A 137,176-nucleotide genomic window follows, 5' to 3' on the forward strand; every position below is an offset into this window, starting at 1 on the left:
GTCCCAGCTGCGCCGCTGTCTGTGGACAACCTGTCGGATTGTTTGGAACAACAACACCGCCGCTCACCTTGAGAGACGCACAACAGTGCTCTGCGTTCCGGCAAAGTCGCGCCGAGTATTGCGCTGCGCACCATTCCCACATGAGCGGTGATTCCCTCAAAACAAATACGCTGTCGCACCTCCAACATCTCATCCTCTCAAAAACTGCAAGAACTCGACGAGTCCAAACTGCAGCAGCCTGCGTTTTTCTCCCAATGTGTCCAAGCTGCAAGCGCCTGTGCCCTCCTGCTCCCGACCTGTCCAAACTGCTGGATCTCACGCTCTCCTGCCAACGTGTCCGAGCTGCAGCATCCTGCGCTCTCCTCCTGATGTGCCCATGCTGCGACAGCCTGCGCGGCCCTGCCCGACCTCGCATCCTCTGAGAACCCAGTCAACTTTCGCAGAAAATGTATGAAGGCCCCGAAGCCGCGTGGGCAGAATGACGAGAGAATGGAAGATTTGACTGCATACTCGCTGGCTGGGCATGTACAGAGGGAGTGGAAGAGGATGTCAAAGCCGTCTTGAAGGCGACAAAGCCGCATGGGCAGAATGACATCAGAATGGGAGGTTTGATCGCACGCTAGGATGTGCAGAGGAGCGAGCGAAGACGACAAAGCCGCCCTGTCATCAGACAAGAGCATGCTGTGTATCGCAGTGCAGCCAACAAAGCCGCCATATCATCAAGCCAGAGTGTGCTGTGCATGTGTGTGCGGCCAAAAAAGCAGTCCGGTGGTCAAGGCAGAGTTTGATTGCTGTGCATCTGTACGCAGTCGACAACGCCGTGGTGTGGTCTGCTTGCAGACATCGCAGTGCCATCGACAAAGAGCCCCTGTCAGCGAGAGACTGCTGCGTATCTCAGTGCAGCCAACAAAGCCTTGGTGGTGTTTGTTGCAGCGATTGACAAACGCTCCTGGTGGATCTACCTCCAGCATCAACAAAGTGCCCTCTGTCATCGAAGCAGAGATTGCTGTTCATCCGTGTGGCATCAACAAAGCATTGGTTGTGTTTGTTTGCAGCGACGAACAAAGGCGTCCTGTGACCCAGGCAGAGACTGCGGTGCATCCGTGTGCCCCTTCATTCAGCGAAGCGCGGGACAAACAACCACGGCGCTCATCGATCGGCTTTCGAAAACACTGCTCACGTGACTGCTTTGGATGTTCGCCCATCCGCTCCCCATCTGCGCTTCCACCACCAACTCAACTTTTGTGAACAACTTCATCACAACCACATCAAATCTTCATTCAACAGTCTCGATCTGTTCGTTTAGCAACATCTGATCCCGTGCATGGCAATTCTGCCTCAAAGAAGCCGGTATACTGAATTATTGAACGGTGAAACTGACTGAGTCGCAGGCACCTCAAATCACTCCCAGTCCGTCCAAGCCCTTCTCTCGAAGCAATCCTCGGCCCTCGAAGGCCCTGCTGGCGTTGGACAGAAAAGGAGGAGACGTGGCATCACAGACCCCTGTCAGACTCACAGTCACAGTCGAGCTTGAGCACAGGTTTGGTGATTGCCAGCAAAACATACCCCGTTGGCTATAATACCGACGCACTTTGCGGGCAGCGACGGCGACGTTCCCAGGACCCCCCTGCCCCCAGGCCAAGTGGACCTTGTGGAAGACCGAACTCGCTTGGCCGGATGCCGTGAGAGCGTCCCCAACGTGTCCAGTTCACTCCTCACAGTCGCTTCTGAAACAGGCCTGGTGGTGTGTGCGTGCCGCCCTGTGACCAGGCAGAGCACACTGAGCGTGCCTGTGTAGTCACAGACCCCTGGGGGTGTGTGCTTGCAGAAACCGCAGTGCGACCAACAAAGCAGCCATGTCATCCAGGCAGAGATTGCTGTGTGTCGCAGTGCAGTCAACAAAGCACTGGTGGGGTCTGCTTGCGGACGGTGACCAAGGCAGAGATTTCTGTGCACCTGCGTGCAGTTGACAAAGAAACCCTGTCATCAAGGCAGAGCATACTGTGTGTCACAATGCAATCTACAAAGGAGTCCTGTGACCAAGGCAGAGACTGCTGTGCATCCATTTGCAGTCAACAAAGGCCCCAGTGGTGTTTGTTGGCAGCGATGAACAATGGCCTCGGGTGAATCTGCCTCCAGCATCAACAATGGCTTCGTGTGGATCTGCCTCCAGCATCGACAAAGGCTCTTGGTGAATGATGTACTAGGTGATTCCCGACCGGATGCAACCTTCGCCGCACATAAAAGGCTCGTCTGCACGCACTGTTCTACTTTCTTCGCCATCTCTCGCCGCATGGTGCTTCTTCACCATGTCGGTGAGAGATGGTGATATATATAAATCTCGCAGAAGACGTTGCAAGACACAAACTTCTCGACAAGGCTAAGGTCCTCCACCAAGCCAAGTCATGGCTGTCTCCGTCTGGGTCGTCGATGCCACCTTTCGAGTCACCGACATCCAACTCCGTCAGCTCGCCAGCCATTGCCGCGGCTCCATCGAAACTGGACGAAATTTCGAGAGAGAGAATCGGATCGTCCACTTCGTACAATTTCCACCGCGCGCAAAACCCGTTGTACAGCCTGTCAACGTGGCAGCACAAACAAGGCAACCTGCAGCCTCCCACTCAGGAGGATCGACATTCCGGTCGAGCTCATGAAAGGTTCTGGGATGGCTTAGATGAGAACATTATCTCCGAGGCCGTCCCAAGCATACAAACAGGACCGCGAGGCGAACCGACAACACGGCGCGCTCCTGGGCTGGTTGTCAGCGACCCTTGGCCTTGATGACGACGAAGAGGACGACGCGCTCCTGGGCCGGTTGTCAGCGACACTTGGTCCTGATGACGACGAAGAGGACGATGCTGCGCGGACGGAGATGGTATTCAAGACTCAGACTGTTACAGAACCCTCGCTCCATCTAGGCTGGGTCCTCTGGCTCCAGAAGACAGCTGGAACGGGCTCGGATGCATTTGTCACAATCGATCCTACCGAGCCCTGCCCGCGGCGCGTGGTTCGATTGCAATATCTCGTCTGGACAAAATGTGAACTCAAGCGTCAAGAGCTCGTGAGACCTACAGCAAACTGGGTTGCGTTGCCTCCAGCATGGCAGAATACCTCGGGCGGATTGAGGACCCAACCGAGAAGGAGCTTGAGCAGGAGCGCTTGACGGAAGGTAGCCATCATAGCCATAGCAGTAGTGGCCAGGAAATGAAAACATCTCATAAACACATACAAAGCCGCTTCCATTGATGTGACCCTAACTAACCAGGCAGACTGACTGACTGACAAACCAGAGCTAGACAGAACTGTGCTAAACAGATAGACAGACTCCGCTCCGCTCCGCCCCGATTTCTGAGTAGGTGAAAAAAGGCGAGGAGAGGGCGGCAAACTGCTGCTGCTGCTGCTGCTGCTTCTGCTTCTGCTTCTCCCTCTCTGTTGCTTCTGCTTTTGCTGGTGCTGGTTACGATAACGACGACGACGACGACGGAGTGTTCCGTCCGTTCGTCCGTTCATTCGTCCGTCCGTCCGTGGGTGGAAAGAAGATGCACGTATTCACTACCTCATTCCTCCCTCCCCTCCCCTTGCTTACCTTGCTCTCTTCTGTCTCATTGCTCTCTCATATCCGCTCTGCTCTGCCCCGCTCCGCTCAAACGCGCTCGTGTCGTGGCGTGTCGTGCCACCCGGCCTTGTCCTGGGCCTGGTCCGTGTGCTTGTTCGTGGTGTCATGTCTATTCCACTGCTGGCTGGCTCGGTGGTGGTGGCGGTGGTGGTATATATGTATCTGCTTCTGCCGGTGCTGGTGATGATGCTGGTGCTTGTGCTGATACGGATGGTGATGCTTCTGTTTCTGCTGCTTGTGCTGCTGCCGGTGCTGTTGCTGATGACTGTGACAACGACGACGAGGGCGACGACGTAGAAGTCCCCCCTCGCTCGCCTGTGGAAAGAAGATGGACGAACTCACCCACTCACTCCTCTCCTTCCTCTCCTTGGTTTTCTTGGTTTCGTTGCTCTGCTTGCGTTCCATGCTCTCTCTGCTCTCTACTCCCTCTGCTCAATAACTCCTTCGTGGCGTGTCTGTCGTGGCGTGTCGTGGCTTGGTACCCGACCCGACCTTGCCCTTGTTCTTGTCCTCGTCATTGTCATTGTCCCTTGTTGTCGTCCTTATTCGTGTTCGTGTTCGTGTTTGTGTTGTCAAGTCATGTCATGTCATGTCATGTCATGGTCAATTCCATTACTTGCTCACTGGCTGGCTGGCTTGCTGACGCTGAATCTATATCCACTGCTGCATCTGCATTTGCATCTGCTGCTCCTGCTTCTGCTCCCGTTGCTGTTACCGCTGCTGGTGATGACTATGACGGCGAGGACGACGGAGAAGTCCCGTTCCTTCGTTCACTCGTTAAATGGAAGAAGGATGGACGGACGGGCGTACTCACTCTCTCACTCACTCCTCCCCTTCCTCCCTTCCAGTCCCCTCCACGCGGCCGGCCGGCATGCACGCGAGGGCTTTAACTTGTCTTGGTTTGGCTTGCTTACTCTCTTCTCTCTCCTCCTCTCCGCTCCGCTCCGCTATAACTCGCTCGTGGCGTAGTGCGGCACCCGACCCTGTTGTCTTTGTTCATGTTCATGTTCTTGTCGTCATGTCCATTACTGGCTTGTTTGCTGGCTGGCTTACTGGTGCTGTTGCTCATGCTGTTGCTGATGTTCATGCTTCTGTCTGCATCTGCTTTCGCATCTGCTGTCGCTGCCGCTGCCGACGACAGCGGAGTCCCGCCCGTTCGTGGGTGACGGAAGACGACGTACATACATACTCTCTCCTCCCCTCCCATCCCTGCTCCGGCTGGCATGCGAGGCCAGGCCTGTCGTGTCTTGCCTTGCGTTGGTGTCCTCGCTCTCCTTGCTCTCTCCTCCCTTCGCTGCACTCCGCTCAAACTTCGATGGATCGTGCCGCATGGGAGTTTCTACTCTTGATGGGCTCTCCCCGGCACACCCTGCATCAGCGGGTCGTCCTCTTTCTATCGCAGCTCATCGGAATGCCGTAGAGCAATGCTCTGGCGTGTCTCCCATCCACCCATCCACACCGAGTTGGCTCACAACCAGTTAACCTCGGGGGCGCAAGACAAACTGCACGCTCCGTCTGCTGTGGCATTCCCATACGACATCCCTCTCGTACTTGCCCATGAATGAACTTCCTGGGCCGTACAGGAGTCGGATACGCAAGGCGGAAGGGAAACCTCCTCGACCCCCCCAGTTTTCCCAAGCCCATCAGTCATCCAGGCGCTCTCTGCATACTCCCCCAGCCTCTCCCAATGCTCCCCATCCACGTACACAGCATTCCGTACCTATCCTCACACGCTAACGTGTCGAAATCGGTCCCAGTGCCGGGGGGGCCCGGTGCTACAAAACGCACTCCCACGCCCGCACCACGCCCCGGAGAGCAATTTCTCGTATAGGTCCGTGCGTTTTGAGACACGCCCGTCACGATAGGGCTATTTCGGGGACAAGTTCGGTGGAAGAAGTTTTGGCCCCCACCACGACGAGGCAGCAAAATATCAACTTCGTCAATTCGCGTCCGATTTGCATTCTGATTGTTGTCCGACGGAGCGACAGACTTGGAAAGCTCAGTGTTAGGCATGATTTATGCGTCCGGGGCGTGGTTGGTGGATAATCACGTCGTCCGCTGCGGCCGGATATGCTAGCGTAGACAGCCGTGCAGCGTTTGTATCATGACTGAGACCTTCGTAAATATACTCAGGAGAATGGCCGTAACGTGCCCAAGGAGCTCGGTGCAATTTTGTTTTTGATATCAGCACGGGGCGCAGTGTGCTCGCGAAAAATCTCTTTTTTGTTGGGACCATTTTGACGGGGCGCTGAAAACCATACCGTCAGCGTAATCTTGTATCTTCTTCCGTTTCACATATCTGCTGAAGATAGTCTTCCTTCTCTGTAGCTACCTACTGCGCGAGAAGTCGTGGGCAGCAGAGGTTGTGACTTTGGATGGGGGTCGAGCTCGGTGTATGTCGGATCGACACAAGACGAGCCTATCTTCACTCGGATTTCAGCTCAAAACTTATCCATTTCGGTATTTCAGACTGCCTAGACGTTCGCACTGTTGTTATATTACTGGATCGAGTGCTAGATTGCGCTGGAATGTGTCGGTGGACTTGTAGCTCAGAGGAATGCCTGGTAAACGTCGAGTTTCCCGGCCCATTCGGCGCTCTTGGCGTGTCCAAACGGCCGTTTCTTGCCCGGACGAGACGCACGCTTCGAGAGTGCGATGGTATGAGACTCAGAAAGGTCCTGACGGTGTAAGAACCCGCGCACTGTGGCACAGCGCGGTGGAAATGCCGTGGGGTGCATCGATGGAACTCTCGTATGAGGTTGGACGATCACGTGATCGGCGATACTTCGGAACGTCTACGGAGGAGATCTGCTTCGAGAGTCTGTGAGCGAACACAGGTAAAGAGAGTCCACGAATTCCAACTGCCCATTGAATGCACCTTGTGACATTGGAATGGGATCCTGGGGCGACTGACCTGATCCGACTCTGTCGTCCTTGTGCTTCTCCACGTCCTGGTTTTTATCTTTGTCCTTGTCCATGCTCATGATCTTGTCCATGTCCATTTCGATGTCCATATACCTGTTCATATCGTCATGTCCATTGCTGGCTTGCTTGCTGGTTGCGTGCCTGCCTGGCTCGGCTTGGCGAGTGGTTCGGTGGGTGGCTCGCTCGGTGCGCTTCAGGTTTCCGAAAAGGTAACCCCAACCATCCCAATCAACCGACCCCAGACGAGCGAGAGAGCGGGAGAAAAGACAGACTCCGACTCCTGCAGGCAACAAACAAAGAAGCACGCAAGATCAATGCAGAGAGAGAAAGATGGAGAGAGAGGATACAGATTCATACCTCGGCTCCGACTCCTCAGCACTCCTGCATGCAACAAACAAGCAAGCAAGCAAGCCAGACAGACAGACAGATAGAGAGGTGATAGATCATGAGATCAGATGAGATGAGATGAGACATGAGGTGTGTGAGCAAGAGAGATCGTAGTATGGCTGTCCGGCCGGTCGATAATTGGATGGTTAGATGGTTTGTTGGTTGGCTTCGGTGGGTGTCACGTCACGGCCAGGTCACCCTGAGGTCGCGATGGTGACACCAGAACAAGGACGAAAACAAGAACAAGAACAAGTCAAAGGAGGCACAGTGTACATGGCACAAGGCAGAAGGCACAGGGAACATGGGACAAGGACCAGAGGTAGACACCGAGACAGACAGGCAGACACAGACAGACACATACGGTGCAGAGAGAGAGTGACAAAGAGAAAGTGCACGGCACAACAGAGTTCCATTTCCATCCTCCAACCGCTACATGAATATCCGACCGACCGACGGACGCGTATGAAATACATATGATATGTATGATATGGTGGAAACCATATACATACACGACAGGATGTTTGTGGTTGACCCTAACCAACTACTCCATCCCCAAAGCCGTTGCACTCCATGGTGTGTGGCTTGCTTGCTTGCCATGCCATGCCCGTCCGCCCTCATTACCCCCCCAAAAAAACAATGCTTGAGTAAACCCAGTGCGTGTGTGTGTTGTGCCCATGTTTTGTGTAAGGGTTCGTTTCCAGCTTTTGTGTGTGCGTGCGTGCGTGTGTTTTTCAAATCCCGAATACCGTAGAATAAGACGTATTTTGTCGTTGCCTGGATGAAAGGAGAGGAAGGAAACAAGGAAAGGACAATGACCCGAAAAGTTCCTGAGCGGGATGTTTGCGGAGGGAGGGAGGAGGGTGTAAGACTGCGGCCAATCCTCCTCCCGTCCGTCAGTCCGTCAGTCAAGAGGGAGGACTCTTCTTGTTCTTGAAGCTGTCCGTGTAATTGTTGAGGAGCAGCTGCGCCGACGGCGACAAGAAGACGCGGCGACCGCCCTCCGGTTTGAAACGAACCATATCGACAGCCGCCGCCAGCTCGGACGCCGGTGGTTGCTGCTGCTGGTCCGGCTTCTGCGGCTCCTGCTTTTGCGGCTCCTGCTTCTGCTGCTGCTCTTTCTCAGGGATAGTGAGGCGGAGGACGGGCGGAATTCTGCATGGGCTGCCGTTGCTGGATGCCCTCTTCCTCTCGAGGCGGGGTATTGGGGACGGAGCCGGAGTAGGCGCTGGGTTGCAGTACCGCTCGTACGTAGCCCCGTTGATGGCGCGTTTCTCCATGTCGCTTTTCTCCATGGTGGAAGCACGAGGAGGAGGAGAAGGAGAAACTGAGGTCGCTCACTCCGAGAGCTCGCTGGAATCGGATGCTATGCGGGCTATGATCGGCAAGAAGCGGAGGATGCCGATGGTGGAGCAGGAAACAGAAAAAGAGAGTCCCCTTTCAGACTGCTCCCAGACAATATCAACCTTAACAACAACAATAGTGGAGGATGATGAAGGATCGATGAATGCACAGAAGCAGGTTGTGCTCATTTTCAATGATCTTGGGGGAAGTAAGGGAGGAGGGATGGGAGAGGGAGACGGAGAGGGAGAGAGCGACGGAATAAAGAAGGAAGGAAGGGAGGGAGGGAAGGGAGGGACGGACGGACGAGGGGAGCGAGGCGAGGCGGAATTCTATCAGCACTGATCACGAAAGTGCCCTTGCTGGCCCTTTCGAGTTACACAGACAGCTCCGCCTGTCAGTCAGGCAGCCAGTCAGAGAAGGAAGAAAGAGATTGAGAGACGGGTTGCCTGGGGCCCCTCACCTCATCGTCCCCCAGAAATGTGGGCGGGCTGCATGTTGTGTCATGTTGTTGTTGCTTGCCGGGGGAGGGAGGGCACTGTGGGCTGTCGTTGTGACGGCGGAGGAGGATTTCGTTGGGTGAAAGTGAATCATTCCGGGCCCGTGCATGCATCTTGTGTAACATGTATATGCTGTGTCACCTCGCTTGGAGCGAGCAGTCAGTCCCAACCAAAAACACGCACGGACGGGAATGTGGAATGTGGAATGTGGAATGTTGTGATGCACCTATCCATCGACCATGTTGTTGTTGTTGTTGTTGTTGTTGTTGTTGTTGTTGTTATGTGGACTTCAAATTCCCATGCCGCAGATGGAATTCCATGATGGAATGCCATGCCCAAACCCACCCAAACAAACTTCCTGTAGTTGCCCCATGGGGGAAAATGGGGGAATAATCTCCGATGGAAAGTTGGGAAAGTTGGGAAAATCGGGAACAGGACAGCAAAGTCAAAGCCAACGCCAACGCAAGATCGGGAAGGGTGAGAAGGGTGGGAAGAAGACATGCCAACAAATTTCTGTCTCAGCCGTATCTTCAGCCAGCCACCACACTCGGCCAGCCAGCCAGCCGGCAAGGCAGCAGCTGGATGGACGCGAGACAGGTCACCACAACACATCATGTATGGATGGATGCATGCACACCGCCCAAGCCCCCACTCACTCACCGACCAACATCCAGCCAGCCATGACGGAATGCGAGAGGGAAAGGCAGAGAGAGGGCAGAGGTGGCCGTTTGCGGGACAAAAAAGAAAAAAGAAAAAAAAAAAGACAACAAAGAAAAAATACTCCACCCCCCCAAGTCAGTCAGTCAGTCTGAATCACAATTATTAGTTCTATCTACCTCGCTTGCGTGCGTTGTGCCGCATCCGGCCAGCCCGTTGCGGCTTTGCTATGCACGTCCAATTCCGGCACTTTCGGTGCTGCTGGCACGAAAGCATGTCTGTTCTGTCCCTGTCCTATCCTGTGTGCATCAACCATGCCTTGCCTTGCCTGCATCCTTGCTGCTTGCATCCATGTTCACTTGCATCCTTGCATTTTTTTTGTTGGCACGCCGGCCTCTTTTTCCATCTTTGTCTCTCTCATGGCAAATTGCCTGTATGTGTGACCCCATTGCCGCAGGCGGCGTCAACCTTCGCGTGACCCCTTTGTCTTATGACTCCATGCATGCTGTGCTCTACTGCTCTGCTCTCAGGCTTGACCGAAGTCGAAGTCGCTCAGGTCCATTTCGAACGGATCAAATTCCTCCTGAACGATCCGGGGGTCAAAGCCCAAAATCCAAAATGGTTTGCACCTGTGGGTTGAAATGCACTGCGGCCTGTTCGAGGCTGTTCGTGCGTTGATATGCCGCCTGCTGGTCGGCGTTGATTGCGGTGATGGAGAGATAATTGATGTTGAATTCGTCAACGATGAAATTGGGGTTGCCAACGAGCTGTTGGCACGCGTTGGCAGGTCATGCTAAGTGTCGGAATCATTGCAGCCGAATTGCTCGCAGGTGTCGGCGGTTCATAGTCAGTCGAGTCATGACTTGCAACAGTGCAGGGAGGGTGAACCTATGTATATATATTCGGGGTGGTGAAGTGCCTTATGTGGGGCTTGGAAGAGAGTTATTGCTGTCTGCCGTCTCAGCAGCTTGTTCAATCGCTATGGTGAGTAGCTCAAGGCTTTCAAGGTAAGTCCTCTCCGGCTCGAAAAGCTTGTTCTTGGTGTTATCGAGGCCTCTAAGATCTCTGGACAAGACCTGGCCTCGTGCTGATGAGACACTGGGCGAAGGATGTTGAAACGCAGAAAGTCGAAGGTCAAAGGACCGGGAAATGCGCCTCCCTGCAGTTGCAGTCGTCGAGTGTCTGAATCATCGTGGTGGGATACACACTGGCACGCATGATCGGAAGCAATTCCACAGCAGCGATGGCGTATTTGTCGTTGGCGATCATCTCCCATCGTGTTTCGGACCATTCTCGCCGGATCCGGCTGCAAAGGAATTGCATGCTGGTCAAGAATGTGATCCCGCATTCTTTGTTCAAAGGCGCACAGTCCACTACCAACTTCGCAGTCTCTTTTGGACCGTCACGCGTATCCTTTTCTTCTTGCACTCCTGTAAAATCCTCGTTGTCAGGTCTGTATCTTTGCCTGGACCGCGACAGAATGAGAGTTTGAGAACTGCGTACCCAAGAACACTGCGTCATGGTAGGATATCACGATCAAATACCCTGGTTCCATAACAATCGAGGCTAATCATCACCTGCGACAGAAGCCACAGGCAGTCCGCTGTCTCGAACCTCTTTCCAGACGCGGCTTCAAACGTTGTCAAACATCATGTTGACAGGGTCAAAGAGGGAAGAATATTGATGGAGTTGCTCGAAGGTCGCATACTTTGGACTGTGGAAAAAACTTTTGGCACGAAGATTGCATCACACGGATAATCTGAACTCCCACTGCCCCCGGCCACTGCCTGAAGGTGATGAGATTTTGAGTTCACAACAATCAGATTCACAGGAGACTGAGTGAAGTAAAGTGAGTGACAAGTGTTATTTATCCAGGTGGCAGGAATAACAGAACTGGTATTGGCGAGAAAAAATTCTGTTGTGGTGAGGCAGTATTCACCATCATGTCACTCATGTCACTTTGAGCACCAGCACCTTCTCTATAAAAGGTCTCTCGCAACACCCTCTTTTTCATGCAACTCTTTCCCACTCATTCCACTTTGAACTCTTGCTCGTTCATCACCTCATTTTATCTTGTTAAGATTAAAGCCCCTGGGAAAAAAATCCTCAACCCGCGCAGTAAGTTTGCTCCTTGACTGCTTGAGCTTGACTGAATTTGACCAGAAGTTCATCCAAGATGGAGAACTTTTCCGAACCTGTGCCAGATGATAACGACCAGCAAAGTCTGACCCCGGTCGGACTGAGCGGAAGAGAAATGGACATCATGTGGAAGATGGGTGTTGCTTCTTTCCCTTCCACCAACAACATGTTGGTTATTCCAAGCTCCATGGCAATCAAACTCAGCAAAGATAACGTCGATGATCTTCATTCTCGTTTCAAGTAAGTAAGATTCTCAAGATATTAGTCGTGCTGCTAACCTGCCCTAGGGCTCACTTCGGAATTGCTCAAGCTGTTGCAACTCATCATCCTTCGGCTAATGTCTTTCTCATTCACCAACCCCTCGAGCCAGGCGCAGCTGAATTCGGTCCTCCCGACATGAGCAGCTCGCCGGCTCCATCAACTTCATCCATGTCCATGATGTCTACTCCGAGCCCCGCCTCAGATCCCGCGCGTGCACGTTCGACCAAGGCATTGGCGGCCAAGTCACTTCGCTTGCCGGGCAAGAAATCCAGAGTGCCTCGCCCCCCCAATGCATTCATTCTGTACCGAGCCAAAAATCATCCCATTGTCAAAAAAGCAAATCCGGAAATGGCAAACAACGATATCTCGGTCATCCTCGGGAAAAAGTGGAGGGCAGAGTCTGAACAGGTTCGAACACATTTCAAACAGTTGGCAGAAACAATCAAAGCTCGGCATGCGTTGGAGAATCCGGGTTACCAGTATTCCCCACGCAAACCATCTGAGAAAAAGCGCCGTATGACTCCACGAAAACTTGCTGCACTCCGCACTGCAAGAGTCAAGAACAATTCTGAGTCTGTTTCGGATCTTGAGATGACAGATGCCAACGATGTCGGCGAAAGCAAAGGCCGCAACAGTAAGGCAGCGGACAACTCTTCTGTCCTGAACGACACAGTCGCCGATTTCTACCACGTCAACGAACCAATTTCCGCCGCGGGACTGATGGGCAGCGAGCGTACATTCTACCCCAGCCGCATCCATCATGGGGACCAGGGTGAGATGACAGTGGTGCTGCCAGCAGGCCACGGGAGTTTGGAGTACGACTACGCAGTCCGTATGTCCCACTTCCAGCACATCCGCCCTGAAGACGAGATGGCGGTCGGCGGGCGCACCGAGGCGAGCGAGTGGGACGAGCCTCCTTACACGCGGGCGACCTGGGCGGCGCTGGCATCGGACGAATACATGAATGCGCTGATCGACTGGGACGCCATCGCCTCTAGGGACGCCTTAGTGGTGCAGAACGCAGGTCGCGCGGAGCAGGAACTGCCGGCGCTGGAGTCGCTGCATTTTGCCAACCAAGAGGAGTATGCCCAGTTCCTGGAGCAGATCCATCGCGCGCTGGAAGTTATGGAATGAGTGAAACAGCCTGCACAAATCATGACGACGGCACCGACTCACTCCGTCATCACGATCAAAACGACCATAGGTCATCATGGGCCTTCATCAACATGACCATCAATCATCGTCATCAATCAGCCTGCATTGCAATTCCAGTTCCAATTCCAGCCGCCGCGCAGTCAGTCAGACGTGCGCGCGGACCGGGCGCTCAAATCACAACAAATTACGTGTCTCAGTTTATCCCTGCCAGCGCAAATGACTGACTCCTGCTCCTCTTCCCTTCAAATGAACGAACAAAGAAAAACACGGGAAAAATTTGTCCAACAAGTGAAAAAAAAAGTGTTCCACGTCACCCCTTGCAAAGGAAAAAAAGCCAAAAAGAAAAGAAAATTGGCCGACTCTGTTGATTGCTTGGTCGATCCCCGATGGATGCACGGTGTCCATCAACACTGTAGCTGCCTGGAGCTCATTCAAGTCCCGAATGGATGGATGGATGGATGGGATGGGTGCGCAGGAATGAATGAATCGGCTGTGGCACACTACGCCACACCACACCACACCAGCCAGCATGCGTTGTGTTGTGTTGTGTTTTCTTTTCCTGCACTTTGTGCAACGGCCACAGTCATCATAGTCACCACCATCACGACAGCGCTGGAATTACCGGGGGAAAGTGGATGGATGGGATGGATGGGATGGGAGATAATGGGAAGGGGAATCGGAGGCTGAGATGGCATGGATGGATAGATCATGGATCATGGATCATGGATCAATCACTACTTCGGTGACAGATGGTCACTCAATCGATCAACGATAGATAGTTCCCAAACACCAAAACACCTTCTTCCTGGTCCCAGTTCCCTGTTCCCATTCCCAGTTCTCACTCGCTCGTCCACTGCAGGTTATGTATCCTTCTTTCTTTTTCTCTTTCTCTCTTCCTTCCCTCCCATGGGCCGCGGACACACACGCACGCTCTGGACCCCCCCAGACCAAATGTGAGATGTCCGACTTCCCTGCTTGCTTGCTTGTCCCAACATGAGTGAGGAAGGAAACGGGGGTCAGCGCAGCCGCAGAAACGTTCCGCCCTGTTCAACGCGTTAATATCTTGCTGGTGAAGGGGCATCACCGACATACCAATGTACACCCTTCCAGGGTTGACAGGTCTGGTAACGTTAGCCCGGAGGAATCTCCTGGACCTGTTGGACAAAAGGGTTCTCCATGAGGTTGGTGAGGAAGCAGTCTAAGGATCGTCTCCAGTCTCGTTGAGAAAGTTGGGAAGTCGTGTTTGGTGGTATTGGGGCGCGTTTGTTGTGTTTGGTGTCTTTGTCATGTTTGTTGTGCTTTGTCGGCGGTGGTGCATACCGGAATTTGCAGGTGGAATGTTGTTGTATTTGGTGTCTTTGTCATGTTTGTTGTGCTTTGCCGGTGGTGGTGCATACCCGAATTTGCAGGTGGAATGTTGTTTGTTGTGTTTTGTGGCGTTTGTTGTGTTGACCTGGCGTTACACAAGAATCCAGGCAGACATTCCACCGGAAATTGCGGGATGCACCACCACGCCTTGAGCAAGGAGCCACTTCGGCAGGAATTCAGACGATCTCATGCTGGAATTTTGTTGTTGTTGTTGTTGTTGTTGTTGTCCGTGAACTGCTCATATTAACTTGCACCACTGCACCACGCGGCCACCGCACCGTCGCTCTCAACCTCATTCCCATTTCCATTTGTCCTGGGCAGCGCTGACATTTCCTTTCAGCATGAATCCTCCTCCAAACCGTCCACGATCAATCAGTGAATCAGACGGTGGGGGGCCGGAAGGCTCACCTGCTGGGAAGAGACAGGAAAGAACATCAATCCGTGGAGCGGACGGTGGGGAGCCGTTCAAGGGCTCACCTGCTGGGAAGAGAAAGGAAAGAACATCAATCAGTGGAGCGGACGGTGGGGAGTCTGTCGAGGGCTCACCTGCTGGAAAGAGACAGGAGAGAACTTCAATCCGTGGAGCGGACGGTGGGGAGTCTGTCGAGGGCTCACCTGCTGGAAAGAGACAGGAGAGAACATCAATCAGTGGAGCGGACGGTGGGGAGTCTGTCGAGGGCTCACCTGCTGGAAAGAGGCAGGAAAGAACATCAATCAGTGAATCAGACGGTGGAGGGCTGTCAGAGGGCCCATCTGCTGGGGAGGAACGGCGGGGAACACCCCGTCTGACTCCGGCCTTCTGGGACAGCTTGTCCTCAATTCACCTGACGCGAAGAGCGCTGGCCGAACTCGACCGGAGAAATGCACTACGAAAGAAGAGTTCGCCCAAGCAACCTACCAGCGTCAAATCCGTCTCTGAACCCGACACCATCGACCTGGAGGACGTTGCGAGACGCGGCGGGCCTGATTTGACCGATCTTCGAGGGGTATGTACCATCCATGCGCATCCTGGTGTCTAAACTAACGGAGAAGATAGTGTCCCTACCCCATGAGTCCATCCAATGCAGGGGGCAAGCGAACATTCATACCAGTTGGAGACGATAGCTGCCACCGTAGCGAAGATCCCTACGACACCAATTTCCAGCAATACTTTATCGATCGTGGAATCTACCCACCAGGCGCCGGCCCTTGGTACGACAACATACCGGAGCCAGAACCGGGAAATCTCCACGAAATATTAAACACTCTCCTGCAACCGCGGGCTTCTCCCTCCGAACAGTCCCCTGACGACCCTTTCCGGGATTTCATGGGACACCTTGCAAAAGCGCGTGATCAGGCGAAGGTAGGGGCTGAATGGCTGTGTGCGGGTGCTGGTGAGGCCCTGCCGAACCCTTTCAACAACGCAGATCGCCTGTTTAACTACTTGGAACCGCTGGATAAATACCTACCACCTGCACAACCGGACTTCTATGTTGATGCTCAGCGCAGTTTTATCCCCTACGGACTGAGAAGCCACACCTTTCCATGCCTCGACATGTCGCTGATAGCCGCACCCAACTTCTTCGTGGAGGCCACCTGTCTTTTCAGCTGCAGTAATATCGGGACGCTTCATGCTTGCTACGATGGAGCGCTGGGGGCCCGGGCGATGCATTACCTTCAAAACTACAGATTACGCGAGGCAAACTACGATGGGAACGCTTACAGCTTCTCTTCCACGTGGTACGATCGCGTTCTGACACTGTTCTCACACCATGTATCGCCGCCTGCGGCTCCTGGTCAATCAGAAAGATATCATATGACATGTTTGGCTCAATATGATATGGCAAGCGGCCTCGATGCTTTCAAGGAAGGAGTAACTGCCTTTTGCAATCTTCGCGATCTCGCCGAAAGTGTCCGAGCAAACTTCCTGGAGGAGGTGAAACAACGAGTGCCACCTGGTCATCAATAGGAGGGCAGCCAGGCGGGCGGGCGGGTGCGCGAGATGATGGGATGGGATGGGATAGGCTTTTCCCCCAGACAGGCGGACAGGGGAGGGAGAAAGAAGAGGAACAGGAACGAGAACAGAACAAGCCACAGACAAAGCCAAAGCGCAGCAAAATACAGCCACAGCGAAGCCAGAGCACGGAACAGCACAGCAAAGCAAAAGCCACAACACAGCCACAACACAGCCACAGGAGGGCAAAACCATTAGCAAAAGCCAGTTTGAAGAGTGTGGGCGCGGATGGGAGTCGTTCATTCATTCATTCATTCATGCATTGTGTCCGTTTATTCATTCATTCATTCATGCATTGTGTCCATTCATTCATTCATCCATCCATGGAAACTTGGGTGTGAGGCCCCGAGACGGGCGATCTGGCCATCTCGCCATATCAAACCATCAACTACCACATGCTACTACTGTTTCTGGGGGTGTCAGGTCGGGTCATGTCCGGAAGGAATGTAATCGATATCGCAATCAATCAATCAATATGAGGGTGAACATGATTCCGACTCCCGTCCATCCCATCCTATCCCCCTTCTTCCTCCTCTACCTCGTGGTCATCTCCCCAACACCGACCTACCTCTCTCCCTCCTTTCTCCCTCCCTCCTCCCTCCCTCCCTCTACTCCAGCGAGGCCTGTCACAGCACATCAGACGCACTCGGCCATGGTCAGTCTCATCAAGCAACGTAGGTAAGTGCGTACGTGCGTCATGTGATCACACACAAACACACACAACACACAGAGGGACGAACGTGGACGTGAGTCGTGGGACGTGGACCTTCGTCAGCCAGCCGGGACACATATGCACACACACACACTCTCTCTCTCTCGCTCCCTCTCGGCCTGTTTCATTACTTGTTTGCGGTTTGGTTCTTTGTTCGTCTAGCACCCCGAAGAAAAAAAGAACAAAGGAATAAAGAAAGAAAATGCCGCCGCCACCGGCGAAGGGAGAGGAACCAACGCTCCATCCAACCACCCACCCCCATCACCGTACCGCACCTGCAGAGCATGCCGCGTCTCATCTCATCTCATCCACAAGCACCCCCTTCCTTCGTTCTTTCTCCGATCCGGCCAGGGCATGATGATGGCATGATGTTGATGATGATGACGATGATGATGATGATGTGTTGTGGTGTACACACCACACCACCGAACCAACAGACCGAAAAATTGACCGGGTAGGGATGGGTCAAACGACCGAGGGAGAGTGACTGATTGACGGACTGTGTACTTACGTACTTGCTTCTGCGCAGCCACTTGAACAAGCAATGCTGAGCTGGGCATTGAAGATCACACGAAACGATATGAGGTTCCTCCAGACACCTCCTCACGAGCAATAGAAGGTGCAAATGCATCTCTCTCCTGGGTCCATACATCGGTGGAAGCTCAACCTGAAGCACACGTCGCCGAGCTCTCGACTTCCAAAGATTCCCTCGAAACCTCATCCCGGAACAGGGAAGCGGACCCGTCAACACATCAGATAGTCTGAGAAGAGCTCAACTAGGCCCGCAACTAGATTGCTGACCTCACGAACGGCCTGAAAGAGCTGCTCATTCGACATCAAAAGCCGCTCCGGAAGAAAAGGTCGCCCAGCTCCTGGTCGAGCTTGAAGCGTTCGCGACTTGCAGAACAGATCTCGAAGGGTTTTAGGCCTGGGATGCGGATCGGACAACATAGCTCGCGACTGCAGGTGGCACGAGAGAGTGCAGATGCACAAGCAGCTCAACTCTCCCGCCGAGCTCGAAGAATAGGCTCCATTGGAGGCGGAGTATGGAGCTCAGACACAACAACTCGAAAGCGCCAACCCCGAGGTTGGGAATACCACGACGGAGCTGGAGGCCTTCGCCGCCTGCAAGGCAGACTTGGAAGAAGCTCGATCCAAGATGGACCAGCTTTCCACCAGGCTTGAACCTTTCGCCGCCTGCAAGCGAGACCTGAAAGATTGGTTGGTTCGGCCAGCCCATTCACCATTTCATTTCATTCTTCTTGATGCCAGGCAAAAGGACGTGGTCATCCTGACACGAATTTCCATCCTCAGGCCCGATGATCAAGCATCTCGCTGCGATGCACACCCTTGCCAGGCCGATGCAGATAGCTTCGTGCCAAACCCATTTACACAAGCCATGCCACAATCCATCTTCCGAGAGAGCGTTGTTTTGATGTGCGTCACTCGACCGGGAGGGAAAAACACAGCCTCGTGCCACGAAGCTGACAGACATCTGGCCGCTCTGGAGAAACCAGGCACGACATTTGCATTCCGTTCACCGTGAAGACAGCCGAGTTCTTCGAAGAAAATAGCTACACCAGCCCGACAGGTCCTCTCAACACACCAGCCCAACATGCATTCAATGCGCAAGGCAAGACACACATCTGGGACATATTTGCACAACACGGGCAGACTCAGGGACTTGCCAGGCTGATGGGATACCTGGATGCTCGACCGACCGGACTGGTCCGACGACGACTCGGGCTTCTCTCCGGTGGTCTGAGGTCCGTGCAGAGAGTGTCAGATTGACTCCGAATATCAGCCGAGTGTGCCCTAAACCCCATTAGGAATGTTTCGCGAGCGACACCACGCCGCTTTTGGCCCACACATTTCGTGCAGAGATTTCACAATCACGTTTGGTTCCTCGAGAGAGGCACGCATCTACAGAGACCACGACTGAAATTCTAGCAGAGAGAGTCAGACGCACTTCTCAGCCGGTCCAACGCTGAACTACGCTGGTCGCAGATCAGGAGCAGGAAATTGCCCTACACGCGGTTAGTGATAGACTTCCCGCCAGCGTGACGCTGCTAGAAGGGTGGACGATGATGCCTCTCCGACTCGGTTACCCTGGCCTGCACCATCCGCAGCGTCAATACCTTCATCATCTCCATCATCTTCACCTTCATCATCTCCATCACCTTCACCTTCATCATCTCCATCACCTTCACCTTCACCGTCTCTTTCACCTTCGCCCTCACCGTCTCTTTCACCTTCGCCCTCACCGTCTCCTTCACCTTCACCATTTCCACCTCAACCACCACAATCTCCATCTTCATCACCATCTCCATCACCATCACCACCGCGAGCACAACCACAATCTCAACCTCACCACAACCTCAACCTCAACCACAACTACAATCTCAATAACCACAATCTCGCCCTCAACCTCATCTTAACCTCAGCCACAACCCAACCTCAACCTCAACCACAACCATACCACAACCAATCTCAACCTCAACCACAACCAATCTCAACTTCAATCCTCAACCACCACCATCTCCATCACCATCGCCACCACGAGCACAACCATAATCTCGCCCTCCACCACAGCCTAAACCACAACACAACCACAACCATAACCTCAACCTCAACCACGACCAATCTCAACCTCAACCTCAACCACAACCTCAACCTCAACCTCAACCACAACCACAACCGTCTCCATCACCATCACCACCACGAGCACAACCACAATCTCGCCCTCAACCTCAACCACAACCACAACCATCTCCATCACCATCACCACCACGAGCACAACCACAATCTCGCCCTCCACCACAACCTAAACCACAACACAACCTAAATCACAACTCAACCTCAACCACAACCTCACCCTCACCCAGAACCAGGGCCCATTGACAAACTTAGGTCCGCCGTGGCCACAAGTATACGGAATGCCGTCTTCACTCAGTAGCCCTCCTCCTCTCCAACATCTTCCACAACAGTTGCAGAGGTAGCCCGCTGCCAGGACAGCGAGCAGAGGTCAGACAGGTTCTCTCCAGGCCAATGGCCCATAGCTTCCGGTGCCCACAACACCATCAGGCTCCGTTGATAAGGATATACCCACCGACAATATCGCCAATCTTGATCAACGGAAGACCAGGCCCCAAGCTAGCTCTTTTCACGGCGCTCTTCCTACCCATCCAAAGCCTAACAGCTTTCAGGAAACGGCCACCTCCGATGGGTCTGATGTCCTGAATAGTTTTAACTATCAGCTAGAAAAGAGCACTGATACAATCACCCTATCTCGCGCTGAGGTCGAACGGGCCCCGCTCTCCTCTTACTACGGTTATCACAGAGCGAGAATCTGTGATCTCAGAGTTAACATCAGCCCAGCACGAACTGGCTGAGCTAAAAACCCTCGCGAGGCTCGAGGACTATACTGGGGCCTTGCCAAATTTTTTGATGAAGACCGATGGGGGCATGAGGTGGAAAGGAGACTGGCTTACGTTCAGTTGTGCAAACAAGCGGAAGAGAGACTCGAATGGAAGAACTGAGTGACATAAAGTCTTCTCCGAGTGATGGGTCGTCCCCGGCGACCCGCAGCGCGAAAAGGCCGACTCGACCGGGACCTCGGCGACGACGGACGGACAGAGCGGGGACAAATGGATTTACCTGAGGGACGTGAGCAAGCCGAGTGACTTAATCAATAAGGAGCTTTACCTGAGGGACGTGAGCAGACGGAGTGATTTAATCAAGAAGGAGCTGGGCGTCGAACTTCGGCACGGAGGCGGAGGCCAAGGGGGAGTGACGTGAACCAGGGCCGCCGCGAGGGACCTGCAAATGGTGGAGCCAACACTGCACCATAGGTGGATATTACATCCTCTCCATGGCCACCAAGATGAAGCCATCCGCCACCTCTGGCAGCAACGCCGGCGTCGTTTGGTTGAGGTAGGCTGACACCTCAATCAGTTTTACCCACAACTGGATAGGAAGCCAAGACGACCACCGGCTCTCAATTCAACAGGTACTCGAATATCATCAATACAGAAAGTAATACTGAAAGAGGCACTTCAAATTCCCACAACAAAGCCGTGATCCGGAAGTGGGATCGACATTGCAGGTGGCAGTACCTTTTCCATTTCTCTAGACAAGATCCACAGCCTATCAGAACTGGGACAGGCTTGTGCCCATCTGACAATTTTATTCCGTTTGGCTGCAAACCTCGTTTTGTGGAACAAGCTGATGCTTGTTGTCGCAGAGACCACAGCCTGTTGCTTTGAAAGGGCCTCACCGAAGAGGATAATTCCTCATGAATTTCAGCCACTGTCACCCGGGCTCCCCGGCCGACAACACCCCATGGCTGTTACAATGGCTGTTACATTGGCTGTTACAATGTGTCACCCGGGCTTCCCGGCCGACAACACCCCATGGGGCCAACGGCCCCCAAGTGCCAAGGCGGCCCCCACGAGGCACACACAGAAAGAGATAAATAGGACCTCTATTCTCGCACTGCTGGAGAAGCCCTCAACAGTGCGAGAAGTCGATGTCTCAAGGACAGCTTTATACAATCCAGATACGTGTTCAACCCTCTGACTCTGCGTCTAACGATCCCACCCCAAGGCTCTCTGACAGCCACAGCGAGTTCATGGTTTGCTTCGGTGCTGGCTGAGGAGCAGATGGGTTGGAACATTGACCGGGCTTCAGCCACCTTCCTCGACGGAGCCAGAGTGAATCAACGCCATGCCATACATTGCTGCAAAGTCGGTGCTTGGAGCAAGGGGCAGAGACCGAGCGTCATTTCATTCGAGGGCTGTCGGTGATCGGGGAGGACGCGGCCTTTTCAACCTCCCAAATATGTCTTCCACTATTGAAGCCCGCCGTGTTTTGTGCAATATGAGTTGGAACCAACAACCTCCTTCCTCTTCCACCCGGGCATTGTAGATCGCCAGGTCAGCTGGCGCCAGCCACATCAGAGGCTCTACATGGCCACCGCGATGAAGCCGTCCCCTCCTCTGGAAGCAACGTCAGCGTCATTTGATTGAGGTAGGCCGACACCTCAATCAGCTTTACCCACAACTGGATAAGAGGCCAAGACGGACACCTACTCTCAATTCAACAAGTACTCGTATATCATCCTATTGAGCGAAGCGACACATTATTTACACGCAACCTCGTCAAAAAACGCCGCGGATTTGGTTGGTGCGGAAGAGTATTGAAATCCGCGCTTCGAAGACGACGACAAGTCATACATTCGAGTACCACTCTCCCCGAAGGAGAAGCTTCCCACCGCGACAGCTGCTCACCCGCTGGCCAAGATTCTCAGGCAATTCTCCAGGAGAGCTCGGAGGCGTCGATCGGCAAGGGGATTCAGCACCGCCGTCAAAACATGCTCGCGGTAGTCGTCCAATGGGGGGATTCGGACTCTTGAGACCACGTTATAGGCTGCGGGTGACGAGACCGTCAGCTTTGGCAAGGCTGGAGGACGAGTCTAATATGGCAGAGCCACCAAATACTCGCCCAAGTTTCGGTTATGGATGCTAACGCGTGTGAGAGGGCCTAAGGATCGCATCTGTCAATGTGCACTCTACCCGAGTCTATCACCGCTCCCCAGGTCTCGGAGCAGCTTATTTCAACAGTCGTTGCCAAAAAGCCGAAAGCAGACATAAATGAGTCGGCCGAACGAATAGTCCATCCAATGACTTCTTCACCACTCTCTAAGCCCCCCATTCCTCGTCACATGTGTCACATACAGCCTGCCTGCGAGCACCACTCTCCAAATCTCAGCGCAGTCTCCAGATGTCACAAACAGAGCAGAAGAGCACGTGGCTCGCGGGGGAGAAGCATCCTCCTGCGCCATCGCCAGTAAAAGGACTCCTTGACACCAGAGGACGGGCTAACAGGCACTGCAACTTTGTGACACGAATTTCAGTACCTTGAAATCGATGACGAAAGAAGCTCGAACGATCAATCCCGACATTAGCAGTACGCTTTTCGAAACCAGACTTTTCATACCGACCAGGGTGAAATCAAAGCGGAGAACAATGAGGAAGTGTTGGGACGCACGGTCTCCCAAGATATCGCGGGATTACAATAACTTGTCCTGGTGTAACCTGTCACACCTATTCCTCAAGGTCAACAACAACTAGCAGCAGCAGCACCCCCATACGCAACTGAGCATCTATATATCACTTGCGACCTCCGGGACCATCTCGAGGCCCTTTTCCACCTCCCGGATATGTCTTCCACTATCGAAGCCCCGAGTGGAGGATGGCGAATATGAGTTGGAACCAACAGCCTCCCTCTTCTACTCTTCCGCCCGTGCTTGTTCCAGTGCTCAGACTCGGTGAGGTGAATCAAGTAGAGGTTGGCTCTCGCTGAAACAGCTGGAAGATGAAGTGGAAGGAAGATGGAGTCGGGAAGATGAAAAGAAAGATAAAACTTGAATATTCACAACAGCCGCCGAACAAACAGATCTGGCTGTCCTCGCCGATGTCCGGCCCCAAGCGCTACGACTGGGCCGTCCCCGGCGACCCGCAGCACGAAAAGGCCGACTCGACCGGGACCTCGGCGACGACGGACGGACAGAGCGGGGACAAATGGATTTACCTGCGTGGCTGGAGCAGACTGAGTGACTTGATCAAGAAGGAGCTGGGCGTCCAACTTCGGCACGGAGGCGAGGGGGAGTGACGTGAACGAGGGCCGCGAGGGACCTGCAAAGAGTGGAACCAACCCTGCACTATAGCTGGATTTGACATCCTCTCCATGGCCACCGCGATGAAGCCGTCCGCCACCATTGGTAGCAATGCCGGCGTTATCTCGTTGAGGTAGGCTGACACCTCAATCAACTTTACCCACAGCTGGATCAGTAGGTCCTTAGCTTGCCTGCTACTGCCTGGTAAGGTGACGCCATATCAGCAGTCGTCTTTGGGAATGGAGGAAAATGATTACAGAACCAAGTTGCCTCAGGGCGTCTTCTCTCGGGACGAGCGTACCTAACTTTGACAACCGTCTCATAATTACCCTTACTGTTGGACAGGAGGAGGACAAGACAGACACCGGCCTTCGACCACAAAGTCCAAACACCGTTCAAATACTGATGAGTTGCCGTGGGCCAGTGTCGCAAAACGCCACGAGTCAACTGCTCGAGCACTAGCCACACTCCCAACAAACTCTGACACTGACCGAGGGACAGCACAGTCACTTGAGCACAGTCACTTACGGAACAGGAGGCACAGCACACCCCAACAAGTGGACCAGCCCCTGTCAAGTATCTAGTTCGAAGCAGTGGAATCGTCCACTCGCACCGGCAAAGTGGAGACAACTCACAACCGGCCAATGGGTACCCGAATACCACCGACACGAAAAGAGGAGCCTTAAAATCCCACAACAAAGCTGTTATCCGGAAGTGGGATCGATTTTGCAGGTGGTAGTACTTTTTCCATTTCTCTAGACGAGATCGACGGCCTTCTTGTCGAAACCGGGGATTTTTATGACCGCCGGTGCTGGATTAGGCGTCTTGGTACTCGGAGAAGACTTTGTTTTCAACCGCCTGAATATGTCTTCCACTATCGAAGCCGCCGTGGAGTGAACAACGCGACCTAAACAGTTTGGCTTTGACGACCACCAGTGCTGGCCCGTTCACGCTGTGTCAATGGCAGTCATGATCACGCCGCAGAGAATGGGGGGGCCAGACGGGCCCCTCGGTGCATTCAGTCGTTGTATACTAGGATGGAGTCGGCGGTTGGCAGTAGAGGAGCTGTGTGAGGACGGAGGAGCTCCTGTCAAGGGGCCGTCTGCAAAGGCACAGGACTGGGGATCGGGAAACCCTCCTGCCTATACTGTAATGGGCCTCAGAGGCAGTGTTTGCCGTCGACGCCGCGAGTCAATGGCAGTCAAGGTCACGCCGCAAAGAATGGGGAAGCAGACGGGCCACCTCCACCACATCTCAACCCAAGGACAAGCAGGCGGGAATGGAAGATGCGATGCGGCAGAGGATCTGGACTCGCAACGACACGCATTCGGTATGATGTCTCTAGTGGGAAAGACAGAAAAAGGAGTATTATATCGTCTTGAATGATTCCGTGAGCTGAGCCATGCGTCCCAAGACAGGGAGGTAGTCACAGCATAGCGAAGGAGTATTCTCATCACCACAATGAACCATGTGACAGCCAGACATTCCGCTACGTACTTGTACTTAAAGCATGAAGAACCCTACTGATTAGACTGTAAGGGGGAAAGGAGAGGGGGTTTGAGGCATACCGAGTAGTGCCTGAAGCAAGATTGTGCAGCTTTCTGCCGAGTTTGACGACCAGGAGCAGCTCAAAGCGGATCATAAACGAAGTAAACAAGAACTTGAGGGCATCCGAGCCACGGGTGGGGGCCGCTTGACAGGGCTCGAAGTCGTCTAGAGTTATAAGAGCGAGCTCGAAAAGCCGAGTTGAGGATCGAAGATGTGACGGAGGGAGTGAGGGAGGGATAGAGTAAAGTAGTCCATCCAATCTATACATATAGTACATACAGCACCCTCGCAAAATAATCCGTCCACCCCTTAGATATGTAGCCACTTGGACTTCAACGGCGAATTGGTTGATTCACAGCCGTTCAATTAGTTTCACCTTACCAGTCACATGCGAAAGGGTTGGGAATATGCTGAATCTCAGCGTGGGACACTGTCGTGTATGGACTTCATGTGGCTGGACAATCGCAGCGCGAAATTGGAACCGTGGTAAATATCCCCCGCAGATCTGTGTAGCATATCATCCACCAGCGTTAACCACATGGCCACCAACGGCCTGGAAGATCTGAGAAGCGCTCCTGCCTGCGAGCAACCGAGTAGGATGTTCATGCAAGACAATGCTCCGATTCACGGCGCAAAAAAAGGCCAAAGAGTGGTTCGAAAACCAGGTAATTTCAGTGCTGGACGGGCCACAATACTCGACGGATGTGAATCCCTATTGAAAGCCTCTGGTGTGGGCTGAAAGGGCGGGTCAACGAGATCGATCCTGGCCTTAAGCACATTAAGGGGGATGGTGAGGCTATTAGAGCACGACGTACCAGCGCGATATCAAGGGCATGGCCCCAGTATGAGTTCTGGAAAGACGAAGGCAGTGTTCAAGTCCATGAATAACAGGGATTAATTAACGCTGTTGTCGCCGCGGAGGGCTGGGATTACGCGATATCAAGCATTTTTGTACATGAACCCCGTTTATGATAGGTATCGGGCTCGCTATCCTCCAGTTTATAGAGAATTACCACACAAATGGAGTCCCGTGGTGGCTAACATTGTGTAGTGGTGGGAGAGGGCTGAACATTTGGTTGGAATGGGGTGGACGGGTATTTTTGTGAGGGTATTGGGCGTTCGGATTGCCTCCCATTCTTCCCTCTTCCCGGTTGAATGGTCCGTCCCACGTAGCCAGCTGGCTTGCATGCTTGAGAGCCAAGGGGGAAGGGAATACCATACCGCCTCGCTGCTCGCCGAGAGTATTTTTTGGTGTGGCTTTGCGTGCTATGCCTGGACTTTTGCGCACATGCTGTACCAACCAGCCGAGCGAGCTTGGTGCACTGACGATCGAACCCTCCGAACCATCTCCACCAATCCCAACCCAACCCGACCCAACCCAACAGGCCATTGCGAGGATGCACAGCAAAGTAAGCAAAGCTCTCTCTCTGTCTCTCACACACACACACACACACATACACACATACACACACACTCTCTCTGTCTCACACACACACACACACACATACACACACACACTTTCTCTCTCTGCCTTGCTTGGGCTGGTGGTTGTTGGTTGTCTGGCTGGGATGCATGCATGAATCCGAGGATATCCTCCATGTAGCATCATTCATCACTGACCCATCGCTTGACCAAGCAAAACGTCCACGAAGGCGAAGGGGAAGAAGGGTGGCCGGTCTGTGGGTGACCTGGCTTGTGACAGAAGGGAAGAGAAGAAGAAACGAGGAGCATCTTTGATGATCAGTTTTAGCAATGATGACCGTCTACACATATGTACATGAGACAGTCACGTCAAGCCTTTCGCCGTGTGCGGAATCTGGCCACCTCGTCCACGCCCAATAGTCCCTCCATAACTGCTCCGTCATCTGCGGTCTGGACAGCAAGATCCACGCCATAAATCGCCGCGGCGCCACGCATGCCTCCGCCGTCGATCGCGAAGAAGGGGGAAGTTTCTCGATGGGAGCCGCTTGTTTGAGCGAAGCTGGATGTCTTTTCGTGCATGCAAGCTATCGCGAAGCCATCGTTCCAAGCGGGGCAGGAACCGAGCTCAATACACGAAAATAGCGGGAAACGAAATGACATGGCGGATGGTTGGTGCGCCGCGGAGATAATACGCACCCTCCCCACGCACAAGTCGAAGTTGAGATCCTGTTGCAGTTTCAACCACGACTCCCGAGAAATGGTGAATTAGATAGGTTCCTCCTCTGGAGTGCAGGTTTGTGTGCCGTGACGTCTCTGCGAATCACGAAGTTCTTGTAGTTGATCGGGTTGTGTCGGTGGTGATGTGATGGCTACCCGTGGAGGCAGTGGCCGAGACAGGGGCAGAGACAGACGCACAGGCAGAGGCAGAGGCAGACGCATTTTTCGCCGTCCGAAACAGAAACAATCCAAGTGCCTGGCAAGGAGCGCCAGACTGCAGCGGATTGCCTGACCGTGGATTCATTCTGCGAAGCGAGTTAGACCATCTCTTTGCCTCGTCGATGATGAAGAAAAGGAATCATCTCGGTGTATGATGCACCACGGGCCCCTGTGGCGATGCCTGGAAGTAGACGCCGCTGGGGGCGTGGTTGACTGCGCTGCGACGCACAGCACACTTGTCACAAACAGAACAGAAGAGCACGTGACGCGCAGGGGAGAAGTACAGTAGGTCCGCAAACACCCCCATACCTTTCATGAGGTTTTTTTCTATGTATCTGCTATGGTAGAACAATGCAATCAGTATCAATCGATAGCTCAGTATAAGCACTCTCCGAATATCGCACATCGTCCAGATCAAAATCACGTATACCAGCCCTTGGGCTTCAATTACAGCGTTGAATCTCTCATGCATCGACTTGACAGTAATTCTTGATCTTCTTCCTATCGATATGAGTCTCTCTGAACGCTTGGATAGCCTTTTAGGTCGTCCAGTGCGAGCGTTCTTATTTGGCTGTGGATTGTGTAGTATATCGTGAATAGTTGATTTTGGAATCCCAGTGATGGTTGCGATTCCGCGGACGGACGCCTCCTTCAAATGCAGTCCATATACAAGGCCACGCTGAAATTCAGAATACTCTTTTCTAGTAGACATCTCTCAAACAGATAAAACAACAAATGAAGCATTGGTGGTTGGGAAATAATTGATTGAATTGTATACATCTATCTGTGGTGGTGGGTGCCAAACGGCCAGTGTCCGGTCACTTTTGCGGACCTTCTGTATCTATCGCTGAGTACTGCCTGTCTTCAATAAGGCATCCTTGACAACACTCTACCTCGATAGCATTACTGCTCTCCCTTTCTTCGTCGCTGAAATGATCGGCCGTCAATGTGCTGATGTCGGAATGGAGCTCCTTTGCCCGCTGACCCAGAGCCTTTATTCTGTCTATGCCCACGAAGTCGTACTGGGTGTTGAACATTTTGTTCGCCATAAAGACAAGGGCCTTCCACGAGTGCTCGGCCTTGACCTTGGTCTCCTTCTTGAAGGTAGACGACTTTGGAATACTCTGAAGTCCCGAATCCCTGTCCCTCCACGATAAATCCCCGAGTGACCCCGATGAGCCCTCATCATCGGAATCGGAGGTAAGGATCTCGATCAATTCGCCGTCCTTGACGACGGAGCGCGACAAACTGGACAGATCGCTGAAGGAGATATAATTGCCCTGATTCCTCCAGGTTTCATCCTCTTGGGTATGTGCACCCAGTATGGGAGCTTTTTTGTCCGTCGAAGGAGGAGTTGTCCGGATCTTCCGAGTAGGAAGCTCGGCAGCGACGGACGGACAATGGGGTTCGCGAGCCCAAGCGCACCCACCGGGGCGATGGCACGGAGGAAGAAGGCGCCTCTATTAGACATCCATCGGTAGTCTTCTTTGCCGCTTTTTGAGTGGTTGTGTCTGAGCCATCTCTGCGCGAGTGTGCTACCTCCTGTGGCTCTTCTTCGATCGAGAGAGACGATCGTTTGGCCGGGATTGTGCTCTTGACATGAGGCTTGAAGAACTCACTGATGAGTCTTATAGCGCCATACATTGGACCGACTTAGGGCGCAGGAAGGGTTCGGTTTGAACCGACTGCGCCGACGGGGGCTGAGCGTCGTATTTATATATATTGTTTATCATGTTCGAGCGTATCGCAGCAAATCATGATGTAGTTGTGTCGCATATGCTGCGTGTTTCGATCACAATGGCGAGGGGACCTCCTGCTACCGCCTGCGAAATGCGAGCGTGGCTCAGGTCAGAGGATTGGAGAGGATGGGAATTCGGCGTGTGAGCGATCAACGGCGGTCGGTATGGAGCTCGTGAGGAGCCAAAGCGATACGATACAGGTTCAAGAACGCTGTGTGTAACGGTATCATTTGAGTCTTGTAGAAGGAGAAGCACTAGCGTGTAACTGAAGCTGGTGTCGAGGTATCTAGGCCTAGGCTCCGGATAAAACTCCTCCCCAGAGTCCTCTTCGCCCTCTTCTTCTTCGTCTTCTTGTTCGGGTATTTCGGTGTCGGACGCAGCGGCGTGCAACTTGGATTCGTCGTCGTCGTCATCATCATCTTCGTCCTCGTCCTCGTCTTCAGAACGGTAGGCAGATTCTTCGTCTTCGGATGAGAGCTCGGCGTCCCACAATATCTCATCGACATCCTCCTCCTCTTCTGCTTCATCTTTGGGATTCGAGGGGAATAGTTCTACCACTCCGCCATCGTCGTTGTGGTCCCACGGCGGACCTAAGTTTGTCAATGGGCCCTGGGTGTAGGAGAGGTTGAGGTTGTGGTTGAGGTTGTGTTGTGGTTGAGGTTGCGGAGGTTGAGGTTGTGGTTGAGGTTGTGTTGGGGTGGAGGGCTGGTCGTCGTCGTCACCTTCGGCTGCAGCGCCGACATCATCGTCCATGGACTCGTCATCGTCAATAGGTGCTGGGCTATCCTCATCGTCCATGGACTCGTCATCGTCAATAGGTGCTGGGCTATCCTCATCTGCCATGGACTCGTCGTCGTGTACGGATACATGATGTATCAACTCTTTAAGCCTTCTGCTGTCATCTGTGAAGCCCTCTTCGAGGGTTTCTCTGGAGTCCCCCGAAGAGTCTTCTCCGGAGTCATCTTCCATGTCCTCTTTGAAGTCGTCCCTGAGGTCCCTTTTGAACAGCTCGTCGAGGTCTTCCTGTCTGGCCCCCGACTCATCGAGGGCTGTCGGGTGAAGACGATGAAGGTTTCTCATCCAACGGTGAAGTTTTCTCTTGCCAAAACGATATCGATGGCGATCCTTGAGTTCTTCGCAAATGGTGTTAGGATAATGTCAGGAATAGTGCAAAAAGATAGAGAATCGATAGTAGATAAGGATAACGTAGGAGTGATTAAGAAGCGTAAAATAGACTGTAAGAGGTGAACGGCTCCAAGCTTGACGTCGCCATTTTGGATAGTGTATCCGTGTCAAGATGCCCCGTCGACGTCTCGTCGAGCGGTATCAGCGAATGACTCTAGCATCTTGGCGACGAGAGGATCCTCGTCGATGTTTGGGAGGTCAGAAGGCTCTTCGTCAACGTATTGAATGTTGAAGATTGATAGGATAATGTCAGGAATAGTGCCGCCGACTCTGGACTGACGGATCGATTTTGTTCAGTCTCTGAGAGGTTGCAAGTCGAACCCTCAGTGTCCGAACCAGTAGACTGCGTCCACTCATAGTCCATAGTGTCGTGAAACTCTCGCTCACCATCGACCTCCAAATTGTCCGTATATTCCCTAGGACGTGGGATCATGCTCTGAGACCATTCTGGATCTGGAGACACCAACGTGGAACGGGTGAATGGTGTCGAACCATTCTACATCCTGGACGGTATCTACAGGCTCGGGAGATACGGAAGGAGAAGGTGTTGGTGGTCGCGAGTAAGCTCGCTTTCCAGCAGAACATTCGTTGCCGTTCATATCATCAACCTCTGGAGAAGATCCTGGAGACGGGGATGGAGTAAGTAGAGTCGGAGGTGTCGATTTTCTGGCATGCTTTGCATCTGCTCCCGTGATATCTGCCGCCCCTGGAGACACGGAAAGGACGTGAGGATGTTGGAGAATGACAGTCAAGTTAGGATAATGTCAGGAATAGTGCCTAATGCTGAAGCGTAAAATAGACTGTGAGAGGTGAACTCATGGAGGCTCCTCAAGGCGCCATCGAAGAGAGTAGTGTCTTCCCAAGGACTCAGTGGTCTTGAAGGTGATCCTGGTGGTGGTCTTGAACGTGATGCTGCATCCTGGATATGACCCTAGAGGTGGCCCTGGAGGTGATCCTGAGGTTGATCTTGAAGGAAGTCCTGGAGGTGATTCTGCATATAGCCCTGGGGGCGGTCCTGGGGATCGCCAGCCGGCCAACAAGAACGCCGCCATCACCGCCCACAAGGTGTATGGGTATTGTTCCCAAGCAGGTATATTTTGCTGGCAGTCACAGAGAGCCACGCTCGACTGACCACGACGATTGACTGCCCACTGGGTCTTGCCACTGACCCCGAGTGCGAGACTGACCCGGGTCTGTAATGCCACCTTTTCTTTCCAATGCCAGCAAGGCCTTCAAGGGCTGGGGATTGCTTCGAGGAGCGAGGTTCGAGGAGAGGACAAGGGTTCGGAGTGACGAGGGATGATTCGAGAGGCCTGTGACTCGGTCAGTTTCACGGTCTCACAACTCAACACACCGGGCTTTGGAGGGAGAGTTACCACAGGCGTATTGGATGTTGCCAAACGAGCAGACTGAGACTGTTTAAATAAACAGTTGTTGTTATTGTTGTTGGTATCCAGAATGCTGGGTCGGTGGCCGCGGCAACGCGACGAGTTGCAAAACAACAACAACAAAAATTCTTGCCAAGTCACGTGAGCTGTGTTATGGAATGCCAGTCGATTGGTGCCGAGGTTGGTTGTCCGAATCTTCGCTGGACGGATGGCACACGGTTGCACCGCAGGCTCTTCCTGTGTCACAGGGTGCCTCTCTCTGACTTGCAGATGGAAGCCCAGTCTTCACTGACTAGAACCCAGAACTGCGATCCCACCAGTGTGATGAACACACCGAGGAAAGCAAGGAAGGAAGCACCGAGTGAACGAGAAACTGTCCAAGTCCCACTGGCGCTGATTGAGCTCCAGCTCCTCCTCTTCGATGTTGATGAATGCTTTGTCGTGCCTCGCTGTGAACACCTGTGGGGGAAAGGTGACTGGTTCCTCGTGCACGATGGTGAGGCGGACTGAGGTAATGTGGAAGAGGAGGGCAAGACACGGCTGACCACGAGTGGACTGCCGCGCCTCGAGTGTGGTATGAGATGGAAGGGAGGTGATGTTCCGTGTGAAGAAGAGAAAGAAGGAGAGAAAGAAGACTCGATGCACGTCAAAATCGGTGGACGTGAAGGAATGTGTTCGCTGCCCCGAGTGTGGTATGAGATGGAAGGGAGGTGAAGTTCCGTGGGAGGGAGAGAAAGAAGAAGAGAAAAAGAAGAGAGAAAGAAAATTTGATGCACGTCAAATAGGTCGACGCCAGGAGTTTGGTCGCTGCCTCGAGATGAAAGGGGGCTGCGGTTCCGTGAAAAAATTTCGATTCCCGTCAAATCTCTCGACGCCAAGAACTTGCTCGCTGCCCTTGAGTGTGGTACGCGATGAAAGGCGGCTGTGTTTCAGCGAATAAAATTCGGTTCCGGTCAGATCGCTCGACACCAAGGAACTTTGCTTTGATCACCGCCTGGATGGCGACATGGACCTTCTTGGCAATGCCTGAGATGGCTGGGCGCTTGTCGGACAAGACGGTCAGCGTGCGGAGGCCGTCCTGCGATCGGACACGGAACGGCTGTAGATCACGGGGTTGGACTGAGTGTATATATAACCATAGTTAAACACAAGAAGCGGAAATGTCGATCAGACCGGAGCTACGGACTGGGAATTATTAATAGCTTCAATTTCCTTGTGGACACCCGACCTCTGTCTGTCCTGCACCATCCTCTGATGAAAAACGTATGGGGCATCCCCGATGCATTCACGAAAAAAGCACGGAGTCAAGGACACGCAATGTCCGTCATGCGTCGTGGCCATGTTGATCCACCAAGACGCGGATCTTGTCAAAGATGTTCGCGTCGGACAATGCTCGGACATCAGAAACACCCGAATGCCCCGTGCCCACGACGACGACTGTCTCATATTATACCGTGCAGACATGTGTGTGGCTGGTCGCAGCGCGAGGGATGGCACGAACAGTGGAAACCGACACATGCATGCAAGAATGGTTTGTGCACGCACCGGAGACTTGTGTTGTATTGAGCAATGTCGACACACCCACAGACTGTATGTACATCACATTCGGCACGGGTTCTCACACCGACGGGAATTACAAATTGCGACTCCACGCTGGCGACATGGACAAGGGGCTGGGCTTGCATGGGCTCACGATCGTTGATGACAAGTAGAAGGCCAAGGAGACGGAGGGAGCAGGGCAAGGAGAAGAACGAGATGGATGGTGGTGGGTTCAGCTGGTGGGTGATTAAGTTTGACACATACATCGGAGAGCAGCAAGAAGAGTCTTCAATTAAGTCTTCAGTCAAGCTTTGCACCCAAGTGCAGTCTGCATCTAGCCAACTCTCCCAGCCCCAATAGTCTCTCCAAACTGCTCCATCATCTGCGGGTCATCAGCAATATCCATGCCTCCTAGAGCCATCGTCCGTCAAGACAGGAAGGTTTCTTGACGGGACTTCTCTGAATGTTAAAAGCTCCCGGAATGTCGTTGTGCAGCACCACCACATGAAGCTCACAGATTTGCAAAGTGCCTTGGTCTCTGCGATGACCTTCACGCCACATTCCCACATGATGCCCGTAGCCTTCTTTCTTCGGAGCACCCAGAGGACGTCGGTAGTTTCGGACGGTTCACACCTTCTTAGTCTCACTGTCTGTCACCCTAATGGAAATGAACCTTTTGCTGGAAACGAACCCTTTTCTGGAAACGAACCTTTTTCTTCGGGCGCCGCCGTTCAAAGAGAGAGTGATAAGACGTCGCAGGTCTGGGAGAGGCCATGGTATGAATTCCCTCGTGCTCGTCCCTGCTCATTCTCCATCGCCTCAAAAAATCTCGTCTTTCTTTTGCGGACTTGTATTTTTTGAACAAGTGTTTGATGCCGAGACCCCCCTGGAGCCATTTCTTGGTCTTGGCCTTGAGGGTAGACATCAGGTTGGATCGAGTTTTGAATATGCCTCTGCGAAGGAAATGGACGCCGGTCTCGTGGCTGTACTCAGGGGGAGGTATGATGGTGACAACAGAGCGCGAGGGGTTGAATGAGGCGTGGAATAAGTTCCTGACAAGATCAGCGCCGCCAGAAGAAGAGGAGGAGTACCGTACCGTGCTGTGCACAGGAGAAAGTTGGAGCTCCGCTGCAGTATCAACCACGACCTTATCGAGATGGTGAATACGAGCGGTCCGTTATCGGCGGTGAAGTCACGTTTGTACGTCGCGACGTCTTCGGCGAGTTTCAGCACTTCCTGCAGTTGATCAGGGCCAGTGGACGGCTGAAGAGTCGACGGTGACTGCCGCGCGTAGGCGGTGCTGCCGTACCCCAGCTCCTCGCCGATGCTTAAATCCATCCTGCGCGGCGAGGTGCACAATCTCTTCTGCTGCGGAAGACGTGGTCGATGATGGATAAGAGGAAGATGATGGAAGAAGACGAAGTTTTTATTTGCGGTGTGACTTTTGACCGCGGAGGCAGTTCCGGGTGCGGAGGAACTTATGTCCGGTGGACCATTTGTATCTGCATTTGTATGCACAGGAATCACCTCGCGGTATGAGATACCAGGACGCCGATGCACAGTATACTCTGGTTTGATAACAGGTTGGTTTTGTGCATTCCACTGTCAGTCTGCCTGACTGGTCACATCAATTCACGCTCCAGTGTGTAGGTGAGAGTGGGACATGGACAGAGAGAGAGACATGGACAGAGAGAGAGACTTGGACAGAGAGAGAGACATGGACAGAGAGAGAGACATGGACAGAGAGAGAGACATGGACAGAGAGAGAGACATGGACAGAGAGAGAGACATCGACAGAGACAGAGAGAGCAAGAGAGAGTTTCATCTCCTTGCCGCTGCTACGAACTTTCATTTCCTGGCCACTTCTATGGCTACCACGACGACAACGACGGCAACGACGGCCACCACGACGGCCACCCGCCTGCAGAGTGAACCAGGCTCGACTCAATTCAGCTCCATGATATCGAGGTTCCTGGCGCGACGAAATTCTTCCCATGCTTCCTCCAGTCTCTGCTCACCTAGCAGTGGCAACATTCGTCTCCTAGCGTCTTCCCAAATAGAACGAGGCCAATCCTTCATCCAGAAGTCCTTGATCATTTGCGGCGTGACAGAAGCATTCACATATTCCCAAGTACTCGCGTTGCCATGAGGACCTCCACGGACTTTCAAGAAAGGAAGGTCTCTTGACGGTATCTCGCCGAACGCGAAAACCTCCTGAAAGGTCGGCTGCGGAGCACCAGCAGTATCTCTTTCCCACACCTCCCAAGTTATCTTCATCTCTCCAATTGCCTTGACGTTTCCGAACCAAATGACACCTGTGCTCTCGTCTGTTCGAAACTCCTGAGAGGCATCGACTGAATTTGGAGATTCAAATCTCGGTGTTTCGGCTATAGCGATGAGGACAACACGTTGGATCTGGTGGTGACCGTACAAATAGAACCGGGCGAGATATCGGAGATCATCAAGGGATTGGGTGTCGCTCGCTTCGACAATCGTGTGATCTATGATTTTGTGCGTACCCTTTGCCCATTGGATAGATAAGTCGGCTACTTTTTCATCGGGGTGTCCGAGGACTGTGCAAACAGCTGCATCCGGTTCGATCCGTATCCTATCCCCGCGAGTAGATGTGTCCGCGAGAAGAGATGTGAAAGACTTTTTGGTCTTGTACGCGAGTTCCATGAGGAAACGAACAAAGGACTGGTGTCTGTGGCTCCGATAGGGTATGATAGTAATACAATGGCGCGAGCGTTCGTAGAAGTATCGAAATAGTTTCCTAAAAAGATCAGCGCACCGCCAGAGGAACAACGAGCATGATGAGGTGCCGTACCCTTCTATGTACAGCTCAAAGTTGAGGTCATCTTCGAGCCAGTCCCACGACTTTGGAAAAATGGTGAATTCGACGGGTTCGTCATCTGGTGTGAGACGCAATTTGTCTGTCGCGACGGCTTCTGCAAATTTCATCAGTTCATGCAATTGGTCAGGGTGGGTTGGCTCTGATGGCTGCGGCAAGGAGGCAGAGGCAGAGGTAGCGACAGTGTCGCCATCTGAGAGAGAAAGCGAAGCAAGCGCCGCGTCAGGAGCGCCAGGCTCCAGCGCGTTGTCTGGACGTGGATTCATCCTTTGGTTGATGCGAGTTGGTACACAGTGTCTTCACTGCGCTGATGGAAGATGATGGAAGATGATGGAAGATGAAGAAAGACAACGACAGATTTTGTTTCTTTTTTGCCTTCTTATGTGCAGGTGAAATTGTGTCCGGTCGAGTATTTGCATCTGCTCATACAACTACAGTGGAGCAGGAACCACCCCCGTGCATGATGCATCCCGGCGCCTCTGTTGATGCCCGCACGCGAACACTGCGATTCACAGCAGTCTCTGCCATTGGCGACAGGCGGTCCTTGTGGGTGGCGCTGCGGCGTCTACGCGGATCCCACCAGGGCTTTGTTGATCGGACACGGATTCACCGCAGACTCTGGCTTGATGATGGCACTTCAGCCTGTTCGACGCACCAGGATATCCTGCTGCCGGGGGTTGTGTGGATAGCAGCATCATATCAACGGGGGCCAGCAGCAGCAGGCAGCAGGCAATCAAATCTGATGAAACAAGAAGCAGAGCGGAATCAAATCATACATTCAGGTGTCATTCTACCCACGGGTTGTCGTCTTCATTCACTCCTCAGCACTTGCTTCCCAGCGCGCCATGATATCAGATCTCACGTCGTCGCCATCGTTTCTTCACTCCCTCCGGACGTGCGATGTCGTGTCGTTGTCGTCTTTCACTTCTTCGCAAACGGCCCCAATTTCTCGATCAACACAGCATACGCGGCTCTGTCCAGTTCCTCGTCTTCCTCCGCAAATCTCACGTCTGCGTAGAGATCTTCCATGGACACGCTGAAGCCAGGACGATCCGCGCCTGTGTCCACTCCTGGAGGAAAGCCAAAGTCTTCGAGTGACAGGAAGAGTCCGGCCGCGGGATCGGGGTTCATATCACCACGTCCGTTGCGAATCACCTGGTTGATATCATTAGTCATATTATCGACGAAAAGGATGTTGACGTACCACGGTGTCGCCGCGAACGACCTTCTTGAACTGCCCGTCTTCCCCAAAGCTTGCCCTCCAAACTATGAAACTTGCTCTCTTGCCTCTTGGATAGGAGAGGTTGAATGTGATCACAGTTTGGATACGACCTTGAGTACGCTCGATATACTCTCGTGCCCGATTGTGTAGCTTGTATGCTGGCTCCGCGTATCCGACTTCAAAAACGAGGACTGGGCATCTGCCTATCTTCCAGTTGCTGATTAGCATGTCAGGTTGACGTTGGATCACCTGCGTAGCGATGTCAGACGGATACATAATATCAAGAGAGTCGAGATATTTGAGTGACTGTGTATATCTAGCGATAGCAGGGTCTCGGAGAAAACGATAGAAACTATTTCCGATAAATTCTCGGAAGAGATCGTGTTTCGCGCTAGGCATTCTGAGAGAAAGAATTTCGGTGGCGGAGGAATAGTCGTATCTATCGTCGACCGTCAGTAAAGCCTCGAAATGGGTGATTTGGCTCTCAAAGTCGCGGACACCTACTTGACAAGCGATCCCGCAAATCTACTATCCAGAGCAGACTCCGCTTCAAGTTGCTCCCATTGCGCGTGGGGGAGGTAGAATTCCTTGATTTGATCGTCGTAGGCTGGGTGGCTTCGGAGGAAGTCCGCCAGCTGTTGCAGTTCGAATGGGTATTCGGAGGAGGGCAAGTCTTCAGAGGCAGGAGGCGGTTGGGCCGCCTGCAGGGTTCGGGTTCTTCTGCCTGACCGTAACTGCATTCTGGAAAGCGAGTTGTACGTTCTTTTCAGCGCGTCGATGAGAGACCAAGCGTTGGGTTTGACTTTGGTGTGCGGAGGAGGTTGGATGCGGAGGAGGTTGGATGTGGTTGAGGATCGGCGTTATATACACCAGGAATCGTCTCGGTGATGATTTAGCACACGCTTTGTTGATCGCTGCAAACAGACGTGACCCGGGCTTTGTTGATCGCACTGTGATGCACTGCAGTGACGGCCTGGGTGACACGGCGGATTTGTTGGGTGCTGCAAACAGACCTAACCAGGGCTGCTTTGTTTGATCGCGCACAGATGCACTACTGAGCCGTGCGTGACAAGACGGTGATAAGACGGTGAGAACTCGGTGACAAGACGGTGGCCTCGTTGACGGCACGGGCAATGTCTGAAAGCAGATTCGATCGTGGCTTTGATGACTGCAAACGGATGCACAGCAGTCAGTCTCTCCAGCGGGTTTGAGGACAAAGGGATCTTTGTTGAGGGCACTCGACCACAGATCTCTTGGTTCTGGCAGCCACGGAAATCTCTGCTTTCACCCAAGATTATGACTCAGAGCCCTGCTACGGGGGGCAGGGACAATGCAAGACGCAGGCGGCGCACTGAGTAGTCATGAAAAATGTGGGCGGATGTTTTGGCCTCCTGTCCGAGGTACCAGAAGCATGACTTCAAAGTGAGTTACCCAGGCCACACCTCCTTCTGGTGGCTGTGCCCTCGCTTTCTGAGGCTGTAGCGGAGTCAACATCTTTCTGCTCGGTGTTCGACAAGCAGTACTACATTGCCACAGTCAAAATGATGCCCCCCAACCCTGTTCTCTCCCACTCCGTCGATGCCGGGCGAAGTACCCAGGGCCTCTGAATAAACGCAGCTCCGACACTTCCCCATGGTCAGAGTTCGGCTACTGACAAGTGTCCTTGTCGTGTTCCCGCAGATACTGCCCGTGACCTCGCGCCATACACCAACGAGATAAATGGGTGCTCCAGGACGACAACAATTCTTTTTTTACAATCTGTCGTTGCAGACAACCAAGTGATCCGGAGATCAGCTACTAGACGATGGAATGAGGCGTCCTGCAGAACCTTTGTATTTGTCATCTCGTGCGCTCCGTCCCGGAGATTCAGACCCAAGATTGCATTCCCAAGGGAGTAGGCCGACACGCAGTCATTGTATATAATCAATGGGGGAGCTTTCCACGATGCCGTAGTTCCCGGGTTCACGGTTCTGTGCACAGTATGCAAATGTACAAGGTATCAACCCAAAGAATGAAAACAAACTGATTCACAAGTCCGTCTAACCGGGCAGGAGGGTGTAGGTCGACATACTTCATCTAGACCACTGGTGCACACACGGGCAATGAATGACAAAGACTGCATTCTGTGATGGAAGACAGAACAACGGAGACCGAGTATGGTTGCCATTTCTGCCATCTTCAACGACAGAGGGTAATGAGCACGCAACACATGTTCAAAGCCATTCGACACAATCTTGAACTCGGGGCCATTGAGGGTCGCCAACCTGCTTTGAATCCTGTTGAGTAAAGTCACCATCGCCAACAACAGGACGTTGAGGGCACTCAGAGCCGCTCAGGGTGTCTTCGCCGCCCTACAGCGTGTTTTTACCCTGTGCCCCAGCCACAAGGAAGGCAGCGATGCCCGCACGCGAACACCACCAGGGCTTTATTGGTAAGACACAGATTCACAGCAATCTCTGACGTGGTCACAGGACTACTTTGTTGACTGCAAACAGATGCACCGGAGACTCTGGCTTGATGGTGGCAGGACAGCTTTGAGGATGGCACTGCCACACGCAGTATGCTCTGGCTCGATGACCGGGCACCTTTGTGGATGATTGCACGGTCAGCCCGTTCGACGCACCAGGATACCCTCCTCCTGCCGGGGCTTGTGTAGATAGCAGCATCATATCAACCCGGGCCAGCAGCAGCAGGAGGCAGCAGGCAATCAAATCTGATGAAACAAGGAGTAGAGCGGAATCAAATCATACATTCATGTGTCATACTAATACCGAAACGCCGTCGTCTTCGTTCACTCCCCAGCCATGATATCAGATCTCACGTCGTCGTCATCCTTCTTCCACTCCCTCCGGAGGTGGGATATCGTGTCATTTGTCGTCTTTCACTCCTGCGCGTACTGCGCGTACTCCTCCAATTGCTCTATGAACTGAGCATACGTGGCACGCCCCAGTTCCTCACCACTCTCCAGTTCCTCGCCACTCTCCATTCCCTCGTGTTCCGGGGTTTCCACTGCACTCTCCAGTTCCTCGTCTTCTGAGGTTTCCTCTCCACTCTCTCCACTCTCCAGTCCCTCGTCTTCCGGGGATTCCTCCGCACTCTCCGATTCCTCGTCTCCCCAGAGTTCCTCCGAATCTTTCAAGTTCGCGTAGAGAGCTTCCACGGACACGCTGAGGATAGGACGATCCGCATCTGCGTCCACTGCTGGAGGAAAGCCAAAGTCTTGGGGGAACAGGAAGAGTCCGGCCTCGGGATCGGGGTTCATGTCACCGTGTGGGTCGCGAATCTCCTGGTTGGTGTCATTAGTCATATAATCGACGACATGAATGTTGACGTACCACGGGGTGGTCGTGAACGACCTCCTTGAACCGCCCGTCTTCCCCAAAGCTTGCCCTCCAAACGATGAAACGTGCTCTCTTGCCTCTTGGATAGGAGAGGTCGAATGTGATCACAGCTCGGATACGACCTCGAGTACTCTCGATATACTCTTCTGCTCGAGCGAACAGGTAGAATAGTGGCTCCGCGTATCCGACTTCACAAACGACGACTGGCAGTCTGCGCGGGTTTGTGAGTACGGCGTCAGGTCCACGGTGGACAATGTGCCCACGGACGTTGGACGCATGTTGCAAAGAACAAGTTTTGCTAAATACGAGCGATGCTGTATATTCAACGTCCGCGGAGTTTTGGCGGCCACGTTCGAGGTCATCAAGGAGAAAGACAACGAAGAAGTCATGTTTGTCGCTCGACATTCTGAGAGAAAGAACTTGGGTGGCGGTGGAATAGTCGTAGCTATTGTCGACCGTCAGCAAAGTCTCGAAGTGGGTGATTTGGCTCTCAACGTCGCGGACACCTACCGGATAGGATATCCCGCAAATCTACCATCCCTTGAAAGCTGCACAAGTTGGTAAAATTGGTCGACGGGGAGGTAGAAGTCCTGGATTTGATCGTCGTAGGCTACTTCGCTTCGGATGAAGTTCGCCAGCTGTTGCAGTTCGACGGGGTATTCCAAATCAGAGTCATTGTCGCCGGCCGGGGCAGGGCCGCCACCTGGCAAGGTTCCTCTGCCTGACGACAACGACATTGTGGAAAGCGAGTGTGCACGTTCTCTTCAATGCGTCGATGGGGGACCACGCGTTGGGTTTGACTTGGATGTGCGGAGGAGGAGATTGGATCTGGTCGAGTATTAGCGTTATATGCACCAGGATTCGCCTCGTTGAAGATCTAGCAAACGCTTTGTTGACCGCACTTTGATGACTGCACCAGGATGCACAGCAGTCAGTCTCTCTCCAGCGGGCTTGAGGACAAGGGGACAAGGGGGTCTTTGTTGAGGGCTCTGCGATGCACGGCAGTCAACGTTTGGGAACTTGGGCTGTTGTCCAAGTGAATTTACCAAGTCAACAGCAAACACTTTCAACAAGGGATGTCTTGGATTAGGCAGCCGTGAAAATTTCTGCTTCACGCCAAGGCGATGATGACTCAGAGCCCTGCTGTCGGGGTGGGACAAATGTGGGACAAATGTGGGACAAATGCGGGACGCATGTGGGACGCATGTGGGACGCGGCGGTGCATCGTGTAGCCATGAAAAGTGTGGGGCGGATGTGCTGACCTCCTTCTGGTGGCCGGACCTGGCTGTGGCCTAGCTATCTGAGGCTGTAGCGATGTCAACGTCTTCCTGCTCGGTGTTCGACAAGCAGTATGTTGCTCCCAACCCTGTTCTCTCCCACTTCGTCGATGCCTGGCGAAGCATCCGGGGCCTCCGAATAAATGCAGCCCCGACACTTTCCCATGTTCAGAGTTCGGTTACTGACAACCAGGTGATCTGGGGATCAGTTACTAGACGATGGAATTAGGCGTCCTGTAAGACCTTTGGAATTGTCATCTCGTGTGCTCCGTCCCGGAGATTCAGACTCAAATTTCCATTCCAAACGGGTTCAGGATTCTGTGCACAGTATGCAAATGTACAAGGTATCAACCCAAAAAATGAACACAAATTGATTCACAAGTCCGTCTGACTGGGTAGGAGTCTGTAGGTCGACGTCGATACTTCATTTAGACCAGCACACACGGCAAGGAATGACCAAGTTTGTATGCTGATGCAAGACAGAACAACGGAGACTGAGTGTGGTTTGTTGGCATTTCTGCCATCTTCAACGACAGAGTGTCATGAGCAAGCACCACACATGTTCAAAGCCATTGGACACAATCTTGACAAAGGATCCATTGAGGGTCGCCAACCTGCCTTTCATCCTGTTGAGCGAAGCGACAGCAGTGTTGCAACAATAATCCTGTTGAGCAAAGTAATCATCGCCAACAACAGGACGTTGAGGGCACTCAGAGCCGCTCAGGGCGGCTTCGCCACGCTCAAAAGGTCGCCTTCGCCGCCCTACAGCGTGTTTTTACCCTGTCCCCCAGCCACAAGGAAGGCAGCGATGAGAAGTATCAAAGAAACATCTTTCACTTGATCTTCACCTTGATCTCAGTGACACGGCGTCACTGCCTCCTCGGCAACAAAGACATTACAATCCCACTGCCTGGCACCACGGCTTCGTCTTCTCGTGTTATCGTGTTATAAATACCTTCTCTTCCTGGCTCTCTGCACACTTTGCTCTTTCCCCAACACAACACACTCCATCACAACACGCTCCATCACAGCACATCACAACAACGCTACACAACTCACAACACATCACAGCAACACATCACAGCAACGCTCCACAACTCACAACAACATGTCGTTCTCCTCTCCCTTGTCGCCAGCCCTTGGGGACGAAGCCACCGGTCTTACACGCGAAGAATACAAGATCAAAGCACTTGACGGAACCGAGATGTCTCTGTGGAGAATTGCTACTCGCAGCGCCGCCGCCACTGAGACTCCGAAGCCAGCCCTGCTCCATATCTCTAGTAGTCTTAGCTCAATCCGCGAAGTCATGAGAGTTGGCGGCGGCAACATGGACCTCGACACTCTCAACCGCGTCATCATCGATGGGCTCGGAACAAAGCCATTACACGACACGGGGATCGTCCTCTTGACAGTCATGGCCCGTCCTGGGCAGCCGTCGCCATTCTCGGGCCCGGTGGCGGATGTGTATGCGGCCTACGAATACGCAGTCACTCATGCCGACGACCTCCGCATCCAGCCTCACAACATTGCCATGTCGGGTCAGTACACCAGCGGCCAGTTCGTGTGGTCGGCCACCCACATTGCCATCGAACTCGGCTTGCCTGCCCCGTGCGGTGTCATGGTCCTCAACCCGGATCTTAATCCGGAGGTGAACTGGGAGACGAAACTGGGACACTGGGAGAGGATACTGGGATTTGAGACAGGGTCCTTGACTCGCCTCGACGAACAGCGCGAGCGGGCTGTCCACGACTGGCTGAAGACAAACTGGGATGTTGCCTTGCGCCGGATCGACTTCACCTTGTTTCCCGACATCGTTCGAAAGTACACGGGACTGTTGCAGCTGCCACGCGAGGACCTTAGTCGACTACCCCCCATGTTCGTGGACGTCGGATACTATTGGAACCGCTGCCGAGAGGTGCGTCAGGCGCGCGCGATGTTGGCCGAAGCTGGCGTCGAAGTGTTTGGGTTTGACCAACAGCCGATAGAGTTCGAGCAATTCATGCAAGGTGACCCGGGCTGGTACAGAGTTCACAACGGTACGCGCTTGGTGCAAGAGAAGAGATGGGAGTCCAAGCGCCAGTTCTTCCAGAAGATCTGGAAGAATTGACATGCGGCAAATGAGAAGGCGTGTCGTCAGCGAGTGAGATGACGGGGGTCATGACAGCGGAAGATGGAGAGAGAGAAGCGTGAGAGAGAAGCAGTAGAGAAAAGCGGTAGAGGGAAGCGGCAGAGAGAAGCGGAAGAAAGGGGCGGTAGAGAGAAGCGGGAGAGAGAAGCGGTGAACTCAGGGCGGAGAGACGATGGTGGACAGCAGACAACGGAAAATGTGAGGGTAGCACAAGGGGAATACTTCCTCAGACAGCATCAGATACCATAGAAAAGAGGCCAATCAGCCATAGAAACACCATTCATTCATTATTTTAACTCGATCGACGAGAAACACCCCGTTGGGAATCTGTGATGATGATTTCATAGAAAGTGTTCTGTTTGTTTGCCCGGGTCGGACAGCGAGGCTGCCTTCTGCCTTGGTTGTCTATCTCACTCAGGCTGGGGAACCACCACTTCTTACTTCATCAAACGCCCACAACTAACTCGTCCGGAGGTTGAGGTTGTGGGTCACTCACTGCCTCTCAAAGAAGGAGTCCGACCTGTAATTGATAACGGAGAAAGAAGTCTGAGATTGTGAGACGGACAGAGTCAGAGTCACACGAGGCCAAAGGATCCTCCGCAGCCAGCCAGCTCGGACAATGATATGATACACGCAGTGTTGACCGATGACGACGACTCAATGGACTTCCAAAGCGGCAGGCACTGCAGTGCAATCTGAAATGCTGGCCGCATGATGTTGACCAAATTCTGGTCGGCTGGGTTGAGAAGGGCCGTCTCGTGCCACTTCGTCGATTTCTGGCGGACGATGCTGAATAAGCAAATGGATGATGCTACATGCATGGTAGATGACGATGCGGCGTTTCGCGGTGTCGAATTCAAAATGCAAGCATCGGCATCATGTTCAGTCCGTAAAATTTGCTCAGCAAAGATCCATCTCCTGAATTTGCGGAAGCCTGACCATCAGCCCACCTATAGTTACCATCCCAGGACCTGTCTGGCTGTACACATGCCCGGGTCCCGTGGCGCTGTTGCAATTCTTTGGGTGACCCCCTCCAGATCCAAATCACGATACGTCAAACTCGGCATCAGCCAACGGGAGAAGAGCGTGATAGTTTCACAAAAGAGAAAGAAAGCTTTGTCCAACAGTCCAGTCCCTTCCAAGCCAAGGATTCTTTCAATGGGGGAGCAAAAGGTTCAAAGAATACAGCATAGCACATATAAAGGACGGTTCGCAGCAGCCTGGGGAACGTACCAACTCTGCATTGCGTATTCTCCCGTTCACCATGTCGGAAGGCGTTTGGATGTACGATACGATGGGAAGCGCAGAGGTGAAAGGTTTGTGAGAGAGCAGGAACCGGAGGTGTTCCATTGATGAAATGCGCGCATAATGGCACTGCTTCGGGTCATCTCCGAAGAAAGACTACCTTCATTGAGACCTACCAAGCATGTGTGTGAGGACGTGAAACCTTGGGGACCAGCAACGTCCTGAAACGCAAAAAAAGTGCTCACCGGGAATGCCATAGGGGAGGCAAGGGGGGCAGAATCAGGCATGCGGACGGGGAATGCTCGATATCAGACACACCCAAGGCCCGCTCCACGGCAGGCTTCAACGCCTCGTCTGCCGTTCTCGAAGGGAAACCTCTCGTGCTCTCGATCACCTCCCATCAAGAGCATCATCCCAAATTCGGCGAGCAGGGCGGCGTCGAAGCAGCATAGACGCGGTGGCATTGCCGACTAAGCATGGGTTGAACATCCTCAGACAATGCATTCAACGCCGTGTGGACTTGAACTGGCCATGTCCCACGGTCGGCTCGTTGAGGGGGAACATCCACCTCGACAGCGAGCGACCATGCGCGGCTGAAGCTGTTTCAATCCTCCTCCGATGGTCGATGCCCACACAGGTCAAGGCCATTTCTCCCATCGACCGCACGCCCACGGGCACACAAGGCTCAGCGTCAGCGATGCGGTTCTGCTGATGGAGATGTGCCCATCATATTAACAATGTTGGACTACGTTGTCGTCTTTGAACGGAGCCGCGTTGCACATTTCTGAGCGACATCTTGACATGGGATCAATCTTTGTATTGAAGAAGTCTCTATATAGCGCCTGAAGCACGTATACCCCTGCCCATGCCCGCACGTATGAAACACCAATTTGAATAGGAACAGGATGACGAATCGGATGCCGGGTTGGAGGGTTTATCTTGGAGGCTGAACACAAATCTCCTGGCTTGTTGTACACAGGAGCTGCGTGGTGGCTGAAAGAATTTCGGAGTTCAGGTGACACGACCATTTGTCTGGACTGCCGTGTCTTGGATACCTCGCGGCATGGTGCTCGAAAGACAAAAAGGGATTGGGATATATGTCCCCTCTGCGATAAAAGTTGCAAAACCATGGTCCCGAAGCTCTGTCTCGTGGACGTCGAACGTGTGGTTGGTTCCCTTCTCCAACAGCAAGCATGTGGTTCAGCGCCTTTGCAGTCCTTTCTGGCATCTCGTTCGGCCAACATCTGTCGAGACCCTGCCCTCGTTTCACAGCTGCGCCCTTGCATGCGCTCTGGATGCGAATTGGCAAGGAACGCTGCGCCCCTGAGATAGCCACAGTGCAGCGAAAGACAATGCCAACATGCGCCGGAACCGGGCGGAACGAGACATACTTGGTTCCTGTGGCTGTGTTGCGCTGATAGTATTTCGACTCGGTTTAGATGATCGCCACCACACTGACAACTCAATCAGAAAATTCGCGCCAATGCGCGTCGTCGAGGCATGCTCGATCAGTAGCCTCTGGGGCGTGGCCTGAATCACCATGCCCTCGTAGAGTGCACTGTGTGTCTCGATGTCCATCATCTGAGGATTGTCCAGGGGTCTTCGACGGAGCAGCTGAGCTGATCGTTCTTTGAATCCTGCAGCTGTTGGTTCAGGGGAGGGGCTCCGCTTTCGGTATAGGTCTCCAGGACCTTGGTCATGTCTGCGAGCCTTTTGCGGAGTTGGCAATTCTCCGTCTCTGCCTTGTCCAATCTGATTTTTTTTTCGCTCTTCAACTTCTTCTTGGTTTCGTTTGTAGAGATTCTGGGTCTTGAGCAGTTGACGGTCGAGACTGCGTACCGAGCCAAAAAAGGCTTCCGGGCGAGACGTGGCCGACTCCATCGGCTCCGAAGTGATTCTGAGACGGAACTGCTCAAATCCGGTCGTGGATCCTTTCGCTGCGCTTGCCAGCATGAACGACGGATTCGGGATGACGCAGGTAGGGATCTCGACGTGGTCATCATCGGCACGAGCCTTTCCTTTGGCTCGCCCACCCCGTAACTGCGCCCTCTGCTGGCCAACCGGTGAGGATCCCCCCAATCAGTCACAGTGCAGAGAGGGACGATCCCGAAATCTGTCGAAAGCGAGTGAGATGGAAAGGATACTCGGAGGCAGACGACTCATGGGAACCTACGGCTTATCTGCTACGCGAACAGGAAGCAATAGCAGACTTCGACAGGGACGAAGGGCAACGATTGTAACGGATGTGGCTGTTACAATGGCTGTTACATTGGCTGTTACAACGATACGGTACTTGCACTGTGGAAGAAGTGGATCAACTTGCCCGACAGTCGCGGGAGGGGGCAGAATCTCCGGCCACGGGAGCAAAATGCTCAAAGCACCCTCGGGTCTGATATTGTCTTAGATGAGCAAGGGGGAGTTCCAGAGACGTCCGGAACGAGAGGAAAAGAGGAAATTGAATGCTGGTAAACAAGTCGCATGCTGGCCGGTGGTGCTTCTTTTAGCATTTCTCCCCTCTCGGCTCCTTTGAAACGATCTCCTTCGTGCCTTCTCCTCCGTCCTGTACTTCGGTCAGTATATGACTCACACGCCGCAAAGGTTAAGTACGATCAGCATCAGTATGACGTAGAAGCTTCCATAAAACTTTCTATCGTGTGTCATAAATATGACTCACGACCCAACATCACATTCCATCTCTTTACATCCTCCACTTCTCTTCTTCTCCTTTTTTCACACACTATTCTGGGTCTCCCTCCTGACAGTTCTACCAGCTGCTTATAGTACTGTGTCCCAAAGATCCTCTTTACTGCTCACAGCTTTGCATCCAGGAAGCACCATCCCAACACAGCACCATACCAAGAGAGCAGCACTACGTCCGGACAGCTACTTTCAGCACAGCATCCTGACAGCATCACTTCCAGACTGGACTACAACCAAACAGCTACTTTCAGCACTACCTTCTGCCTGCCACTTTCAGCAAAGCATCCGGACAGTAACATCCAGAACTACATCCAGCCTGCTCCTTTCAGTATAGCATTCCGACACAGCTGTTGTCAGAGAGCCTTGGGGTGGGATCGTTAGACGGAGAGTCAGAGGGTTTCAACACGTATCTTGATTGTATAAAGCTGTCCTTGAGACATCGACTTCTCGCACTGTTGAGGGCTTCTCCAGCAGTGCGAGAATAGAGGTCCTATTTATCTCTTTCCTGTGTATGCCTCGTGGAGGCCGCCTTGGCACTTGGGGGCCGTTGGCCCCATGGGGGCCACTCGCCCTATTCGCCCCATAGGGGCCATTCGCCTAGGGGGGGCCACTCGCCCTATTCGCCCCATAGGGGCCATTCGCCTAGTGGGGGCCACTCGCCCCATGGGGTGTTGTCGGCTGGGAAGCCGGGGTGACAGTCACAGCAGACGGAGAGAAGATGTCTCCTCCTGTCCGGCTTCGGTCCACCTCATATATCCAGAGACGTTTCGTGGACCCAGTCTCCATCATGTTTCGTTGTGTCCGGCCTTGAGCACGGCAACCAGCCGGCGGCGGCCGGGTCCGCGGGATCGAGGAGACGCAGGGTTCGAAATGGCCTTTGCTGCCGGCCAGAGGACCGGGGAAATATGGGGAAAGCAGACCGAATCACCATGGTCGTGTCCAGCACAGAATGTAGCACAAGAGAAGCAGCAGCATGTACCTGCAATATCAGCCAGCCACGGCGCGGTGGTTGGCGGAGTTTCTGACACAGAGAACAGAAGGCCTGCAGGGAATCATCGTCGGCAGGCACAGTTCTCTAGCGGCAGTTGACCCCGTAGTCGTGTGAACAGATGCGGTGCGGTTTAAACAGGTGCGAAATATCAATCCCACACCCCTGCCCCACCAGGAAGTAGTCGCTCACCATCGCGCAGGTGTTGCCGCTCAGGACGGGCGGGTACACGACCATGAACTCCGGGAACGCTGTGGTTTGATTGTGGGTCTGCCACGCACAGATGGCGAAGCCGACCACGGCGCCGATGAACTGGCCCAGCCGGAAGTTGATGTATTTCGGCAACAGAGCCGTCAGATCGTTGGCGAAGGTGATCGAGCTGGCCGTCACGTTGAACATGGTGTTGAGATGATGAACAGATACCGGCGAAGAACTTGCCCCGCAAGTATCTGCAACATCAGCCAGCCACAGCGGTATCTTGTTGGGGCTTCTGAAACAGCAACAGAAGGCTCGGAGGGCATCGTCGTCCACACGAATGAGAGGGCTGTGGATGTACAGTGATGGCATCCGGGGGATACACCTGGAGGTAAACCACGGCTGCATGATCATCACCGGCGCAGTGCAACGCAGGCTCGCGATATCTCTGTCCCTGAGCGGCCGCAGGAAGAGAACATGTTCGGTGTTGAGTTCAGGGACAGGCTTGCTGGGCTTTAGGCAGGCTTGCCCTGGGGGTTGGTGTAGTGACTCGTGCTGTCGTCGATCCTCGCCGCGAAAACAGACACGGAGATGACAGTCTGTGAGAGCCGCCGCCAACAATGCCAGCCAGTATTGACCCCTGTCACCATTTCCACGGCAGCAACGTTGGAAGCAGGCCAGGAAGTCAACAAACTCGATGTGTGCCGCTCAGCAGTGATCGTATCGCATGGGAAGAAGCCGGGGACAAGACTGCGGCGACAGAACCTGAGTTGCAGAGGCCAGGGCTGTTCATCTTTTCACAGATATGTGCAGACAGGCTGTTCATCTCTTTGAATCCTCTCCTCAGGTCTTCAACTTCAACAGCCCAGTGACGCTGCTCGTCGTCGTCGGTTTGTTTGTCCTTGCCTTCATCCCCGCCGGTTCTGCGTGGTGGCGGCGGCGGGTGAGGGCAAGTGTGAGGATTCCGTGGGATCTGGGCCTGGTCTGTTCTGTGCGCCAGGCTCCGCCAATGGCGCCGCGGCGCCGTGGGAGTGTTGGTTTTGTTCCATGGCAGAACTGCCGCCGCCGCATTGGCTGCTTTCGTGGTGATCTCGGACTTCTGCGTTGGAGCCGGGTTTGCCAACACGCCTGGTTTGCAGTCTTGGAGATGGTCGAGGACGACAATGACGGCGGCTTGATAGGAGCTGCTTTCGATGTGGTGCTTGTGCCGGCTTTGGTTCGAGGCTGGGGTCGCTGATTTCGCAGGAGCTAAGGGTGCGGGCTTCTTACTCGTATGTGTCGCCGTGGTCAAGGTCGCTGGTTTTTTTGTTGCTGCGGAAATTGATACCCCGGTACTTGCATTCTGTGCAGGGTGTGAGGTCGCCGCCGCTCCCACCGCAGCAGTCTTCTGCCCATGCGTGGTCGTTTTTGACGCATCCTGGGTGGCAGGCGGTCTTTTGCCTGGACCTGGCTCGAGCTTCACGGGAGTTTTCTCGACCAGGGCTTCGGTCATGACATCGTTCTCACCCCAGCGGGCTCTGAGCCAGAGTTCAAATGCTGTGACATTATGCGGCGGGGTCTCATCTACCGTAGATGGGCGCCAACGAGTGCTGACCGGTTTCGGAGTTTGGCCCTCTGAATAGCCGGCTTTCAGGGTGAAGATGTCTTGCGCGTACTGCCCACGGGAGACCTCTTCATAGGCGATTGTGCAGTCATAGAGGGATTCCACGGTGTCCTCGAGTTCCTCAGGACAAAACTCTATGCCGGTGCTTCGAGGGAGGAGGACGTGGCTTGTGTCGGGAATGTTGTTCTTCTTCGCCGAGTCGGCGCTTCTTTTGCGAGTGCTGGGAGTAGGGTTGGTCCCTGCGTGGAAAGCAGAAGCCACATCGGATCTGTGGGTTTGTTGAGTCTTTGCAGTGCGCTGGCCATGTTCGGCTTATCCTGTTTCCATTGCGCTTCAAGATGGCAGATACAGCTCTTCGCAGAAGTGTCCAGATATGTATGTCATCCGTTCTCTTCCTCTTTTCGAGTCCAAGTCCCGATCAGCTGCTGTACAAATATCATTCTGTGTGATTCATTCCTTGCTCTTTTCCATCCGAGGGATATTCATGCTTTCGTCTCTTGTATACCCAGTTGCCTGCGGGATCACCCAGACAGGCCGGATATCAACAATACTCGCCGGGCGTCGGAGGATAGCAGGAGAGGAGAAGAGAGGGGAAGGACGAGGACGACGAGGGAGGACGAGGGGGCTCTGGAGAGCACGGAAGGAGAGAATGGCCACAAAAGCAGCTGGGCTGCTATTCTCGGGGTGGCTCATGCGGCGGACGGCGTGGGTGTCCTTTGGGCGTCAGTTCGAGAGTAAGACTCAGCTCACCAGGACGCAGGAGAGCAGGAGAGGAGGGGGGGATAGAAAGGCTGCTGAGCTGCTAGACTTGGAGCCGTGCGGACGCTGTGCTGCCTTTGGACGGCGGTTCTGCCAGTGAGACTCAACTGAGCTCACCATGGCGCCGGAAACGGAGGAGAGATCATTGCTGGCCGGTATTGTAAGCCCAGATGCAGATGCGGACGTCGACGCGGTTTGTTTGGGGGAGGGGTCTGAGCAAGAAGGGAGAGAGGTCGGTGACCAAGGAGCAGCCGTTGTGCACGCACGCACAACCACGCACAGCGCGGCACCAGGACCAGCCAGAACCAGGTGAGAAGGGCACGAGAGACGTGATCCTCGAAAGTTGTGCATGTACTGTTTGACAGGAGCAAAGACGAGGGCGGGAGTGTGTTTGCAAAACACAGGAAAATACCTGACTGATGGCGCAGATTCAAATGTTTTCACCGAGACTACCGGCCATTCTTCGGTTCGGGGTCATGACGCATTACATCGATGTTGATCCCATCCGAGACTTTCCGAAAATAAGCTGCACGGACCAGCGGCCACATACCATCGACCGGCTACAACATTGCTCGCAGGCAAAAGCCAAATAAGCCGCAGGAACCAGTGGCACATACCATCGAGACTTTCCGAAAATAAGCTGCACGGACCAGTGGCCCAACATTTCTCGCAGCTAAAAGCCAAACAAGCCGCAGGCACCAGTGGTCACATACATACCATCGACCGGATCCCAACATTCCTCGCAGTCAAAAGCCAAACAAGCCGCAGGAGCCAGTGGTCACATACCATCGAGCGGGTACAACATTCCTCGCAGGCAAAAGCCAAACAACAAACAACATTTTTCCTCTTCTCCCGCCATTTAAATCCCTTTCTCCCACCATTTCCCTCTCTTCCATCATTTCCCTTTCTCCCGCTATTTCCCTCTCTTCCACCATTTCCCGTTTTCCCACCATTTCCCTTTCTTCCGTCATTTCCCATCGGCGCGGTGAAAAGACTGTGCAACTCGCTCCACAGGATGGAATCACAGGGCTATGATGGCTGGTGGTGGCCGCCGCAGCGACCATGGGCACCTCAGCCCGATAGATTACAAGATGCGCTGGGTTGGATAACAGCCACCGTTGAAGCGGATCTGCGCCTCCCACTGGAGTATACCGTGGAATTCACACTTCTCCCAGAGTCGTGGTTGGAACTGCAACAAGACGCCAACTTTCAGGTGTGCAAACGGTACGTGTTATCTCCTTTGATCCCTCTAACAGCGCGCTAATCTATATTTTAGGAGATTATTTCGAGCCTCATTCGATAGCTCACGCTCTGTTGTCACTATCATGGCCCCTCGACCCCACAGACACCGCGCCGTGGTCAGATTCCTTGCCGACCTCGCGCGCAAGACTATATCGGACCGGAGACCTGATCTTTCGCCTATGCTGCTTGTCCCACAAGGTGAAGATATGATGCGTGAGTTTGAGGGAGAATACAAGTCATCACAAATACAGCCGGACGTTTGGATCCATTTGCCTTCCGCTCCTTTCACCAAGCAAGGTCACACCATGGTCGAGGTCGGTGTTTATCAGCCACTCAAAAACCTCCGGGCTCTAGTGCCGCTATACATGAAAGGATATTCAAGTATTCAACGCGTCATACTGGTCAAAATCACAGAGACGCCAGTGTTCAGCCAACTGGCTTGGGTATCAATCGAACGCCCGCAACGCTTCGACTTCTCTCAGGACTTTCGGAAAGAGTTTCGGAAAGACATGGAAACGGGTGAGTTTTGGTTCGGCGACGTCAGGCTGACAGGAAAGATCGAGTTGTTTTGGGAGGTGTGGGAACGAAATGCCACTGGTGATGCAGAGAAGACTTTCGAGGAGTGGGTGGAGTACGGATCAGCCCCGTCGAGGAACCTACCTTTCATTCACATCTCAGGAATGGAGGTTCCTATTACGCCGGAGATGATGAAAGGGTTCTGGAATGATTATTTTGATTATGGGAGTATGAAGGATGCTTTCAAACGCGCGTTTGAGTCGTTAGATGAATTGTGGCAGCCATAGTCGCCATAGTCGCCATAGTCGCCATAGTCGCCATAGTAGTCGTTGGTAGGAGAAGAAAACATCTCTCTCTCTTCTCACACACACAGGCACGCGAATTGATGCTACCAGTAGGCCAGCCAGACCGACCAGCAAACCAACCGGGCAGACAGACAGACGGACGGTGCGATCCACAAAGCGGCCCTGTCATCAAGCCAGACTCTGCCATGCATCTGTGAGCAGCCAACAAAGTGCTGTTGATGTTCGCTTACAGGCATCGCAGTGCCATCTACAAAGTCCCCCTACCATGAAGGGAGGGTCTGCTGTGCATCCGTATGCAATTAACAAAATGCTGGTGGTTTTTGTTTGCGGTGGTCAACAAGGGCCTCTGATCGATCTGCACTAAGGTGTTCTTGATATACCGTTGTTGTACATGCAGATGCAAATACTCGACCGAAAACAATTTCCTCCGCACCTGGAAAACGCCTCCGCAGGCACTGTTTTGAATAACCAAACACAATCTTTCACCTTCTTCCATCGACTCTCTCTCATCCACCATGCCTTCAGAAGAGATTGTGCAATGCGCTGAAGACGTCGTAACATACAAATTGTGTCGCACACCAGATGACAAACCCCTCGAACTCACCATTTCTCGAGAGCCGTGGTTGAAACGGCAACAGAACTCCAACGTTGACTTGTGCACAGAGCGGTACGATACCCTATCATCCTCGTTAACTCTTCTGACGGCGTGCTGATCTACATTCAAGGACATCATTTCGAGCCTTCTTCGACAGCTCCCGCTCACTCGTCACCATTATGTCCCCCTCCTTACGCCAGACACAATGCCATCGTTGATTTCCTTCAGAGCGTCCCATTCGAAAGATGTCTACTCTCAGTTCAACATATGGATCCGGGGGGGCAATGTACTCTCATATTCTCATATTCACGGGTGATCAGTTGCCTGAGAATACAACCCGACTTCTGTATTGGATGGAAGAGCAGGAACGGCCCAAGGCTTCATACGATTGTTGAAGTGGGCAAGACACAATCTCTGGAAGATCTCCGACGTCTCGCTCCGTTCTATATCGACGGCGATAAAAATACACACCGCGTTATCCTTGTCGACATAACCGAAACACAAGAAGTTCGAAGTCCGAGATCTATCGATATCTCTCGGGAGTTTCGGAGAGACGAGGAATATTGGAGGGTTGGGAGCGGGATGTTGCTGGTGTTCCGCAGTCGACTTTTCAGGAGACGTTCACGTTCGGAGACACCCCATCAAGAAACCCATCCTCTCTTTACAATCCCTAAAGGAGGTGTCTATGGCGGCACCAGAATTTGGAGAGAAATGGACATTTCTATTATACCGCAGATGATAAAGCAGTTCTGGACTGCCTATTGGGGTTCCGCGAGATGGACAGATGTCGATAGATGCGTGTTACCGTTGGGTATATACAGAGAGACAGAAGCTCACTTGGCTATCCCTTCAATGAATTGCCCGATCAGGGCTTCCAAGAAGCCCGCAAGATCCTCATTGCCGACCGAGCAGAGAAGCCCAAAAAGATAGACTTGAGAGGTCTCGCATTGCTCGGCTCCGTGATGCCGACTCGAGCACGTTGCTAGGAGGAGAACTCTACAAAAAGCAGGTTGAACAGCATGCTCGCAGAGCTGAACAGCCCGGAACCTTTTCCCATTGTGGCTTCGTTCATCGAGCGAGTCATCCAAGGGCTGTTAGACAGAATTTGACCCTGTCGGACCCCAAAAACCGCTTTCTCGAATAAGCTGGGCCATGTCTGAAAGCCCTGTTCACTTTGGCTCACGGAATGGCCTCATCTGCGGCGTCGAACCAGGATGGGACTCCAAGGACCATGTCCACGAGCATGGTGTGTTACTTTGCCTTTTGCATCGTCGTCGACTCTTTGCCCTACCGTGCCGCCATTTGTCCTCTGGTTCTGGGTCGAATCTAGGCGCCCCGTTAAGCATTGTGTCCCCTTTATATCTCTCTAAACACTACGATCAGGAGAACGAGATAAAGGTGAATCACTCCAGACTGCTCGTTGCTCTGAGGTGACTGTACGAGTACACTGACCCAACTCTATCAACAAGCCTTCGATGGCAAAGCACATCAAGAGTGGAACCACTGGCATCCTCAACCGTTCCCCGAATGATATAGCTTTGCACGGAGCGGCCAGCAGCCTCAACCACAGCGAATCCAGGTCACTGCAGCACCTCGGCTTGGTCGCAGTCACTCGGTGAATTCGGCATTGTGAAAATGATGACAACATCACCCTCGAACCCTTTCAGAGCCTTTGCGAGGGCATCGAGGGAATCACGGTCAAGGTAGTTGGTGGGCTCGTCCAGAACGATCAAGTGAGGGTGTTGCCACGTGCAAGCCGCAAGAAGGACCTTGAAACGCTGGGAACCAGACAGACCACGTATGCGAGAATGGGAGATCAACTCAGCATCGACACCAAAGTTGGCACCATATGCTTCGATCTCACGTCGGATCAGAGGGCGGAACTGACCGCAGGCCAGGGCTTCCTTCTGATCGACCTCGCCCACCATCTTCAGGTGGGATGACAGAATTTCAGAGCGAGGAACTCCACACGATATATGTCATGAATGACAAGCATATAAGCTAAGAGGTCCAAGATCTGTCATGAAATGACAGGATTCTTAGTCTTTTTGGGCGATCCCCAAGGGGCTGTGGACCTCTTCCTGACAATATACCACCTGCCGGCCAACGGACAACACCTTTGCATTTGCATTAAGATACTTGGAGTTGGTACATGATTTTTGCCATCGGACGCTCTTTTCCACCAACCACTTGCCTCGAAAAGCTATCACCAGTTTGTGCCATGCCGATAACGATGGCTTCCGAAGAACAGAATCACACGTCTATAAGACGCTTCCGCCATCCCAGGAAATCTTTCCGTTTCACAAGTGCTGCGTCCGTTTCGAAGCTGCATCTTGAACATGGCCGATATAGAGACGGCTCCAGCTCAAGTCGTCGAATCAACGGCTGAAAGACATCCAAAATCTTCCCGGAACAGATGAGAAGAACGTGCATCATGCGGTATCTCCGGTGTTGTACATCCACTTGTTGCAGCGTGGATGCCTGAACGATCGAGTGATGGCTGGGGTCTGGTGATTCTGTCGGTAACAAACTAGTGCTCGTGCATGGGCACAAGCATTCGGTGTTGGCGACAATTCGGTCAATATCGAGTTGTACGGTGTTTGAGAGTGTCACAAACAGAGCAGAAGAGCACGTGATTCGTAGGGGAGCCGCATCCTCCTATGCCACCGCAGCTCAGGGGAGAGGACGGAGTAAAAGGACTCCTCGGATTCCCCCAAGCCGTTTTGGCTTCCCCAGCCCACACGAGAAAAGCATCCTTCCCACACCCAAGAAGCATCCTTCTCTCAAGTTTTGAGTCTTGTTATTACTGTACGTAAAGGATACTTATTACCGCGGAATCTATCCATCGCTGAGTACTGCCTATCTTCAATAAGGCATCCTTGACAGAGAGCTGTTTGATACCCATCTTTCGACAAGTTAGCTTTACCTGATTTGTGGGATTTGAAGACGTCGGATTGCCAGGAAGACGTCCACAGTCCCTTGGGGATCACCCAAAAAGACAAAGGGTCCCGTCATTTCATGACAGAAACTTGGATCTCTTCGCTTATATGCCTGTCAGACAAAAACCCAGTTCATGACAACGATTTGGCAGGTCCCGAGAGGATGAAGAAGAAGATGACGAAGCGCTGCTTGCTCACCGAGCAGTCTCGACGCGACCCATGCGTATCTTAGCTCGGGGAGGAGCGTATGAGGATCTGGCTCGACCAACTGCTCCCTCGCGGGCTGACTTCCTGTCCTCCGCATTTGCCAACGAGCACGGCAATAAAGCCTCCACACCTACCTACCCAACAGGATTCTTCCCTCCTATCAACATGACTGCGTCTAGAGGGCAGAGTTCTCAGTCACACTGGAGGAACCTTGACACATAGCTGAATGTAATCCAGGCGAGCTGGCCAGAATCACAGAAGTCAATGTGGATGACTCCTTCTGGAGGGTCTAGATCAGCAGTCTAGCTTCAGAGGAGCCAACCTCGAGAAAAGCCGCATTTATCGATGCGCCTTATTGAAACCGGTTTCTCAGATGACAAATGGATGGTTGTCACGGCCGTGAAAGCGAAGGATAGATCCATCCAGATCTATCAATACCTGACCGTAGGGAGACAGTGCTGGGATACAAGTTGCCGCTGCCACAGAACTAGGCGGCTGTGATTAACTACTGTGGCAGGTGGGGGCTTGGCAGAGGCGTTCGCCACACAAAACTGGCGCCAGCGCTTTCTTTCTTTCTTTCTTTCTTTCTTTCTTCCTGCTCTCTCTCTTCATCTTAGTCTCTTGTTATATAGAAATACACATTCTTGGAGCTTTCTCCATCACATATGTGCCCTGCCGTCACAATGATGATGGAACCCTCCTCTGATTGACGACCAAAGGTGGCCGGATAACCCGAAGAGGGCCGGTTTCCTAGAAGAAGCCTCTCTCTCCCAACGCACAATTCTCTGCTGGCAATCGAGCAACGCTGGCGCCAGATCAACTATCACCAAAGGCACTACAGAAGGCTTGGCACCCAACATCTTAGATTCATCACGAATCGTGGCATTCACCACCCATCTAGCTTAGCAACATCAATCAATCAACCATCTCATGAAGCATGCAGACGCTTGCCATCAACATGCTAAAATCCAAAAAGCCGCAGCCGAGCTATCCAGGAGAAAAGAGGCCGAACAAAAGGATGAGCAAGCCGCTTTGACGACCCATCGCCGACGTATGCAAGATCCCATTGCACCGTCCAAGACCAACAGCATCTTTACACTGGCTGTCACGGTTCAGCACCTGGTGACAACGTTGTGCAGCCACAAGTCCGTATGACGCCACAACGCCACAACGCTCCCATTAGTCAGCATCGGACACGCGGTCTGATTGGTCGTGCCGCCGCAGGAAAATTCTTTGTTTATTCACTCGACAAGACCGCGTCCAGGATCTTAGACCTAAACGTCTTAGAGCTCATATCATATTTCATCGTTACGAACCGTTCAGTCAGCTCGTTCGACTCTCCTTGATATCCCCTTCCCCCCGAGTACGGAACCACCAACTTCTTAGTCACCCTGGACGACTCATCACCCCAGCAGCCGTCCTCTCCCGAAACCTCAAACTCTCCTGAACAACTACCTTCAGAGTCCAACTCGTCCTTTACGGCTTCACCGAAAACTTTATTACCGCAGTTCCCTTCCAGGCCACCGTCGCTGGGCTCTCCTAGAAATAGCATGTCTCCTCCCATGGACTACTCCTCTGTGATGCGTTGAACCCAGGAGAGGCTCGGTTCGAAGAACCAGCGCCGAGAAACGTACGAAGGGAGCAAGACATAAAAGAGAAACGATATACGCAAAGGGAGAGACGACACAGAAAACCCTCTTACTAAGGGCCTACGATATAAGGAGCGAGGAAGACGACTCTTCTCTCTTTCCTACTGTCCTCACATCTATCCTCCTCGTTACTAAGTTGGCTAGTTGGTTACAGAACCCTTTCCAAAGCCTCACAACCATACCGTTGCTGGATCATCACGCCAGCAGCGATCCTCTCCCGAAACCTCAAAATCTCCTGGACCACCTTCAGAGTCCAATTCATCCTTTATGGCTTTACCGACAGCTTCCTCCGCAGTCCCCTTCCATGCTCCTGTCCCTGAGTTCGCCTGGAAACAGCATGTCTCCTTCCATGAACTCCTCTTCTGTCAGGCGTTGAACCCAGCAGAAGGTTCGGTTCCGAAGAACCAGCGCCAAGAACCTGGGAAGGTAAAGGAGCAAGATATAAAAGAGGAACGACATGCGCAAGGGGAGGGACAAAGAGGCAAAAGGGGAGAGATAATATCGGAAACCCCATTACTAAGGGCGTACGATATAAGGAGCGAGGAAGACGACTCTAACTTCTTCTTTACTCTCCCCACATTTATCCTCCCTATTACTACGTTGGCAGTTAGTTGCCGAACTCTTTCAAAACCCTCACAACACCGTTACTCAATCATTGCCCCAGCGGCCATCCTCTCTCAAAACCTCAAAATCTCCTGAACAACCACCTTCAGAGTCCAACTCGTCCTTTATGGATTTCCTCGACAGCTTCATCACCGCAGTCCCCTTCCATGAACCTCTCCTCCGCCCCGCTTGGTCCTGTCAACGCAGCCAGAAGATCAGGCCCGTTACCCTCGCGTACCAACGGGTTGAACTCGGACATTCAGGCAAAGATGAAGGCGTTCTCCCTATCCCTGCAGGGTGCACCTCCCGCAAAAGCATTGTACGAGGACTCGATAGGCAGTTGGCATACACCTGCGAGAAGGCACAGGAGCCTGTCCCGCAGGTCGGCATTGACTATACCACCACCACCAACAACAACAATACATGATCGCATTAGGTGGCCATAGGCTCTTGGAAACGAAGGATAGAATGTCTCAATGCAACTGGCACTCTATTCTCTGTGAAGCAAGGCTCGATACTCGATCTACCACTGTTGCTTGTCGTCCATCAACTCCGGTGCTCTCCAAACCGTGAAGATACCCGGTGCAGAGCTGTGGCTGTACGAGCCACCACCACCTCTGAGGCCAATTGCAGTATAGGCAGGAGTGTTTCCCGATCCCCAATCAGGTGCCTTTACAGGCGGCTCCTTGACACGAGCTCCTCCGCCCTCACCCAGCTCCTCTACTGCCAACCTCCGACTCCATCCTGGTATACAACGACCGAATGCACCGAGTTGCTCGTCTACTTTATCGTTCTCTGCGGCGTGGTCATAACTGTCATTGACTCAGCGTGGAGGGGCCAGCACTGGTGGCCGCCAAAGTCAAACTGTTTGGATCGCGTTGTTGGGTGACCTGGACGCTGCTATTTGCCACACTCCACGGCGGCTTCGATGGTGGAAGACATATTCCAATTCCAAGCAATAACGATGCAGCGCTGAACAGAAACGGGGGAGACTGGCTTAACTTCAGGTGTGCAAACAAGTGGAAAGGAGACTCGACTGAAAGAACTGAGTGATGCAAAGTATTCTCCGAATACAAAGACGCTCATGAGCACGAAGTATCGTCGGACATCCTTTGTTGCCTGCCGAACCCTTCATTACCTTGCTGCGGGCCCTGCCCTCAGACCCTAGCATGTGGTCACGACTGCCCAATCCAGGGCCGGCAGTTTCCGAAGTTAAGCACGCTCGGCTCAAGAAGATACGTCCTATTCTGGGCTTGCGAGGCAATATAATTCTATATACCACCGACACTGGGTTGGCAATGACAACGAACCACCGCCTTCTGGTGCTCAAGCTACACTTGCGCAGCTGGAATGTGCCGACTCAAACAGGGCGGGCTTCGATAGTGGAAGCCATATTCAAGAGGTTGAAAACGAAGTCTGCTCCGAGTACCAAGACACCCAATCCAGCGTCGGCGGGTCATGAAAATCCCCAGTTTCGACAAGAAGGCCTACGGTGACACCACGCGACGAGGTCCTCAGACTTCGCCACATGTCCCTTCTCTTATTTACCTTCGCCTCAGATCCCTAGCACGCACTCTACAGAGGTTGGCCCAGATGACCAAGCTGTGACGTCAAGGCACATGTGGAATGGAGAGCGCTCCAAAGCTATACATTCCTATTGTACGAAAGACTAAGCTGAGGAATGAAGGAAGAAAGAAGAGAACAGTCGGTGCGGCGTTTTGTAAACACTGTCACCTGCCGCAGCAGCCAATCAAAGGGCGGCCTGGTTCGATCTGGGGTATTCACACTTCAAGGTCGTCACATAAGGGGTGAAAGACGACAAACTTAACGAGGACCGACGTCGCAGTTTAACGACGATCAGCAAGATGAATTCTGCTGAGAAAGCTATGTTGTTGGGTCGCCCCGGGACCTTCGAGACTCCTGAACAGGGGAACGAGAACGCAGATCAAGTCATCACTGGCCTTCAAGTAAAATTTCTTCGCGAAGTGACTCGACGTATCCAGCAGGAGGACCATATTGAGAACATTACCACCACAGGCGTCTCTATACTAGACTTCCTCCGAAGACACCCCCCACACGACTTGGAAAGGCCTCAGCAGCGAGGAGCCACTTTCCCAGCAAGCCCCTTTCCAGATCCGAATCACAGCCACCCACAACCTACCCGAAACAGAGGTCAACTATCTAGCTTCAACCCTCCAGAGTCAAACCAAACCAAATCGGAAAGACGAAGAGATGGAAACTTTCAGCTGGCGCCCCTTGAATACATCGTCGTAGCTTTCACAAACTTACTCCAGGGTTCATCGCAAACATTCATCAGGTGCAAACACGATGAGAACCACGGCGCACAACCCTGAAATCGAATTCTCTACCATCTCCCAATTGTCAGATGCGCACAAGCCTGTCCCAATCTTGATAGGATGTCGATCTCGTCTAGAGAAATCGAAAAGGTACTGCTACCCGCACAATCGATACCACTTCCGTGGATCACGGCTTTGTTGTGGAAATCTAAGCGCCTCTTTCTGTATCAATGATATTCGAGTACCTGTTGAATTGAGAGCCGGTGTTCATCTTGGCCTCCTAACCATTTGCAAGGAAGATTATGGGACGGTTTTCAAAGTTAGGCACGCTCGGCCCAAGATGAGACGCCCTTGTTTGGGCTTGCGAGGCAACATGGTTCTGCAATCATCAGCCTCCATTCCCAAAGACGACTGCTGGCAGGGCCGCCATCTTGCCAGGCAGTAACAGGCCAGCGAAGGACTTACAGATTCAGCTGTGGGTAAAGTTGATTGAGGTGTCTGCCTGCCTCAATCCATTGACGCCGGCGTTGCTGCCAGAGGGTGCCGACGGTTTTATAGCGGTGGTCATGGAGAGGCTGGCGAGAGCTGACCTGGCGGCCTACAAAGCCCGGGCGGAAGAGTAGAAGAGGAGGGAGAATGTTGGTTCCAAACGTATAGCGAGGCGCTGGAGAGGGACATCGCCGTGAGACGAATGATCATGTGTCATGAATAATGAGAATGCAGAACATTTGAAGCCCTCTTCCATCGCGTAGTCGTTTCTTTGCACATGGCGGGCTGCATCTCAGTAGCAAGACAAGACGTCGAGTAGAGTGACGAGAAGCAGAGTGATGAGAAGGAGAGTGATAAGAAGGAGAGTGATAAGAAGGAGAGTGATAAGAAGGAGAGTGATGAGACGGACAGTGAGTTGTGTTTCCTTCTGGTGGAAGTTATGTGTCACGGCCGTGAGCACAGACAGACCAGATCTGACCAGATCTAGCCAGATCTGTTCTGACTCGACGACATGTCCCATACCGGTCAACACCACGTCAAGCAAAGACGAACCGTAACAGGCCGACGTTGTCCCGGACGAGGTACGGGACAAGCGTGTGTCTCTGATTGGTCACATGGGAAGGGCGGCTTGGCATACCAGGGCCTTGGCAAGGGTAGTCGCCACATAAAACTGTGGCGCCGCACCCTTTCCTTCCTTCCTTCCTTCCTTCTTTCCCTCAGTTTAGTCTCTCGTTACATAGGAATACACATCCTTGGAGTCTTCTCCATCTCACATGTGCCCTGCCGTCACATTATGTATATGTAAACATTCATTTCAACTCGCGACACCAACATACGAACATTTCTTGCAGTTACTCAGTTCTTCCGTACTTGATAGTTATTCCCTTCCTCTTGTTGCTATTGCATCAACTCTAATATTATGGCAAATCCTCAAGAAAGCATCGGACAGCAGCCTGACTTTTCACGCCTTGCTGACTCTCTCCAAACTGCTGGTGAAGAATTCAGCAAATTGAGGAATCTTCCCTTGAGGAATCTTCCCGCTGTCAACTATTGGCCCCGAGTCATGCAAGCCATCGAGGAGCTCTCTCAAGAGATACAAGACATGCGGACTGAAATCAGCACCAATATCAACACCAACATCGCAGCCATGCGGACTGAAATCGGGAAAGTCAACACGAACATCGCAGCCATCAATACCGACATCGCAGACATCAATACCGACATCGCAGACATCAAAGCCGACATCACCGACATCAAAGCCGACATCAAGACCGACATCAAAACCGACATCAAAACCGACATCAAAGTCATCAAAGGGGGAGTCAAGGTATCAAAGAGGAAGTCAAGGGCATCAAAGGGGAAGTCGAGGCCATCAACACCAGCATCAGGAGTACTAAATAAGAAGATATCACGGGGCTCAAGATCTCTATCTCGGTGATGTTAGATAGTTCCCTACTTTTCTTCTACCTTTGTCAGCCAGCTAATCTGTGAATACTCTAGCTATCTTGATGCCGCGGCTCGATCTCACAATGCACAACTGCTGCACTCCGCTTTCAAAATTTCTCGATCCCGCCAACACCTAGGGTTCACTACGCATCCACGCGTACCTTTCACTGAGAATCCGTCCATCTTATTCCCCGATAGTGACAGCTTCGAGAATACCCCCTCATTCACCTGTCTTTGCATCCCATCACGCTGCACGTTGTCGCACTAAGGAACGGCCCAAAAGCTCACATTGGTTGTCAGCTTATGTACCTTGCTCTCTATTGACACCGTCACGGGGGGAGAGAATGTCGTCGGTGTATCTTTCTCCTCATGCAGGATTTGCAGATAGACCAATATGAGTTCTAAGCTGGTCCTTTCTATCATCGATGTCTCCGTCAATTAGTAGTCCCAGAGCTCGTAGGATACCGTTGACACTTCCGAAATTGATCAAGCAAATCCAGGGTGACGTTGCAGGGAAGTTAGGAATTGCTTCAGCAGTAGTGATGGTCTCTAGGTGTCACCCGGGCTGGCAACCAACCCCCCGGTTGACAACACCCCATGGGGTGATTGAGGCGAGAGGCCCCGACGAAATGCACCCAGGAAGAGATAAATAGGACCCCTGTTCTCGCACTGTTCCAGAGTCCTTCAATACTGCGAGAAGTCGATGTCTCAAGGACAGTTTTATATAAATCAAGATACGTGTTTAGCCCTCTGACTCTCGTCTAACGATTCCACCCCAAGCTCTCTGACACTAGGTGCCTGCGGAGGTGAACTCTAGGTGCCTATGGAGCCTGTGGAGATAGGCTCTAGGTGGTAGGTTAGGCTAGTAGGCGTCAGTAGGCTAGGTGTGAATATCCAATTGAAAAGCCCAGGTGTACGTGACCCTACGAAAAACAGCCAAGAGACCGACCAGCTGCTCACTGCGCGCGCCACCGACGCCGCCACCACCTCGAGGCACGTCTGAAGGGCACAACCAACGCTCAAATTCTTTGGCCGGCCAAGATAGACTGGCACCCCGTGAGTTTGATCACGCTGTTGCTTGACTGGGGCTAACTTGTCGCAGTGCCTGACACTACGCTGCACAAGGAGAGGAGCAAATTGGGTGGTCTCAAACGTCTTGGTACTGTATTCTCACTCCCCCAGGCAGTTCACACTTCAAAGGAATGAAGTTTGACGCTGACCTAGATGGCTTGAACTTCTGACGGCGGTGCCCATCCTCCCATATTCACGACTGCCTTCGAACAATAACAACCAGAATCATTCGAGCTCCCCCAGCTGTCCAACATGAGCCTGTTTCGCTCACGGCAGCAATACCAGCCCGTCAGAGGCGGTGCAGAAAGAGACGATGAGAGCATACACGGTGGGCCGGATGAGGATATCATATCATGGCAGAGTCGCCCTTTCATGGGTCGAATACGCCATCTTTGTCGTGCTGGGGATAGCGATGCTCTGGGCTGGTGGGTGGCTGCCCCCCCGGCTGCTAGCTGGCACGCTGGTTGCGCTTCCCTGTTACTGACTGAACGGATCGTGCTCTAGGAATATGTTTCTCCCAACGACACCCTCTTTCCAGCACCGCTTCCACGGAAATGTTTCCAGGCCGCCGAGGTCTCGGTCTCGATGGTCACGAATCTCGCTTCTATCAATGCTGGTTCACGCATCCGCAGGCGTGGACTTTGGCTTTCTCCTGGTGGCACCTTCACGGCGAGCTTCTCTACCCGGCTGTTCCAGAACATGAATGTAAACACGAACATGAATAAGATCAACATACGCACACACACATTCACACACACACACACACATTCACACTCACCCACACACATTCACACCCACACACACACACATTCACACCCACACACATTCATTCACTCACTCACACACACACATACACACACACATTCATACACACACACACACACACACAGACACACACAATATCGTACAAAACCGGTCCGACTAGAAACAGGGGGAAGGTAATCAATTCAGCGACCTCTTCCCAAAGCCTCCAACGCACAGGGTTAGTGGTGGCACTGCATCTGCTACCAGAGAATTGCAGTATGCCGGCGTCGAACCATTCCGGATCCTCTTCTACATGCACGTTTGTTGCGGGACGATAAGTGAATGAGTTAAGCACTAGCCCACAGCCAAGGAAAAAGGGGAGATAGTGAAAACGTGGACCGACGGTGTTATGCCCTGATCCCGCCGCTCATTTCAGATCTGCAACACCGAATGTACCAGGACATCACGGCGTCACTCCGGATTCAAATATACAAGGGAAGGGGATGGAATGGGGATGGATGGGCAACACACACATATACACACAGCCGCGCGCGAGGACGACCGGCATGCAAAAACCGAAAAATTTGTGACGCCGTTGGCTTGTTCTCGTTCGCATCAGGGCTTGGAAAGAAGTGAATACATGAAGGGATTCACGACGGCCAGGGCATCGCCGGCGTGCAGCCGCCCATGGCCGGGATCATATCAGCTTTGTTGGTCACGGCCAAGAAGGACAGCAATGGTGCTGACACGACCGATGAATCTCCCACCTCAGCCCCGGTCTATTTCTTGACGGTCACTGCCATCTCCTCTCTTGCCCTTGGCTTTCTGCTATATCTGGAAGAGAAGGGCGAGAAATCGAGCTCTCGAGTCGGGTCTAGTTCACTCTGCATGCAGGCAGCTGTCGTGGTAGTCATCGTCGTGGTAGCCATAGTAGCCATAGCAGTGGCCATGAAATGAATACATCTCTCTCTCTCTCTCTCTCTCGCTCTCTCTGGCGCTGGAGATGATGTGACCAACCAACCAACCAACCAACCGGGTAGACAGGCAGACAATGCAACCCACAAATCGGCGCTATCATCAAACCAGAGTCTGCCATGCATCTGTGTGCAGTCAACAAAGGCGTGGTGGCGATGTTTGTTTACAGGCATAGCAATGGCATTGGCAAGGTCGCCCTGTCAACAGGGCAAGGTCTACTGTACATCCGTACGCAGTGTAGAAAGGCCTGGTGGCGTTTACGTGCAGGAATGAACAAAGGGCATCTTGCTGGGTTGGGTTATGCACTTGAGGTGTTATTGCACTACCGTTGTTGTGCAACACATCAAATACTTGACCGCATACCGCATTCCTCGCAGGTAAAAATGCAACAACAAACAAAATCTGTCCTTTTATTCCATCATCTCCCGTCTTCCATCATCTCCCGTCTTCCATCATCTCCCGTCTTTCACCATTTCCCATCGGCGCGGTGAAGACATTGTGCAACAACTCGCATCAACCAAAGGATGGATTCACCTCCAGACACGCCCTCGCCGCCGCCAGGATTACCACCCACTGGGGAAGATCAATTTCGGCATCTGCTGACGTTCGCGCAAGACGTCGCGGCAAACAGGATGACCCTGAAACCAGATCACCTGCCCCTCACATTCGACATTCATCGAGAGTCGTGGGTCAAACTGTGGAGTGAAGAAGAAGGGATATTTCTCACTTGCGTAGAAGCGTACGGTACCCCATGGTCCTCATTGACTCCTCTTCTTCCGACGGCGCGCTGATCTTTTCAGGAGATGGTTTCGATACTTCTACGATAGCTCGCGCTCGCTTCTGACCATTCTACCTCCTCTATCCTATAGACACCAGGCTATCTGTACATTGCTTATGCGGCTGGCGTACGATGCGAAATCAAAGTTAGCATCTACTTTCGAGAATGAAACGTCGATCATGCGGGGTGAAGGTATTCTCGAGGATAAAATGTCGATCATGTGCAGTTCAGGTGCTCAAATGAGCACGGGAGTGTACGCGGAATCGGAAAAACAACCCGACATCCTTATCCAATGGCACAAGAGTGTAATCGGTGTCCACGCTCACACAATTGTCGAAATCGGTCTGAGCCAATCGCTCGATGATCTCCAAGATCTCGCTCGGTTCTGGTTGAACGGCGACACTCATATCCAACGCGTTGTCCTCATCGATATAATCGAAACACCAAAATTTGACCTCCACACGAAGGCATCACAGATTGAAAATCTACCGTGTTTCAAAGATCCCACTCAGAAATTTCAAAGAGACGAGAGCACAGGTGCAATTTCGTTTGCGGGGTTTACGGCTGTCGGGGAGTCTATGATAATATGGGAGGCGTGGGAACGGGATGCGACTGGTGTTCCGCAGTCGACCTTTCATGAGGCTTTCTCGTTCGGCGAGATACCGTCAAAAGATCTCCCTTTCTTTACAATCGCCCGAAATGTTTATGGCGACAGGACGACTTGGAGAGGGATGGATACCTCTGTTACGCCAGAGCTGATTCAGAAATTCTGGAGGGAAGAGTGGGTTCGTGCGAGTTGGACTGATGCTTGCGAACGGATGCATCCATTTGTGGGTGTACAAAGAGCAAACGAAATATGGTGGGAAGCTCGTGCTAGGGACTTCGCACCATTGCCTACCGAGCCGACCGCGTCGGGTTCGGTTCACTCTGCGGGCGGGTAGTCATCGCAGTTGCCATGAAATGGTAACACCACACACACGCCAGTGCTCAAATTGATCCGACAAGCCAACCAACCGGTCAGACAGACAGACAATGCAATCCACAAAGCTGCCCTGTCATCAAACCAGAGTCTGGCATGCATCTGTGTGGCGATGTTTGTTTACAGGCATAGCAATGCCATCCGCAAAGTCGCTCCGTCAACAAGGCAAGGTCCTCTGCGCACGGACTTGGTGGCGTTTGGCGTGCAGGCATGAACAAGGGGCATCTTGCTGGTTGTTGGGTTATGCATACACTTGACGTGTTATTACACTACCGTCGCTGTGCAGCGCGTCAACGCGTCAACGCGTCAAATACTTAACCTGCATACCACATTCCTCGCAGATAAAATTGCAACAACAAATACTTGACCGCATACCACATTCCTCGCAGGTCAAATTGCAACAACAACAAACAAAATTTGTCCTTATATTCCGTCATTTCCCTTTCTTCCACCATCTTCCTTCTCATCATCTTCCTTCTTCATCATCTTCTCATCTTTTTTCTTCTTCATCTTCTCATCTTCCTTCTTCATCATCTTCTCATCTTCCTTCTTCATCATCTTCTCATCTTCCTTCTTCATCATCTTCTCATCTTCCTTCTTCATCATCTTCTCATCTTCCTTCTTCATCATCTTCCTTCATCATCCTTCTTCATCATCTTCTCATCTTCCTTCTTCATCATCTTCCTTCATCATCTTCCTTCTTCCTCCTTCCATCATTTCCCTTCTTTCCATCATTTCCCATCGTCGCGGTGAAGACATTGTGCAACGACTCGCATCAACCAAAGGATGACTTCACCTCCAGGCAGCCCCTCGCCGGAGGCAGGACTACCACAACAAAAGGCGAATGTTCGTTCATACCCAGATCAGTCACATCTTGCGCCAGCCGACCGGTTTGATCAATACAAGTATGTGCTGATGTTCGCGGACGCCGTCGCGAAAGGCAGGGGGCGCATGACACCAGATCACCCAGAACTGAGATGCGACATTTATCCAGAGTCGTGGATCAAACTGTGGAAGGAAGAAGGTTCGAAGTTTGCCCTGTGCGCAGAAAAGTACGGTACCCCACGATCCTCATTGACTCCTGCTGACGACGCGCTGTTCTTCTCAGGAGACTATTTCGATTCTTCTACCATAAGCAGCGCTCACTTCTGACTATTCTGCCTCCTCAATCCCATCGACACCACGCCATCTGTGCATTGCTTATGCGGCTGGCGTACGAAACGAAATCAACGTTGACATCTACTCTCGCGGATGAAATGTCGATCCTGCCGGGTGCAGGTATTCTCGAGGATAAAACGTCGATCATGTGGGGTGCAGCTGTTCGAATGAACAAGAACGACTACGAGCCATCGGTAAAACAACCCGACATACTTATCCAATGGCACCAGCACCAGAATGTGTCGGATACGAAATTTCACACGGTTGTCGAAATTGGTCTGTGCCAACCGCTCGACGAACTCCAAAGTATCGCTCGGTTGTATTTCATCGCCCACACCGATATTCAACGCGTTGTCCTCATCGATATAATCGAAACACCACAATATGAACTCCACAAGAAAGAAAAGTTTGAAGATATAGGGTGTTTCATCGATGTCACTCAGAAACTTCGAAGAGACGAGAGCACGGGTGTAATTTGGTTTGGCCAGACCAAGATTGTCGGAGAGTCGATGATAATATGGGAGGTGTGGGAGCGAGGTAGGCGTGGTATTCCGGAGTCGATCTTTCATGAGACTTTCTCGTTCGGCGAGATGCCGTCGAGAAACCTCCCATTCTTTACAGTCTCCCAAGGTGTTTATGGCGACCTGACGACTTGGGGAGGGATGGAGGCTTCTGTCACGCCAGAGATGATTCAGAAATTCTGGAGGGAAGACTGGGTTCGTTCGAGTTGGACTGATGCTTGCCAACGGATGGTTCGGTGTTTGGGTGAAGAGAGAGCGCGCGAAGCATGGGAAGAAGTTCGTGCTAGGGACTTCGCTCCATTGCCTACCGAGCCGACCCCGTCGGGTTCGGTTCACTCTGTGGGCGGGCATTCATCGCAGTTGCCATGAAATGGTAACATCACATACACACACACACCGGTGCTCGAATTGATCCGACAAGTCAACAAACCGGGTCAGACAGACAGACAGACAACGCAATCCGCAGAGCCACCCTGTCATCAAGCGAGAATCTGCCTGTCATGCATCTGTGCACAGTCAACAAGTCCTGGAGGTGCTTGCTTGGTGCTGCCTCTCCCTCTTCTTCTTGGGTCTTTCACAAGTTTATTGGTGGTGTCACGTCGAAGCATCTCTTTTTCTTTTTCTTTTTCTTTTTGCCTCGGGTCGTGCGGCCCAAGTTGTTGTTGTGTTGCGTGGGCTTCTTCTGCTCGGGGGCGAGTCGAGAGGGGAGACAAGATGGCGCAGGCAGGCGCTGCGGCTGGGCTGGGTTGATATCTGTTTGGCCGAGATGGCGGAGATGGAGACAAGGAGAAGAGCTGGGCGCTTTTTCGACCCCAGTGTTGTGTCGTCCTGTTTTCTGCAGCAACCTGGACGAGATTGCTTGTTTGCCATCCGCTGGCAGCCATGGGAGTTCGCTCGTTCGGGAGAGGATAGGATTCGTGGACTTGTGCATCATCATCTCGCAATTCAGGAGGGTGGGACAGCGGATGACGATTCTCTTGAGTTAGGCTATTTTATCCACTCGCTTTCCTCATGTTCCCTTTCCATGTTCATTACCCTCCCCTAGGCGCTGCCACCTCCCTTCAATGGTTCATCGACAGGTTCCGCATATCGTTCAGCTCGCCCGGGGTGAGACGGTACGTCGGAGGATCGGACGAATGTATGCATGCAGGAGTCACTCGCTCACGGACTCCCGCCTGTCACGGCACCGACACACCGCGCAGGGCAAGTGATATGAATACGAACTCGTGAGGAGTGAGTGTATCTCAGTGTGCCAGCCTGCGACGCGGTAGAGGGCCGCAGGCGGGCGGTTGAATGTTCACGTGCTTACCAGGTCTCGGCGGAACCATGACATCGCCTTACCACCCTCGACGCACGGGGCACACCAACAAATCGCCCGAATCGAAGTGTTGTTCAAAGAGTGAGTGGTGCCCAAGCTGGCATCGACCCCCGACACGATGGCCGAGCCCTGAATCGAGGTCCAGGTATTGTTCCAGGTGGAGCTGGACCCTTTGAAGACCCTTCCACGAACGTGCGAAGGAGAGAATGAATGACTTTCTTCACGGGATGCTCAAAGTATTCCCTGTGAATAAGACGAGCACGTTGACCGCGTACTCGCAACAGACGGGCCGGGTCGACATTTCGTGGGAACGGCGGCGGGTGGACTGCTGGTCATGAAGCAGATGCTTGTGGTACGTTGCCCTTGTCCCTCCTACGGGCCTTGCCGCAGAGCAAGTTGAGATGGGCGAATAGGTTATCGAAGGGCCCCTTGACCGAAAAGTATGCTATGGCCTGGACGACACCCGACGTTGAGAAACCGCTCCTCGAGGCGGACGACCTCGTGGACCTGATCCGGCACAACTCGGCATCGGACATCAACATCTTCCCCGACGAACCGTTCGGCAGAGGCGGCAATTCAACCAACACATTGTTGGAGATCGGTGCGTTCACGGGTTGGAGAACGACGTGACCTCAACCTCGACGTGGAATGTGCTCCCACAAATGGTGAATCATCAACCAGAGGAGCAAACCCTCTCGACATGAGCGAGACGCCAGAGGAAAGCAATACACCTCTACCTATGGACGACGAGAACGACATATCTCTCCAGGAGGCGTGAATGATGCGAAGCCGGCCTGAGGACTGGCTTCCATGAACCTCCGAGATGAGCAAATGTAACTACGCCTTCAGTTTCACCTCCAACCCCGTCACTTTCATCCGCGCAGCTGAGAAGCATAGAGTGCCATTCCGGAGGTCTCCTTCTGAAGTTCCCCGGCTTTTCAGCCTCGACAAGAAACCGAAGCCACCTGATAGACAAAATATCCAACTCGACGGCTCGAGACTAAGGGCTCTTGTCATTATGGATAAAGCCACTCAGGATGCTGGAGGTACGGGGCTGTATTAAAGACAATCCGAGCCTCAAGGCAGAAGTTCCGGCTTTACGTGTGCAGCATGACGGCTTTCTTCAAGGGCCAGCGAGCCATCGTCTCTGTGCCCACGGTCCTGTATAGCGAGATCGCCTTCGACCGGCACAGCAGCCCTTGTTCGAACATAGCTGGCAATGACGCGTTGGGGCAAGTCGCGCGCCCAGCACAAGGAAATGGTAGACGGGAGCTGCACAGGGAACTATTCTCGACATTACGCAGTCCCCTGTCGCTCGTGGCCCTCGAATCGTTTGTTACGAGCGTCTCCAATTGTCCCAGAGACAGGGGGGTCTCGATTCACAAAGGACGGGCGGTCATGATCTCAAGCTCGGAGTGACCTTGAGGAACACCAAGGGCGAGCAGAAGAAGACACGGTTGTGAGAGATGCCTCAACTTACCCTTTGAACGACGGTCCAGACGTCCTATACTGACCGCCCTCTGCAGGGAAATTGACCGCCTGCTCACCTGCTCGTCGGCCGTCAAGGTGGACGAAGCGTGCGGCAGAGGACGAGACAAGGGGAGGCTGGGGAAACAAAAAGAGAACGAGCCTGGGTCGAGAACAGACCAGGAGAACAATGAGACAAAACAGGCCGAGAAATAAGAACATGTATTTCTGAACGAGAGGCTGTGCTACAGTTGTTTCCAGCTCTCGCAGGCCTTGATATCGGACTCCCTGCAGCATCGTCCATCGCGAGAACGCTGTGTCGTATTTTGACGATGTAGGCCTTTCAGTGTTGTACTGGACAGTTTCGCCAGATCGGCCTAGAAACGGCGACCGAGCGCCCTCTCGAGTTCACGGAGATTGGTGCCTCCTCCAGCACAAGGCTGTGTGAGGAACTGCTGTGTCGCCCAATGCTGCGGCCGTGTGCCCGCTTTTGCTATCGCATTGTCAGACAGAAGAATACGGTCTGAGCCATCGACTCAATATGCCCCGAACCTTCCATTGCCTTTCGTTTTGTATGGTCCTCTATTTTCCCCAGCCCTGCCCCCTGGCCAACATCCTCAGCCTCTTGCTGCCCAGATTTCGTCCCTCCCATTCCCTGTCTACACCGGGCCCGACCTCAAATGGCCCCTACTGCTATCCCACGGCCATCTCCAGCAGCTCCGGCGGGTACGAGGTAAGGTCCTTATGCTCGATGACCTCGATCTTGGTGTGCTGTTGCAAAGTCGCCAGAGCAATTTATTCATCAAGGTGGCAGACACAGTCTCAATAAATGCTCAATTGCTTCTCGTGTTCGGGGGTGAAATCCGACACGAAGCTCTCATAAGTCCGAACAGTCTGTGGCCCTTGACGCTAGGGCTTAGGCTAGGAGTTAAGTAATACGACCATTAAAGCTCCCAAGGAGGGCAGAGATGTGAGAGGACGAGATCAGCAGAATTCCCGAACGGCAATGAACACAGCCTGCCAATAAACGAGACCCACCAGTGCTCGCGGCAACCATGGGCGACCTTGGAGACCATAGGCATCGACAAAACCCACCATCTGAGGTGAAGAAACGAGGAGTCTCCTCACGGACGGACGGCTCAGTGCTGAAACATTCACACTTTTGAGAGAGACTATCGCACTGTGATCATTCGCCTATGTTAGAGATGGGGGAGCAACTGGAAACCAGTCTTGCATTCCTGCCTGCATTCCTGCATTCGATCCCTCCTCCCTCGGTGCACGGCCCCTTCCTTTTTCTTTCTTTCTTTCTTTCTTTCTCCCTCGTCTTTGGCCGGGCAACGTGGCCGTGGTGTCTCCGACAGTCTAAAGTGCGTTGTTGCTGCTGCTGATCCTGTGAAGTGACACACGATGTCTTGAAATGAAGCATTTGGACAGGTTGAAATTCCTGGAAGCGCGTCCACCAATCAGGTTGTGCGGCTTGCGGCGCCGGAGAGTCACGTGACTCCACCGTTCGCGCGGTGAAAGACTCTGTAAATCGTCCTGCGCTGTGTTGTTTAGTCTCCCATCCGTCTCCGCCATGGCCTGTCTTGCAGGATGTCGAGTTGGTAAATCTTGCGCCAACTCCCGACGGCACTTGCCGGCAAGGACGCAATGCTACAGACAAATGCAAGGAAGAACTCAAGTGTCAGGCTGAAAGAGACGCTCAAAGGAAGGTATGCTGTTGTTGAAGCCCTCTCCATCCCGACGCGGTCTAACTTGTGGTATAGGTACCCAGACATAAGATTTGACTACTTCTGAAGTGAGTAGCCCCAGGCGAACAATCTCCTCGTTCTTCTTCTCACACAGGCCTCCCCCTTGTGATCCCCTGATCCCCCAGTCGAGCTTCGCTTATAGCGTGGAGGTCCTCTGCTGCATTGCACCCAGCGTACACCACATCGAGGCTGTCGCCTTCATGAGAGGAACCGTGCAAAAGGTTCAGAGACGGTAATTCAGGTGACCGACCGAGTTGAAAAACAAAGGAGGATGGACGTCAATCAAGACCAGCAAGGACGGTTCCAACTCCGAAGTTTCGGATCGAGCTTTGAATGACGTGGAGAAAGAGCGCTGGATTGCGTTATTTGGCCAGATCGATGTGGCCTTTAAACAATTGTGGCAAGCAGGCAATGATCGAGGAACTCGACTACGCATTCCTCACGCTGCAAATCACCAAGAAGCCAGCGTTTTCGACCAAAGCTGATCTTGAGGCGAGAGCAGCCGAGTGTCCAGAGGGTAAAGGCTTTGCAAAGTACCTCGAAAAGACAATCAACAACTTTTTGGCTGAACGAGTGTGAAAGAGTGGTGTCACACGAACGAAACCGTTAAGGCCATGGGCCAGTCGACCAGTCGCGCTTCGCATAAGCGACATACGTCCCAACTATCCCTTCTACTTGATCTTGAGTACTGCGTTGTGACAACGGCAATGGGGATCCTTGACCTGATCCGGTTCGCCGATTCCAAGGTCGAAGATGGCACCATAAGGAAAAGACGGCTTTTATCCCCGACCGCAAAGCAGTGGAAGAAGTGGGCAAGGGCAATCATCAGCCGGGAAGATAGCAATCTGGATTACACGGCATACAGCTACCGAAGCGATCCCCCGACAAGTTTATCTGGGAGATGCTCTCGGGATCAACCGAGATCCTGAGCACCTTCCGCCGGTGACGTGGTGGGAGAAGGTGACTGATCACTTCCGCCTGATTCCAAGGCTTTTCGGCTCCAAGGAATCCTGGTTCGGCTTCAAGGTCGCCGTGGGGACAATGATTATCGCGGTCACAGCCTTCCTGCGCAACTCGCAGCAGTTTTACGGGAGACTTGGAGATGGATGAGGTGTATCAGTCAATTCAGCCGGCCTGCACGCAGCAGGCTCACGGCGCAGAGTATCCGGCTGTTGACGGTGGCAAGCACGGCATGCCTACAAGACGATCTTTTCCCACCGCCACGAGGATGGAGAGTACCACGACCGACTTCGTTTCGGCATTTTGGTCGTCGGCTTGTGAGAAAGCCCTCCCTCGGGTCTCTATGGCTCTGTCAAACTGCTGCATCCGTCACACACGTCGCTGGCGGTTCGCCCGGATGCCGAGGTGATCAGAGAGGCCTGTGAGTCAACTAAGCTTCGGCCGTCCTCGCCTCCACGAAGGGCCCGCAAGGAACGTGGACAATGTTGCAGAACGACTCCGAGAGCTAAGGACAAATGACCACCACGAAGAACAGAACCAGGACGCAAGCAACGGCTCTTTGTCAATCCGATTCCATAGTCTACTACTATTTGTTTCTGCTCAGGAACCTTCGGGGGCAAGCTGAAGATCTCCGACACCGAGAGCGAGCAGGTCGTCGACACCAAGTTTGAGGACGTGCCCAAGAAGTAGTTGAAGCCGTTTGACGGCGGCAACAGGGTCAAGTTGGTCACCAGGCTGGGCTGAGACAGCAGCAGAGGACACGACAGAGAAAAATAAAGCGAAGGGGGGTTGGGAGGGGTTTGCCTCGAGCTATCTTCCCCGGTCGGCTCTTGTCGGACATATATAGACTACTCAGTCTGTCAGAGAGCTTTGGGGTGGTATCGTTAGACGGAGAGTCAGAGGGTTGAACACGTGTCTTGGTTTGTACAAAGCTGTCCTTGAGACATCGACTTCTCGCACTGTTAAAGGACTCTGGAATAGTGCGAGAACAGAGGTTCTATTTATCTCTTCCTGGGTGCACTTCGTGGGGGCCGTTCGCCCTAACCAACCCGGACAATAACTCCGATACGATATATCTAGGGAAATTATGGGGCGGGGAGGCCACCATCAAGATCGAGCTAGATAGTCACGAGGGTGTGTAGTGGATAGGGCACAGCTGATAAACAAAGGTAATACACGAGGACTAGACCGCCTCCGGGTTTTGGCAGGCGTTTGGTCTGAAGAGGGTGATGACTGCTAATGATCGAATAATTGATTCCGTCCCAGCCGTTGAAAGGGGCCGAGTAATTACAGAGCACAGCTTTTCAGCTGCCGATCGACGTTTGCTGAACGAAGAGAGAGAGATGCCTAAGGCGACCTGCTTTCCGAGATAGCTGCCTCCGTCGGAGGTGCAATAGGGCCAGGATAACCACTCGCAAAGGATTTCACAAATTTTCTCTTCTGCCCCACGTGAGGTCGAGAAACCTTTTTTTTATATGCTTTCGAATGCCCCGGTGACGTAGAGATGGGGTTGAAGCAGCGTCAACGGCGATGGACATCAAGCTGCTGGATCTTGGGAGACCGAGTATTTCTTCTTCTTTAGCACCGCAATTCGAGATCGACGCTGGCTTGGAAGAGCTCCAGGGCTAAGGCTTTACAATACTCTCCCAGGATTCGCCCTATTGCTCCTCGCCCAGTCGAGAGATGAAGGCTTTCTTCAGTTCTGCGGGGTCTTTTGACGAGGCCCATGGCTTTGTGCTTGTGTGTGGATATTCACTCAGGGGAGCTCGAGACACAGGATCACAACGACCTGCACGTTCGCTGCAATCATGTCCCCACGGGCGAGGCAACGGCCGAATAACTTGCTAACCCGTCGGTTCTCGCCCCGGAATTGGAGGAATTGGGCGAAGTTGGAACCGAACGATGCTCAGAAAGGCGGCGTTCCAATCTCAACTACCCGGTGGTAGCGGTTTGATGTCTGAGTCTGTACGAGGTACATACGAGGACCTAGGTGTTGGTATACCCTGCCTCACTACCAATGCCTCGGAAGACCTCTCACGTCTCTTCCGCCGCCGTCGCCTCCGGCTTCTTCTTGCTACTGGCTAGGATCTCGTCGACGACACCCCAGTTCTCGAGCCTTCTCGGCGCTGAGGAAGGAGTCGCGCTCCATTATCTTCTCGATCTCGTCGACGGTCATCTTCTTGCTGCCCGTTAGGTGGCGCTCGTAGATGCGGTTCAGCTGGGATCGGATACGTAGGATCTCCTTGGCGGGAATGGCGATGTCGGCGGCGGTGCCGTAGTGGCCCCCGCTGGGCTGGTGCAGTATGATGCTCGAGTGTGGCAGGTAGTAGCGCTTGCCGGCTGCCCCGCCCGCCAGCAGTAGGCTACCTATCGACGCCGACACCTCCGGCACGATGTAGTTTATACAGTCGTAGATCGACAGCCCTGCCGTCATGCTCCCGCCAGGCGAGTTGATGTACATGGAGATGGGTCGGTCCGACTCCGCCTCGAGGTACAGCAGCGATGCCGTCACCGTCACCGCCATGCGGTCGGATTCGATTGTACGGGAGTTTGCTATTCATGACCACAATCACTTCAGTCTTGAGCAGGATATTTCGGTGTGTCTAACGTCGGTTGCAGCCAAATGGCTTGGTGAGTGTCTCTCTTGAAGAATAACATCCACATGTGACAGATGCTGACTTATACTGATAGCAGTGGTTTGGCTCGATGTTGGTCAGGACCTGACGTTCAACGATGCTGAACCTTGCAACCCGCAACTAATGTAAGTCGATCCACTCCAAATAAGTATCCTCCCTACCAGCCAGCGACGTGATAATATCGCCTTGAACAGGAACGCATACATGTGCAGAACTCGGAGATCTGAAGATGATATCAATCCATCGCGGATTGCGCAGACGGCTTCGCTTGCTCCACCTCGACTATGACTGTCGTTTGGAAGCACATGCAGTATCTAATGGACCTCTCTTCGTACTGTTTGATGATATCTTTACATCCATTTCAGAAGCTTTCCCGTGTCGGTCTTGAGTCGGCCCGTCCTGCGCGTTTGCTATCATGTCCAGTATGCCCTACCATTTTCTGGGATCCTGGTCCCCCCTCCAAGAATCTTGTGGTTTCTAGAACGTGTGACCCTCCTGTTTGGTGTCGGCGGCTTGCTTTCTGATATACCTGCCATCAATAATGAAGTCACGCAGTGGGTGCACCTTCCCGAGTCCCAAAACAAACTGATAAAATGAAGTGATTGAGGACAGAAAACCCATGTCCGCGTAACGCCTGAGATCGGCGCTGCAACCAGGTAGATGCCCGCAACTTAGACAGTCGAGTAGCACGTGCGCACATGTTGTCGCCGACGATCGAAACCATGACATAGGCGTTCCTGTCCATTGGTACCTCGAGGGCATATCTAGGCGAGCGAGCCTTGTCGCCAAGATCCAAGAACAGAGTGACGGTTCGCCGCGAATTGGGTGGCTCGCTTGGGTGCTTCCATCATGATGGGAGCGCCGAAACCACGGTATAGCCGAGAGGGTCCTTCATTTTGGACAATCTTGCGCAGCCCTAGCGTCCTGGACCGGGATATTCCAAGCCTGGCAGGGAGAGAGGACCCTAGAGCCTATCCCAATTCTAGACCGGACAACGACGACGAACGAGGCGGTGAATGGTGACAGATTCAGTCATTGCTCCGTGTTGCGTGACACAAGTAAATGAGTCTCGACGCCAGCCGACAACTAGGAAAGGGAGATTGCCACGATGGCAGGGGTTGTTCGTTGAGTGTATTCTGTCTATCTGAGTCTCCTGGTCGTGATCAGCTGGGGTTGGAGTCAAGGACGAGGTGGTCAAATCGTGTGCTAGGGGAGTCGATGAGGGTCCAGCCGAACCTGGGTCCATGATGTCTGATTGGCTTTCCAGCAGCAAGGATGAATTGAAGGTTCGATGGCTTAGTTGCGATGGACTGGAAACTAATGGCCAGTCGACGGACAACCGCCTCTCGGTCTGGGCAGGTCGTTGATTGACTGAACGAAAACCCAAGTCCGGTGAGCGTGTGGTTTCTCTGCTCAGAGTGGTTGAGTCTGAGTCCTGAGTGCTGGGGAGAGGGGTTGGGTCTCTCAGTTGCTGAAACGCCGGGGTTTGATAGGAAGTAATAGGACGAGCTGCCGTAGGTAACGGAGCGATTCTTGGACGAGGATTGTCCTTGACGTTGTATGGGTAACGGTTGGGAAGATTTATCCTGCCACTAGGGATGACAGCTGGGTTAGATGGGGGTGGTAACGATAGCTCTTGCTGTGCTCGAAGAGGGAAAGCCCTGATCACTTGTGGTGTGACGCATCCCACTCTTTCTTGGTTTTCCTCGCCTGCGACTGTTCCACATCGTGAGGTAGGTACTTTAGCTGACCGAGACAGGAGCGTTCTAATGGTAAGGGCCAAGTCGGAATCAAATGTTCTCTGATGTGATCGAATAGGTGTTCGTGGCGCTGGGGGAGATGCAACCGGGGGAGGGGAGGGTTAAGCTGTAGGTTGCTCTGACCCAAATCTCTGAGGAGCTTTTGCGTTGCGTTTTCCCAGTGGCTTTGTATCGATATTCAGGCTCTTGATTTCCTTGTTGCTGATGTTTCTCGGTATGAAGACGATAAAGGAGATGAACGATTGAAATGAACAAAGGAAAAGGGTGTCGAGAGGAAGAGGGTTCGACGAGTAGGTGAGGAAGTGGGGGATCTGAGAATAAGGAAAACCGAGCGCAGTGCCACGGAAAACCTAGGAGGATCGTCTCCAGTCTTGTAACAAGACCTTTGGCGGAGTAAAGCGTTGCTACCGGATTGTTGCGTGACACAAGTAAATGAGTCTCGACGCCAGCCCACAACTAGGAAAAGGGAGATTGCCACGATGGCAGGGGTTGTTCGTTGAGTGTATTCTGTCTATCTGAGTAAGTACAAGTGAGAGTCGATGACTCGAGTAGCTAGAACAAAAGGTAGGCAGGCGAAGACAGGCTAATCCTGTCTTGGGCTAGCGCCGCACGTGACACTCCGTGGCCCCACGACCGGGCACGGCGATGGATTTGATTTCGCTGAGTGTTCTGCCATCTCTCGATGAGATCTCTGTGTACGATTATCCCTCGGTGAGACCAAGACTTGCATCCTCATCCTTGATGCTATCGATATCCAATCCTCTGTGGAAGCGCATTGTCCACCGACGATGGTGCTGGCTGATCTTTTGGAGTGTGTCGGTGGATATCATACACCGAGGACGATGGCGGCCTGATCTGTAGCGTCAGAGGCAGCAGCAACTGCAGTGGCGACTGGAGGCAAGCATATGCTGACTACCTGGTGTGGACTCGAGTTGACGATCGCAGTATTCGGGAGAGTGGGAAACATACACGTTCGAGATGGACGACAACCTGTTGTTCTGGATATCGCGCAGATCGCGGCTTCGGCCCTGCCTGAGCATATCTTGTAGCCCTGCATGAAGCGGCTTGGAGAGGGCACGGGCTACATTTGCGCCGTGACCATGTACTGCCTCCGGCGGGCGCCGTCGAGATCCGGCTAGATTCAGGTTGTTGGTTCACTTCTTGAACTATGGAAGGAAACTGGCCATAAGACACCTTTATCGGCCTAGTATCGCGCCATGCTTGACATTTTGGAACATGTATGTCAGGTCGCTTTCGGTTTGAAGTACAGCCAACCGCATGGATGGATGGACTCCAAGACCCCTCTGAACCTGTCCCGATACAACCTAGCCTTTCATTCGTTCGTGAGCCAGCTGACCCGCCCGCAAGGCCAAACGACGGCGACGATCCAGCTGGGGAATGTCGTGCAATGCTCATACAACGCGGTCGCTGCGGTATACGCCCATGCCACGAAAGTCATTCCCCATCATCGCATATACAACCTGGCTGGTATCCCGAGTATAGCAGGCAGGCGTCGCCGAGACGTCGTCTCGTGGCTGATTACGTCCTCGAGGTCAATAACTTTTCATCTTCTCCCATCGAGGGAAGAGATCCTGGCCGAGGGTCGCCGACAAGTCGCGGTGTGTTTTTCGCCGGGGGCCTGGCTCTATCGGTCGCCCCACGTCGGTCGGCTCTTCGAAGATGTTCACCAGTCGCCCGGCCGCAACCCGGACGCCTGTGTCGTTGAGTCTCGCGAGCTTTTCTTCGTCGGATCGGGCATACTACATCGACATCAACAGGCCGCCGGGCGAAGCGACAGGGCATACATGGCGAATGTTCTATCTTCAGAACGGCACCACTGCAGGGGAGTCTACCGTGACAGTGTCCCTCTTCGAACATTAACAGATAGGGTCACGGCCACGATCCACATGCTTGGCGCAGGCAACCGGACCAGATACAGATTTTGACGGGACCTGCCCGGCGGTCGAGATGGCAATTTCCCCCCCGGCGACGTGGACACGGCAAGATAAGAACTCGGATGATAGGTGTTTCAAAAGTCTCCTATCGGACGCGCCATTCTATAATATCTGGGTTTAGAAGCCTAGCACTGCTGCCTTTCTCGGCGGTACCGATTGTCCTTTTCTCGCGACTGACATCTCTACATGGGGCGGGCCACTGTCTGGAGGCCTCGTAGCTCGTCCCGGTTCGGTCGGCAGTTATTGTTGTTGTGTACTCCATCTCTTGGTCGGTTGTGCATCGCCGGCAAGCCAGAATCTCGTATTTCCACGTCGGCATTGCATAGGTGAAACACAAGGCCCTGATGTGCCCCGACCTACCGACGCCCTCAACTCTTGTCGACAGCCTCGACGGTCCGGCGCGACGTGGCGCCCTCCGAGTCCGCCCTGTGACTCGTGGACCTCTCCCGTGCCGCTTTCACCGTCCGCGATAAAGCAGATTGCCCGACCGTAACAGCCATGAAACGAGAGCAGGGCGTCCACAAAGGTCTGTCGACCTTGCTGGGTTTCTTCTCCGTCGGTAGAGACGTGATCGAATATGTGCAACCGGCGGGGAGAGGCCGACGCGCCCGACACTGGATGGAGGATGCCGTCAGCCGACGGATACGGTCTTCATGGTGTCGATTTTCGCGGTAAAGAGCAGCGGCGACATGCCGTCGCACGCGAGACGTCGCGCCCAGCAGGGCCGTCTTTCTCCCGTAGAGCCGCACCAAGTTCCGTGAGCCGAGCAGCTCTCGCTCGAGCTCACCCACTCGTCGTTCGAGTTGTTGGGCATCCACCCTATGTGAGCTCGACGCATCGGCTGCTGAGGTGGTTACACTGGCGAAGCCTCTCAGCAGACTGCTGCTCGAGGACTTTGAGGTCACGATCCGGTTCTGCCCGGAGGGTCCGGATCTCAAAGTTTGAGGCTCTGAAGGAGGATCAATCTGGAAGCTGTCAGCAAGTACATGAAGTTGCGCTGGACAGCCTGCAGAAGGGGCCCCTTTGATCAGTATGGAAGAGGTAAGGGAGGTCAAAAAGGCCTGCGGGTGAAATGATTGGATGATTTGCTAGCACAGCCACAACTCTGTACTAGGAACTCTTGTACAGACTTCTAGAAAAGGCTAGCGCGAACCTTACTTCAGGGAAGCCGATGGACCTCGGGATGCAGAACGGTGGAGCAGACGCACTTTCAGATGCCCTCCTTCTCGTTGGCAACTTGATCCTTCCTTCCTTTTACTAACTGCTTGAATCTCTTTGGCCTTGTCTCTTTACCAAGCCCAGTCAGGCTTCCTCTTCAGATCTTTTGAAGTCTCTATTCAAGAGTGTCACAAACAGAGCAGAAGAGCACGTGACTCGTAGGGGAGAAGCATCCCTATGCGCCACTGTAGCTCGGGAGGAAGGGCGGAGTAAAGGGGCCGCTGGGACGGCCCTATAAAGGCACGCTTCCCGCACCCGGAAAGCTTCCTTCTCTTAAGCTTTGAGTCTGTTATTACTATATATGAAGGATATATATTACAACGGAATCTCTCTATCGCTGAGGACTGCCTATCTTCAACAAGGCATCCTTGACACAGAGGCGATGAGAAGACGCTTCAGACTGTCACGTGTAACCGACTTGACCAGATCAGGTCTAGCCGATCTTGTCTGGCCACACCGCTTTTTCTCAAGGCAGCCGAGTCCTGGCGACTCTCCCACTTACTTACTCCTCAGATCGACAGAATACTCTCAATTCAATGAACACGGCCATTGTCGCAACTCTTCTTTCCTAGTTGTGGGCAGGTGCTCGACGCCATTCGATTGTCGTCCTGCAACACAGACCCTTTTTTGGTCAATCGCCTGTGGCAACTTTTCGTTCTCTTTCACCACTCTGCCTCTACTACCTCTTCTATGACAATGTCTACTCGGAAGGGTAGGAACCCAGACCTGGACGCTACAAATCGTACACCGTCGGGCTCTGGACAAGGGGCAGGAAGCGGTGCCACAAGACAGAGCAGTGGCAACACTCCACCAACTCCTACCTGCTCTGCGATTTCCGAAAACCCCGGCAGTTCGCCTCTTGCGCCAACTTCACAATTGGGACGCTCTCCTTCACTGAGTTGTGAGCCAGAATGTCAGCCTCCTCCTGCTACGCCGCAGAATGCACCAACAAGATCTTCTTCAATGGATCCTTTCATGCCTGCGCCCGGTCAAGGAATGACGCTCAGGCGACCCGGAGCAAGAATGCAACAAGTTCAGTTTCAAAGTCCATTACAACGCCCTGCGGTCACGGTCAACAACACTGTCATTCCTGCCTTTCAATCAATGGCCGATGGACCCGCTACTGCCCCGGGGCTTGTCATGCGCCACCCTTATGGGAAACTCCAGCAGGGCACGCCAAAGGAGATGCTCGCAAAGATGAAGACGAAACGCGACAAGGCTGCTTGGTTCACTGCAGCCCTCACGGCAATTCGAACGATTTCTCACGTTCGAGACAAATTTGCATTGGAAGTGGATGATCTGATCCAGCAAGATGAGGAACTTCAAGCAGCGATACGGGAACAAGTTGCCAAGGATGAGATAAGAGACTTTCAAAAGATCGCTTCAAAAGCAAAGAACAATCGAGTCAGATACATGGAAGCGAGAAAGAGGTTTCTGGAGGGAACCGATAAAGTGAGGACTAACAAGGCATCAATCTTCCCTCCTGGAGATAAGCATGATCGCAAGTTTGACCCGTGGGTTTCAGCAGAATTCTTTGATGGATATATCATTCAATACCTTGGGAACTCTACTGCCATGATTGATGCCCTGTGGAACGCAAGAATGGCTTCGAACCTTCGGCACCTTTCCCCACTAGGCATGATGAGAAAGATCAGCTTCTCGTCGCTCCTTCGCCTCGCACGGATCAAGGGCAGTTATCACAGTCAACCCTCGCCGCTTCCAAAAGATGTCATACGTTTGTATGAGGATCCCAGCATCCTCTTGGACACTATCGGTCTTCCAAATGATCCTCGCATCCCCGTGGCTGCGAAGACACATCATCTGATGCAAAGAAATGGAGTCTGGTGGCTTAATGGAGGTGAACCACCCAATGCCTATAACCTGGTTAAAAGTGAAGGGTGGCCGTTTGGCAAAGTTGAAAGAATCAGCTGGGCAGAGCAAAAGGTCATTGAAGGAAAGAATCCGACTGCACCAGCTAAAACGAAAGACAGAAAGAAGGATGAAGGCAAAGGCAAAGGCAAAACCCAAGAGAAGCAGCAAGCACCAGCTAAAACGCAAGACAGAAAGAAGGATGAAGGCGAAGACAAAGGCAAACCCCAAGAGAAGCAGCAAGCACCAGCTAAAACGACAGACAGAAAGAAGGATGAAGGCGAAGACAAAGGCAAAACCCAAGAGAAGCAGCAAGCACCAGCTAAAACGACAGACAGAAAGAAGGATGAAGGCGAAGACAAAGGCAAACCCCAAGAGAAGCAGCAAGATGAAGGGAAAGGCAAGGAAGGACAGGGCGAAGCTATATATAACAATAATGAGAGAGGTGGTCAGCTCGTACAGCCACAACCCTGCACTAGCATCTCAGCTCCAAATCTTTCACCGCCGCTTCCGGCTTTCCCAACCACCCCAAAGCCCGGATGGACTGACTCGGAGGCACAAAAGAAATGGCAACAGACCGTCGCAGAGGGAATGGCTGAACGGCGCCTGGCAATTGAGAAACTTGACCAAGCAGTGCAGGATCGGGCCGTTTATGTCAAGCAACTCATCGGACGCAAGCGGAGTCGTTCCATTCCCACAGATATTCGAACTCCGACGGATGGAGTGAGTCCTATTGCAAAGAGGGTGCAGATGACCGTGAACGAGAAAGCTTTGGATGACACCAAGGTGGCTGTCATCAACCATGGCGCCCTGCAGAATGCAACTCCGGTCATACAAGAGGTACCTTTTGACGAGAAGAACCCTATTACAGATCCAAATCCCGTTCAACAATTCGCCTGGGATCTCATTGTCAAGTGGTGCAAGGCCGTCAGCAGTAATATCGGTCGCGCTGATGTGAATGCCGAGGAGGCAGCAAAAATCTCCATGTTTGGGGTTGACAAGATTGCTACGGCGTTTCAAGAATTGAGCGAAAGGTTTACAGTACAGCCTCCTGCCATCGTGAGCCTCCAGTGCTGGGCTGTGCTTGCCCGAGTCTACAGTATGGAGCGTGCAGACATGGAAACGGACCATTCGACCATGCGCCAGGTTCGAGAATCTCTCCACCTATTTCACTGGCACCATCGAGGAGATGGATATCGCCTTCGAGGTGGATCTATCAATAGCGGCGGGGGCTGTTACATCGATGTCCAAACGCTTCAGTGTCTACTCATCAGTTCTATTCCAGGAATGAATGGATGGTTGAACACTGACACTGTCCTCGCTGGCATTGCCGCGGGTCGCAAGCATGTTCTCGAGGACGGGTTTTGGGTTGTTTCGCCCGATCAATTTGAAAATTTCATATCCTCTAGAACGGTCCCCTCCTCCTGGCCTTGTGATGAGAAAGTCCGCACGTTTATCCCGGTGTTCACTAAGAATCATTGGTGGTTGATGTATCTTGATCCGTTTGCCGAGGTTGTGTACGGAATGGACTCTCTCTACCCTCGAACTTCCCGCACCCTTGAAGTGAGGAGAGTTCTCAAATTACTCGGCAAATTGCACCCTGGAGCGAATTGGGCATTTAAAAACGTTCGGTGCACACAACAGAAGAATCACTACGACTGTGGTATGTTCGTGATTTACAATGTCAGGCACATTATGGACCATGGCGTCAACAATCTGGACGACTTGGAGGTTACTTTGGCTCATCGAATTGCGCTGGTCCAAGATATAAGCGCTGCCATCAACCGGGAAGAGGCTGTACCGGTGGATTGGAACAGGAGACTGGTGAAGGTAAAGGCAGAACTTCCGCCCATCTCGACGGGCCAATTCATTGTGGATTTTGAGGAAAGTATCGTGATTGAATAGCCAACGAAGACAGGGAGATCGCGAAGCGAGCCGCAGAAAGCGAGGGTTCGTCCGGCACCTGGGACTGACGGATGAGGACATGCTGTGAACGGGCTGCAGTGGCGGTGGTGGTTAGGACAGCCACAACCATGTGCAAGGTTTATCTTCACGCGTCAGAGGGCACTGTGTTTGGAAAATAACGAGTAACACGACCAGTAACAGTAACAGATCAAGCTTTGAGCCATGTTTCATAGAGAATCGAGTGCCAGTTGCACCGTTTGAAAGTACGTCTACTCCACCGTTCTGCATCTCACGGTCCATCGGCTTCCCTGAAGTAAGGTTCGCGCTAGCCCTTTCTAGAAGTCTGTACAAGAGTTCCTAGTACAGAGTTGTGGCTGTGCTAGCAAATCTGTCAGAGAGCGTTGGGGTGGGATCGTTAGACGAAGAGTCAGAGGGTTGAACACGTATCTTGATTCTTGATTGTATGAAGCTGTCCTTGAGACATCGACTTCTCGCACTGTTGAGGGCTTCTCCAGTAGTGCGAGAATAGAGGTCCTATTTATCTCTTTTTTGTGTGTGCCTCGTGGGGGCCACTCGCCCCATGGGGTGTTGTCGGCCGGGAAGCCCGGGTGACACATTGTAACAGCCAATGTAACAGCCATTGTAACAGCCATGGGGTGTTGTCGGCCGGGAAGCCCGGGTGACACTTAATTACCACCTCAACAGAGAGAACCACGGCCTGTACGAGTTAGGCGGATGAATTGGTTGACGAGGTACTTATGGCGAAACTTTAGGCGGATCGCCGCTAGGCACTAGCCTCCTCGGCCGGGCCAAGTGCCGCCCGGGCGGCGTGAGGACTAGATGGAGGCACTCGAGGGCGCACTGGTCAGGTAACGTGCATCCCTCCGTGCCAAGAGTCCCGCCGTACTATATTTGGACTCAATTGAGCGTCCGACGAACTTCCTTACAGTCGTGGACCTACGTCACTGAATCTAGGCGCGGTTCCTAAATACAAGATTCGACTATACGGCCCGATTGACCGTAGTCTGACGGAGCTTTTCGATCCAGGGATGCCGCATCGGGTGGATCATATTCCAATTCTATTCAGTCATTCTGCATAGGTTTCTTGCCGCCACCACATCGCATTATGATGCATGATGTTGCGCCGCATTTGCGTCTTTAGATCCTTGCGCCGCCCGACTGCTTCCCTCGAAACTGCAGTATCTATTGTCGCAGGCTTCTTACGGTTGTCCGGTACTCAACTCAGACTCCGAAATGAATGAACGGTGCCTATCTGAGTGGGATTTTCCTAAACCTCGACCGAACCCGCATCGTCGCCTCATGAACAGCCTCTGCCACCGCGCGATTTGCGTCTCGTCCTCCAAGGCCGCCCTCCAGACGCTCATAAAAGCCAACTGCCATGTCCACACATACCTCATCGACGGAAGGCCACATCGCCGCCACGACGTGACCAAACCCGGATACCTGGAACCCACTTGCCAAATGGATCACCTCGTCCATCATCCGGGCTGCGCGATTCTCCGCAGTCGAACACGCCGATAGATAAGCAATCGACGCTCGGCCGAGATTTGCATTCGACACCTGTTGCACAGTCAGAGGGTCGACTGTCGCCGCGTCGGACGGGCCATGTTGCAATAACAGGCTGCTGTTGAACGGGTCTAGGGCATCTGAGGTCCCATGACCGGCAAAATGTACTATATTACAGTGCGCAATGCGCTCCAGCACCGATCGAGCATCAGGGTGCTCCAACAGCTCGCGTGACAAGGTGGTACCAGTCGCGGCTTCGATGGCACTGATCTCTTGCGTCACGCTAGAAAGTGGACTTGCTCCAGGGGTCGTCGGCATCGACACCATCAACATATGAGGATTGACTGTGCGATCTTGGTGGAGTATCGCCTGCCGTGCACGGGTGTGGGCGAGCGCTTTGATGGTCGGCGTGTAAGAGGAAATGGCCTAACTAAGCGTATTATTGGAGGAGTTGTCCAAGTGATCACCTGCGGTATGGAATGGCAGCGAGCTTGCGAGACCAACACCGATCCACCAGATACGAGGCAGACAGTTTGACGAGGGCTGGACACCGTGATGGACCGCCTGTAGGATCTGTCGCACACATTTCTCCCACAGCCAGCGAAGGAACTGCACATATCGCGTGTTCTTCTTACCACGACCTTCGCGTGTCTCATATGGCATGAACACAGTTAGGCCTTCTCCGTGCCAGGCCTCCATGGCTGTGAGTGTCAAGTCAGTTAGGGAGATGGACTGGACACCTGATGGTGTTATAATGATAGCGTCACTCCTGATGTCGGAGATGTTGACCACTATAATCGGGCCATCAGAGGCCCGTTCTTGGAGTTCTCCCTGTGTTGGCCCTAGCAGGAAACGTTGGTGGCCCGGCTGGTCGCGGATGTTGTGGATACACTGGTCGAGCTCCCGGACCGCGGCCAAGTGTCGCAACACTCGAACGCTTCGTGATTGGGGGTCGTCCACGTCAGCTCGGGACAGGCTTGCCGTAGCCCTGACACGTCGCTACGATCGTCCATTAACAACCCAATGATACTTCCACGAGCGAACTCAAGCAGCTCTAGCGCGTGAAAGGCGTCTCCCTCATTCTGCAGGACCAGCGCAACGACGTCGGAGGCGATGCCAGAGAACTGTGCGACAACATGGCGCTGGTCGTCCCGGCTCAGCGAGCGATTGTTGACCAGCGGGAGGAGACGGGTAACACCGGTGACCACCTGCGTGGCGCGAGTCCATTGGGCGCGTCGTTTCAGTAGATCGATGGCTTTGACCGCCGCCGCCAGGCGATGGAAGGGAATGCCGTTGGCACAATTCCAGGCGTGGAGGAAATGTTCGAGAGCCTCCTCGTTTTCGGGCGCCTGGGACAGGACGAGTTTGTTACCGAGATTGTTCAGCGTGGCTACCAGATCAGGATGGTCGGGCGGAGTGACCTCCACGGCTTTTCGTGCCACTTAAATAGCCTCTTCGAGATCTTCCTTCCTTCTTATCCGCACAAATCGGCTCTGCAGCTTGGATCCGAGACTGTTCAGCCAGGCTACTTGGTTAGGCTCGTCGGGCGGAGTGACCTCCACGGCTTTTCGTGCTACTTGAATAGCCTCTTCAAGATCTTCCATCCTCCCTGTCCGCTCGAAACGGCCCTACAGCTTAGATCCGAGATTGTTCAGCCTCCCTGCCAAATTAGGATCGTTAGGCGGAGTGACCTCCACCGCCTGCCGTGACAATTGAATCGCTTTTTCAACATCATGCACGCTCCCTGCTCGCTCATACCGGCTCCCAAGAATCAGCCCCGGACAATCTAATCTATCTGCGTATTCTGGATCAGCTATGATAGTCAAGACCTGCGAACCCTTCTCGATAGCCTCGGCCAGGTCGTCCAGGCGCCCGTTCCGCCAGAACTGCTGGATCTTTAATCTCGCGTAGTAGGACATGACATGTGCTTGGAGGGGGGCGTCGTCCGAGGCCAGCGTCATAGCTGCTTCGAATTGGTTCAATATGAAGTCTTCGATCACATTTTCGTCCTCAAGCCATGCCTGAAGGTTCCCCATTTGCTCTGACACGATGCTATATAAGAGTCCCGGAACAAGGCTTTACAAGGTCTACGTCTCACAGTGGCTGTGGTTGTCTATATTTCAGGAAGTAACGTGCTAATTACTTAGGAGTATATCAACTAAGAATGCGGAGGAGTCTCTTGCTCAGCCCTATGCATAAGTGTTCAGCTGCAGTTGGTGGCTGTACACTCAGCAACCACAGCACGGCAGTGGTTATGCGTCCATAGCGTCATGGAACACAAGTGGGATAGTGAACTGAACCTTGGACTTCAGACATGCACCTTCTCCGTATTGTGACCCCTTACAATTCGTGTTAATTGTGTAAAGGCGAATCGGTGGCAGAAAACATTCGCCGGATGCCGGAGGGAAAAGAGGTAAATGTACTGTGTGGCGGCTCCTCCTACGCATCGGGCCACAGAATTTTCAAGGTAGGGAGGGCATGTTAACGTTGTGAGGCGGCAGGACTAGTGCTGCGGGCCGGATGAAGCGGGCTTCCCGTCTGTAATCGCTTCTCAGACTCAGAAAAGGGAACTTATATCTATCGCTCAGGTTGTAGGTCTATTTGCGCGAGTTCGCCAGTGGTCTGCCACCGATAACCTAGACGGTGAATGTACCATACGCTTCCGATTCGTATTCCTCGAGCCCACCGCCTAATTCTGGATTATCTGCGAGTTCCACCTCCACGATATTATTGATGTCAATCTCTTGGCCGCGAATGTTGGAATACATTTTCCATCGCGAGTCGTGATGGAGAAATGCCTTGTCTACATCCCGGCTGGAAAACCATCTGGCCAGTGGAAGTCAGATGCCGGGGCGACTCTAAGAATTAGCTTCGTCCAAGCAAACAGACGTAGTACTACCTCTAAGGCCATGCAGCCACACCTCAACGATGCAATTAGGGCGAAAGTCACAATCCAACGATCACCACATCCAACCAAATTGGCTCATGTGGGAAGGTACTGGAGGCCATCTAGACGATACTGGCCAGGAGCTGGTTCCAGACCTTGTGGTTGCCGATGGCAGCTCCCAGTTCTGGTTGACTGATGGTCGGCTTGTTCCAAGTCTGTTGTACTGTACAGTATGATGACAGACAGTCAACTGTGTTTCGCCAGTATGATTAGACATTCAGACTTTGCGCCGATCATTTGCTTCTAGCTGATTGCAGAGGCCAGTCTCACACCTCGTCCGGCCAGCCCTCTAGCAATGACTTCGATCTGACCACGACATCACGGACTTTGTCTGGACTGCAGGACAATCTCCCAAACTGAGCTTTTCGAGAGAGTCGTAGATCACCGCCTGCGATATCAGACAAAGGGAAGAGCTCTCGGGCGCTCTACATATCGAGACGCGCCACGGCACAGTTTGAGGTCGAGTTACTACGAAGACACAATGACGGATTGATGGGAAAGACGCCGTATAGCCAAGTTAGCGTAGGCATTTCGTTCTCATCAAATCTGCTGACACAACCTCAGTATGTTGATGTTCTACTCTTCCGCATTCTCGCCTCCGCGTCGTGGGGAAGTACCAAACAGACCGTTCGTCACCGTGCCGTCGAACCTCGCTAGAGGAAGAACCTTCAAAAAGCCCGTCCGGAGAGGTTTGCCTTGGATCGAACATCTGACGAGAATCTAGAGAGACACAGAACAGGGTCTTCACGGGGAGGAACGTGGTTGGCGCAGCCTCTCCTTACATGTCTCGACTCGCGTCCTGTGGACGAATTCAGGAGGTCCGTCCTATTACTGTCGATATGAGACTTCCACGCCTGCTACTCGAATAAGCATCGATGGCGTAGCTGCAGAGCCCTCCTACTTACCGCTCTCCCCCAACCACCACGAAATGACGCCTCCGCCGTGCTTGATTGGGGACAGCTGTGTGAGCTCGGGAGCCCATTGAATATACGAGATCATAAAGACGGATTGGGGTAAAATGGAAGGGTATGCTGACATCGGCAATCTCCAGCGCGGGTGCTGAGCGCAATCACTGAGGGAGACAAGAGCAAGTGGCGCTGTAACTAGGCGTGAAGACTCGACCACCAGAAACAGACCCTGCCACGAGACGGAAGGTGCACGATATACTACTGGCAACCCTGCTAGTCTCCGCAGAAGCAATCAAGGGATGTCGAACTACTGGATCTATCTGTGACAGACTGCTTGATCCCTCCTGCCCCACCGTCGACCGTCACTCGCGGCCGAGGCCTGTGGCTACCTAGGTTTTCTGTAATTGCCCCTGCTGGTGATGCTGGAACCGGGCATAAGCCTTGCATCGGTGGGAGATGCTGCTTAGCGAAGTCTGCCTTGTGACAGCCCCAATGTCAGAGAGCCTTGGGGTGGGATCGTTAGACGAAGAGTCAGAGGGTTGAACACGTATCTTGATTCTTGTATAAAAGCTGTCCTTGAGACATCGACTTCTTGCACTGTTGAGGGCTTCTCCAGCAGTGCGAGAATAGAGGTCCTATTTATCTCTTTCCTGTATATGCCTCGTGGGGGCCGCCTTGGCATTTGGGGCCGTTGGCCCCATGGGGGCCAAGCGCCTGATGGGGGCCATTTGCCCCATGGGGTGTTGTCGGCCGGGAAGCGCATTGTAACAGTCATTGTAACAGCCCTGCTTCCCGGGTGACAACTTGGGTCTGTTTGCAGTGTGTCGCAGTGCAATCCACAAAGCCACCCTGTCATCAAGCCAGAGTAAATCCCTGTGCAGTCAATAAAGCCCTACTTGGGTCTGTTTGCAGGCATCGTAGTGCCATCAACAAAGCCACCGTGTTATCAAGGCAGAGACTGCTGTGCATCCGTGTTCGATCAACAAAGCCTTGGTGGGGCTCTGTTCGCAGACATCGCAGTGCTATCAAGAAAGCCACTGTGTCATCAAGGCAGAGACTGCTATGCATCCGTGTCCGATCAACAAAGCAGCCCTGGTGGATCTGCTGACAGTATCAACAAAGACGACCTGCCGCCAAGGCAGTGACTGCTACAAGGACTCCCTGTCATCAAGGCAGGGACTGCTCATCCGTTTGCAGTCGACAAAGCCCCGGTTGGGTTTATTTGCAGCGATTTGACAAAGGCTTCTGTGGTGGATCTGCCTCCAGTATCAACAAAGGCTTTGGTGCATTATGCACTTGAGGTGATTCCTGCTCCACCGTTGTTATACATGAATATGTAAAGTACTCGACCGGATACCACTGCCTCCGCACACAAAAGACGTGTCCGCCCTCGCACTGCCTTACTATCTTCACCATCTGATGTGACATATATGCCACAGCCTTCACAGGATGAATTCACGCTCAAACAACGCGCTGAAGCCTAGCGCTCCTGGCCAGGTGCCCGGCTCGCTTTCTTCTTCTGATGGTAACACGTCCTGCGCGCCGTAGCCATCATCACCACAACAGTCGAATCTTCAGCCACTACTCAATCAGTCGCGTCTTCCACTACCCACTCACTCTGATCAATTGTAGGAAGTGCTCAAACTCGCAGAAGAGGTCGCCTCACACAAACTTCCTTTAACGCCAGACGACGAACCCATCAAATTCACCATTTCTCGAGAGTCGTGGTTGAAACTGCAAGAAGACTCCAACTTTGACCTGTGTACAGAAAGGTACGGTGCCCCAAGATCCTAGACTCCTCTTTGTCACCCGGGAAGTAGGGCTGTTACAATGACTGTTACAATACGGCTTCCCGGCCGACAACACCCCATGGGGCAAATGGCCCCCATAGGGCTAACGGCCCCAAATGCCAAGGCGGCCCCCACGAGGCATACACAGGAAAGAGATAAATAGGACCTCTATTCTCGCACTGCTGGAGAAGCCCTCAACAGTGCGAGAAGTCGATATCTCAAGGACAGCTTTATAAAAGAATCAAGATACGTGTTCAACCCTCTGACTCTTCGTCTAACGATCCCACCCCAAGGCTCTCTGACAGGTGAGAGAAAAAAACAAATTATATGGTTGTATGATTGTCCGCAGTGGGAGATATGTTGGTTTTTCGAGTCATATCACACACCTTCCAGACCTTTTAATTATACAAAAAAGTGGCCACGACGCAGAAATACGACAACAAATTCCATGAGGCTAGCCACGGCTGCGACGACCACGATTCGGAGATTGAAGGCAGCGGCGATGAAGATGAGGACCAGGCTACCACATCCTGTGGTAGGGCAAAACGACCTCTCATTGTTGCCGTCGACATCAGGCCTGTCACGAGTTGATCCTTGTTTCGCTTGTCTGGAGCATTAAGATTTCAGCGCACTATCGCAAGGCAATATGAAAGGTAACTTCAAGCCACCAAGCCGGGAGTCAGCTCATGTCGTTTCCTTAACCTCCGACAGAACTTGTCGGCAGCCGTGAAGTAAGCGGCGATCAAACTCCAGGTGGCTGCCGAAACAGCGGGAGTTTCAGCTGATGGACGGGATCAAGCAATGATTCATCACCTCTTGTGCACTGGAACATCCTCCTCTGGTTGAGCCTAAGTGGACCGCACCGAAAGGAATCTTTTTTGCTTTTTCGATGTTTATGCTGGATGTGTCCTTGAAAACCGAGTTTCTGCTGTGTCCGCCACTCAGTCACTGCATCGCAATCCGAGACTGGATAGAAGGGAGGCTGACAGCGCTGGTGGTGGCTGGAGTAAGCCGCGTCGAGAAGTTACATACTTGCTGCCGCCGTGGAAGAAACGCCTCATCCGAAAAAGCCTGTCCCAGCGATCAAATGTCCCAGCGGTCGCACAATGGGCGCTCCCGAAACCACAAGACCGGACGCACGCCCAGTGAACGCACGAGGGGCATTGAACCAGCGACAAAGCCTGCCTTGTTACACGGTAACAGCATTCATGTCGGTGTGATTCAAGCAACCACCTTAAGCGATCTATTATATTGAGAGTCGTGATCGCAATGACCTCTCTTTATCTCGTTTTCCGTCGTTCACTTGCATTCGCGACAGCATCCACTGCACTGGCCGGGCCACGGAAAGTGTCTCATGTAGACGACGGAATGGCTTTGTTATGATGGCGACAAGAGAACTTGCAATATCCTCGAGTTGAGGACCGTCGAGGAAGCCTTTTTGAGTGCATATGGGAAACACACCGTCAGCCGCAACAAACGAAGCAACAATGATATATGAGCACAGATGGTACGCTTTATCAGACAGACATTTTTGCCGGAGCCATTGCCATTCGTCCATCGACCTTCTCACAGGTATGGGGGCTAGATGAGCATCGAGTGAGCAATAGACTCCAAGTCCCAAAACCCGCGGCAAGAGTTCTGAATTCGAGAAAGACACGACAGCCTTACTGCGTAAACGCCGACCGCACGGTCGATGTGTCCAAGGCGCGGTACCTAGTCTTCGACGAAGCGGACTGGATGCTGGACAAGGGAGTTGAGGATGACATCAAACACATTATTTCCCAGGTGCCGTCCGCGAAGAAGCGACAGACGGTAATGTTCACCGCTACCTGGCCGCAACCTTTACGCAGCAACCCGTTACAATCACCATACGGCGAGGATACTGATGGCGGATGTCACGATTAGGTTAGCACGTGGACGCGCTAGCACTAGCGTGCCTGCGCCACGTGATCCTCGCTGTCGATCCAGCAACCTTTTTCAGATAGTCCTTTGTACTACAATTTCCATCAATTCAAGCTCAAAGCGTGGTAGCGCGGGAGAATTGAGGGCTAACACACGGATCGTGCCGAATGTCGAGGTCATTGACGGCTTTGAAAAGCAGCAGCGTCTTCTGCAGTTGCTGAAACAGCACACCGCCGGCGTTCTCTGGTGACAGATTGCGAGAGCGTGTTCAGAGAGACCGACGCCATGGTCGCCAGGGCCGTGGAGAGCGCTGCCTCAAAGAAGGGATTGGTTCAGAAGGGTGTGCTCGCATCGAAATCGTGATCGAGGTCCATGAACGCCAAAGGATCACGAGTCTGGAGCCGGCCAGGCAGGCCAAGTCGCCTATGCTGTAATGGACCAGCACCAACATATATCCGGCCCCTCGGAAACAGGCTCCTGGCTTGGACCATGGGCATCTTGCTTCAAAACAAGAAAACTGGCTGGGGTATTCGCATTGGACGATGACAGTGGATAGATATCCAGGATGAGAAAAGGGGACAAGAAAGGGTGCATGTTGGAAGTGGTACGAGGGAACAACAACAGTTTCCTCCTAGATCAGGTCGTCGTTGTAAGGATGCGCAAAGGTCAAATCGGGTGTCGGATGACTGAGGCGTGTGCCCAGTTTACAGCCTCACGACGAACGCACATCGGAGGTATGAGGAATTTTGACCCAGCTGACGATGCACCCTTACTCGATTTCGTAAATCGGCTTCACTCTTCTCAAGTCTTCAACAATGATTGTCCTGAAAGAGCGTGATGTACACTCTTTTCTCTCCAATGTTTCGGTCCTAGAATGCGATCGTCGCCTTACCGACGTGCACGACATTCTCCGAGCATACTCTTCGACCAAAAATGTCCCGTCGTCCGGACACACGATTCATCATCCGGAGAGGGAATCAATCGTCACAACAACCGGTAACACCTTACACTTCATGCCGTCTTCCGTCATAACTTCGACGGGCATTAAGACCGAAACCATTACTCCCAAGGGGTTCAAAGGGTGTGTGAACGTCTTGGCGCCGGATGGAGAACAGGGGTCCTGGGCATATTCCTCCTCCACCGTGAGCGGCGAGGACAGCCTCAACGTCCCGTGCATAACAGCCAGGCATCGCTTCAACCTGGGGAACGCCTGTTCGTACGGGCCCATCATTCCATCACATCGGACGCTCTGTTGTCATTGACTTTTGCAGCAGAGATCGATACGTGTAAGGTGTCGTTCCGCCATGCTTTTCTGCACGCTGAGATTGGATGTCTTTGAACTTCTTTGTTCCTCTCTGAGTGACGACGGGCATGACTGTCTCCATGGCACAGTTGACGACTTGGGCTGGTACTGCCAAATAAGTCATCCGGTTGCATCGGCGGTTGGGGGTGATGCTGAAGGCCACCGGCAAGGGCGTGTGAAGCTGCTTTTCGTCCTCGGCGAATGCTTTGGCTGTCAGGCCGAAAGGGTGATTTCTCCCTGAATCAGTTAGCCACGCCATCCGCAAGGTTGATAGCGGATGAGACTTATGAAAGGTACATCAGCACCAGCCTCCCCGCCGAAAGAGAGGAATTCATCAAAGATCGGCTTGTCGGGGCGGTCGAGGTCATCCGCAACCGCACGCACTATGCGAAGATCACGCCTGCGGACACGGTGTGCTGCGCGTCCAACTCCGTGATCAGCTGGAACACCTGGTCCGGATAAACCACCGCAGCAATAAAGATGACCCTCGGGTCATATTGACACAGGGGCAGCCAGTCTTCGGACACCTTTTGAGGGCAACACTGAGCATTCTCGTAGTGATTGATCGGGCTCGGGCAGGAAAAGCCAAGGTATCGACCAACGGGTGCGAACTGCTCACAATTTTGTTCCATGACCTGGAGACGCGGAGCAAATATATGTTCGAGTGGTACATTATCTCGAACGGCAGGACGTCAAATGAGTCTCTTGCTTGTGAGTGTACGATGTCGATCCTCATCTGCTTGGCCGCTTCCTCCATTTCCTTGGCGAGCAATGCCTGATTCGCGTCTGAGCCGGGGACATTCTTCAAACCGTGCTTAAAAATCGTATTGCACCGGTCTTGTTGTTCTTGCGTCGTTCGGTGATCCCACTCCGAACATGGCCTCGTGCGTCCTCGGGATCAAGTCGGATCGTGGCTTTTGCGTCTTGCAGACCCTGTGCTTCATCCTCGCTTGAATTGGTCAGACTGAGGTAGGTGTCGCGGCCACAGCTAGGACAGTGCAGGACAGATCTGGATAGACCTGTCCCATGCTATGATTGGCTGGCTACAACTCTGTACAAGGCCCTGCTAGTACAGGGGTTGGCGGAAGGAAGCTTGACAGACGTGCCCGCCACACCAATAGGCGCCAGCACGTTCCTTTCTTTCTCTCTTTCTTCTCTGTCTCTTCAGATCAGTCTCTCGTACAATATGAATACACATCTTTGGCTCTCGAGGTGGGCAGATAAACGTCCTTGAATTTGGTCAGAACCTCTTTCCTTCCACCTCCGCTGGCTGTCTTCAAACGTGAGCTAGGCGACGCCAAGCCCATCCAGCTCCTATGGTGTAACCTTCTTGGTGGAGTCAGATGCGATGACTCTTGCAGCACAGCTGAATCGGTCAGCGACGGATCTTCCAGGGGCCTTGGTTACTCAATGGCTTACATGGATTCGGCTCTTCGATCTTGATATCGCGGTCTGAATTTGAGGCTCTGAAGGAGGATCAATCTGGAAGCTGTCAGCAAGTACAAGAAGTTGCGCTGGAGAGCCTACAGAAGGGGCCCCTTTGATCAGTATGGAAGAGGAAAGAGAGTGGTTGAGGAAGAAGGTAAGGTAGGTCAAAAAGGCCTGCGGGTGAAATGATTGGATGATTTGCTAGCACAGCCACAACTCTGTACTAGGAACTCTTGTACAGACTTCTCGAAAAGGCTAGCGTGAATCAAGAAGACCTGCGGGTGAAATGATTGGATGATTGGCTAGCACAGCCACAACTCTGTACTAGGAATTCTTGTACAGACTTCTAGAAAAGGCTAGCGCGAACCTTACTCTAGGGAAGCCTATGGGCCGTGAGATGCAGAACGGTGGAGCAGACGCACTTTAGCTGCGACGATGGGGTTCGAGAAGTCTTACGATTTTTGGCCGGTCTAAGGCTGATGGAGGCTGTCCCCGAACTACCAAGCCCGGGATGACGCTCAGATACTTGTCAATTCCTTGGCAAACGCTCGTCGCCGCCGCCGCGGAGGTTCGTCGGTCCAAACTTGACGTCGACGACCCCCTGTCAACGCCACGAATCTTTTATCTTTCCACACCATACTTTGTGGGCTCCGAGACCGTCTCGTTCTGGATCTCGGCAGCTAAAAATCTTCGATATAAGCCTTCGAATGACTATAAACGAGGCCAAAAGCAAATATCGGCCGACATTCCGAGCGGATATCTTAAATTTTCTCGCCGTCACAGGCCAGGAGTGCTATAGGTCTACGCTGCCAACGGAGAGCTCGAGGAGACGTATCGAACGATACCATTTGGGACACTCCACAGCTTGAATTGCGCGAATGCGAGCCTCAAAACGGATCTCCCATACAAATTCGGGGCCAAAACTTGGAAATTTTGAAAAATCAAAAACTGGTCAAAACCACTTAAGAATAGGTCCAGAAGCAAGGGCGGCTTGCGAAATGTACGGAGCTGTGGTTTGGAACCGTGTAATACGCGTGGTTCTCGCGCTAGAGCGGATTCTGTCGACGAAAAGTGCGATTTTCGTCGTCGGCGCGACGCTGGGGTATCGCCATATCAGTTCCAGAGGATATATAATATATTGTCGGAGGATATTAGGCACTGGCCGAGACTCGGGGGCAGTTTATTTCGCGCAGAAACCTCTTCAGGCGGGAATGGTCGTCCTCTGTCGAACCCCTTCTGGCGACTTTTGCTCGACAACACGCTAAAATATCACCACACCAGTTCCAAAGCTCATCCAACACATTACTGGAAAGTTCCCGAGCAATAACCAGAGAGCCTCCAAACCTATATAGCTCAAAATCCTAAAAAGAACCTATTCCCGGGGAGAAAACCGCCGGAAACGGCCGGATTTATGTGTCAATTTTGGACATCGGAGCTCGACCCCCATCCAACTCAACAACCACCAGCTCGTATAGGTTTATACTCTAGCCACAGCTAGAGATGCTAAATCATATCCTCGGAGGACCAGTGAAAAAGATCTATATGCAATATGGGACGTTCGGTATTTACTTCAGTGCCAAGCCTATTGGCGGCTCGAGGACACCGATTCTCCTTACCTTACGGCTATAAGCACTTCCGGACCTTCCGGGGTCCGCACCGAGAATGGGTTTCGTGGTGGTGGTGGTGGTGGTGGTGATAGTCGGCAGGAGGCGGAATGTGAAGAAACAGCAAAGACCAACAGGAGCGAAGACCAATTGATCCATTGCCACTCTCTTCGGTGTAGGAACAGTGCCGCTTTTGGCACTGATTGGGGACCATTTCGTGAGTCGACCAAACCAAACAAAATGGATCAGAGCCATCAAGAAGCCATACGACGTGAATCGCGTCAAGTGTTCGAGGTCGAAGGGTTGAGGTCCGCTGCTCCGAGGAGAGAGACCAGGCGACGACCTTGCAGGCTTTTCGTTCAGGTCTTCAAGTTCGACCCCGGAGGAGATAAGGTATATATCTCGAATCAGTCGTAGTCGGCAGCATGGACTGTCCCTTTCGGACTGTAGTTATCGATTGTGCCACCGTGTCTGCAATGCCCCCAGTATCTGTTTCACCTTCAGCTCTCATCCAGCCGCCGCAGATGTTTCCAGCTACCGCATTCGTGATCACTGTGATCAGCACAGGTTTTCAGCATCGTGAAGAGGAGGAAAGGTGACTCGATACTCAGAGTGCGTGCCTGACAGCGGACGAGGCTGTCCAAGTGTAATTTTCGACCTTGTGCAAGGCCAATGGGTTCGCCGGGCAGAACACACCACTTGCTTTCACTTATGCGACGGATCAGGACGGCTATCATGGATGACCAGTATCCTTCATGCTGCCAGCAGTTCTTTGCAAAGTACTTTGAGGGACAATCTCCGCCTGCATGGGCTGTCGAAGCTCTCAAGAGAGGTAGTGACAAAATTCTGGCAGATGGTCCGAGACGGTGTGGTATCAAGATGATGCACATCCTCTCCTCCGTCTCGTGGATTTCTCCCATTGCCTATCTGCTGCCATTCGGGGATGCAGATGTAAAGAAGCACACTGCGAGTGTCGACGTATCTCGAAATATCGATACGACGAGAAAAGGCAGCGAGGAACGGAACCCGAATGATCTGTTCACGCATCTCATCCTTGGAGACAAGGATGTGGTGTCCGGCTGTGCTCGAATTCGGATTAATCAAGGCGTCGGCAGGAAACACCATGTCGAGGAGAGATATGGTCAGTGCGTTGACTTTGGTCGTTTTCTGTTCATATTCTTCCCTGGACCATATAGTACTACACCTTTATCTCTTTGTGTCGATCGTCGACCGTCAACGTGTTTGTCCACTTGACAGATCTGATCGTGTTCCATTCTCCCGAGGGACTCGATCCGGGCTCTAATAGTCATCTTAATAAAGCCAGGTCAAAACCCGCTCAACGGTCGAAGAGCTTGTGTGCTTCCAGTTAATGCAATTCGTCACCGGTGATACCAATGCGAACGGAAGAAGAGCTTCTTGTCCCGCTCCGCTATTCAGGCAAAGCACCTTATCTTCGTCCCTATCCGCACTTTTTCCGTGACGCTAATATTAAGCTTCAGAGATCGACAAGCTAGGCCCGTCCGAGCGTTCCGGAGTATCCCACCACATCTGAAACGTCCCTTCTTATCCAGAGGTAGTCACCATAGGCTCATTGCTACACGCTAGTAGTTGCCGAAGAAAGTGTGCCCGCGAATGTCGTCTTCGCGGCTTTTGATGAGGCCAGGACCTAAGGTGACACAGATTTGACCTCCGATCTGGACAGCGTGACCGTCGGAGTGGTGGCACGGAGGCAGCAGCACTAAGTAGACACTGCCTTGGAACGATAAAATGCTTTCGGCAACGTCGTTGGAAAATTGCCATCGTCCTTGGCTTGATTGGATCCCATGGGGTGACCAGGAACTCGCCGACGTGGCACAGCTTCTGCGTATGGCCGTGGACTCTCGTTTTCAAAAGGGCAGCGACTGCTCGTGGCCCCATGGGCGTCCAATGGCTTGACTTGTTGAATCACCGGTCGGTATATCATGGGGGAACAGAGAGTCGTCAGGGTGAAGCTGGGCTTTTCCGTCTCGACGAAGTCCGAGGTAAGGGCATGCGGCGATATCTCCGTTCAGCGGGCATACCTTGAGACGCTCTTTGGAGAGAAGGCCTTTCAGAAGCCAGTAGGGAATCCCCGAGCACGAGTTCTTCGCGTTTGCTCTTGGATTCGGCACCACTGAACTCCCATTCATCCCACCTGTCGTGGTCCGGCTTCTGGAGCACTTTCCACCAAAGGCCCAGCTGGTCGTCGACCACTGCGGCGACATTGACGCTGCCACCCCAGCCGGACACCGTAATGAATAATTTTCTCTGATCAAGACTCATCATCTCAAGAACGCAGGCCAAGCCCAGCGCCTGGAGCGGCTCCGAGGCTGAACCCGAAAATGTTCCAGCCGCCACTCGTTCATGGGAATCTCGCACGCCCACTACCCCCAGGCCGATTTGACATTGGTATGCTGAAGTTCTGTGGCTCTTCGATTACCCAGCTGCTTCCCTAGGATCGTCGCCGCCGAATGGAAGAAAGGAAGAGAAAATCCACATTTCATTGCACGTCACATGGATGTGTTTGATGCCATCTTTCCCGAACCACAGAAATATCAGCCGCTGTCAAGCCTGTCCTATCCCTCCATGGCCGTCTATGTTTCTTCTGATGGGAACCGGGGTAATGGTGCACGGTGGACTTCGACAGACGCTGTGTAAGAGGCTTGTGGTATTCTGCGGAATCCTGTAACCAGGGTGCGGCTGGGATGCTGCATGTCATGCTGTCGGCAAGCCCGGTCGAGTGAGGAACTTGATGTCACCACACTATGGTCTCAGACAAGAGCACCCTCTTCACGGAACTGACGAGGACGGGCACGAAGATTGGCGTGACGAGCATGTGTGTGGGCACGGCAATGTTAGTGTTTGGTTTTTTCACCTCTTGTAAGCTGCTTCTGGGATGGGATAACGGAAGTCAAAAAAGAAAAAACATGTACGTACATGCGCGGATACTAACGCATAACCTGCTCGCACGTCGCTAGAACCTTTTTTAGTCACTATTCCACCTCTCAGAATCGTTGCTCCCGGGAGTGCTCTCTTCCACCATATCCTCCCTCCTACGTCTCTCTACGATGGTGTAGGTACAGTATTCGCCACTTGCCACAGTGTGTTGTGCGAATCATAGCTGTGCTGTGCTGGACTGGACTGGACACGACAAGGAGTGTTGTCCTGAACTTATAGAGGCTAGATTCGATAGACTTGTCTAGATTCATCTATTCATCCATCCATCCCTCCATGTCATGTCATGTAACGTGCTCAATGTAGGAGAGAATACCCAGCAACAAATCAGTCAATCAGTCAAATTACTCAAGCCAGGTCCAGGACGACAGGTCACACGGGGAATGTACTTACTGTACACCACCACTCAGTACTTCCCAACGACAGAAACAGCAACGATAATAGAGAACAGGACAGGTCAAACACACAGACACACACACACACATGACACCGTCAGTCAATCTCGTGGTGAAGAAGAGGGATATCGTAGGAGATATGATATATATGTATCCTGGCTCCAGCACGTATATCATCAGGGCAGGTTACTTTATGGTTCAAATCACAGTTTGTCCCGAACCAGCTCTGTGAGAGAGATCTATGTATGTGTGTATGCGAGCCATCTGAGGTGATTCGTTCTTGTGAGGAATGTATGCTTTCTGAACGAGCCGCGTGTGCTAGCTCACCTCAACTCGCTATCAATTAGAAGGTGTCGATCAAATCCTCGCCTTTATCCTGGCCCAAGCTTAAGTCGAGCTGACTCACTGTGTCAAAATCCCGTAGTTTCTTTATTTTTCCCCTGTTAGAATGAATCCTTTTTAGCTCTCAGCGATTGAATCCTTTTATTCGACCCATATTACCAGCTATTCAGCCATTTGCTCGCACTCCACCATCATCGGTATCCATGTCCTGCTTGCTGAACAGCCCAAGATCGTATTCTTGATTTCATACCTCTCGCCTCATCGTCACTTCGACCCAACCAGCCAGTGCCTCTCGTCAGCCACATGGTCGACCTCCATGCCCGAACGCCAATGCCCCTTGTTCCAGAACCAATGGCTGACACTCGTGGCGTCCCATCTGCGGACGCAGATGCATACATACAAGAGAGGAAAAAAACAAACTAACGTGGACAGGGGTATGATCCGAATGCCCTTGACACAAGCCATCGGTACTGACCAGGAGCTCCACGATGTGATGTGTGTTGGGTCGCCGGGCAGTGCGCGATCCCGTAGTGTCGCTGCTTGATCTGGGCTTGGTCGGCCTCGCTGAGGAGCGTGCGTGTGCCAGCACCGAGTTGCGGTCGAACAGCCCGTGGTGCTCGTACAGGTCGGCTTCGCAGCTGAAATCCCGGTACTATCTCAGTGTGGCGTTGATGTCTTGCTGGGCCTTGCAGAAGTGGGTTTGGTTGGGATGCCGTGCCCCTCGCCGTAGACATGGGCGTCCTCATGGGCCAGTGTGCCGAGTTCTGTTAGAGACTTGGTCCAGTAAGTCCAGGGCCTCCATACGCTGGGAAAGAGTAGGAGTGTGACGGGTTTTTGGTTTCTTCAAAGATGCGATGGTATTGTCTCCAGGCCAGTAGATTGAGTGATATTGGCTCTTCGTTCCTGTAGGACGTCTCACATGAGCTTGGGGTATTCATCATATAGTAGCTTTGTGGCAGAGTTGCCCTCACATGTTGTCGTAGTATCTCGACATCTGAGTGATTCGGGGATTGGACGACCTGCAATCTTGGAACCGTTTTCCAAAGCTGCGCGCACGTCGACCCAAGAGCGCGTGGTAGCCGTCGTCGAATCCGATTATCCCGATTAAAGTCACTCTGTCGCCCAATCCCTTTTGCATGACCTTGTACATTCTTTGCACTAATTGTCGCTGATCGGTAGGAGTCCTGATTCGGTCACCAGATATCCTAACCGAGAATACCTCGTCGTATTGCGTCAAAGGTATTGCAACATTCAGCACAAAGGTTGCTTTGCTGTGCAGCGCTGTGCAGTGCTTTGCTCTTGCTAGATGTCTGCTGTCTCGAATGCTGATGTGGGACAAGATGGTGCATGTTCTCAAAAATGAATTGTGTCCCCCTTCTCAGCAATTCTGAGTAACCCACCTGGGTTCTGGCACTGTGAGAACTGGAAGGGGTCAAGCGGTACGAGACGCTCTGTGCAGGTCATTATGATGCTGAACGTGGGGAATCACGTCTCTCTTCCACGAATTCGACTTCTGGGCTCGCAGACAAGGAGGATGCGGATCGGGAAACGAAAGCACTCGTGTCGATCGACACATCGGCAATCAAATCATTCGTATCGGACTCTGACTCGTCTGTGTTCGAGAGATCGATGGCCTCGGGTGGCTGTGGTCGTTGACCGAAGGGGGGGCACGCCTACGTTCTGCGTTACGGATACGTGCTTCGTCTTGTTTCTGTGTACTTGCTCCTCGTCTTAAACTCGTCGGTCATCTCCTCGGCGCGGTCTCTCGATGCTGAATTCAGGAAGTTGTTCAGAGCAATAGTGCCTGCAGGAGGCATGATCAACGCTCTTGCGAGGGCAGAAATGTCATGTAGGCAAGAAATCGCCGTCGTGCGCACAGTGGTCCAACTCAATCACGGGTCGGACGTTGATCAACGGTTCTGAAACAAAAGAAACAAAGCTGGAAGATGTGTCCGGGGCGCAGTCAACCCATCTTGTTTGGGGGCAACAGTCGTGGAGTTGCACGGCCGTCTCTCGCCAATCCGGCAACTTATATGTGAAATAATAGTTCACAAATAGTCATCTGGGTTCAATAGAGTCGTCGCCGTCCGGGCTGCACGAACAGGCTGCGTTTCATTCTTCAACACTCGTTATCCACATACAATGCTCTAGCTGAGGCGGGCACATCCCTCAATACCTCCTTGATCGTTCTATCGGTCGCCAGCCATGGGAGCCGCAAACACCATTCTCCAACTCGGCCCAAAAGTCAGAGTAAGCCCCCATAAGAATCCAGTCCTCCGCTCTTCTGCGTACACGGAGGCATGACATGGGCTGCATCACCACAGAGTACTACTCTTCCCACGGCCCATTTGTTGCAGCTTCGGGCTGCCACAGTGAAAGACCTCGATGGCAGAACATGGATGCAATCAATTAAGTATTGAACAGAATCTTTCACACTGTTCGGCAGCGTCTAAGCGAGGGGCAGAGACACGACACCATGAGGACTATGCAGACTTACCCGTAATCCGCGCCTGGATGAGTCAAGTATGGTAGGACGAATTCAGAAGCCCTTTCCCAAGCAGCCATTTCATCTGGATCCTCTCCCTTTTCTGACCAGCATCCTGAATCGAATGTCCGGGGCAACGTTCTCAGCGCAATCCAGGTCGAGATGAGAGTATATCGGGTCCGGTGTTAGTTTTGGGCTCTGGGGAGGAAGGTAAGGTCAATCACTTCAACCTCCTCCTTCTTCATTTTGAGGTTCTTATCCCCCAGAGAAATATCTCGCAGTGCATTTGATAGCGTCTCTGCCGGATCGTTCTCCTTGCCCGAGCCTTGATGATCACCAAAGGTAAGGCGCCATCGAGTTGGCGATCCACGGTGCAGCCTTCTTCGCGGACGTTTTGGAAACTTTTATTGTCGGCCTTGTAAAATCATCATCGGCCGAAATTGACGCTGAAGACTCATGGGAGCCTAGTTCCGCGTCGTGTCAACAATAAAGCCACTCAGGTCTGTGTCTTTATCCTCGTCGTCCGTCCCTGCCTCAATCTCCGCCATCGTCGTTGCATCACCCTCCTCAAGGAAAAATCTGCTCGCAGGGTTGTCACCCCTCTAAGGAGCAGTGTGTTCAGGGAGTGAGACTCTGGTGCAGCGGATGATCTCTGCTGGAGCAGACTTGGATCGGTGCTCGTCTGGGAGATGGGGCGCTACCGCACTTCAACGGCCTGCTGAACGTGGGTTCGGTGCCATCTTCGACATCTTGCGCAGCGCCGGTGCTAAACTCGACTCTTCCTCGACTTCAAACCGTGCAACGACAATTCTTCAAGGATTTGTCAGACACCATGACTACGAGCGGTCTTTTGGCCTGCTGAGAAACGGCGTGTCTCCAAACGGGAAGTGTGAAGCTGGCTCTTCGCCGCTGGCGGCCTGACTGCCCTGTATCTGGTGGTTGCAATCAAGCATACGAGCATTGTCGAATTGTTACTTGAGCAAGGGGCCGATGTCTATGCCATTTGGCGCCGGAGGAGCTTTTCAGCCTCAGTATCATGGATTATGGCTTCATCCGGAAATTCGGACCTGGAAATCACGAAGATCTTGCTTCAGCATGGTGTGGATCCTTACATGGGCGTTCTTGGCATCGACGAGAAGCAGGCGAGCGAAAAGCGTCCAAACAAAGATTGGGTTGCACTTGAGGAAGCATGTTGGCGTGAAGACGTCCAGATGGTCGGCGCTAGTGGATCTATTCTATCAACCGCCTACTCTCCCCCTGGTGACCCTCGCTCAGCGCGTGGAGAGATGATGACAGGTTGAAATGGCCTCGAAAGCTGCATGTCTTGTGCACAAATCATGGTTATCATGGTGTCCCATTGCGCTTGTAGACGTCCTTCTGCGCCTGGTCGTGCAGAAAATCATCCTGAGAAGGAACCGGAAGGATGTAAACTTCCGAGAACTCGTTCGGGATATGGACAGCACCGGGCGGAGTACTTGTGTGCGCCGTTTATGTCAATCTCGTCATGGACCTAGAAGGTGTATTGTCTCGAGCTGACCTAGATACCACGTGGTTGGCACGCGGCAGTTGTACGCATAGTGCTCAGCCTCCTTTTCGGCCTCTTTCTCTTATTTTGCCTCGTCGCTGCTCTTCCATGGCTTTCCACCGGGAATATACTTGGTATCAATCTCTTCCGGTGTTCGGCCCTGGCCTTCAACAACAAAGAAGTACACCAGGGGGATGGCGACCAGGTTGCAGCCAGCGAAGACGTAGCCGTAGAGGAAGTCGATATCTCCGATGATGAAAGGTGTGCAGAAGGCGATGGGTCAGCTCCACAGCCAGTTTGAGGCGGTAGACATTGCCATGCTCTTGGCCCGGTATCTTGATGACGGATACATTTCACCGCACCAGGAACACAAAACCCTCACTGCGACCGCAGATTCTCGCGCTTGGACAACCTACGCCAGCATGCTCAGACCGTGCGGGTCAACGAGGAGATCCCCACCGACTGCTCTCCCTCGCCTTGACATACTCTGTCCGTGGCCGCTTCTTGCTTTGTGCGTTGTTGTACTTCTGAATTGTGTGAAAATCCATTTCTTTTGTCGAGTACTGGAGATCCGACGCGACCCTGGTGATCCCGCGACCTACCTCCGCCTCGTGTGAATAGTACCATCAGTATTCGATCTCATTGATCAACGTCTCCGTCTCCACCGCCATGATATGGAGGATGAGGAGGCTCTTTAGAGCGCCGCTGCTAACAAGACTCAGAAGTTCAGAGGTGGGTCGTGAGAGACCGACGGAGAGCGAAGAGGTCGGCTCAGAGAGGGGGAAGAGGCGGAAGCTGGAAGAGAAGACACGATGCAAACACGGTCCTCATCGAGCAAGACCGCTTTGAGGGCGCCGAAGAAATACACATCTGCACGGGAGTCAGTCCGGTGAATTCCCCATCACTCGACCGGCCAAGAGGAGGCGTGAAAATGGACATGTGCCCAACTCAACACAAGTTCAAGACGGCACGCAGAACGAGCTCGTGAAGGTGAATGGTGATGCATATTCGCTTGCTGCAAGTCCAGATGGTCGAACCCTGGGCTCTGGGAACACTCGTGGGACGATTCATCTCTGGGACTTTGAGACCCTTTGCTCATGATACTCGATAAAGAGTCGCCTTGACGAGGGACGGAGACTCTCCACTATAGGGCATGCTCATTGCGCCATTTCGGAAACTCCCAAGTGGTAAGCCCAGAAAAGTAAGAATGATAAGTCATTTCACAGGTCCCGCACTCCCATAGTAGACTTCATCCATTCACTCAATGAACTTCAAGAAGCAGATTAAAGATTTCCCATCCGATCCACCCCGCAGCGTTCACGGATCCGAAAGATGCACAGCGAGAGAAGGAGCGAAGAGGAAGAACCGGCCAGTCTACTCCATCTAACTAGATAGACGCCGATATCTCGATATTCAGGTCGCAGGTCATGTCTTCTCCTCCTGCAAAGGCGAACGATTCTCTGACGCAGGGTCTGAAACCATATGCTTTGGATTGCGAGATGGTTCTGACAAGCGATGGAAAGCATTCCCTTGCGCGCGTCTCTGTCCTTGGCTGGGTCGGCCGAACTGTGGTGGACAGGTACGTCAAGCCGGCGCTAGCCATCGGGAATTACTTCACAGAAGTCTCTGGCATAACTGGAGAAATTCTTGAAAATGTCCCGCCGACGTCGACGTTGCCCGGTACGTAAACGCCGCAAATGACGGCTCTTTGGGGCGGGAGTCATGCGTGTCATTGCGCAGCCGATGGGTGGATGCATCCGCAAGCATTCGATCTCGGTGGGTTCGAGGGGGCTCAGTTTGTTCAACATCGAGAAGGGAGAGGAGTCCCGGCGTCCAAGTTGTCCGGGAACATCTCGTCGAGCTGATGAATGATGCGATTCTTCACCGATGGGTTCTTGCTGAAATAATAAGTCATCCAGTTCATGGTAATGCTCCCTGTGCTGGCCCCAGCAACCATCAACGAAGAGGCCTGAGCTCTGAGCTCTGGAACGTCCATTCGTCCGCCAGGTTTTGGGTGCTGTGCCTCGATGAAGCGCTGCATGATGTCTTGACTCTGCTTGCCACCAAGTGGCATTCGGCAACGGTTATCCTGATAACGTTTCGCCAGTGCCTGTCTGGCATACTCCAAGTATTCAAGTCGCGCTGTGTACAACTGCTGAATGTACGGCCATGGCACCATGCTGAGTATTCTCACGTTGTATTTGCCGAAAGGGAGCATGCCGCTGAGAGTGGTAAAGATGACCTCACCGACACTGATCGGGCACTCCGTGGGCGCGAAGGTCGCCATAACGCCGCGCTAAAGGGCGACTTTAGCACGTACCTAGAGGCGATAAAGGAGATTGACGAGATGAGGCCGCTGCAACCGGCGGAGCGACGCGGACAAGAGCCTCTCGAAGTATGAGCCGGAGCTGGCAATCCGGCAGTTCCTGCTGACAAACCTGGTCACAATGCCCGTTGTACGCGGTACCCCGGGGCAGTAGCAGCAGCAACACGGAGCAGCAAAACGGAGCAGCAACACGGAGCAGCAGGAGCAGCAGCAGCGGCAGCAGCAATAGCAGTAATAGCACCAGCAACAGTAGCACCAGCAACAGTAGCACCAGCAACAGCAACAGCAACAGCAACAGCAACAGCAACAGCAACACGGAGCACGCAAGGAGAAACACCACGAGACGGCGCTGCGCTTCCGCATCAAAAAGGGATCCCAAAGACGATAATGCCAACGACTCTACCATCACCCGCCGTTGGCTTTGGCCGCGATTGGGACAGTGACTGCGAGATGGTGACATTGTGCTCACTGAGACAGGACGCCAAACTATAGCGTATTTGAGACAAGATTCCCCAAAACTGTGATCAACATCAGCCCGATCCTATCGGGAAGCATTGGATATGCGACCGGTGCGTGCCAGAGTCCAGCATTGGCCACCAAAGAGCTGGGTGGTAACCGTCGGACCATCCTCTTCACCGGCGATGGCAGCTTCCAGCTCACTTGCCAGGAAGTAAGCACGATAGTCCGATTCCTCAGAACAGTATCAAGCCGTGCCAGTCCTTTCCCGGCGCCTTCACGCATGTCGCGACCAGATTGCATCGTCGAGCACGGTGTTCTTCTCGCCTGTTCCTTGCCTGCCCCTGCCGTATTGCTTCCGTTGTTGCCAGTATGGCCGGGCTTGTTATGAGGACAATAACCGTCGAGAGCACCATTTTCGCCCGGAGGGATGCGTGAGACTGTATGGGTTTTTCAGATTTGGCTCGTCTTGCTGTGCACCTGGGCCTGGGACATCGGAAGGTATTCGAGGGCAATGCTCCAACAATGATTTGGTGGAGAAGGTACGAGAGCCGGGCCAGGATGGCAGAAAGCTGGTTCGATCGTCCTTCCGCGTCCCTGTCAATCCGTTCAGCAGAGATACCTGCGCAAGATATTTCCCTGTCAGGCCGGTGTATTCATGCAGACCTGTAGCCTCCACGGTCTCTCTGATCGAGTGGAAGGGAATCAGGAAGATGGAATCGCTCTGGGCACGTGTCGAAATTTTGTATTTCGGGGATGAGCATCGCGGAATCATGGATGGCACATCATTCAGCGAGAGCCTGTACGTGTAGGTGCGCACTGGGGCATGGTAGGACACAACCACCGACGCGGCAGTTGGTCGAGCACAATGGCGCCGGACCACTGACACTGAGCCTAGAAGGGGCTAATGGTGGGTGATTCAAGGCTGATAAAAGACTGGCCAAAAATAATAGTGAGAGGCGTCACCAGCTGAGGCGAGCAGAAGGCAGTGTCTGTGTGTCTGTGTGTCTGTGTCTGGAGGTGAAAGTTGCAGCCGCAGTCGCAGTCGCAGTTACAAGGCCGGAATCGGGAACTCAAGGTGACATCGGCGCTTGTGGCTCCGTCTCTGTCTGAGTCTCAGTCTCACATGCCAAACACAACAAACTTTTTCTTCGCCTTTTCCTCTCTCTCTATTTACACAACACCAACAACTTGCTCCCTTTTCCCCTTGTGATGTCTTGCTTTTTTGGAAGCCCCGAACCCGTTGTTGGTTCTTTCGGTACCCTTTCGTTGTGGGTAGAAGGCGTCTCTTTTCTGAGCTGAGAACTGTTGATGACAGCCACTAGATGGCTCCCTTTTCTCGCTTGTCTCGTTCTCAAACAGCATATGTGCTTCAATTGTTGGATTCCATCGTCTGTGGACAGTCTTTCTTTGGGGCTTACTCGTTGCACTCTACGTGATCAAGGACACATTGTTATCCATAGACGAGAAGATGATGGCAGAATCTACGCTATGTGACACCCTGTCCGACGTCCCACGTCCTGCGTACAGTGTATCTCAGATCTGTCTATCCGTCTCCCTCAGTTGCTGATCTTAATTCTATATTCTGTCTCATTTGTGTGGTCATTGCTTGTGGTCTTCGTCTTATCGACTCATCCTTCCGCGTCCTATCTTGACTTTCGACAAGGATTCCATTTTGATACTCCGTCAGGACCTTGCACAAGCTCGTTTTGTTGTTTATCGGCACTCCCCATCATCTCTTCCACCAATACTGGCCTCACATCCCTCTTGCAAATATATCTGGATTCAACCGTGTCTTCGAGAACTGCCAACCGAGAGCGATAGGCAGCTCCACGACCTGATCACGCCGAAAGCCTGAAGGCGGTACCTGGCTTACTCGCTTCAGCTCGTCTGGACTCGAAATGAGATGTCCGACACATGCATGAAGACGTGATGAAAGGGAATGTTTTCCACGGTTGTGGACATGGAATGACTGTCCGATAACCAAGTTTTTGCGTTACGGCAGTTAAGCAACGACAAGTCTCACGGTATATCGGTGGAAGGGTGGCTTATTACGGGTAAGGCCAAACGAAACACCCTTCCTCTCCCAGACGCTGGTCTCTGCTCAGGTTCACTTCGGACATCGCAGTCTGTTGCATCTATCCCACAAAGCGGCCGTGAACCATTGCAGCAGAGCTATCATAAGCACTCAGCGCCCACCACGTCATTTTCCGGATGTTTTCGTCTCGATCCCAATCAAACGGGTTGGAATTGGTCGTGTCAAAGTGGACCTCTCGATGCATATTGAGTTGCTGAGCCAGTTTGGCGCCTACGCCCAGGACCGAAACGAAAGATCAAGTGCTCCGTGGTAGATGAATACGCTACCTATCAATAGCGACGTTTGGACGGCGGTAACACTTTCTTGAGAAATGATGGTTGAGTAGGTGCTCCTCACCGTCTCGAGACAGGTCTGGGTGATTACGTCCAGCTCGGCAGAATCGGGTCTCCTCCCGATCTAAGGGGACAAAGCACCGTTTCTCTGTGTATACTTGGCACCCATGGCAATCATATCAGAGTCAACATCAAAAAGCCATAAAGATGATCAACTCCAAGATGGTTGACTGCAATACAATCTACGAGTGGCAGCGGAATCCAGGACGACCTCGTTTGCTGTGGGTGGAAGAGTACAAGGTGAAAAATGTCTGGAGTCAGGTCGGGCGCCTGAGGATCCTATTCCAGTGTCACAAGATGCATTCGCAGCGCAGTCCATGGATCTTTGCCCTTATTTGCTGACAGAATCTCAAAGAAGAGCTTCCCCGTATACGTTCCGAAGTGCCGCCGATCACGTGATCGTCCAACGACATGCGAGAGTTCCATCGACGCATTCCACGACATCTCCCCAGCGCTGCGGCGTGCAGGCTCCTTATACTACCAGGACCTTCCTGAGTCGTATACTACCGTGTTTTCGAGAGGTGCATCTCGTCCGGGCAAGGAACGGTCTTTTGGACATGCCAAGAGCGCCGAATGGGGCGGGAAAGTCGACTTTTACTGGGCATTCCGCTGAGCCGTCAGTCCACCGACACATTGCAGCTCGATTTAGCACTTTGGTTAGTAATATAACGGCGGTGCTAACGTTTATACAGTCGAAAAGATCGAAACGGACCGCTTCTGAGCTGGGAACGGACTGAAAATAGTCTCGTTTTGTGCCGATCCGACATACGCCGAGCTCGACCCCCATCCAAAATCATAACCACTGATGCCCACGACTTCGCGAGTGAGATATAGCTAGAGAAAGAAAAGATTATCTTCAGCAGATATGTGAGACGGAAGAAGATATAGGTTTGCGCGGACGGTATCGTTTTCAGCGCCCCGTGAAAAACGCCGCCAAAAAAAAAAGGTTTTTCGCGTCCCGACTGTCCCCCGTGCTGATATTATAGACTCAACCGTAACGGGCTCCTTTGCCACGCTAAGCGCGATCTCCTGAGTATATTTACGAAGCGCCCAGCTCAGATACCGCTACTCTAGAGCCATCGACGCTAGCAAATCCGGTCACGGCGCGACGACGCGATTGTCCACCAACCAAGCCCTGGACACGGGAGTCGAGTATATCGCTGAGTTCTCCTACTCTGTCGCTCCCTTGGATAACAATCAGAATGCGAATCGGATGCGAATTGACGAAGTTGGATTTTTCACCCCCGTCGATTTTTTGGCGAAAATTTCATCCGCCGAATTTTGACCCCGGAATAGCGCCATCGTGACCGGCGTGTCGCAGAACGTATAGAACCATACGAAACATTACGCTCCGGGGCGTGGTGCGGACGTGGGAATGGTTTTCGTCGCGACGGGGGGCCCTCTTGGCACCCGGGGAGGTCTCGATGAATTAGCACGTGGGAGGTATATAAGACGTCGTGCTATGATGGGAATGACGTAAAACGCATATAATTATACTTGAAATCGATCTCCGGGGCGTGATGCGGACGTGGGAATGGTTTTTGTCGCGCCCGGGGTCCTTCTTGGCACCGAGACAGGATTCGGTCAATTGGCACGTGGGACGTGTACAAGACGCAATATCATGACGGGAGTGGCGTAAAACGCATGTAATTATACTTGAAATCGCTCTCCGGGACATGGTGCGGACGTGGGAATGGTTTTCGTCGCGACGGGGGTCCCCCTTGGCACCGGGGGCGGATTCGGCGAATTGGCATATGGGACGTGCTTAAGAGGTCGTGCCATGACGGGCGCAACGTAAAACGCACGGGAATATAGTTAAAGTCGCTCTCCGGGGCGTGGTGCGGACGTGGGATAGTTTTCGTCGCGCCCGGGGGCCTCCTTAGCACCGAGATAGGATTCGGCGAATTGGCACGTGGGACCTGTATGAGACACCGTGCCATGACGGGCGCAACGTAAAACGCACGAAGATATGCGCGAAATTGCTCTCCGGGTTATGGTGCGGGCGTGGGAATAGTTTTTATCTCGCCGCGGGTCCCCCGGACACCGGATAGGTTTCGGGCAATTAGACGAAGTAGGAAGGCGAAGCTGTCGAAGTGACGTTAACGCTAGTGCTATTAGACGTCCTCGGGGTAGCGGCAGGGCAAAAGGTTATTGGAGGAGACGCTCTAGGGTGTCAGGCGATAGAAGACCTCTTAGTTATATTTAGGTGGTTCGGTGATGAGTTGATTTTGACCAAGAGACCGTGTCACCCGGGAAGCAGGGCTGTTACAATGACTGTTACAATACGCTTCCCGGCCGACAACACCCCATGGGGTGAACGGCCCCCAATGCCAAGTCGGGCCCCAATGCCAAGACAGACCCCAATGCCAAGACGGACCCCAATGCCAAGTCTGCCCCCAAAGGGTATACACAGAAGAGATAAATAGGACCTCTATTCTCGCACTGCTGGAGAGACCCTCAACAGTGCGAGAAGTCGATGTCTCAAGGACAGCTTAATAAAAGAATCAAGATACGTGTTCAACCCTCTGACTCTTCGTCTAACGATCCCACCCCCAAAGCTCTCTGACAGCTATGATGGCTACCGCGATAGCTATCACGATCGCTGCCTGCTTGCAGAGTGAACCCGACCCGACTCGGCTCGGCTGGATTGACATATCAGCTCCTGTCACTCTCCGAATACCTAACGGATACACCCGTTCGTCCGCATCTTTCCAGCTCGCGCGAACCCAATATTTAGTCCAGAATCTTTTCATCTTCTGCGGTTTGATAGAAATATCTATCTCCCTCCGAATTGCTGTATCGCCATAGGTTCCTTTAGAGATTTTCAAGAAAGGAAGATTTCTTGATGGTGTCTCTCCGAACGCGAAAGTCTCCCGAAAAATCGACTCTGGGACACCAGTAGCATCCCGTTCCCACACCTCCCACAGTATCTTCGTTGCCCCAATCACCTTGGCGGTACCGTACCAAATCACACCGGTTATCTCGTCTATTCGAAATTCCTGAGAGACTTCGGTCGATACCGGAGATTTGAATGTTGGCGTTTCGGTCATTTTGATTAGAACAACGCGTTGAACATTAGCGTTATTATTCATATAGAACGGAGCGAGACGTCGGAGCTCTGAGAGAGATTGAGTCTGGCTCACTTCGATAATCGTATGAATTCTATTATCGTTCATACTCTTACTCCATTCGATAAATAAGTCGGGTATTTTTTGCGCTGATACGTAGTCTCCTGTGACCATTCTGATAGCTGAACCCTGCTTGACTGATATCTTATCCATAAGAGTGGATGTTAAGCTTAATCGAGTACTCTGTGCGAGTTCCGCAAGGAATTCAAGGACGGCCTGGTGTCTTTCGCTTGGAGGAGGTATAATAGTAATAAGAGAGACCGAGCTATCGAAGAAATCCCGAAATAATTTCCTAAGAAATGTCAGCGCGCCGCCAAAGGAAGAGGAGTCTGGGATCTTGAGGTACCGTACTGTCACCCGGGAAGCAGGGCTGTTACAATGACTGTTACAATACGCTTCCCGGCCGACAACACCCCATGGGGTGAACGGCCCCCAATGCCAAGGCGGCCCCAATGCCAAGACAGACCCCAATGCCAAGTCGGACCCCAATAGGTATACACAGAAAGAGATAAATAGGACCTCTATTCTCGCACTGCTGGAGAGACCCTCAACAGTGCGAGAAGTCGATGTCTCAAGGATAGCTTTATACAATACAGATACGTGTTCAACCCTCTGACTCTCCGTCTAACGATCCCACCCCAAGGCTCTCTGACACGTACCTTTCTGTACACAGGGCAAAGTTAGAGTCTTCTTGCAGTTTCAACCACGACTCTCGAGAAATGGTGAATTTGATGGGTTCGTCGTCTGGCGTGAGAGGAAGTTTGTGTAAGACGACGTCTTCTGCGAGTTTGAGCACTTCCTGTAATTGATCAGAGTGAGTGGGTAGTGGCTGAAGATTCGACTGTTGTGGTGATGATGGCTGCGGCGCGCAGGACGTGTTACCATCGGAAGAAGAAAGCGAGCCGGGCGCCTGGCCAGGAGCGCTAGGCTTCTGCGCGTTGTTTGAGCGTGAATTCATCCTGTGAAGGCTGTGGCACATATATCACATCAGATGGTGAAGATAGTAAGGCAGTGCGAGGGCGGACGCGTCTTTTGTGTGCGGAGGCAGTTGTATCCGGTCGAGTACTTTGCATATTCATGTATAACAACGGTGGAGCAGGAATCACCTCAAGTGCATAATGTACCAAAGCCTTTGTTGATACTGGAGGCAGATCCACCAGAGAAGCCTTTGTTGATACTGGAGACAGATCCACCACAGAAGCCTTTGTTGATACTGGAGACAGATCCACCACAGAAGCCTTTGTTGATACTGGAGGCAGATCCACCACAGAAGCCTTTGTCAAATCGCTGCAAATAAACCCAACCGGGGCTTTGTCGACTGCAAACGGATGAGCAGTCCCTGCCTTGATGACAGGGAGTCCTTGTAGCAGTCACTGCCTTGGCGGTAGGGCGTCTTTGTTGATACTGTCAGCAGATCCACCAGGGCTGCTTTGTTGATCGGACACGGATGCATAGCAGTCTCTGCCTTGATAACACGGTGGCTTTGTGGATTGCACTGCGATGCCTGCAAACAGACCCAAGTAGGGCTTTATTGGCTGCACAGGGACTCACTCTCTCTTGATGACAGGGTGGCTTTGTGGATTGTACTGCGACACACTGCAAACAGACCCAAGTTGTCACCAGGGAAGCAGGGCTGTTACAATGACTGTTGCAATGCGCTTCCCGGCCGACAACACCCCATGGCTGTTACATTGGCTGTTACAATGTGTCACCCGGGCTTCCCGCCCGGCAACACCCCATGGGGCGATTAGGGCGAGTGGCCCCCACAAGGTATACACAGAAAGAGATAAATAGGACCTCTATTCTCGCACTGCTGGAGAGGCCCTCAACAGTGCGAGAAGTCGATGTCTCAAGGACAGCTTTATACAATCAAGATACGTGTTGAAACCCTCTGACTCTCCGTCTAACGATCCCACCCCAAAGCTCTCTGACACTGCTGCTGCTCCTTCTGCTTCTGCTTCTTCTTCTGCTGCTGCTGCTGCTGATGATGATGATGATGATGACGATGCCGCTGCCGCTGCTGCTGATGATGATGATGATGATGACGATGCCGCTGCCGCTGCTGCTGCTGATGCTTCTTTTGCTGCAGCAGCTGTAGCTACTTCTGCATCCGTATGTGTATGTGCGTATGTTTCTGCTTCTGGATCTGCTGCCGATGCCGTTAATGACTGACGGAGTCCTGTTCGTCCGTGGGTCGTGCAAGACGACATACATACGTACGCCCTCCTCCCCTCCCCTCCGTCTGCTCTGGCATTTCCAGACAATATCTATCCTTTCGTGCTTGCCCATCATGGGATTGAACTCCCTGAGCCGTTCAGGACTCGAACACTCAAGGCGGAAGAGAAATCTCCTCGAGGCGCTCCCTCCCACCCCCCTTCCCCTACTTTCGAAAGCTTCCTGGCCATCAGGACACTCCCAACACATCCCTTGAGCCTCTCCTAGTGCTCTTCATCCTCGTTCATAGCGTTCTGCACATGTCCTCACACGCTAACGGGTCGAAAGCCCTTCGGATGCCCGCGGAGGGGGCCCTCGAGACGGTAAAATACACTCCCACGCCCGCACCACATCCCGGAGAGCGATTTCGCGTATAGTTCCGTGTACTTTGAGTCACGCCCGTCATGGCACGGCGTCTTAGAACGCCCTCACGTGCCAATTGGCCGAAACCTACCCCGGTGTCCGGGGGGACCCTCGGCGCGACAAAACCCCTTCCCGCGTCCGCACCACGCCCCGGAGAGTAATATTTCGTATGGCTCTGTGCGTTTTGCGACACGCCGGTCACGATAGACTTATTCTGGAGTCGGAATTCGGTGGTCGACTTTTGGCCCCCACGCCGGCGAGGTCGCAAAAAATCAACTTCGTCAATTCGCGTCCGATTCGTATTTTGATTGTTGTCCGACGTAGCCGTCGGCCATAGAAGTGCAGTAATGTATTCGACTTAGGCGTCCGGAGCGTAGCTGGTGGATAGTCGCGTCGTCCGCTACGAGCGGATTTGCCAGCGTCGACGGCTATGTAGCGTTCAAATACCGGGCGGGTGCTTCAGAAATATACTTAGGAGATTGTCCTGAGCGTGGCCAACAAGCTCAATATAGTTTTGCCTGTGATATCAGCAAGCGACAGAGTACAATCGCGAAAAATCCTTTTTTTTTGGCGGCGTTTTTGAGGGGGCGCTGAAAACGATTGCGTCCGCGCAAACCTGTATCTTCTTCCGTCTCACATATCTGCTGAAGATGATCCTCTCTTTCTCTAGCTATATCCCACTCGCGAAGTCGTGGGCATCAGTGGTTGTGATTTTGGACAGGGGTCGAGCTCCGGGTGTGTCGGATCGGCACAAAACGAGACCATTTCCGGTAGGTTTCCAGCTCAGAAGCCATATATTTCTGCATTTTCGATCCTGTCGACATAGAGACATCCGTTATCTTGCTTATTCAAGTGCTGAATAGTAGTATAATATGTCGGTTGACTGGTGGCTCGGAGGAATACCCCGTAAAATTCGACTTTCTTGGCCTGTTTGGCGGTTTTGGCGTGTCCCAAAGCCCGGTCCTTGCCCAGAGACGTATGATCCGGGCGTGTGATAATGTGAGATGCGGTAAGGGCCTGATAGTGCAAGAAACCGGTGCACTGGGCACAGTGTGGCGGAAGTGTCGTGGAATGTGTCGATGAAACTCTCGCACGAAGTTGGACGATCACGTGACCGGGGCACTTCGGAATGTATACGGAGGAGATCTGCTTCGAGAGTCAGTGAGCAAACAAGGGCAAAAAGAGTCCACGAGCTTGTGCGCCGAATTCACCTTGTGAGACTGGAATGGGATCCCTGGGCGCCCGACCTGATCTGGTCCGACCCTGTCGTCCTGATGCGTATTCACGTCCTGGTTCCAGCTCAGAAGCGGTCCCTTCCAATATTGTCGACTGTCCAGACCTTGACACCGCTGTTATAACCCTGGCCCAAGTGGTCAATGGCGCTGAGATGTGTCGGTGAGCTAGTCGTGCGGAGAAATGCCCGGCAAAAGTCGACGTTCCAGCAAAAGCTCAAGTTCGCTGTTCACTCACAAGTGTTGGCCGACCTGCCCAATGGCCATCACGAAGAGGTGCACTGAAAGTCGTAGCTGCATCGGCAGGTGTGCAGGCAGTAATCAAGGTTACGCTGAGAGACAAACTCGAGAACCGGGACAAATTGCCCAACTTACAGGATGCATTGTCGAAGAAAATACATCAGGTGTGATAACATATGGGGGATTTTCTCACCGTCGTTGAAGGTTTCTGATAGCATGATCTTCCTCGTGATCAGCTTGAGCCATCGAGTCGTAGATGGCATTGGCGTTGAATTGTTCGAAGTAACCACCGCGTTGGGGACCCCGACGGTATATAGACCCAGGACCGAAAGTGCAAAGACAGCCACGACAAAGAGGATTCTGTCGGGCTTTTCTGGTCCCCAAAGTACGTTGCTTTCTGAGTGAAGCGCTGGCTGAGCGGTTGTGCCAGTAAAGGTGGACAAACTGCCATGCTTCTGGTAGAGACAGATACCGAGACATTGGGGATTTTCGGGGAACTCTCGGGGAACTCTCGGGGAACTTTCGGGGAACTTTCGGGGGATTATTCGGCTCTCGATTCCTGCGTCTGCGCATTGACAATCACCCTTTGCACGCCGCTGCCCACCAACTTGACTTCCCAGAACTTCATCCCAACACCATCAACCTGTTCGTTGAACAGCCTCAACCCCGCCGCTCTGTGACGGTGAAATCATCTGTGAGTAGCCTCGCTTCCAAGTTGTGGAATTGTGGGAGCCATGGGAGTTGTGGCAACCGTGAAAACGGATCGCAGGATCCTACCATCGTGCCTGGTGAGTCAGTGATCTTCTCCTGTCTTCGGGGCACTCTCTCCTGCCTCTGCCTTAGGCCCTGAAGGCCTGCTGGCGTCGGATGGGAAAAGGCGGATCGTGGCATCACAGACCCTGGTCACACTGAACTCTTCTCCTCACCTCGAACCTCTCTCCTCGAAGGATTCCTCAGCCCTTGAAGGCTCTGCTGGCGTTGGACATAAAGGACGGAACTGTGGCATTGCAGCCCCCAATGAGAGTCGCAGTCAAGGTCAGCTGGCAAGACCCAGTGGGCAGCCATTCGTCGCGGCCAGTCGAGCACAGGTCTCTGTGACTACCAGCATACCTATACAGTCTGTGGGCGGCGATGGCGACGTCCCTGGTGGCCGGCAGGCAATCCTCAAAACCACCCTCAAGACCAAATGCAAGATCACCTTCAAGACCACCCCAAGCTCACCCACAGGGCCACCTCCAGGTTGCAGAATCACCATCATCTCCAAGGCCCCCTCCGGAGTGCAGAATCAGCTGTAGGACCACCTCCAAAGCCACCTCCAGGATGCAGAATCACCTGCAGAATAATCTCCAAGACCACCCCATGATCACCTCCTGGCTGCAGCATCAACTTCAAGACCACCCCCAGGGTCAGCTCCAGGATGCAGGACCGCCTCAGAATTTTTTTTGTTGTTTTGTTTGCAACCCGTTAGGGTTGCCGCGGTAACCGACCCAGCATTTACTGATAACTTTATCACAACGTCAACAACAACTATTCATCAAACAGTCTCAATCTGCTCGTTTGGCGACATCCATTGCGTTTGTGGTAACTCTTCCTCAGAATCCCCGGTGTGCTGAGTTGTGAAACCGCGAAACTAACTGATTTACAGGGCCCTCGAATCGCGCATCGATACTCTGAACCCTTCTCCTCTCCTCTCTCCTTTCTTCACCCACTCTCGAAGCAATCCTCGGCCCTTAGAGGCCCTGCTGGCGTTGGAAAGAAAGGTGGAACTGTGAAACTACAGACCTTGGTCAGACTCACACCCAAAGTGGGCAGTCAATCGTCGCGGTTAGTCCAGCGGAGGTCTCTGTGACTACCGGGCACAACAATACCTATTTCCCGACAATACTCAAGGGCTTTGTTGGCGGCGATAGTGCCGGTCCTGGTGTCCAGCAGGCATCTCAGGGATCACCTGCAGGAGCATATGCAGGACCACCTCCAGGCCCATGGAGCCCTTGAGGAGCCCCAATGGGCTCACACCTCAGTCTATTGCAATGTTTCCTCGTGAAACCAAGTTACATCCATAGAAAAGCCATTACACACATATTTTCTGTTTTCTGACAACGGGGCGAGATGACAAGGGCCGTCTTGCGAGGTCTTTTTTCGTCAAGCAGACAACAAGCCATTTACTTACTCATTCCATGATTCGGTGTGTTGTTCAACTTGGGGGTACCACAACAACAGAGCCACCAGTTCCAAATTTCCCAAATCATCAAATTTCAGGAGGCTGGTTCTGACCTTGGTGTTGAAAACCAATAGCTCGTCGTATCCGGTCATTCTGAGATATTGCTCGAGCAACCACACCAAACACTCTGGGCGTGGCCCATCCACTGTCAAACCTCATCGTCATCTTGCAGAAGATTTGCTTTGGTATTAACTTGGCCCGTCTCCGTGTTCACATCCTGTGACAGTAAGCAGACCATTCCTATCCTTTGTTGGGAGCATGTGGCTAATATGCACCAGAAATCGTGTCATCGGAGACCTGGAGCCCTTTATTTATGCTGAGATGCTTGTGACGATAGACGTGGCTCGGGTCTGTGGACTTGGCTCTACCAGGCTGGGCTCGTCCGGACAGATCCATCCCCGATCCATTCCTCCAGGTTTTCGAAGTGTGTCCGCATGTTCTCTGCCCGGGTTGATTATGCTCTCCCTGATCAGAATGGCTTCTGAGAGAGGGCACCTCTCTTACTCCAAGTCCTATTACCTCGTCAGGTTATATCTCCCCTTGCAAGGCGCCGGTATGAGTATTTCAGCCACGACAAATGATGAAACCAGGGTCAAGACACCTGTCTTGCTCAGTTGAATCCCGCAACAACTTTGCCCACCTGTATACAACCGATTGCACTGCCTGGGCAGACTGGACTTCCAGCCGGAGCGTCTCCGCGTTCAGAGAATCGCATGCAAAGCCCATGCACAGTGCCAAGTGTCACGGTTCAGCACCTGACGACATTGACAGGAATCCGCCGTGGAACGTACAACTTTGCCGTACCACTATTCCAGCCACCGGCCTGTGACAGAGTGGAAGTGTTCTCGTGCAGTTCATGCCGATTCAACCTGAGTTGCAATTTCGATGTGGTACGATAATTTACTCCTACGAGCGTGGTGGTTGGGTGTCGACCGGGCCTTTGTCTACGACACGATGTCTATGGATGGTACTGTATGTCGGTGTGGTGGATGGTTGGATTAATATTGATTCAACCCGCTCAACCCATCAGCAAACTCGCACCGAAACTCAAAACTTGAGTTCGCCGGGATACAGGCTCCAGACAGACAGACAGCCTTGGTCTCCTCGCTTGGTTGCTGATGTCTGGATTGAAGAGACAGGGTCCTTTATGCCACCTTTCAGTTAAAGAGACAGCCCTTGATCTCGGCAGGCTGCTCAATGCCACGCTCTCCGATGCGAGCAGCATCTGCCTTGCAAATGACTTGGGTGGTGGCCGCGTCCTTGGTGGCCACATCTTTACACAGCCCCTGCTTCTTGCCCTCATTTCCACTTTCGCCCAGGGCAATGGGGACAAGAAAGCACATTTCATCATCCAAAAGAGATAACTGAGCTTGGGCACAATGGGAACCCAAGGAACGCCGTCGATCACTCTGTGGTGTGGCCTTCTTGGACGGTGGTTACCCTGGTACGGTCAATACAACTTCTGCTTATTCTCTCTCCGGTGATTGACGTCGTCCCCTCGCCCGAATCTGCTCAAAATGGGGTCGCCTTCGGAATCGGGCCGGGCGATGACCACGTCAACACAACTCGTCCTTGCTGCTTGATTGTCTTGCTCCTAGTGTTCGCCACAAGAGTCCTGAGCTTCGAGGGACGTCTTGCGAGCCCTTCCACGATGGTGGCACTGGTGTTTGTGCCTGAGCAGTTAGCCGTCGGCGGATGACTGGCCAGTATTAAGTATACCATCCCTGGGACTCGGCTGTCAAGATGACGAGAGGGATTGGAGATGTCCAAATCGGTTTGGGGGGGGGCAAAGAAAGGTAGTTCAGGCGTATTTGGCGACGAGCTCAGCCCGGGGACCGCCTCCTCCTGCCGGTGCTCCCTTTCCAATGACAGCCGATCCGCAACATCCTGGATGATTCGGGCCTCGTCCTCCACACGATACATGCACCTCAGGTCCAGCCTCCTGCTACACCGTCTCCTGCGACCTATGATCACGTGACTGTCGTACTTCGCGCTTGCACGACCATGTCAACGAGAAAGGGAGGAAACGTGCACGGGGTCTTTAGCAATTGCTGAGCGCCTATCTGGTATACGAGGCCTTGTTCGACTGCAGCGTTCAGCCGAAGACGCTCCCGCACGATACGATTGCTCATCTACCGCAAGATGGACCAGTCGGGCGAACCCATCTTCGACACGCTCATGCACGGCATCTGCATATGCGTACGCAGGTGGTCCGTGGGCCGCCGCCAGGGCATCCGCCAGGGCCTCGTCCTTTGAACCTGCAGCATTTGCTTGGAGGGACAGGAACGTGTAGGATGTTTGGCGGATGTCGGGCTGAAGGTGCTGGTTGTTTGGTGCCGGTCTGGGTGAGGAGGCACGGTTGTGTGAACGTGTGCCCAACGATAGCCAGATCTGTCGACCCCAAATACCCGAAAGAGGTCTCATTGAGAGACATGGGAAGTCCAACCTGGAAGGCCTTGTGATGCATGGCCGAGGAGGAGCCTGGGGGGCGGCCGACCATCTTCGGCACCGTGCCGTTGGGTAGAGAAAGAGAAATGATAGTCTTTTCTTTCTTCAGATTGCCGTCGTTCTTGCTATTGACGGGGGCCTAGGCCAAGGGACGGGTTGACTTTCCGGCCGCTGCAAGATACCACCATGACTGGTGCTCGAACTCGAGTTCAGGTTTGAGGTTGCCAATCACTTTCCGGGCCAGCCAAAGGCAGGGGTTCTCGAAGTTGCAGTTGGATATGGTCGAAACATCGTAATATTGGAGGTTCAAATGACCCGTGCCACTCTATTGCATGCATATGCCACTTTCACATTCACGGCGTGCAAGTTTCATCGAGCGGGTGAGAGTTCTGAGTCAGCAAGATCACCAACCGAGGTTGCAGAGTACTCGCTGTCGTTGAAAGTTCCGGTCTTCTTCGAAAGACAAGCTGATCCCATGGAGGGAGTTGCGAACGGCATTGGAGAACTTGCTCAACAAGTTGCAGTTCGTTTGACGTGGACAAGAGACAGGGTTTTGGAGGCCACGAGGTCTGGCACTTGTCCTCGAACGGCCACGGCACCCTAATGGGCGCTATGTTGTGGGAGATGTGTCCGGAAGCGAAGAATGACGGAGTGTTGCAGGAGAGCCGGAATCCAGCCAAGAATGCAGGAATGCAGGATTGCTTCGGGAATGCAAGACTGCTCCAACCATGTGGGACCGTTGAAGGAATGCAGGAATGCAAGAGTGTTATCAAGGGTGCAAAAATGCAGAATTATTGCGAGAGCAGGGAGGAATGAAAGATTTTTGCAGGGTTCCTACAGGAATGCACCCAGGAATGCGGCATGACTATTGCCAGGAATGCAAGAATGCAGGAGGAATGCAGAAATGTAGGATGGCTCCGGGAATGCACGTCTGTTATGAGGAATGCAAAAATGTGGAACTGTTGTAGGAATGCAAGAATATCCGAAGAATGTGGGGTTGCTCTGAGAATGTAAGATTACTACGGGGATGGAGGAATGTAGGAATGTGGAATTCCCGCAAAAAATGCGCAAGGACTGCTAGGAATGCACATCTGTTCTAGGAATGTAAGAGCATTCCAGAAATGCCGGAATGCAAGACTGTTACGAGGAATGCAGAAATGCAGACTTGTTGCAGGTATGTAGGCAGGAATGAAAGAATGTTGAAGGGTTTCGTAGGAATGTGAGATCATTCCAGGAATGCAGGAATGCAAGACTGTTATGAGGAATGCAAAGATGCAGGCAGGAATGCAGAAATGCGGGAATATAAATAAGACTGGTACGAGGAATGTAAAAGTACTCGAAGAATGTAGGACAGTTTTGCATTCCTGCTACACTCCTCCAGGAATGTGGGGCTGCTTGAGGAATGCAGTGGGACTGCTGCTATAAGTCAAAGAGTGAAGGAATGTAAGATTGCTGCAAGGATGCAGGACTGTTCCAAGAATGTGGGGCGGTTCCAGGATTATCGTGGGAATGCATTGCTCTAGGAATGTAGGTAGGAATGCAAGATTGTCTCAGGAATGCAGGATTCCTCCAAAAATGCTGCCGGAATGCAACAGGAATGCACCAAGGAATGCGGCATGACTGTTGCGAGGAATGCAGAAATACAAGAATGCTGCACGGACGTTACTAGGAATGAAGGAATGCAGCTAGGGATGAAAGAATGTAGGATTGTTTCAGGAATGTAGGATTGCAGGAATGCGGGACTGCCCCAGGAATGCGGGGCCACGAGAATGTAAGAATGTTCGATGACTTCAGGAATGTTGCAAGAATGCAAAAATGTTAGACTATTGCCAGGAATGTGGGACCGCGGGAATGTAAGAACTCAACCAGGAATGCAGAGTGGCTCTAGGAATGCGGCACTGTTGCTGGAATGTAAAACTGCTCCTAGGAATGCAGAGCCGTAGGAATGCAGGAATGCTCTAGGAACACACGACGTTTTCAGGAATGTTGCTGGATTACAAGAATGTAGGAATGTAAGAATCAAGGAATGCAGGCAGGGACGAAAGAATGTAAGGGTGATCCAGGAATGCGCGTCTTTTCCAAGAATGTGGGATTGTTCCAGGAATGTAAGGTTACTGTAGGAATGGAGGAATGAAACAATGCCGGCCCGCTTTCGGAATGTAAGATTGCTCTCATTCGGGGAATGCGGGCCTGTTTCCAGGAATGCTGAAGGAATGCAAAAAGGAGCCAGGAATGTGGCATTGTTTCAGGAATGCGAGAATTCTGCCAGGAATGTATGAATGAAGGGGTGCATTCGGGAATGTAATCTGCTATGAGGAATGTCTTCTGGAATGCAGGGCAGTTAACTGGAATGCAAGATTGTTCGAACAACATGGGATCGTTCCAGGATTACAAGGTTGATGTTGGGATGATGGAATGCAACAATGTAGCTCCGCGTCAGGAATGTTCCATGAACGCAGGATTGTTGCTGGAATGCATTGCTCAAGGAATGCAAGACTATTCCAAGATTGTGGGACTGCTCCAAGAATGAAGGAATGCGGGAATGCAAGATTGTCCCAGGAATTCAGAAATGCTCCGGGAATGCAGAGTCGTTGGAAAAATAGAGGAATTTCGGCAGGGATACAGCCAGGAATGCAAGAAAGGAATGCAAACCTATTTCTCACCGGCCGGCTAGCCCGAAGCAGCTGGAATGTCAAAGCGCACAGCACAGACCCAATCACGCTCGACATCGAAACAGCATGTGGAATACTTGATATCCACATGGTATATGCTCAGTTCGGTGAATGGAAGGGATGGAAAGGTGTTTTTTGGAGGTGGCTGGAGGTGATCGAGAGCCCATGGGTACGGGCACGGACACGCTCACGCTCAGGCGGAGGAGAAGGTTAGCTCAGCTCAGGTCGGGTTGGCGTGCGTATAGGCGGCGAGGGGAGGGCACAGCAGGCAGTGGATGGATAAGAAGGATTGATTGTTGATGTGATTGTTGTGATTGATGGATGCGACATTCCATTCCTCCCCGTGATATCCTGACACCTTGACACCCCAGTATATATGTATGTGGTGTGTGCGGTATGTGTAGTGGCGGTGGAATGCAGGAATGCAGAACCACAGGGATGTAATTTACCCCAGGAATGCAGGACTGCTGCAAGAATGCACTGCTCCAAGAATGCAAGATTGTTGTAGGAATGTAGCATTCCTCCAAAAAACACTTCAGGAAGGCGTGCTTTGAAGAATGCCGCATTCACACCTGCTTTGGGAATTTGAAGAACACGTCATCGAGTTTCTGGTCATCAATATCGAGCTTGCCCGTCTTTCCCTCCACCCTCTCCCGTTGTTCTGCTTCTCCAGGATCCGCACCGCCAACAACCGTTGGTACGATCCTGGTATCTGAGGGAGGCGATGAACGATTTGTCCCCGGTCGAACACCAAGTTGAGGGAGCTTTTGCTTGTTGCACAACCGCTGCTCAAATGGTGCAGAACCTTGGCTGGCTGGCGCTGATTGCCTCGATCGGCGATGGGCAACAAGCTGATATGCTGGACTTTCTGCGCTTTGAAACCTGCAGCAGCCTCGGCAGCGTCTTTTGCTCCGCCCCCAGGCACAATCCCGTCTGGGGCGCCATCTATCTTCTCCGAGGTCAAGTTTCTGTCCAATTTCAGAACTCCTGTCACCAACGCCGCCAGGAAATCGAGAAGGAAGAATCCTCTGATCGCCGCCACGAAGCAATGGAAATCGTCAAGGAGGGCCCGGATGCGCGAGAGTGGTATATGCAAAACCATGACGACTTTAATTGATGGAACTCTTCTCCGAGCACTTCCGCCATTTCAGAGACCTGCTGGAGCGCAGCCCGTGATGAAGCATTTGAAGATGGTTGTGGCCTCGCCATGATATTCTCAGGACCATGCTTATCCACCGACCACGCGAGTTGGACACAGCATCCCCACCATGAACTGAGATAGCATCACCACCCTCAACATTTGAGAGGAAGGCGACATGGACAGATCATCTCCCAATGGCTACCGTCCGAGAGCGGTGCTTCTCAGACAGGTTCGTGCGTTTCGGTCAACAAACTCAACGACTTCGGCCGTCGTTCAACTCCCCAAATGACGGGGAGTGCGCCGGCCGTTTTCAATCTGGCTCAAGATCGTCCTGGGAGACTCGTAAAATTCGGGTTTCGGGCTGGGCGTCTTCTTCCGAAATCGTAGCTGGAAGAGTTTCGTTGGGGGATGGCGAGGCTTCCGCTGTCCGCCGTCACGTGATCGAAGGCGAGTTACAACCGTGCTGATCCCTCAGCCGCCAGTGTTGGGAATATGATCCGCGAAAGAGGGGATTCGTGGAGAGTCTGGGTCCTGCTGCTGAACACGGTCAGTAACACAGGTATGTGTGCTCTCTCCCTCAGATCCCCTTGATATCGCTGGTGGAGGGTCTGATCCTGGGGCTGCAAGCCATCCGACTGTGTACATGCGGACGGGAATGCCGGGACACTGATGGCTGGCTCGCCGTACGAAGGTCCAGTCTCGCACGGCTCCTCGGCGGAAGGGGGCTCCGGAGACGCCATACTCACAGAGGGCTTTTGATCGAGCCCTATTTTGACGAAGAAGCCGGCAGCCAGCACGTCGTTGAGCTCCACGGCCAGCGGCTGGATCCAGCACAGTGCCGTCATCTGCTGGGCTGCATGTTTGAGGGTGGCTACCGGAGTTGGCCCATTGTTCGACTTCCAGAGGTCATGCATGGGGCATAGCATGACCGTTCAACACTAGAGATCTGCGATGGAGCTCGAAACTGGAGAATGTGAAGGTCATAGAAGCTATACAAACCATGCAAGAAAAGGTCCGAAACCTGTTGGAGCAGTGTCAGCAAGAAGCAGGGCGAGCAGAGGGGTAAATCGATAACATGAAAGAGGAGATAAAAAAGCTCCACGACGGAGAAACACAGATCACGGCGAAAAATGCAAGTAAGTATATTCGTGCGCTGACCAGACTGTACGAAGCCACATACATATGCCGGCCTTCTTTACCTGTCATTCTCGGCTGCACCAACGACATCGGGCCCAGCCAGACACAGAATCACACTCGTCATCTCGTTGCACCGTGCGTTCCAGTCCCAGCAGAGATCTCCCAGTCAGTAACAAGTGGCACGATCTCCGTTCTCGTGATCATCCGCAGCACTGTTGATCACCTCTGGAGCCAAAGGGGCTGCCTGTTCGGTTTCCACGTTTCAGACCGCGTCGGCTTCTTGCTAGAGTCAGGTCCCGTGTCGGTCCGCTTTCGTTGAGTTCTCGAAGAGCAAGTCTCTCAATGGAGCGACGACCATCTTAGGTTGGATAAATGAAGCAACGGTGACCAGCATTCTGTCACAGTTGACACTGCGGACACGAGGGGAGGCCTCGTTGTCATTGAGTTGTAAAGGATTCCAAAATGAATCGAGGACACATGAAGCATGCTGACGAATATGCTGTCGAATATAGTCAGTCTCCTTCATGCAGAACCATCATGGGAAGAGAAATGAGTGTGGTCGAGAGTGTCTTCAGACCGGGCGAAGGCGGTTCAAGGCGGTTCCGGTGGCCGGCCCGCCCGGACGAAGGACGGAGTAAAAAGAGCTCGGCGGAGGAAGATCCCTCGGTCCATAAATGGCTGACATGGCATGAGACGTGTCAGACATGCTCGGACAAGGCAAAGCCACACCTGCACGTGACGCCAAGCCCACGCACGGCCAATCAAACCTGCCACGCCACATCTTTGCCGCCTCACACATTCCGACAAAGAACTTTTCTCACAAGTCGACCTGGACCTGAGTTGGAGTTGCTTTCTGCTCTGGCAAGAGTTGTTCTCCTGGCAATTCAGGAGCCAAGAAATTAGTGCTTACTCGCTGCATTAGTTCATCCCTGCGAGTCCTTCCATTGGGTGGCTCGTTTAGTAGCGCTTGCTTCTGTATTAGCGTCAGGCCTCCGACGAAAAGGCCTTTCTCACAAAGTCGACCTGGACTTGAAAAGTTGATTTCTGTTCTGTTGAAAGTTACTCTACTGGCATTTCAAGAGCCAAGACACTGGTGCCTCTTCTCTACATTAGCGTAGACCTACAGAGTCTTCCATTGGGTTGTCCGTTTAGTATCGGTTCCGTCTTACATTAGCGTCAGGCTTCCAATAAAAGGACTTTTCTCACAAAGTCGACCTGGACTTCAAGAGTTACTTTCTGCTTTGTTGGAAGTTGTCCTGCTGGCAGACCTGTAGAGTCTTTCATTGGGTTGTTCGTTTAATATCGGTTCCGCCTTGCATTAGCGTCAGGCCTCCGACAGAAGAACTTTTCTCGTAATGTCGACCTGGACTTCAAGAGTTGATTTCTGCTTTGTTGAAAGTTGTCCTACTGGCAGACCTGTAGAGCCTTTCATTGGGTTGTTCGTTTAGTATCGGTTCCGTCTTACATTAGCGTCAGGCTTCCAACAAAAGGACCTTTCTCACAAAATCGACCTGGACTTGAAAAGTTGATTTCTGAAAGTTGCTCTGCTCTCAATCCAAGAGCTAAGAAATTGGTGCCTACTCTCTGCATTAGCGTAGACCTGCAGAGTCTTCCATTGGGTTGTTCGTTAAGTCTCGGTTCCGTCTTACATTAGCGTCAGGCGTCCGGGAAAGGAACTGTTCTCGTATAGTCATCTGGACTTCAAGAGTTGATTTCTACTCTGTCAAAAGTTGTCCTGCTGGCATTTCAAGAGCCAAGAAATCGGTACCGCTTCTCTGCATTAGCGTAGACCTACAGAGTCTTCCATTTGGTTATTCGTTCAGTATCGGTTCCGTCTTGCATTAGCGTCAGGCGTCCGACAAAAGGATCTTTCTCACAAAATCGACCTGGACTTGAAAAGTTGATTTCTGAAAGCTGCTCTGCTGGCAATCCAAGAGCCAAGAAATCGGTACCGCTTCTCTATATTAGCGTAGACCTGTAGGGTCTTCCATTGGGTTATTCGTTTAGTATCGGTTCCGTCTTGCATTAGCGTCAGGCTTCCAACAAAAGGACTTTTCTCACAAAGTCGACCTGGACTTTAAGAGTTACTTTCTGCTTTGTTGGAAGTTATCCTGCTGGCAGACCTATAGAGTCTTTCATTGAGTTGTTCGTTTAATATCGGTTCCGTCTTGCATTAGCGTCAGGCCTCCGACATAAGGACCTTTCTCACAAGTTGATTTCTGAAAGCTGCTCTGCTGGCAATCCAAGAGCTACATAAGAAATTGGTGCCTACTCTCTGCATTAGCGCAGACCTGCAGAGTCTTCTATTGGGTTATTCGTTCAGTATCGGTTCCGTCTTGCATTAGCGTCAGGCGTCCGACAAAAGGACTTTTCTCACAAAGTCGACTTGGACTCCCAGAGTTGCTTTCTGCTCTGTTGAAAGTTGTTTCTGCTGGCAATTCAAGAGCCAAGAAACTAGTGCTTACTTTCTGCATTAGCGTAGACCTGTAAAGTCTTCTATTGGCTTGCTCGTTTAGTAGCGCCTTGTATGTGCATTAGCGTCAGGGTTCAGACAAAGGACTTTCTCGCAGGTCGTCGACCTGGATTTGAAAGGTTACTTTCTGCTCTCTCGAAAGTTGTTCTGCTGGCATTTCAAGAGCCAAGAAATCGGAACCGCTTCTCTGCATTAGCGCAGACCTGTAGAGTCTTCCATTGGGGTGTTCGTTTAGTATCGGTTCCGTCTTGCATTAGCGTCAGGCCTCCGTCACAAGGACCTTTCTCACAAAGTCGACCTGGACTTCCAGAGTTGCTTTCTGCTTTGTTGAAAGCTGTTCTGCTGGCACTTTGAGTGCCAAGAAATTAGTGCTGACTCTCTGCATTAGCGTATCTTTCCATTGGGTGGCTCATTCAGTAGCGCAGACATGTGCATCTGTCCATTGGCTGCCTCTTGGCGTTAGTGCTTACATCTGCAGTAGCGTGGCGCCTAACCCGGGCACTCTCCGGACAGTCACACTTCTGAGAGCTCAACTTTTGTTGGAATCTTTGTTTGAACTTTGGGACTTTGGAACTTTGGAACTTTGGAACTTTGGTCGGAACTTTGGAACTTTGGTTGGAACTTTTGTTGGAACTTTTGTTGGAACTTTTGTTGGAACTTTTGAATTTTGGCTGGCAATCTCGGAACTTTTGTTGGAACTTTGGAATTTTGGCTGGCAATCTTGGAACTTTGGAACTTTGGTTGAAACTTTGGAAGTTCAACTGCTTGAAGCTCTCGTGGATGCCTCAAGGCTGCCACCAGTCACGGGTTGCCCAGCCTTGACGTCCGTCGTTGCTGTCCAATCGCCATCGTCAAGATCTTTTGCCGAGTACGCCGAAGCGGCCGAGTACGCCGAAGCGACTGGTCAGGACATGCTCACGGTCTGTGGGTTGTCGACGAGTTTGTGTCTTGTCGAGCCTGGCCGCTTTTAACATTTACGCCTCAATACTCACCCGTCTTTCTGTACTGGGGCCATTCCGGCTCTGCCATCGAGCACCATCCTATCTCTTCAACCTCTGCTTTGAAGCTCAGGTCTGGCGAAAGAAGTCCCCAAGATCAAAGTATCACGTGTGCCCGATTCGGTAATCTGGACCTCTTCGACCACGAGAAATGATCGGGATGCATTTCGAATTGGCATTCGTGCAAAGACCCAGGGCAACTTGCAGCCTTGCGCCACCGGAGCGGAGGGCGTAACGGAGTGCAGATATGTGAGAGACTACGCCGGACCGCCAGCTTCGGGAGCATTCCCCTGGAGCTACAAATCTGCTATTTTCATGCGGCCCTCATGCCCCCTCTCGTGCACCTTCATGTATGCACGTGCGCAAATGACATCAGAGCGAAACATCGGAGACGTGATGTATCTGACGATCAAATGAAGGGAGACTCACTCGGGAAGCAAATTGTCGAAAAGCGGGCTCGACAGCTTCATTAGGTATGGTTGGCCTTATTTTTGCGTGGTACTTGGTTCAAGGGCAACGTGGCTATAAGAATTGGAGGATGGAGGTGATGAGGTGATTCCTTGCCCCGTCGTCGGTGATAAGGGCAAAGACATGAGCTTGGTATTGCAGCCTCTGGGAGAAATGGCCGAGTGGCTTGTCTCACTGAGAGCCCTCCTCTGCACGTGTCCGACTGTATTATAACTTCAATCGCGACCATTTGCTCTAAATGAGCCCCGTGTTGCGTGCCTTCTTCATCTTCTCAATATCCGCCTACACGTTGCTGTCCGGGGGAGGAGAGTCATCAATGGTATCCTTCCTATATGTCAAAAAACATTGGTACAAGCCAAACAAACAAACAAGATAAGATATGACATGACATCCCCCATCTTGCTTGAAAGTGTGCCACATCCCACCAGGATCCCAGCTATCGTTCGAACCCTCATACCTTTCCAGCTCTCCCACGCTCTGGCTTTGGCTCGACAAAGGAGAGAGGATACTCGATCACCCTGGTTCCAGAAGCCAGCGACGGGGATTCGTGAACAGATTCGAGGTGTCAACACGAGGAACATCAATTGTGCAGTCTGATGCCTTGTGTACAGTTACTAACACGGACGGGTGAGCCATCGATCATGGAAACGGGGTGCGTGAAGAATATGTGGCTCACCCTTGCCCGTCGTACATTTCTGCTGCAATTCCAGGACACGTTTACGGATACCATCCGGACTCTCTCAACAGTCAACATGTTTCTTCGATCAGAAAGAAAGGTTCTCATCCCACGCTGGCGCCGAGTACCGAAGTCAACATGATAACACTGCAGGATTAGGAACACGGAAATAATGTCTCAACTCGACTCCGCCGGACATCAAGCCGAAGATGAAAGCAGAGTCCTGCGATAGCAGCTTGGCGGAAACAGTGCGTGCAGGCGATGGTGATTTCCCGTTGCGGTGTCATCCGTTCTGGGCTTTCATCTGCATGCCCGGAGTCCAGGCGCAGCGGGTAGGGGGTAGCCGTGGAGATACAGTTTCAGCGGACTGTGGTCTCAATGGGCGCGGAAGAGGACCGAAGCAAGACGAAAAACAGAACAAAAGGATGGACGAGAGAGACACACCAAGGTGTCGAGTGCCCAACTGTCATCGTGTCCCTGGACCTCCATTTGCCCCTCCAGCCTTGTCTGCTCCTCCAGCCCTCCCGGCCACGCAGATATTCAACATGCACTCAATCAGCGAAGCAAACAGCATAACAATCACAGGGGATGGAGAGTACAATCCCCCAAAAAACAAGAGGTTCAATCAAGACGTGGGATTCGAATGTCTGTCAACTCCATGGAATCCGTATGAAAAGGAGCCATTTTCTTCTGTCAGCCTCCTGGGCAGGCTTTCAACAGCGCACCTTTTCAGGGCCCTTGCCTGGCTTGAGTCCGAGATCTATCTAGCTTATATCTTTACTGGTTCAGTCTCTTGCCGGAGATACTCCGCTCGACCATACTGATGCCACTATCTCCCATAAGCCATAACGTGGTGAGATTTGTCCACGACTACTACTTGCTTGTCAACACTACTTATTCTCCAGCCACTCTCTCTTAGCAGTCCCAGGGGACGTAGTCACCTTCGGGTTTGACGAGGTCCGCGATCATGCCGTCAAAGTCCAGCCCGATGGTGTCCGTATTGTAGTACTTGTACTGCTTGACCTCGACCCCGAGTCGGAGACGACGGCCTTGTGGTTCGCCCACGAACGGGTGGGGATGTAGATGGTCTTTGCGCCCGGGTAGAAGCGTTCGAGGAAAGCACCGCCTATTCTCAGCGCGCCGGTGCCGGAGATGGACTGGATGATGGCGACGCGGTCTTCCTGGATCGGTTTCGAGTTGGGCCCGTAGGCGAGCAGCGCCGCGGCCTTTGTGAACGAGGGCACACCGGTGATGCCGGCGTATTCCTTATCGAGGGACGAGGAGACGATCTTCTGCTCGACGGGCCCCCCGCCGCCGACAGTTCAGCATCGTACAAATGCATGTTGAGAGTCAACCTACACAAGAGAATGATGGGTCCAATGTTGATCTTTGGATTGGCGAAATAGTTTGACTGTGCTATGCCACAGATCAATCGTGTGTGGTGCATAATTACTTTCTGAACCGAAAAGGCACAGGTCAGTCACAGGATATTGGAGAATCACTCAAGCGGAAGGAGTGCAACGTTACGTGGGGCGAGCATAACACCTTCATCTATGAAGTCGTGACACCAGAATACGAACGCTCCGATTATGGGCCTGAGTCACAAGTTTCAAGGCCAGAACACTGTTCGAGACCTTCGAATGCTGCCGGTTTCGCGGAGACTGACCACTCGCAGTCACCTTCTCTGCCATAGCTGAGATCTGCGCCATCTTCAGCGTGCCTCTCACGGTAAGTCTCACAGCTCTGGGGCTGTCCCCTCCCAAAAAAACAGAACCGACCTCGGCCTTGATCACGTCCAAATCTTTTCTTCGAGTCATCATCAGTGGCTCCGAAATTGCCAGGCCATAGCACAAAAAGAGTCCGTTGTCACCCGGGACGCAGGGCTGTTACAATGACTGTTACAATGCGCTCCCCGGCCGACAACACCCCATGGGGCAAATGGCCCCCATCAGGCGCTTGGCCCCCATGGGGCCAACGGCCCCAAATGCCAAGGCGGCCCCCACGAGGCATACACAGGAAAAAGATAAATAGGACCTCTATTCTCGCACTGCTGGAGAAGCCCTCAACAGTGCGAGAAGTCGATGTCTCAAGGACAGCTTTATACAAATCAAGATACGTGTTCAACCCTCTGACTCTTCGTCTAACGATCCCACCCCAAAGCTCTCTGACATCCGTTCTCTACAGGCCACAATACAATCCGAGCGATCAACCCTTCCATGACGCGATCTTCATCCAGGGGCATTTGACGAGCGACTTTGTTCCAGAAATCCCACAACTA

At 52.7% G+C, this 137,176-nt stretch overlaps 34 protein-coding genes across 34 annotated transcripts; 15 read left to right on the top strand and 19 right to left on the bottom strand.

The window, feature by feature from the left end:
- Positions 1-2,674: 2,674 nt before the first annotated feature.
- Positions 2,675-3,163, top strand: AYL99_11836 (hypothetical protein; the record flags this gene model as incomplete). The annotated part of the gene is made up of 1 exon (XM_018843340.1): positions 2,675-3,163. The coding sequence occupies one exon, from the start codon at positions 2,675-2,677 to the stop codon at positions 3,161-3,163; it is 489 nt and encodes a 162-aa protein (XP_018687323.1).
- A 3,002-nt stretch (positions 3,164-6,165) lies between these two features.
- Positions 6,166-6,642, bottom strand: AYL99_11837 (hypothetical protein; the record flags this gene model as incomplete). Its single annotated transcript, XM_018843341.1, has 2 exons — positions 6,166-6,411; positions 6,469-6,642. The coding sequence occupies 2 exons, from the start codon at positions 6,640-6,642 to the stop codon at positions 6,166-6,168; spliced, it is 420 nt and encodes a 139-aa protein (XP_018687324.1).
- Positions 6,643-7,833: 1,191 nt separating this feature from the next.
- Positions 7,834-8,220, bottom strand: AYL99_11838 (hypothetical protein; the record flags this gene model as incomplete). The annotated part of the gene is made up of 1 exon (XM_018843342.1): positions 7,834-8,220. One exon carries the CDS (start codon positions 8,218-8,220, stop codon positions 7,834-7,836), a length of 387 nt encoding a protein of 128 aa, XP_018687325.1.
- Positions 8,221-11,599: 3,379 nt separating this feature from the next.
- AYL99_11839 (hypothetical protein) lies at positions 11,600-12,957 on the top strand (the record flags this gene model as incomplete). The annotated part of the gene is made up of 2 exons (XM_018843343.1): positions 11,600-11,802; positions 11,850-12,957. 2 exons carry the CDS (start codon positions 11,600-11,602, stop codon positions 12,955-12,957), a joined length of 1,311 nt encoding a protein of 436 aa, XP_018687326.1.
- Positions 12,958-14,687: 1,730 nt separating this feature from the next.
- AYL99_11840 (hypothetical protein) lies at positions 14,688-16,294 on the top strand (the record flags this gene model as incomplete). Its single annotated transcript, XM_018843344.1, has 2 exons — positions 14,688-15,332; positions 15,383-16,294. The coding sequence occupies 2 exons, from the start codon at positions 14,688-14,690 to the stop codon at positions 16,292-16,294; spliced, it is 1,557 nt and encodes a 518-aa protein (XP_018687327.1).
- A 2,156-nt stretch (positions 16,295-18,450) lies between these two features.
- AYL99_11841 (hypothetical protein) lies at positions 18,451-19,460 on the top strand (the record flags this gene model as incomplete). The annotated part of the gene is made up of 3 exons (XM_018843345.1): positions 18,451-18,488; positions 18,569-18,817; positions 19,181-19,460. 3 exons carry the CDS (start codon positions 18,451-18,453, stop codon positions 19,458-19,460), a joined length of 567 nt encoding a protein of 188 aa, XP_018687328.1.
- An 8,991-nt stretch (positions 19,461-28,451) lies between these two features.
- Positions 28,452-29,277, bottom strand: AYL99_11842 (hypothetical protein; the record flags this gene model as incomplete). Its single annotated transcript, XM_018843346.1, has 2 exons — positions 28,452-28,997; positions 29,059-29,277. 2 exons carry the CDS (start codon positions 29,275-29,277, stop codon positions 28,452-28,454), a joined length of 765 nt encoding a protein of 254 aa, XP_018687329.1.
- A 110-nt stretch (positions 29,278-29,387) lies between these two features.
- AYL99_11843 (hypothetical protein) lies at positions 29,388-30,452 on the bottom strand (the record flags this gene model as incomplete). The annotated part of the gene is made up of 1 exon (XM_018843347.1): positions 29,388-30,452. One exon carries the CDS (start codon positions 30,450-30,452, stop codon positions 29,388-29,390), a length of 1,065 nt encoding a protein of 354 aa, XP_018687330.1.
- A 3,659-nt stretch (positions 30,453-34,111) lies between these two features.
- On the bottom strand, positions 34,112-34,822 carry AYL99_11844 (hypothetical protein; the record flags this gene model as incomplete). Its single annotated transcript, XM_018843348.1, has 3 exons — positions 34,112-34,117; positions 34,194-34,536; positions 34,581-34,822. 3 exons carry the CDS (start codon positions 34,820-34,822, stop codon positions 34,112-34,114), a joined length of 591 nt encoding a protein of 196 aa, XP_018687331.1.
- Positions 34,823-35,428: 606 nt separating this feature from the next.
- On the bottom strand, positions 35,429-36,601 carry AYL99_11845 (hypothetical protein; the record flags this gene model as incomplete). Its single annotated transcript, XM_018843349.1, has 2 exons — positions 35,429-36,257; positions 36,312-36,601. 2 exons carry the CDS (start codon positions 36,599-36,601, stop codon positions 35,429-35,431), a joined length of 1,119 nt encoding a protein of 372 aa, XP_018687332.1.
- A 655-nt stretch (positions 36,602-37,256) lies between these two features.
- On the bottom strand, positions 37,257-38,297 carry AYL99_11846 (hypothetical protein; the record flags this gene model as incomplete). The annotated part of the gene is made up of 3 exons (XM_018843350.1): positions 37,257-37,490; positions 37,540-37,996; positions 38,062-38,297. 3 exons carry the CDS (start codon positions 38,295-38,297, stop codon positions 37,257-37,259), a joined length of 927 nt encoding a protein of 308 aa, XP_018687333.1.
- Positions 38,298-40,438: 2,141 nt separating this feature from the next.
- AYL99_11847 (hypothetical protein) lies at positions 40,439-41,635 on the bottom strand (the record flags this gene model as incomplete). Its single annotated transcript, XM_018843351.1, has 3 exons — positions 40,439-40,843; positions 40,893-41,343; positions 41,409-41,635. 3 exons carry the CDS (start codon positions 41,633-41,635, stop codon positions 40,439-40,441), a joined length of 1,083 nt encoding a protein of 360 aa, XP_018687334.1.
- Positions 41,636-43,283: 1,648 nt separating this feature from the next.
- AYL99_11848 (hypothetical protein) lies at positions 43,284-44,282 on the top strand (the record flags this gene model as incomplete). The annotated part of the gene is made up of 1 exon (XM_018843352.1): positions 43,284-44,282. One exon carries the CDS (start codon positions 43,284-43,286, stop codon positions 44,280-44,282), a length of 999 nt encoding a protein of 332 aa, XP_018687335.1.
- A 5,041-nt stretch (positions 44,283-49,323) lies between these two features.
- AYL99_11849 (hypothetical protein) lies at positions 49,324-49,635 on the bottom strand (the record flags this gene model as incomplete). The annotated part of the gene is made up of 1 exon (XM_018843353.1): positions 49,324-49,635. The coding sequence occupies one exon, from the start codon at positions 49,633-49,635 to the stop codon at positions 49,324-49,326; it is 312 nt and encodes a 103-aa protein (XP_018687336.1).
- Positions 49,636-50,116: 481 nt separating this feature from the next.
- Positions 50,117-51,339, bottom strand: AYL99_11850 (hypothetical protein; the record flags this gene model as incomplete). Its single annotated transcript, XM_018843354.1, has 2 exons — positions 50,117-51,242; positions 51,296-51,339. 2 exons carry the CDS (start codon positions 51,337-51,339, stop codon positions 50,117-50,119), a joined length of 1,170 nt encoding a protein of 389 aa, XP_018687337.1.
- A 1,469-nt stretch (positions 51,340-52,808) lies between these two features.
- Positions 52,809-53,838, top strand: AYL99_11851 (hypothetical protein; the record flags this gene model as incomplete). The annotated part of the gene is made up of 2 exons (XM_018843355.1): positions 52,809-53,017; positions 53,070-53,838. 2 exons carry the CDS (start codon positions 52,809-52,811, stop codon positions 53,836-53,838), a joined length of 978 nt encoding a protein of 325 aa, XP_018687338.1.
- A 2,193-nt stretch (positions 53,839-56,031) lies between these two features.
- Positions 56,032-56,379, bottom strand: AYL99_11852 (hypothetical protein; the record flags this gene model as incomplete). The annotated part of the gene is made up of 1 exon (XM_018843356.1): positions 56,032-56,379. The coding sequence occupies one exon, from the start codon at positions 56,377-56,379 to the stop codon at positions 56,032-56,034; it is 348 nt and encodes a 115-aa protein (XP_018687339.1).
- Positions 56,380-63,554: 7,175 nt separating this feature from the next.
- On the top strand, positions 63,555-66,853 carry AYL99_11853 (hypothetical protein; the record flags this gene model as incomplete). The annotated part of the gene is made up of 3 exons (XM_018843357.1): positions 63,555-63,962; positions 65,657-65,857; positions 66,560-66,853. The coding sequence occupies 3 exons, from the start codon at positions 63,555-63,557 to the stop codon at positions 66,851-66,853; spliced, it is 903 nt and encodes a 300-aa protein (XP_018687340.1).
- Positions 66,854-67,395: 542 nt separating this feature from the next.
- Positions 67,396-68,590, top strand: AYL99_11854 (hypothetical protein; the record flags this gene model as incomplete). The annotated part of the gene is made up of 2 exons (XM_018843358.1): positions 67,396-67,610; positions 67,672-68,590. The coding sequence occupies 2 exons, from the start codon at positions 67,396-67,398 to the stop codon at positions 68,588-68,590; spliced, it is 1,134 nt and encodes a 377-aa protein (XP_018687341.1).
- Positions 68,591-69,414: 824 nt separating this feature from the next.
- On the top strand, positions 69,415-72,255 carry AYL99_11855 (hypothetical protein; the record flags this gene model as incomplete). Its single annotated transcript, XM_018843359.1, has 4 exons — positions 69,415-69,680; positions 69,737-70,323; positions 71,910-71,977; positions 72,049-72,255. 4 exons carry the CDS (start codon positions 69,415-69,417, stop codon positions 72,253-72,255), a joined length of 1,128 nt encoding a protein of 375 aa, XP_018687342.1.
- A 480-nt stretch (positions 72,256-72,735) lies between these two features.
- AYL99_11856 (hypothetical protein) lies at positions 72,736-73,308 on the top strand (the record flags this gene model as incomplete). Its single annotated transcript, XM_018843360.1, has 3 exons — positions 72,736-72,956; positions 73,013-73,084; positions 73,152-73,308. 3 exons carry the CDS (start codon positions 72,736-72,738, stop codon positions 73,306-73,308), a joined length of 450 nt encoding a protein of 149 aa, XP_018687343.1.
- Positions 73,309-75,254: 1,946 nt separating this feature from the next.
- On the top strand, positions 75,255-76,493 carry AYL99_11857 (hypothetical protein; the record flags this gene model as incomplete). The annotated part of the gene is made up of 3 exons (XM_018843361.1): positions 75,255-75,360; positions 75,426-75,731; positions 76,408-76,493. The coding sequence occupies 3 exons, from the start codon at positions 75,255-75,257 to the stop codon at positions 76,491-76,493; spliced, it is 498 nt and encodes a 165-aa protein (XP_018687344.1).
- A 1,384-nt stretch (positions 76,494-77,877) lies between these two features.
- On the bottom strand, positions 77,878-78,327 carry AYL99_11858 (ATP-dependent Clp endopeptidase, proteolytic subunit ClpP; the record flags this gene model as incomplete). The annotated part of the gene is made up of 1 exon (XM_018843362.1): positions 77,878-78,327. The coding sequence occupies one exon, from the start codon at positions 78,325-78,327 to the stop codon at positions 77,878-77,880; it is 450 nt and encodes a 149-aa protein (XP_018687345.1).
- Positions 78,328-82,522: 4,195 nt separating this feature from the next.
- Positions 82,523-83,922, bottom strand: AYL99_11859 (hypothetical protein; the record flags this gene model as incomplete). Its single annotated transcript, XM_018843363.1, has 2 exons — positions 82,523-83,119; positions 83,899-83,922. The coding sequence occupies 2 exons, from the start codon at positions 83,920-83,922 to the stop codon at positions 82,523-82,525; spliced, it is 621 nt and encodes a 206-aa protein (XP_018687346.1).
- A 146-nt stretch (positions 83,923-84,068) lies between these two features.
- On the top strand, positions 84,069-87,146 carry AYL99_11860 (hypothetical protein; the record flags this gene model as incomplete). The annotated part of the gene is made up of 1 exon (XM_018843364.1): positions 84,069-87,146. The coding sequence occupies one exon, from the start codon at positions 84,069-84,071 to the stop codon at positions 87,144-87,146; it is 3,078 nt and encodes a 1,025-aa protein (XP_018687347.1).
- Positions 87,147-88,415: 1,269 nt separating this feature from the next.
- Positions 88,416-90,709, bottom strand: AYL99_11861 (hypothetical protein; the record flags this gene model as incomplete). The annotated part of the gene is made up of 6 exons (XM_018843365.1): positions 88,416-89,099; positions 89,178-89,374; positions 89,441-89,602; positions 89,677-90,094; positions 90,158-90,301; positions 90,365-90,709. The coding sequence occupies 6 exons, from the start codon at positions 90,707-90,709 to the stop codon at positions 88,416-88,418; spliced, it is 1,950 nt and encodes a 649-aa protein (XP_018687348.1).
- Positions 90,710-95,812: 5,103 nt separating this feature from the next.
- AYL99_11862 (hypothetical protein) lies at positions 95,813-96,223 on the top strand (the record flags this gene model as incomplete). Its single annotated transcript, XM_018843366.1, has 1 exon — positions 95,813-96,223. One exon carries the CDS (start codon positions 95,813-95,815, stop codon positions 96,221-96,223), a length of 411 nt encoding a protein of 136 aa, XP_018687349.1.
- A 5,067-nt stretch (positions 96,224-101,290) lies between these two features.
- AYL99_11863 (hypothetical protein) lies at positions 101,291-102,225 on the top strand (the record flags this gene model as incomplete). Its single annotated transcript, XM_018843367.1, has 2 exons — positions 101,291-101,696; positions 102,161-102,225. The coding sequence occupies 2 exons, from the start codon at positions 101,291-101,293 to the stop codon at positions 102,223-102,225; spliced, it is 471 nt and encodes a 156-aa protein (XP_018687350.1).
- Positions 102,226-110,076: 7,851 nt separating this feature from the next.
- On the bottom strand, positions 110,077-110,562 carry AYL99_11864 (hypothetical protein; the record flags this gene model as incomplete). The annotated part of the gene is made up of 1 exon (XM_018843368.1): positions 110,077-110,562. One exon carries the CDS (start codon positions 110,560-110,562, stop codon positions 110,077-110,079), a length of 486 nt encoding a protein of 161 aa, XP_018687351.1.
- Positions 110,563-119,975: 9,413 nt separating this feature from the next.
- On the bottom strand, positions 119,976-120,691 carry AYL99_11865 (hypothetical protein; the record flags this gene model as incomplete). The annotated part of the gene is made up of 4 exons (XM_018843369.1): positions 119,976-120,338; positions 120,404-120,481; positions 120,532-120,574; positions 120,663-120,691. The coding sequence occupies 4 exons, from the start codon at positions 120,689-120,691 to the stop codon at positions 119,976-119,978; spliced, it is 513 nt and encodes a 170-aa protein (XP_018687352.1).
- A 4,253-nt stretch (positions 120,692-124,944) lies between these two features.
- Positions 124,945-125,309, bottom strand: AYL99_11866 (hypothetical protein; the record flags this gene model as incomplete). Its single annotated transcript, XM_018843370.1, has 2 exons — positions 124,945-124,971; positions 125,022-125,309. The coding sequence occupies 2 exons, from the start codon at positions 125,307-125,309 to the stop codon at positions 124,945-124,947; spliced, it is 315 nt and encodes a 104-aa protein (XP_018687353.1).
- A 3,489-nt stretch (positions 125,310-128,798) lies between these two features.
- Positions 128,799-129,122, top strand: AYL99_11867 (hypothetical protein; the record flags this gene model as incomplete). The annotated part of the gene is made up of 1 exon (XM_018843371.1): positions 128,799-129,122. The coding sequence occupies one exon, from the start codon at positions 128,799-128,801 to the stop codon at positions 129,120-129,122; it is 324 nt and encodes a 107-aa protein (XP_018687354.1).
- Positions 129,123-129,598: 476 nt separating this feature from the next.
- Positions 129,599-130,060, bottom strand: AYL99_11868 (hypothetical protein; the record flags this gene model as incomplete). Its single annotated transcript, XM_018843372.1, has 1 exon — positions 129,599-130,060. The coding sequence occupies one exon, from the start codon at positions 130,058-130,060 to the stop codon at positions 129,599-129,601; it is 462 nt and encodes a 153-aa protein (XP_018687355.1).
- A 5,753-nt stretch (positions 130,061-135,813) lies between these two features.
- Positions 135,814-136,607, bottom strand: AYL99_11869 (hypothetical protein; the record flags this gene model as incomplete). The annotated part of the gene is made up of 3 exons (XM_018843373.1): positions 135,814-135,947; positions 135,968-136,190; positions 136,479-136,607. 3 exons carry the CDS (start codon positions 136,605-136,607, stop codon positions 135,814-135,816), a joined length of 486 nt encoding a protein of 161 aa, XP_018687356.1.
- Between the last annotated feature and the right edge of the window lie 569 nt (positions 136,608-137,176).

This window comes from Fonsecaea erecta (assembly GCF_001651985.1).
Source record: "Fonsecaea erecta strain CBS 125763 chromosome Unknown Scaff17, whole genome shotgun sequence".
Taxonomy (NCBI): domain Eukaryota; kingdom Fungi; phylum Ascomycota; class Eurotiomycetes; order Chaetothyriales; family Herpotrichiellaceae; genus Fonsecaea; species Fonsecaea erecta.